Source organism: Hippocampus zosterae, chromosome 11, assembly GCF_025434085.1.
Source record: "Hippocampus zosterae strain Florida chromosome 11, ASM2543408v3, whole genome shotgun sequence".
NCBI classification, from domain to species: domain Eukaryota; kingdom Metazoa; phylum Chordata; class Actinopteri; order Syngnathiformes; family Syngnathidae; genus Hippocampus; species Hippocampus zosterae.
Window position 1 is genome coordinate 8,233,667 of NC_067461.1, and position 121,896 is coordinate 8,355,562.

Sequence of the window (121,896 nt, forward strand, 5' to 3'; positions counted from 1 at the left end):
TTACTAAGAAGAGCGTCTCTCGGTATCAAGAGCACACCTCCGCCAAGTGCTTGAAGAAGATTGACGTGATTTTAATCAACAATCCGACTGTGAAAGTCAACAACAAGTTATCTCTGTGCGCAGCTGGCATTCCTTCCTTACTTCCTGTTTGTTTCCTTTTGGCATTGGTAATCAGGTGCGGCTGTGTCTGCGCCTGAACATGACAGATGAAGAAATAAACATAAATTTAGTTAGTCCGTGTGGGGAAATTACTTTTCTTCTCTCAGCGTCGTCCAGCATCTCCAATAGTTTGCAGCAGAACAGAAGCAAGTGTTGTCAGTTTAATGGCGGTGGGGGGAAGCACCTGGAGGCTGTCAGTTGCAAGACGGATGTTGCGTGTTCCGATGTTTTCTGCATGGCGACCAAATGTGTCACAAACTTCTCTGATGGATGGCCAAACTCCAGGATTCTAACAACGTGATTTAAAAAAAACCTATTAGGGGCTAATGTTACCTTTCCAAAAAATATTCAAGGTTTCAGACCAATCAACCAAAGATGGGTTAGGGTTTCAAAGTCGGAGTTTCAAGTCAGGTTAGGGTTTCAAAATTGGATTTTAAGTTCAGGTTTGAGTTTTGAACTATGGATCTGGATTAATTGAGGGTTTGGGTTTCAAATTAGGGAGTCATTACAGGGTCGAGGTTTCACACTAGTTGTTAAATCCAGGATTAGTTTCAAACAAAGGGATATGGTTTGAAAATTAGGGCTTCAAACCAAAGCGGAGTTTACAAACTAGTTTCAAATCATGTTTCCGGTTTTCAATGAGGGATTTAAGATCAGGTTTTGGTTTCAAATTCTTGTTTCTGGCCTTGAATAGTGCTTCAAATTTGGGACTCAATCCAGGTTTAGAGTTTCAAAAAACAGTTTCAAAATTGGTCTGAGGGTTTTATAACGAGTGTGTTTCAAATTCCAGTAACAAAGTAGGGGCTCAAGCCAAGGTTAGATTTTTATGTTAGGGTTTCAAGCCACGGTTTGGGTTTCAAGCCCCGGGTTAGTTGTTAGAACCGTGTCCTGCAATACCACGACGCATCAGTACTGGTGAAGCACAACAAAGACACATAAAAACACATCCAACAAGGAACATGGATGGAACATACAGTCAGTCTGTATGCGTGTGTGAGTGTGTGAGTGTGTTTCGCCTATTTTGCCCTTGTGTAAGATTGCTCTGTCAGGCGCAGTGTGAGCCGCGCAACAACTGCCCTTGTAATGTCGTGTTGCCCACTTGCATCTTCACTCATTTTTTGCTATCATGAGAATAATCTGATCGTTGGTGCGATTATTTGATCGCACACAGCCTTTGTCGATAATTCTCCATAATGACATACTAAAAGCTGGATTTACTTTAAAAAGCGCAACATCTGGTCACTGTCTCACGCTCACCGCGAGATATCGTTTCCTTAGCCCTCGCGAACGGCTAGGGCGAATGAACCGCATGCTGCTTCACCAAGTCTAAAGAGATGATTATCTGTTTACATGTCACCTTTTTTGGGTAAATGCCCAAGAAAGTGTCTGAAAAAGTGGCCATGTCTTGGGAAATGAGGACATTTGTTCACTGCAATCAAATTGCGACAACACACTTTTTGCATTGTGTTGGGTCCATCACATTCGCAAATGAACCACGTGCTGCTTCACCAAGTCTGAAGACACTGATTATCACCTGCATCCTGTTTAGTCACCACCAGGGCGGAAGTAGACATGTCCCGGAAAGGACAATAAATGGTCACCGTAATGAATTCCCAGCAAGACGCTTTTGGTACAGTTATGTGGGTAACCTTGAGAAATGACCCACGTCCTGCTTCACCAAGTCGAATGACCAGGTTCTCTTATCACATGTAGGCCGTTTGGTAAATGGTCATGACAACATTGTAAAAAATGGATAAAGAGAGTATCCGGTCACCACACACTTTTTACAGAGTGGTTGTGAAAAACCTTATCCAGTAAACCACCTACTGCTTCACCAAGCCTAAAGAAAAATACATTCTGATTGTGTTGGTCAAACACCCTTAAAAAGTGGAGTCGCCCTTGGACAAGAGGACAAGTGGTCACCGCTGATCATGAATTGCTAAGTACCAAACGTTTAAATCACATTTTATCTGTGTTCTCTTCATCATCATCATGAAGCCACAATGAAGATGAAGGTGAAAATGACAACGGAGATGAAGACGGATGATCGTGTTTGTGTGTGTTTGTTTGTGTTTGTCTGCCGTGACCTTCCGACGGGCACTTCATCTTCATGTGTGCTCTTTCCTTCTGCAAACGCCAAAGCTCCTTGCTGGGTAATTAACAGCCGAAGAGAAGGACGGAATTCATGAAATGAATTGTTCTCATTTCTTTTCTGCCCCCCACCCACCCGTTCTCCCACCGAAACAACTTGACAAACGAGGCCGTAAACATGACATCACAATCATTGGGAATGACCGACAACAGATTGGCTGCTTTCAAAATATTACTTATGGCTTGAAACTGTATTTTAAAACTCTTTCCATTGTTTAAAACCAAAACCAAGGCTTAAAACCGTAATTCGAAACCATAATTCTGGATTGAATACCGAATCTGAAACACCAACCCAAATTTGAAAACTTTTAAAACCTTCATTCCAAACCCTAATGATGGCTTGCAGCTCATTTGAAACCAGAGTCTTCGTTTGAAATCCAAATTTGAACCTGTAATGACCTGATACACTCGCCTGACTTGTGTTCGGGCGGGGTGGGATCGTGTTCGTCCCAGGGTGTAGAAACTTTCTTTTTAAATCCTAATCTTTTTTGAAAGCCATAATATGCACACCTCATGGTGGCTTAAAACCCTAACCCTTGTTTGAAACCCTAACCCTGGCATGAACACCTCCATTGAATCCATCCATCCATCCATTTTCCATACCGCTTGATCCTCACTAGGGTCACGGGGGGTGCTGGAGCCTATCCCAGCCGTTTTCAGGCAGTAGGCGGGGGACACCCTGAACTGGTTGCCAGCCAATCGCAGTACCTCCATTTTTTTCCTTTGTATTTTAAGACTTAAAAAATGGTCAAGTGATGCCTCACAGCTGGAAAAACCCGTTCATCTGAACACTGGTATTTCAAAGCATCACTGTGCATTTGAAAATATAGAATGGATATTTGTATATTTTCTGTACCACTTTGTATGTTATTATTATTATTATTCATAATATATATCAGGTGGGCACACAGAGACGAGCAACCATCCACCTAGGGACAATTTAGAGCGTCCAATCAGCCTGCCATGCATGTTTTTGGAAAGTGGGACGAAACCGGAGCACCCGGAGAAAACCCACGCAGGCCCAGGGAGAACATGCAAACTCCACACAGGGAGGCCGGAGCTGGAATCGAACCCGGCACCTCCGCACTGTGAAGCCGACGTGCTAACCACTGGACTACCGGGCCGCCCTTCCATTGAATCCCTCACTTTATATTTAAACCCACATTTGTAATCCCTAACCCTTCCTTAACACCCGACTTTGAAACCGTAACCGTCCGAATTTGAACACCTAACCCTGCCTTGAAACCCCAATTTCAAACCCTAACACTAATTTCAGGCCTCTGCATGGAAGCAAGTGGCTCCAAATGTGAGCTGAACGGAGATAGCATTTTTCCAGTTGATGTCAGAAACCCGCTCACACTCGTTCACATTGTCCCCGCGCTGGAGGCCAAAGCCTTTGCGCAGACACGCCGTATTGTCTCCGCGGCCGTCACTCCTCACAGCTCTGAGTGCTTATTTTTTTCTTCTTCTTCCCCGATGCTCATTGTGCGCCGGACCTTTAATGGAGACATTCAAATTCCAAAGGCCCATTAGAGCGCGGTGTGTATAATAGAAAGATGATGAGGTGCGCTGGATGGGATTACAACATCTGACACTTGCATGGATGGCGAACTCATGAAAGCCGCAGTTCCATTCAACAAAGGCAACGTGATGATTTGTAATACCTTGGGAGAGGTGACCTACTTTCTATACATTCGTACACAGCCCACTCAACCCACAGACGAACTTTGCGGCCACTTCCAGCGACAGTGTCGTTCTACCAGAGAATAACAAGAACTGATCAAATCCCCTTCATTGATGATTTACAATTAATGTTATGTAACATTAATATTCAAAACAATTATCAGCGTGGCGTCTAAAAAACATCTAGTCCAAAAAATATAAATAAAGAATGGCTTCTGGCCGAAATCAATTTGCCGCGAAGAAGACGTCAGAAGTTTACTCGCAAACATGTTGGATTTGATGTGGGAGCATCTTGATTATTTTCAGATCGACAAGATCAGGAAACGAAGACATTACAAAGTGCAAGGGGGGACGTTTTGAATGAGCGAGCGCACTCCACTCACAAAGAGCCCAAAGCAGGCGAGGAAGAAAGAACGAAGAGGAGGAAGGAAGGAGCGCAGGAAGATGAAGATCAACTCAGTGACTCATCAATTTGGCTGCCACATCCCGCTGAGGGATCCAATGAAAAGCTGAAGAAAAAAGAAAAAGAAAAACAAAACAAAACAAACATGGTTTTGGTGGAGTGGGGGAAACTAAGTATTGTTGCTGCCTTCAATGTTGTGTGACAGCTGTTTATTTGAAGGAAGCGCAATAGGAGAAGGATGAGGAAGGGTACCAAGTGGAGGCGCCCAAATGTATTGTATTGTAGTAAAGTGATACTTTTCTTGCCACTAGAGGGAGTACACGTACACACTACCATCCGCACTACATTTTGAAAACCACATCTCCATGATGTCATTAGTTTAAGTCGTTAGCGGCATCTGTAATGTTGACCTCCGAAATGACATTGTCATGGCAGTGATTGTTTTAACTCCACAGGCATGTGATTGTTATGCCCCATGCTGCTTTGGAAGTGATGTGACTACATGGGAATGTGATATTAAGATATCCTTTATTTGTCCCGCAATGTTTATGCCATATATAGCAATGCGAGTGATTACTTTTACTGCACGAGCCCGTGATTGTGAAGTCATTAAAAAAGAAAAATAAAGCATTGGTGGTGATTGTTGTGATGACACAAGTGTTTTATGTGGATCTGAGAGGGATTGTTTTCACGATACAAGTGTAAGATTATTATGCCACATGTCATTTAGAAAGTGATTGGTTTGATTGCACAAGCAGGTGATCACCTGCTTAGCCCACATAAAGATCTAACAGTGTTTGTTGTGATCAGATGCATGGGAGTTTTATTTCACATCAACTGTAGCTTTGAGAGTGATTGTTGTGACAGTATGGGCATGTAGTTGTTATGCCACATGTAGCTTTGAGAGTGATTGTTTTGATGACACGAGCGAGTAGTTATGTCACGCATAGCTTGGCGAGTGATTGTTTTGATGACAAGCGGCTGCGATTGTTCGGCCACATGTACCTCAATATGCCATGCAGAATCTGACCGCACTATGTGTTTCCCAACATGTCATATGTAGCCAATAGGATTGTCATTGTTATGACCGCATTTAGGACGATATAAAAGAATGCTGAGCCTTGTGTGAAAAAGTGGTGTGGGTTTTTGTTTGTCACTCCTCGAAAATAAAACTACAAAAGACAAGTTCTTTCCTCGAGAAATCATTCGCCCATTGCACAAGTCTTCCACCCTAGCTAACAGCAGAGGCACTGTAGCGTAAAAAAACAACCTCTGGTCAATACAACCAGAGGAAGAACAAATATTGAGACAAGTGGAAAAGAGAACATGATGATGTAATTCAGGAGGGAGGAGGAGGAGAAGTGGTGGGAGGTAACAAGTGGGTGAGAGATGCCTTCAGGTGGCCAATTTTCCTCACCCTGTTGGAGGGAGTGAGCAATTAGAACCGCTGTTCGCGCATGTGTGTGTGTGTGTGTGTGTGTGTGTGTGTGTGTGTGTGTGTGGCTTGTCATGTCAACAGCAGGTGTTAGCCTGTTTTAAAGGCAGGGAGCATCAACCTGTCTTTTGTCAAAACTTGCACACACACACACACACACACTCACACACACACACTGCAACACAGCAACTGCACTTTATAGAACACCGCAGTGGCCAACATCTTTGGATGTTACTACCCACATTATGGAACACTCGAAATATGGCATCGTTTGTGACTACCTGCATCACAAAACTCACACATCACTGCATATTATAAAAAAAAAGGACGGCCTTAGGTTATGTACCTAATGAAGTGGCCATCCAATCACACATAGAGGTCTCTGCGTTTTAATATCAACATGTGCATCGCTATTGTGTAGCAACTACATATATACGTAGCCTCTGAGAGCCCACTCAGCCTGCGACAAGTTATTTCGGGCTACCACAGGGTTTGACTTTGCCTAGCGTATACCCACTAGCTACGTACACGTGTAGCTACACGCCGCCTTCCCACTTCAGGGCTTGTGCCAACAAAGTGACAGATGTTGACAAATGGGGCAGGAAGTCAGAAAACTCACTTGAGAAAATTACCTTTGAAGTTCAACTCGATTTGAAGTTATGAAGTGGAACAGTTGTTAAATTTTAAAAAAAACATCCTGGATTCTCAAAGCACACAAATGTGTTTGGAAAAGCTGACCCAAAAATGATTTCTGCAGGTGGGCATGGTTAAAGAAAAGAGTTCCTGTCATGAATGGGGCTACAATTTGTGTTGCATTATGGTTTCCTTTGTTGTATGGTTTGCGTTGCGCTACATTCGGTATTAGGGTCTAGTTTGTTTTCCTGTTTTGTGGCTTGGTTTCGTTGTCGTACATTTCAGTTTATGGTCTGGTTAACTTTGCGGTATGATTCATGTTTTACAGTTTGTGTTGCAATACTTTTCACATACCGGTACAGTACGGTTTGTGCTGCGGTATGGGTTTCGCTGTGGCATGGTTTGCTTTGGTGTATGGTTGGTGTTGTGACATGATTTGTGTCAATGCACAATTTCCATTGCATTTTCGTTTACAGTTTCATGGTTCATCGTGACGTTTGGTTTGTGTTTCAGTCTGGTTTGCTTTGCTGGATAGTGTTTGTATCACAGTATGGTTTATGTCGCCTCACGGTTTGCAATAAGGGTTATGTTGTGGTTCCACACTACTCTCTGTTGATTGGTCGCAACAAAATTGTCACTTAACAGAGTGAAACGTGAAGAAAACAAAAGCAAAATGTAAAATATATATATATATGGTATGTCATTTCCAGCTCAATTAATTCATTCAATTGAGCGGAGTACTTGAAGTCATCGTTATCATCAGCATGCAAATGCATGAGGACGGAACGACACACAAACAAATACTGGGAATATCAAAGTGATCTTTTGTGGACGAAAACTCTCTGGGCTATGCGATGTGATTCTTCATCACTTTTTCATGAATAAAGAGCAACAAACACCCACTTTTATGTTGCCACATTATGTATGACAGAGCAATGGAATATTTATGAAGGTACCCACGGCACAACAAAATAGCAGTGGGGAAAATGTAATCGAGTACAACTTGGCTGCGAGTCAACTTAAAATGACTCCATCATAGAAAACTACAAAGATCCCGTGAATCACAACTGAACTGACTCATGAGTTGTTGTTCTGCCATATTTTTGGGTATGACTAAGTCAGCATGTGACATACGAGAATCATAAACTCAACTTACGCAGCAGTTTGGCTCGTAGTTAGCAATTCTTCAAAACAACACACACACACACACGAACCCCCCCCCCCCCGTTTTTAAGCTGTTTATTGCCACTCTCAATCGAAATTTCCTGTGAAACTAAACATGAGAGAATGGATATGCTCCATAATTAAAACCAATCAACTTTTGCTAGCTTAATGCTAACACATAATAGAAAACGCCATTGACGAGCCAACGAAGTGCATTGATAAAGTGTGATAACCCTTTAAGAAACAACTCTTTGAAAACAAACAGCAGGGCAAAATAATGTAGGTAGACCGACACAATACTCACGTACATATATTCTTTATCCTCTGTGAAAAACGACTGATTGCAGCTGACTGAGCCACAAAGTAGACTCCTGTTCTTTTGTAACTTCTATGAAGAAACAATGGAATTGAGGCATGAAACCGTGGTGCAAAAATGTTTGAATTATTTATGCTATTTAACCTCTTGGGACCTAAAATAAGAATAATAATATTAGGGGCTTAGGGCCAGAACTAATTGGGCTTTTTGATTCAAGAGTGAATTTGTGACTTACTAACATAGTCTCAGAACAAATTAAACTCCTACCACGATACATCATTGACACTGCTAACATCATCATAGAACACCACCCGAAATTCATGACATTTCCACATCTAAATGTTATTACCAACTATAACATCAGTCACATTTTGCCCTCCCTCCCGCTGGTCATTTCTGTTATCTGCCCTGCACTCCCCTGTCCATGTGCGAGCGTGTAGGTGTGTCATGTGCACTGCCATGAATAATGCAGCGCGTTATGTGAAAAGATAACAAGGCAACATGAGGTGGTATCAGGGTTGAAGGAGGTGATGTCCCTACAATCACCTGCTACCCTCACAGCATGGAGTGTAAAGTGTTAGCTGGGTGTGGGGTCGGGAGGGTCAGTTACAGGTGGAGTTAAGGATTGTTCAGGTAGTCTCCTGTTTGTGTTCCTCTCAGCTTTTTGATAGGCCCCTTTCACACAAAAATCTAGAGGTCATTGGAGACACTCTGTAAAAAGCACAACATGGTCAAATAGGCTCTCATTGGTAGTTTAGCTACAAGAGTTAGAAAAAAACTATAATGGTGTTTTCATGAGACAAGGCTGTAAATGTCACATGTCTCTATAGAGTTTTTCACCACTGCGTCACACACTAGAGGGGGAGAAAAATGAGTGTCTTGTCTTCTGTCATTATCACAAAAAAAATTGTTTGGGTGCACAGACATATGTTAGCCATTCGTGTGTAGCTTTTCCAAGGCAACCTTAGCGTTAGCTTGGGCGGCACGTAGATGTTGATTATTATCTTGGCAGTTAAATTTTTATAAACCAAAAAAAAACTCAATTTCTGTGTGTACATCAGCTGTTCATGTTCACCCACAGCCCTCGATCCGCCGTTTTTCATGTCGGACTTGTTGTTTCTGTCTGCTCTGAAGCTAGCGTAGCCTGCTAGCCCAATGGCCTCGATTTCAGCAGTTAATTTGATTCAAAATAGGTGCGGAGGAAATTCTGACGTACAATGAGGGACTGGCGAACCAGTTGACTTTGATATCGTTCAGATTAGTGGCACAGGTGTGCACTTTTGACACTGAAATGTACAGTATAGTGCGCTGCAGAGCTGATGTTAGCTAGCAGGGGACCCATTGTGTTTTATTTGGTTACTCAAAGATAACCCAATTTAACATTTTATGCATAGATCTTTCTACGAGAAAAAAAGGGCTTTTACAATTCAGAAAATGGAAATTTAAACTGGTGTTGTTTTTAAAGAAAATGGGGGAGGGTGGGAGGGGAGGGCCTTTGGGGGCTATATCTGATTGCGCTACTCCAAAATGGAACTTTTGTTAACATTTCAATGCACCCTGTAACCTGATAACATGATAAGCTGTCCACTGTAGTCACCGCTGTCCCTAAAAGGGTTAAAGATTCTGATTATTTTTTGTGTTCAGCATTCACGTTCTGCCACACAGAAGTAAAGCTGGTGCCTATTGTTTGATGAAAGTATGAAAAGGTCCATGGGGTTTGGCATACAGCGAATAGATGACACTCGATGCATGTCGTATGCATGGTTAATGAAATGATGATATAAAAGGAGGCGCAGAAAAGAAAAAAAAAACGTGCATCTGCCGCTGCGGTGCCTTCATCTCTTTTGCGCGCTCCTCTTCATCCGTCATTGTTTGTGTTCCTCTCTTTCATTTGCCCGCTGCCAAATTGAGACTGAACGAGCTCCAAATGGCTTGTGAGTGCAGACGGAGAGACTTCCAACACTTTGCCACTCTCTTTCATGAACCATCATCTCATCCGCGCACGCATTCACACAAACACATGCAGACCACTGGCTGACTGGCTGGCTAACAGCAACCTGCAGCTCTGCAAGAAATCCTCCCATTTTGTATCTTTGTATGTTTGCAAGGCACAGGACATTTCATTCGGTACATTTGCGCCATCAAATAAGATCCAGTTCGAAAAATGCAGTCGTTATCAATGTAATCACGCTTAGATGAAGCTGGTTTGACATGCTGTGGAATAAAATTAATTGTGTTGAAATGCAGGACGTGAAACTTGAAGTTTGAAGAATGGTTCCAAGCGGTCAAGAAATGTGGAAGGAGGTAAATAAAATATTTAGATGTGTGATGTTACATACATACGTAGATGTTACATAACCTGGCAGAAGTTGTCACACATTTGTTTTAGTTTTCACGGGCTTCTAATGAAACATCAGGCAATTCAGAATAGTACGATCATGAAACAAAATATTAGCAATGTTGAAAATAATCAGATGGTCCCCATTCAGTGATCAGTGATTTTTCTTCCGCCCCGCCAAAAATGCCTATATTTCACAAATTCTGCAATAATAATAATAATTTATTTGGGAATTGATCCATAAAAGGTTTTGAGTTGAGTGTCCAAATGGGAATTATTGGAATATGTAAAATAGTTCCTGAAATGTTTGAAATAGAATGGTAAAAATGGACAAAAATATGGATTTTATTTATTTATTATATGGAAACGGATTCCTCACATTCAGAATTTTGTGAATATTTAAAAATTGGAATAGGTCGAATTGGTAGAGAAATTTGAAAGCAATAAAATAAAGTTTTTTTATTTTATTTTTATAATAAAAATAATAAAAAAGTGCACTAAGTGCACTAATAAAAAAAAACATTTTATAGAATAATAATAAAAAATTATAATTAAAAAAGACATATTGGGACATATATGCTCTTCTCGTCTGTCCAGATCATGAGAGAGAGCAGAGTTGGTTGCTGGGCAACAGGCATCACGGTTGAAAACCTGTCATGGATTGCCTCGGAAGAAAGTCAGGAGGTGTACTGCGGCCATTTGAGTTGCGTTTTGAAAAGTTTTTGTGTCTAGTGCCGAAATCATCCAAATTTGCCGCCAAGCTCTGCCCACAACCGTTAATGAAAACTCACAACTTGCGCAGTTAAGCATCTTCCATCTGGACACCCGTTTTAAATTTGGAGTGAATTCCCCCAATGGCCCGTACCGCAGAGAAAATGGCACATTTTAACGAAAGTTTGAGGGCGAATTATCATACTTCACCACATACATGCTGCATTTTATGTCCATTTGAAACACTGGTCCTGGATATTCTCTCATTCACTACCGTGGACGTTTATAGTCATCAGTTGGAATTTAAGTGTTTACTGCCACTGACGTATATGTTTGTCAAGTACGTTTGTCAACAGATGCTCGGTAGAGAATCTCGCCCAACTGGACTTATATTCGAGCTTCTAATTGCCCGTCATGACAAATAGGTACTAGACGTTGCTTTAATTCGAGGTAAGCACAACTTTTAAGTTGAAGATCAAAATTAGAGGCTGAAAATTGATTATGATGCCAACACGTTTAGGCACCTGACACTCAAACAGGGTATGTACAGTATATGTTTAGTATAAATGGAGAATGTGCAGGTAGTAGAAAGTACGTGTCACGTTCATAAAAAAAAAATAAAAAATTTAAAGAGCTGGCCAGCAACACAACTGACGGGGCTCCGAAGATGGTGGGCGCATCTCGGGGGTCTAATAGGACGCATGAGCCAGGAGCTGGAAGAACGAGGTTTCAAATTTACTGCCTAATACAGCAGCAAGCGCTGTGCTGCAAAGTATTGACTTGGGATTCTGTCATGAATGTTGGGTGAGGTTGTCATGCATAAATGTAATCAGAGCAAAGTTGATTATTATTTATTTCGTAAATGGTATAATTTATTTCCTGGCTTTTTTTTTCTGTGAAGAACCCATGGAGGATTATGTATTTATTTATTCCATTAACAGTGTTACTATTTATTTCGTGACTTTTGTTCTGTGAAAAATCCAGAAAAGGATATTTGATTTTGTGGAAAACAGGAAAGCGAAAACAATACATTTTTACATTTTGGTACTGCAGTAACACTTTTTCTGTTACAAACCGACCCCCCCCCCCCCCCCCCCCCCCTCCAATCAGGGAAGCGAAATGTTATGTGGCCCTCACGGGAAAAAGTTGGGGGACCACTGTTGTGGAGGGTTCATCCTCCTAAAATAAACACACACGCACACACGTGCGCACACACACACACACACACATACACACACACACACACACACACACACACACACACACACACACACACACAAACACTGCTTTTCCAGTTTCCAGCCAACTGGACCCAGTAATTGCGTTTCCCATTGGATGCCATCTATTTGAAAGCACCTCTAATTGAGCAAAATCAATAGTAAAATTTAGTCAAAACGATTGTATGGAAAATGAAGAATATCATTTGCATTCATCAGTCCATAAAAAAAAAAAAGTTTCGATCAGCATTTATTTCCATTTTTGTCAATTCATGATTACTTTGGGGAGATTTCAAGTGGCGTGACTGTCAAAGAGCGCTAATGCAGCTCTAGTCGAACATCCGAGTTTTTGTCATTCGGCAGCACTCGTCACCGATGGGAGGTGGAAATGAAGTCTTATTATAAAACAGTCGTCAAAAGCACAGATGGAGCGACACAGACAGCCGGTCGCATCGTTAAAATCAGAGTTATAAAAAGTTGATAATTAAAGACGGGCCTCGCAGGAGGAGGAGGAAGACGGGGATAATTGGCTTTCTCTGCCTCAATACTTCGACCCACTTTGCCGGCAATATGTTCGGAATATGGTACACACGCAGGCACGGGCGCACACACATTTCTGTCTGCGTGTGTGCTCCGTGCGTCTTGATGACAGATGATTGGGTTGTTCTTCAAGAAAATGAGTGCTTAACCCTTTCGATATGCAAATGTGCCCCCCCTCTTGACACCGAACGTCCCAAAAGCAGCTGTAAAAATATATGTCAATATAGTGTTTGACATGTTAATGAGTTCATATTTCACAATTATTCATAATAATTGGAAAATATATGTATGAAAAATGTATTATGTATCATCGGCAGGAATCTCACATAGCCAGAACAATACTTTATATTGATCAATAATGAAATTTCTATTCAACTATATAACGTTTTGTCATTGGTTGAAACTATCAGAATGATCATTTCAAACATTTGCTGTGCACTCGTGGGTATAATCATAGTAGGCACACGCCAACCTTTTATTTTGGACTTCAGGAGCTTTGCAGAAACCATAGCGGAATATCACAGCAAACTCCCCCAGAGGTCATTCAAAACATTTTCCTCTGGCCAGTTCCGACTAATATTCGTTTGACATAACCAAAATGCATGAAAACTGAAATGACACACACCACTACTGGATCTCTTGGGATTTTTTTTAACGGATTCCCACTCATGTGTGTGTGAATGTAGCTAAATAAGTCCTGCAAAGGGGTAGTGGAGGGTAAGAGGAGGGAGAGAAGGATAAGTGGAAGAAGATGAGGATAAAAGGAGGATGAGGAGGAGGGAAAAGTGACAGCGCAAGGGCGTACAAGTCATGCAGGAAGTCAGGAAGTCTTGTTCTGAACAGTCAAGAGTTCACCCAACCGTTTACAGTTCAATGGACTGCCCCTGCTCCTTAAATGTGTGTGCGTGTGTGCGCGCGCGTGTTGTGTCTGCGTGTGATTTACAATGAGTTCTGGTGTGAGTGTGTGCGCAAAAATGGTGTAGCTGTCTGAGACGCGCCGTGACAACGAAAGCCACCCAAAGTGACCTTGTTCCCTTTCAAGCGCACACACTCGCACGCAGTAACTGAGCCGATGCATTTATTTGAGTGTGTGAATCCTGACGGCCTCTTCACTCTGGATTTTTGGAAGCTTTTGTCCAAAATGCAAAAGTGGTTACAATAAGCATACATTCGAATATGCAGAAGCATACACGGCAAACATCCTGGCTGCTTTTCAGAGTCATTTTGAGTCTAAATGTGTTTTTAACTCGTGGACCCAGAGTGAGTCTGACTTTTATTTATTTTTTATGCCAACGTTAAATGTATGCATTACTGTGGAACATAGCATGGAAAAAGGATAAAAGTAAGAATATACCTGAAGAATATATATACAGTATATACATACAGAATATATACATTTTTTTTACTTTCCATTGGAAATAATAGAAAATAACTGGAATCTCTTTAGTTCACATCTAAAAGTCTTTATACTGTCATTTTCCATCTCATCAGTCAGTTTTCAAAGTCAAACGGCCTCCAGTCTTCGATTCTAGGATCCGCTTCAGAGGAATCAGGGGTGTCAAACTCATTCTTTGTCGCGGGCCAGATTTGAGTTTGTTTCCCTTGGAGGGCCGTTATGACTGAAACCAAATAAATAAGCCATGAATAATGGTTTATTCACCTATTGTTTCAGTGTTGTTTCAATTTTGAAATTTTGGTCGAGATTTTAGCAAGCATCATGAAAGTTGACATCTTTGATTTGCTCTCACGGGCCACATAAAATGATGTGGTGGGCCAAATGTGGCCCCCGGGCCTTGAGTTTGACACCAGTGAGTTAAAGTAGAATGGCATCGTGTGGGGGTTGGTTTGTCTTGTCTGCTTCAGTGCAATACTATTGGACTCGAACAACGGCATAAATGCAACGAGGCAGGAGAGAAACGCTGTTTTGTGATTGCGCGCCTGCGTTTATAGACGGGCGCCGGCCACGATGTATTTTTAGCACCGGTGGCCAGTCATCAATAACACCAGACGTTTTTAAATCAGCCTTCACCCATCTATCAGACTTGCGTGCTGCCCGGGGCTCGAACCCGTGCTCGCACTCATTCATCTTGCCACATTTCTGGGTGCTGACAGCGTGCCAGGGCCTGGTTAAAATCACACATGGAGACGCGCACGCACATGAAGGCTTTTCGGGGAGCATGAGCCGCTTCCACTTAAATCGCTTTGAAAGACTCATTTTAGTCTCCAATGTTGGACCTTGCGTTGTGTTCTCGGTTACCTCCACCAAAGAGGCACGGCTCGCAAGCTAAGATTTGATTGCGGTTGGCTGCTCGAAAAGTCGGTCAATTCGTTTCTTGTGCCGGCTTGTTAGGCTTCATTTAGTGAGACCATCAGTTAAGTTCGGCCCGGTAGCCCAGTGGTTAGCACGCCGGCTTCACAGTGCAGAGGTACCGGGTTCGATTCCAGCTCCGGCCTCCCTGTGTGGAGTTTGCATGTTCTCCCCGGGCCTGCGTGGGTTTTCTCCGGGTGCTCCGGTTTCCTCCCACATTCCAAAAACATGCATGGTAGGCTGATTGGAGGCTCTAAATTGTCCCTAGGTGTGAATGTGAGCGTGGATGGTTGTTCGTCTCTGTGTGCCCTGCGATTGGCTGGCAACTGATCCAGGGTGTCCCCCGCCTACTGCCCGAAGACGGCTGGGATAGGCTCCAGCACCCCCCGCGACCCTAGTGAGGATTAAGCGGTTCAGAAAATGGATGGATGGATGGATCAGTTAAGTTTTTTTATTCATTTAGACCACATGTGTCAAACAATTTCGTGTGTTCCATGAACCTGCCACGCATGTTTTTGAAATGTGGGTGGAAACCGGAGTATCCGGAGAAAACCCACGCAGGCACTGGGAGAAGATGCAAAAGCCGCACAGGAAGACCGGAGCCGTTACCTCTGCACCGCGAGGCCGTTGCGTTAACCACTTCCCCGCCAGGCCGCCCTAAACCAAAACATGTCCCCGTTTATGTTTTCTAAATATACCGTAAGTCTGACAGGATTAAGCCCTTTTTTTGTAATTTGCTCAAATACTTTTTTAACTTAACTTAAAAGCCTTGCCCTCGTGGCATTGTTTCCCCATCAGCGTGTTGCCATTCAAATCTACCGCGTGCCAAATAATGAAGCAACCTTTTGGAAACCGGGAGACACAGCGGCGGCCTGACTTCAATGGGCCGTCGTCTATCCTACGGCGATGCCTTTCAACTTCCTCCTGAGGTGAATTCTTACACGATCCGTCCCGCAGCCATCCGCCTGCTCCTAATTGGTTCTCGGCGAGAGGTGGCGTGGCTTTGGAGTGTGACACTTAAACAGTCCGTGTTCAATTGATTTCACTTGATGAAAAGTCATCCTGTGACAGTTTTGGGTAGAAGTGGCAGAGGTTTACAATACGTGATTTACGACTGTCCGATGCTGGAAGATACATTATGATATCAAGTAAATACAGAGCTGGTATAGCCGATATTTAAAATAATCAAATTGCTTAAGTGAATTAAATTTCCTGACCTTTAAGTGTTTTGCGTTGTTTTTGTATTGTCTATTAGAATTGGCAAAGATTTTGTCACCAATCGATATAGTTAGCAAATACAGGGTCAGTATCGACAAAACGGATGCGATACAGACACGGGTACTTTTTCATAATTAAGGCAGATGCATCATCCAATTAGTCAATGGCAATGAATGTTCACGTCTTTAATTTAAAGTGTGCGTGTGAATTCGCTGATCATGTGCAAGATATGTACATGCAGGTATTGACATGATCCCAAATCATCACAATCACTGATACAAAAACGATACCGCTACGGGTACTTTGTAATTCTTAAGTTCGAATCATTATTAAATCGCTTAAATGTGATTTTTTTTTAACCGTATTCCCCAGGTACACTATGTGCCAGAAAATGCAAATGAATAATAAGACCACATTTCCCGCTTTAAAAACAAAATGAAATGAAAAAATAAGTTGCATTAAAAACAAACTTTTCATTGCAGATCAGTTGTCAATTTGGAAGCCTTCAAGTGGGTAAAACGACAAAATCACTGTGCATTGAGGTCAAAAGAGAGACTACGCACCTGGAGCACGCAACTAACAACATTCCAATTCACTGTTTCCGTGACGAAAAATTGCGTATGATCCATTTGGCAAAAGGACTATTCTGCTCCTTTGAAACCAAATGTAGGGCCACCATACCTTCCATTTTATCCAGCCATGAGGAAGTGAGTCATCACTCCGCCCGTATCACTTTATCAGCTGTATTTACACTCACGCGTCATGAAAGCATTAACGTAAAATTTGCATTTTTGAACCTCAGGGACATTGTACGTGGCATAAATAATCATTTTCAAACTAGTCATTAGCCTAACAACTATCCTGATTAATAAGGATTGTTGCGTAGGTGAGGAGTTAAAAATAACATACCATTAAACCATTTACACTCATGGGAGAAAATCTCTGTTCATTTTCCACAATGTGAATTTTGCAACCGCTAATGGCGGCACAAGTACAAAAAAGGACGTGCGACGAAAATTGTCGCACAGTGTGACTTTTGAAACTCTTTCATGGTCGGCAATGAGCGCGGCGTGACCTTGTTAAAGTGCACAAAGTAATTACTCTCTTCGAGACGAGCTCCATCCCTGCGAGGTCGGCTTTTTATATAAAAACTCCCAAGGCGTCAAAGAAGCTTCCGAGGGAGGAGAAACATCAGAAATATCAGTGCCTCGCGTATTGCACTTAACTAAACTGTGCTCAAGTGACTTCATTAGTGTCTGCTCCCAACTCATGTCTATTGATGACTGGGTCTCAACTTGTATTTCAAACTTGATTTAACCTGAATATGTTGAGTTTGTATCGCCTCACCTCCATGAAATACCAAAGTTTGCTATGGGTGGGGATGGTAGCATTTGAATGTTTTTGCAGGTTTGTTCATCCTGGTGAAAACACCCAAATTGGTTTCATTGTGACTCCAGAAATGTCTTTTTTTTTAATTCAGCTCATTATTTCACTCAGCAAAATGAAATTTGGTTGACATGTCTATCATGAGTAGACCCACGAAAAAAAAAATGTCAAAAAAGAACTCATGCCCCAAACAACAACTGCCATTATGGTTTGAAACAGCAATTTTAAGGTTATTTTCTTCATTCTTTCGGGTGTCCTTAAAATGCCAACTGGTTGAGCATTTATTTTCTCAACTTCAAGCAAATGTTAACACATACACGAGACATACAGTACAGGGGACTTTTCTTCAGGGAGGGCAGATCACGGCAGCAAAATTGGGACGACTCGATATTTTTGACATTGTCCTGAAGTCTATGAAACAAAAAAAATCATTTTTGGCCATTTCAGAGGTAACTTTTTTCAAGCGCTACCAAATTTGGATTGTGTATGCCCAACAGATGGGCGACAGTTTGAAGAATTTGAATTTTGGTCCGAACTTATGGTTGGAGCCTTGCCCTAAATCGAACTCCACAGGACCAGAGCATCCATTCCTCAAGTTGGCCTCTTCCATATAGCCTCCTTGTGGTGATAAACATACAATCGTTTCATTTGAACACAATTAATAAATTCCTGCAGTATCAGTCAATTCTGGACCAAGTCTGAAAAGACATTTAAAAACGTCTTTGGGAGCGAATGAGTTAACTTACGACAATGAACCACATGCTGCTTCACCATGTCTAAAAACGCAGGTGTTTCTTCCAAATGGTTCCAAAGCGAGATGACAGCTGGACTTCTTGGTGGAAATGTGCTTTTAATATTCTACATGCTGAAATATGACATTTCGCTCCACTGAATGACTTTCCAGTTGTTTCCCTCCCGGTGACAAAAGAGGTGTTCGAGACGCCGGCGAGACTCATCCACTCCATCACGCTCCACCTCATAACCCTCATCACCGGCTGACACTTTGATTAATTAAAAAGCACACCGGTTCCATATGGCTGTCTGGCCGCGACGCCGCTAAGAAGCGTCTTGTTGGAAAGGAGCGACTGAACAAACACTTGAACTGAGACTAGAGCGCATTAGAAAAAAGATCCGTCACGGTTAGATAAAAGAAGACGAACGCCTCTTTGATGGTGCTTGCTGCGCAAGACTTAAAGGCACAATAGGAAATCAACATGCATGCTATCAAGTGGTAGTCAAATATCTTTTAGTCGGATGTCAAGGAGAAGTGGAAACTTGAATGAGCTGAAAAATCAAAAGTCCTATGTGGGGCCAGGTTGTCGTCAAATCAAGGTCAGACTCAAAAAAAAAAAAATTCCTACTAGACATCCAACAATGTCAGAATGTTGCTGTTAGTTAGGCTTACGAGATTTAACTACAGAATTTCGTATGGATGGATAGGTGTCAGATATGTCAAACAGACCAGACATATAGATGGATGGATGGATGGATGGATGGACAGATGGTTGGTCAGATGGATGGATGGATGGATTATTTTATGACTGAAAAGTATGGCTGAAAACAAAACAAAGATTTTGGGTGGACTTTCTACTAAACAATATCGTCGACTAATTAAAAAAAATACAGTACATATATATATATATATATTTTTTTTTTAATTATATACTTTTTTTTTAAATCACAGAAAATCGCCATAGAGTGATGAGAGCGTATGAGAACGAGTGAAAATTTTCAAACGCAGCCTGAGTCAATTTGAAAAATGAGGAGACGGGTGTGTCAACAGGTGGCCGCCGTTGCGCTTTTTAGGCCGTCGCAGACAGCTGACGGCTTCACGGGAGGCAGCAGACGAACGGACAGGTCGCAACCTCTGCAAGTTTCTTCACTGCGACCTTGCTCACTTCTGGATTGTAATTAATTAAACGGCAGGATTCTTGACTCTGGCCATGGCCTCCAGACTGCGTGTGTGTGTGTGTGTGTGTGTGTGTGTGTGTGTGTGTGTGTGTGTGTGTGTGTGTGTGTGTGTGTGTGTGTGTGTGTGTGTTCGTGCTCATGTAAGCATTTCCTTTAGCTGTCTGAAAGTTTTAAAAAAATGCTTGGGTGAATGTTACATCAGGCTGAGTGATGTTCAAGGCTGTCGGATTGCAGTGTGGCGTCATCCGCACACGCATGCATGCACGCACACACACACACACACACACACACACACACACACACACACACACACACACACACACACACACACGACATCAGGTCAGCAGCCAGTGGGAGGTTAAAGTCTTAATGGCAGACATTCCACTGTTGAAACTTCTTTCCATATGTTACACGTTTGTAGTTTTTCATCATGTCCGAGGAGATGAGGGCACACCCACACGCACACCCACACACGCACGTTTAAGCGACTACATCACAGAGGAAGTCATTTCTCAGATGAAAGCGAGAACAATAAACGAGGGGAAGATTTTATAATTCATGGTGGGGATCAAATCGCCTTGATCCTCGACGGATTACAGCTGAGGAAGAAAAAGCGGCGAATAAACTGAAAAATAGGGAGTATGTGGCCCTATTTAAAAAAAATGTCTTAATTGGATATTTTACAGTTGATGGATGACAGGCTGTGTGGATTGATGGGTGGACAAATGCAGTTGATAGATGGACATGTAACAGTTTGCATGGATGGATGCATGGATAATTGTAAGGCGGTTAGGATGTACTGATGGATGGATAGCTGGATGGATACAAAAGCAAATTGGCCAGAGAGACGTATGAGAAACTTGACAAATGTATAACAAGACAGGCGGATGGACGGATGAATGAGCGGATGGTTAATTGCTTGGATACATGTGACGGATGGATGGACAAACTGCTGGAGAGTCGGCTGGACAATTTTCGAGACGGATGGACGGACAGACAGATGGATGAACAGATTTTTGTTTCGGTGGTTTGCTGGTTGTCGTGATGTATAAATAGACTAGAGGACATTGGGATGAATGGTCAGTTAACGAGATGACTGGATGGGATATTTGCAAGATGGATGGATGGAAGGACAAAGAGATTGCTGGATGAACAGATGGACCGATGAATGAATTGACCGATGGGTGGAGGGACGGATGCGCAAAAGGATGGATAGACGTACAGATGAATAAATTGAATAAGAAATGGGGGAGACATCAAAACAATCGGCAGGTGGCGTCCCAGAGAGACTTTCCGAGAACATCTTGACATGTCGTCAAGGGTTCGTGACATCACTGCTTTCATGATGCAAGCGGCAGCAAATCGCACAAAACTCTTGCGTTGTCTTCACGAGGCTTCTTTTCCTCATCAGCAAGTGTGGACACAAACACACACGTGAGCACACGCGCACAGATGGATGGACCAATGGATTGGTGTAAGGACAGACGGACAGAAGGGTGGGGAGGAATGGATATATTGACAGAGTGGCGGATGGATGGATCAATAAGCAGAAGGAATCCATCGCTATGAGAAGGGACAACCAAGTGGATGGATGATGGAGAGATGGACGGTTGGGAAGAGACAACGGATGATGAGACAGACGATAGATGTGTGGGCAGACTGAAAATGGATGGGCAGACCGAGGGAGGGTCAGATGGACAGATGCATGAATTGATTGATGGACAGGCAGGTGGATGGATGAATGATTTGAATAATAGATGATAAATGGATGGATGAACAAATGGACGGATGAGTGAGTGTCTGTTTATTGGCAGACTGGTTGATGGGTGGATGGATGCACGATCAGTTGGTCCACTGATGCTCTTCCACTCCACTTCGGCAGATGGAAGTAGTGCATCTTCCTATGGAGTTCTACATGGTTCGTTATTGGGCCCCGTAGTATTTTCCAATTTTTATCGTATATGTACACTATGGTTGGAGCGCTACCAATCCTTAGGGGCCTGGGGGGGTCACACAAAACAAATTGCAATTTCCACTGTTCTTGGTAGCGCTCTGAGAACAAAGTCAGTTTTAATAGGCACCCCTCAGGTCGCAGGTCCACGGACTGCATATTTCTTTATAAAAGCTGTTGGGATTTGTCATCAAGTGCGGGCAAAGACAAATAGACCCGAATTGTATATAAGAGCCTCGGGCCTTTAATCAAAGAACACCTTGAATGTGTCCGTCCTCCTTCCTGTATTCCGTTTATTCCCCGCTCCGCTTAAAGGGAGCTCAGTGGTGCGAAAGATAAACAGGAGCATTCGCGATTCCCTATAGACATGAGGCGTGTGTGTGTGCGTGTGTGTGTGTGTGTGCTGTTGTTGTTGTGCTTACATGTGTGCATCTGTTTGTGTTTACTCTGTCAGTTCGTTTACGGTATAGGCTTCTTTGCTGGGTCAGTACTTGTTCAGTGTTTTCTCTATCACCCTGTGTCAGTGTACAGCATCGTGTGTGTGTGTGTGTGTGTGTGTGTGTGTGTGTGTGTGTGTGTGTGTGTGAAAGAGAGAGAGAAAGCAAGAGAGGTCAAAATGAAGCTGACAGATGGGGGCTGTGGCCAGGTCACACAGAACGCACAGCTGGGAGTTGACGGGTGGATGGATGGACAAACGGGACAGACTGCCGAATGGCTTGTTTGGCGGGTGGACAGACTGACCCTCTGAAAGGCTAGCGAGTGACTGGTGGTGTGACGGACAGACAGACAGGCAGTGGACAGACAGATGGATAGTTGGATGGAGATTTGTACAGATGGATGTGTGACTAACCGTTCGAAAGGAAAAGACTGGCAGTTTGACGGACAGACAAATGGAGGTATAGACAGACGGGTGGCCGGTCGATGTGTGGATGGATGGATGAATAAACGGATGAATAGAAAGGTGTAAGGAGAGACAGACTGTTGGACAAACAGTGCCCCACCGGGGTTTATTTTTAGAGGTGAACTGATGGATGGATGGATGGATGGACGGATGTACGGTTTGATGGAGGATTATTTGGCTGGGTGGCTGGATGAAGGGATGACCCGAAGGATGGATGGACAGCTTGTCAGACAAATGTATAATTGAATAGACAGAAGGATGGATGGATGAGGGCAAAGAGAAAGACACATACACATGAAACAGACACACACACACACACACACGCACATGCGCGCACACTCACAACCTTAACAACATCAACAACCACCGTGTCACCTTTAAGTCACTGACACTCAGCAGAAAACACCCACAATGACCATCTTGTATGAGACAGTAACAACAAGAATCTGTCCTTCGGTCTACTTTTATCTCTTAAGACAAGGAGGGAGGGAAGGGATTGAGTGTGTGTGTCGGTGTGTGCGCTGCCTCCCGCAGGCTGTATCCATCACCTCTACGGGGAAAAGCCTTGTCAGCATGATTTATTTGTGTTTTTGTCACTCGTGAGTGGAACTCAGTGTGTGTGTGTGTGTGTGTGTGTGTGTGTCGCATTACAAATGGCACGGGTGTACAAATTACATGGTGGAAATGTTCGGGTGTCATCTCGTCCGTGCCACTTAATCAGCGGAAAGTGAAGGCGCTCTTTCGGTGTTGACGTGACGGGTTTAATATACAGCGCCGAATAGCGCCGCAGAATGCGCTGACGTCAGTTTGATTGCTACCCTTTTGGACAGAAACAGCAAACAAGAGAGTTAATTGCACCCGAGCCGGCGACCTTTAGTTGGCGGAGAGCTCGTCACGTCCTGCGGTGATGAATGTCGCCGTTTAATTGCATTATACGTGAATAGCGCGAGGCCGATATGTGAGCGTATGGCGATGGTATTTGTCTGCCGTTCCATCTTGTGCAGTGATTCTCAACGTATGGTACGCATACCACGGGCGTGCGTGATATGGCAACGTTTTTAGCGATGAAAGCCCGAAACCCGGTGCATCTAGAGCGCCGTCCGACCGTTTACTGCCACCGACGTGTTTGTCAAGTACGTTTTTCAATGAGCAGGCGTGGAAGAGTGTCTAGTCCAGCTTGTCTGTGAAATTCGGGTTTGTAAAGCATCGCGATGACTGAAAGATACCCGTAGATGGTGCTGTTGCATCGCTTTGGAATTGACATCAGCACAGATTTTGAGTAGAAGATAAGATTAGGCAGTCAGTCTTGGTTTGTCGCGTTGAATACGAGGGAGAGAAATGCTAAGACGTTGGAAGTCGGGTTCAGCGGGTTTGGAAGCGGTTCAGAAAATGGATGGATGGACCACAAAGAAGTGCAAGACCCTCGATTTTTCTTTTTTCGTATGGGCGTAGCATAGCGGCAAAGTTTAGTGTCCTGCCTGGGTGGCGTCCCATTTGACTCAATCAAAAGTTGAGTCCCAAAGCCAATATTATGGAGGAACATGAAATTTTGTAAATAGGTAAATCAGGAGAAGACACAAAAAGGCTCAAAAAGCCGTGTCTGGAAATGTGCCAAATTGGGTCCGAAAACCCCCCCCCCCCAAAAAAACAGCAACACGATTTAAATTGAAGCTTTCATTGAATGCACTACAATTAATTGCTGACAGCTATCGCATAACTTGGAACGCTTAGACGTTCTTTCACCGTTTTTCCTCTTCTATGTGTTCTACGCCACTGCGTATGAAATAATATTCTATTCAAGAGACTCGTACTTGCCGGGCTTAGCCTCCTTCCTGCATGCTAATGTTGTTTTGCAAACACAAGAGAGCAGAAAAAAAAGGATGCGACACACATTCAAATGTAATGTGCTCTTTACAGTCGCTGCGGGAGCAATAAACTTGACTGCTGACTGCCAGTCGAGCAGAAACATCAGCAAAGCAAAAGTTAAGTCAACTAACTTCATTCTCACTCTGTCGACACACAACAAGAAAATATATTGATAAGCTGCAGCTGGATTGTTTATACAGAGGAATCTGCCCGGGGTTATCACAAAGGCGCCAGTCTCTTGTGTTGTTTGCATATTGATGGCCAGCCGGCCGAGAGAAAGGCAGGAAATGGAGAATGCGCACATGTTGCACTCAAAAGTAAAGCACGGAGACACCTCAGCTGTGACGCCTGAGAAACGTCAAACTAACATGTCGTTCTTAACACATAAAGAGTTGTCAGACACGCTAGCGGTACACATTGCACGATCCACTGAGATTCACTGAAAGAGTTGCATTAAAAATGCATTGTGATTGACATTGTAAGTGAAGTATGTTGTTCAAAGATATAACAGCTCCAAAAAAAAAAGAATAAATGGTTGCTTCATACCAAAATGGTTAACTTCCTTTTCACTTTAAAACATGGCTTCTTTTGACTTTTTTGTGCACCCTGATATGATCGATGTGCTCACCTGATTTCAAGTCGATCGGTTAAACTGACATCAGGAACTAAAAAAATGTTTTCTTATTTCACGATGACATGACAGAGTCCTGGAATTTACCCCAAAACCCAAAATGGATGATTTCTGTTCAATCTGAGGCATGTGTCCATGAGACTCTTTGTGCATCATGTACTGGTTGACATCCATCCATCCATCCATCCATCCATTTTCTGATCCGCTTTATCCTCACAAGGGCCGCGGGGGGTGCTGGAGCCTATCCTAGCTGTCTCCAGGCAGTAGGCGGGGGACACGCTGAACTGATTGCCAGCCAATCGCAGGGCACACAGAGACAAACAACCATCCACGCACACACTCACACCTTGGGACAATTTTAGAGTGTCCAATCAGCCTGTCATGCATGTTTTTGGAATGTGGGAGGAAACTGGAGCACCCGGAGAAAACCCACGCAGGCCCGGGGAGAACATGCAAACTCCACACAGGGAGGCCGGAGTTGGAATTGAACCTCTGCACTGTGAGGTTGACGTGCTAACCACTGGACCGCCGGGCATGTTCCTCCAAATGTTGGCTTGATCTGCAAAATCGGGCTTACACAAATAATAGAATAGAACACGGTCCGGTGCATTTCAGGACAAAACCACATCAAATTTCCACCCAGATGATTTTGAATCACCACTCTGAGCAACTGCAGCTAATTTTAAAGCGTCTTTTATTTTATTCTATTTTGTCAGCACTCCCAGCATGGCTTTCAGCTTTGAGCCCACACGTTATTTACTGTTAATCGCTGACGTCTGACCCACTTTAATGGCTCTGTCTGAGTCAGTCAGTCAGTCGAGAGCAAATAACAGCACTTTCATTTCTTAACTTGTCCAAAACAGAAACGAGAAGGGGGAGGGAAAAAAACATTCACTATTTTCTCCTCTGAAGAAGATACTTGATGCTTGTTTGTTTACTTATCCCAATTAAACAAAGTGAGTCCTTTTCAACAAAGTGAGGAGCTCATTGAGAAACACACACACACACACACACACACACACACACACACAGGCACACACGCACACACGCACACACACAAACACTTCCAAATCTAAATAGTAAAACATCAAATGCATAAACACACCCACCATAAGACCAAATCATATAAAGTACAAGGACACTGTACAGTGGTGCCTTGAGATACAAATAGAATTAATTCTGTGGACACGCTCATATCTCAAACCATCTTAGCCTATCAAAACAATGTTTTTCAGTTAGGATCCTACATACGCCGCTAACGTCATCACTACTTGCAAGTGTGCATGGTCACAAGATGACACGTTTGATTGCTGCTTTCGTCCGGTGGCTATTTTTAGCGGCTAAATTGCTCATGCTTATGTAGGCAAAATGCGCGAACTCCGCTTTACATTTTCATGCTTTCCACTTCATCGCTGTGGTGCCACTTGTTCAAATGAGTCAACAGAGATATTTTATTTTTCTTGTTTTGCCTCGGACCACGGCTTCCTCTACGTCACTTTGGAAATCCAGCCGCCCAAGGGACGGAAAGAAACTTCCTCTCCTTCATCTTCAGAAGATTACGCCGAATTATGGCCGCCAATCAACTGCACGTTTAGCTGCGCGTTTGATCACCGTTAGCACTTACTTCCGGTTCATTGCTTCTTTCATTTATTGGCAGTTTCTGTTTACTTCAAGTTGCAAACCGAACTTAGACGGGAAAGCTGGACACTGATTGGCTGCACTCGTGGGCCTATTCGTCGCGTCTTGATGCAATATAAATATGCTCACAGCTCACGTAATATCACTTTTTTAAATGTTTGGTCTGTCTCTGTACTACCTTGAGTGTGCCCCATTTACCATTTATCATGATGATTAAATGGGATTTTGCATTTGTTTCGGACTAAAATGTGTTCCTCTGCAAAAAGTACGATTAATAACCCATTCGAATTGATACAAGACTTGCTCATGAAACGTTAAATGAGTAGCAAAAGCGGATTTTTGCATGGGTGCGAGTCTGAGCTCTAGATTTTATTCACACGCACACAATAATAGAGTAAATACACACAAGTTTAGTAATGCAAACACACACAAACACAAGACGGCAGCTGGCTGCAAGTAGAACGGGTCGTGACATTTGCGGGGAAATGTAGACAAAAACAGTGGCTGGGGCCAGAGTGCGTGTGTGTGTGTGTGTGTGAGAGCTGCGTTTCTCCTTGGTGACACTAAAAGCTGTTTTCACCAGAGAGGTGACGTCGTGTCGACCACAGGTCAACATCATGCGACTTCTCACAATCGTTCTTTGGACACAAAAAGCTCGGAATGGGAGCAGTGGTTTTAAGAAGAGCTTGTGACAGCTGCTTGTTGCACTTGTGTAGTGCAGTATGGCGTTAAGACTTTCAACTCTTGGACCATGAAACCAATTTTCCAGTCAACTTCTTTGACAAACTCCAACGAGGGAATTAGCCCAAGTGAGCCCCATTCACAAGCAAGAATACCAGACATTTCGGTGATGCTAGATAGATAGATTTTGTTTTGTTTTGTTTTGTTTTTACTAATGGCATCTCATATGTGTGGAACACGGCATCAAAGTTTGAAGTCTTCCTGCCTGCTCCATCTTGAGCGTAGAGTCAAATTGCGCTATCCTTCCAATAGCCACTGGGGGCGCACTTACACAGTTACTTACACTACTATATATACACTGTGATGCGGCGTACAATTCATCAACTGCTTTTGACCACGTTTTTTTCCATGTCACATGGAAAAAAAGATACACACACACACACACATGTACGGAACACAGTGAAAGACGGGCCGGGTTGTCACCGAGTGTTTTCTTATCTGGTTTGACGTCTGCAATAAGAACTCTGTTAGTGCGCTGGTATATTGAGGTCTGCGTTCTTTAGCATGTGTGTGCGCGTTTTTATCGGTGTCTCGGCATTTTTGAATCATAGCGTAGAGGCAGACAGTTGGACAGTGTGAGGCGAGCACCAGTCCCGAGTGGGCATCAACATCATGCATACTGTCGACTTGGCGCCGCTCCAGTCTATCACTTCCTGTCTTTTGAACACACATAGGAGGCACACTACATAACACACAACACACGGATGAATTGTTAAGGTGCGATGTTGTTGTAAAGTTGGCGAGCTCTCAATTTACTACCGCGGAACTCACCTACTTGCGAATTTTATAACTCACAGCCACTGGCTATTCATTGCGATTTTTATGCTGTTTTTGTAACATCCATATAGTGAGACTGTACTTTTTCATGGTGAGGGGGGGTTGTATTGTTTTGTTTTTTTTTGTAGCACCAGCAGTGAACATTTTGTATTTTCATGTAATTTGATGATGAATTTTCAAGGCAGGACTGGTTATGGCATCAGACGTGCAGGGTTCAATCCGGGCTCCCAGCCTTCCTGTGTGGAGTTTGCATGTTCTCCCTGTGCCTGCATGGGTTTTCTCCGGGTACTCGGGTTTCCTCCCAGATTCCCAAAACACGCATGGCAAGTTAATGGAACACTCTAAATTGTCCCGAGGTGTGCGTATGAGCGCGAAGACAGCTGGGATAAGCTCCATCATTCCCGTGACCTTTGTGAGGATAAGGGGATCAAAAATTGATGGATGAGTTTTCCTGCGCATGTAGTAACTTTAAAAAGGATGTCTTTTTTTCTCATTTAAGTTTGTCCTCGCAACACGTCCTTTCACACGATTGTCACTTGTGCACGTCCTTTCACGTGAGTGTCCCTTGTGCATCCTCTCACAATAATTACCTTTTCAAAGAAGCAAATGCGTGATTGGCCAATGCGCTTATCAGGGGTGTCGCTTTGTTTTGGGCTAACGACTCCAAAGGGGCCCCAGTCATCATTCCAATGAAGAAAAAGGTGAGGGGAAAAAAAAGTTTATAAAGAAAAGTCCAGATTAATTAACAATGTTTTGGGGTTCAGCTAAGCAAAGCTAATGGAAACGATTCTTTCTCCCCTCCTTCACCCCATTTGTCTCTCTGCCTCACCCTCCTCCTCTTCCATTAGAAATGTATTGTGGTGACTTGGAGCATGAAATTAAAATATTAGTGGGTGACATCGGTGAATATTTCCAATTCTCTGGAATGAAATAATAATGAAATAATTTAGGTTGGAACACAAAGGTCAGAAATGGGATTAGCTAACACTTAACTGTTGTGTAGATTTTTTTTAAGTGAAAATTCTCTCTCTTGTGCACATTATCCATTTCAAGATCCAAAAATTGATCTGGGCAACAGAAAACGTAATAAATCACCTGGTCCCTCAATAACCAGGTCACCTGTGCCGAAGTATCCAGCGCGCCTACTTTTGAATCAAATTACCTGTTGAAATGTAAATGACGTCTCCCTTGCAAGCCATTTCCCTCACATTACATCTTTTGCACGGATATTTCACAACATAACATCCATGATGTTCTTTTTGTCCTTGGCGCATAATCGCATCCTAATGTTATCTTGGTCTGCCAATAAGAGCGGGCCAATAAGGTTTTCCTCGGCGGCAGACGGGGGGGGGGGGGGGTTACCCTGGCAACTATCGCCACGACACACCTGATGGGAATCACCCCCCACCCGCCACCCCTCCTGTGGCCTTAATTAGGGAGTCGGCTATTACTCGTTCTGTCCAGACGTCTTCTTCCTTGTTATCAAAGAGTGTCCTCTGATGACCTCGCCGTCCTTTTTCGTCGTGAGGAAATGGAGGAAGCAAATCGAAGTATCAGGTGAGGGGTTATTTTTTTGTCTTACATGATAGACCAAAAAATGGCAGACTTCCCGTGCTTTTTAGGAGCATGGCTTCTTTTGACTTTTTTGTGGGTGTTTTTAAGATAGACGCCTACCAATTTTCATGGAGCAAAGCAAAAGTAATTTCCTGGACAAATGTAAATGATCCTAAAATTGTCGCTTCAAACTAAAATGGCACACTTCCTGTAGCTTTTCAGGCTTGGCTTTGTTTTGTGGTGTTGAACTGTGAACAAAGAAAGCAATAGCATTTAGCATTAGCTAAAGGTTTAGGACAATCACTGGCTATCTGATTGACTCAAAATGTTTGTACTTTTCAGAGGAGGAAGGGGTTTCTCCTCTTGCTATTCCGTCTCGGAGGCACCACATCAACACCCACTGTGCCAAACTTGTCATTACGCCTGCTTTCTTTCTTCTTCTTCTTCTCCTTGGGAAGCTGGCAGAAAGCTTTTATTTTCTTCGAGCAAACAAGAAGAAATGAATAAAGATGAAAAGTAAAATCCACTGGCGGCTGGCTGTGATGATGGCTGAGTAGAACAGAGGGGCATTTGTGTGCAAGTGTGTGTTCATGCCTATGTAAGAATTTGAAGCCAGGGTTAAGTTTTCATATTCGGGTTTCGAGCTTGTTTTAGGATTAGCGTTTGAAGTCAGGGAGAATGTTTCCAATTAGGTCGGGTTAGTGGCTACAAGTAGGGGTTTTCAAAAATGGCTGAGCATTTCAATTCAGGGTTTTATGCCAGAAGTACTCGAGTTAGGGGCTGCTAATAGGATTTCAAGACCCGGTCAGGCTTTTAAAGTACTGTTTCAAAGCAGTATTTGTTTTTTGTAACAGGGCCGATGGTTTCAAGTTAGGGTCTCAAACTAGGGTTTGAGTTCACTTTCAAGACAGGGTTTGTGTTTCAAATTATAATTATGGTCCCATAGTAGTGTTTCAAGACCATGATGGGGTGTTAAAGTAGGGCTCAAAGGCAGAGGGGTTTTGTAGGTTTAGGGTCGAAAGCCAGTGCCTGGGTTTTAAAGTACGGTTTCATTCGTTGACACCCACATCACTCACTAGGCAAAGTTTTGTCTTAAAGTTACGGATACCATAGTATATATAATATATTAACTCTATATATATAGAGTGTATATATTAAATGTCAGTAGGGAAACTACCTTCCGACTTTCATAGACATTACTTTGTCTTTTCTTTTTGGTGATAATAGTTTGAATTTTGGGGGCAATTTTTTAAATTTTCCAGCCAATATATTTTCCAATAAATATAGTAACTGTCACTTTTATGTCCATCTATATATTTTCCCTTTCTATCATTTTCAAGAGTCAAACTGCTCGAAGCGAATCAAATGGTTTTCCTAACAGGTCACTGGCAACTTTTGGAGATCTCTTGGAGCTTTTTCTCAAGCTGCCTAATCAATTGTGGGCCAAAATCTCATAACGTGCTCCAGTGAAGCTACGACGCCGGGCCGAGCGCGGCTGTCCATTACGCCGCTAACTGGGCCAAGCCAAGTGTAAGTGCTTTAATCTTCAAATGGTCATTGATAAGTGTATTGATTGGACACCTGGAGAGCAGAAATCAGACTTTCGAAAGTGACGGCCTTATCTGTGATTTGGGCGGTTGCTCATGTAGGTTATCATTATGATTAGTCATCATATCATATTTAGAAATATGCTATTTTTCTATAAACATATACATCATACATATAATTTATAATTATATGATAATCAGCAAATGGTTGGAGACCTTTTTTTAAACTGACCAATCTTAGAATTTCTCAACATAAAACGTGTTTGAGGCAAATCGTAGCCAAATGGCAAACTCAGGGGCGCGTTTCAGAACGCGCACAGGGCAGCACTGCTGCATTTGCTAACTGATATGGTTTTCTTCTGTATACAGTCCAAAAAAAAAATTCTGAATAACTGACAGCTCCCTCAAAAGGTGCTTGTAATTGAATATAGGTGCCAAAAGATGATGCCTAAAACAGAGAAGATCATCGAGCTTGCTTCTAGCATGTACACAAACAGGGCTGTGCTTAACCCTTTCGTGCACTCTGGAACCTGATACCATGATAAGCTGTCCACTGTGGTAACCGCTGTCCCTGAAAAGGTTAAATTAGTAAACCCAAACAAACCATGTTCACGTGAGGATCATAGATAGGATTAGCTAGCATATTAGCCAAAACGTAATTTGTGCTGGACCGATTTGAACGACAAATCCGCCCGCATATCTTCACCGATACTCCATCAAAGGTGAACAAAAGTGTTCTGACTGCTGTTGTTTACTTTTCAATGTCTTTGATTTGTGCGCCCCCACCCCAATTTTTTTTTTTCTTTTACTGCAAGTCGCTCACTTGTAGCATATAACAGGAGAAGATTGTACCAAATTTTCAGCCAGCGCCACAGGCGTGAATTCATCATTGAAGTCGCATCACGTCCGCGAGGGGCAACCCGGCGATAGGATGAGTCAATTAATGTCCGATAATGATGTGCGGGGATAACATTGTTTCCCTGAGCGCCACCACTAGCCGGCAGAAATTACAGTGTGCCGCCTTGATGATTAAAAAAAAAAAAAGAGCCACAAGCTGAATTTTAAGTGGAGGAATAAGTCTACTTTTGATTGAACCTTCATGCTAACAAATGATGTGTGCACGCTGGAGATAAAACGAAAAAATGTGGGCGTTGAGTCTTACTTTTATAAATTTGTATCGCCGTTACTACTGTATTTAGCATCTCAGGCTGTGAGCGCCGCAACTGAAAATAAACTAAAAGAAGACACCACTCAGACACCAATACCACTTTGTTTCCGTCTTATTTTTCACATTGTTCAACTAGCATTTTTGGATGAATAAAACATTTGCGTGTTGCTTCAATATTTTTTCATTCTTTTTCAAGTACAGTGGGGCCCTGATTTTTTTTCCTCAAATTATTTATGTATTTATTTATTCATTTTGTTGGTGCTGCTCTTTTTTTGGTCGAAAATGCATATTGCTGGTAAATCTCTGCCTATTTAAGGACGTTTAAAAAATAATATTAATGAATTATTTGCAGATTTGTGCTCATCGTGGTCCTCCACTGTATTTTCAATTGTTTTCCAGTATATTTGCTGTAATGTTGTTGTATTTTTTTTAATTCCGAAGCATTGATAGTGCTTCTGGGTTTTTTTTTGTTTGTTTTTTTTTTGGTCTAATACGTTTGCATTGCCTTAACTTGTTATTTGTTTGGGGTTTTTTTTCAATTAAGTTGATTTGTTTTCTAATATCCACTAATTTATTCTGGCATTTTGTTCCAATTGTATTTGATGTTTGATACCTTTAGATATTTCTAAGTATTTATTTTTATTTTATTTTTTTGGACTAGTAATTTTTTATTTCATTTTGTTCTGTCATTTTTTTTCTCTAATTATTTTAGACTTGTTTTTGGATGCCTATTTTTCATTTTTTTTCCCCTATATTGTTTTTGCTTATCTCTCTGCCCTTTTGTTTTTTCAACCAGTGTCACAGAGCAAATTGTCTTCAACCGAAGTTCGACACTATTGCCATCATCTGCCTGTGTTGTCATCTTTTGCGGTGCATTGGTTTTGCATTATGTACTGATGTCCCCAGTCACTTCACCCGGCAAGAAATAAGACGGGCCGATTCATTCAGGAATCGAAGAGATAGAACAAAAATGAATGGAGAGGTATGAAAAAATGTGATTCTCTCCTATCTGGCTGTTGGTTTGAGTTTAATATGAGAGTGGACATGAGGCGTGATGAGAGATATCGAGATGGCAAGCATGTGAATGTGCCTCAGATTAGTCCAAGCACTCACACGAGGGAACGAGAGGCGCAAAAATGTGTTCATTTTAACTGTGGGAGAGAGTTTGGCCACCATTTTAAATGGTACCAAATTTCACCTTTTTTTTTCTTTTCCAAATATTCCATTACACTTTCTGGCTTCCTGGAGTTTTAGATGATTGAGTTTTGAAAATTTAAATCTGCCATCTTAATGCATCAACACATCCTGGGAAACGCCATTGATGGACTAACGAATAGTGTCAATGTGGCGACAGATTCAAATGATGCATATTTGAACCCAAAAGGTGGTGCACCACATGGAGACAAAAAATAAACTGACATATATACTGACAGGCACATATTCTTTATCCTCAGCAAATACAAAACAACCCCCCCCCCCAAAAAAAACAATGAAAATTACTGCGGTTTACTGAATCTCTGGCAGATTTTTGAGAAACTCTTATTGGTTTGTGTCTGCACCAAATTATTTGTCATGGATTTAATGATAAATTCATTACATTCCAATTTTAAAACGATGTTTAATGTGTACTTTAACGTGTCGTTACTGAACCCACACTTTTAGGCCCCAAGCGTTAGAGGTTTGAAACAACAAACAACAAACAAACAAACAAAAACGTGACCACAAAGTGTCTGGATTTTCACTTGTTGATTACCGTTTGACCCCAAGGACGTTTTAAAAGAGCACAAATGCATATGAACAAATACAAGGCTTGAACTCAGCTTCCAGCATTTAAAAGTGTTCCAAAGTGTCCCAACTTGTTGAACAATCCTTATTTATCTTTCTTTCTCTCAACTGACAGACAATCAAGATGGCCCGGCAGACCTGAGATGAGACTTAGATGGATTTTAGCCGCCCTCGACTTTCTCCCAAGATCAATGGGGAGAACAAAGTGGACTCCCAAAAACTTCATAAACATCTTTATCGCCGCGCTGCCCTGCATTGGGAGCGACTTCTTAACAAGACGAAGGCTAATGACGTTTTACCATAAAAGGTCTTCATTACCAGGACACACCGAAAAACAAGTTCACTGTTTTGCTTTTGTTTGGTTTTAAATTAGGTGAATTAAGTAATGTATCGTATTCATTTAAATGTATTTAATTAATTCTAGATAAATATTTTAATCCAATGCATTCTCATGTATTTCACAAATGCGTTATTTTGCAAATTGAAGTTATTTATTGCATTTATATTTTAAACTCATTTTAACTAGAGTGCAAACCTTTTTACATTCATTCAGTTGCAATGAAGCTGCACGTTTTTTTTTCCACATACATTTTTGAGGAAAATGTGTTAGTTTAAGTCATTTATTTCATCCGCGTTATCCTCACAATGGTCACGGGGGGTGCTGGTGCCTATCCCAGCTGTCTTCAGGCAGTCAGCGGGGGACACCCTGAAACGGTTGCCAGCCGATCGAAGGGCACACAGAGACGAGCAACCATCCGCACTCACACTCAAACCTGGGGACAATTTGGAGTGTTCAATCAGCCTGCCATGCATGTTTTTGGAATGTGGGAGGAAACCGGAGAAAACACGCCGGGGAGAACGTGCAAACTCCACACAGGAAGGCCGAAGCCGGAATCGAACCCATGACCTCTGCACTGTGAGGTGCTAACCACTGGACGACCGTGCCGCCCTACAATAAATATATATTGACAAAACGGGTCTCTAAACATTTCAGTTTGATGTCGTTTACGGTGTGCCGTACAACCACACATGCAGAATTCACAAGAACATGCATCTCACACACACACACACACACCGGCGTACAAACACGCTATTTGAGGCAGCAATCTCTCAGAGGCAATTGGCCCTATCGTGACAGCCCCGCGGCAACTTACTCCGCCCAGTAACGGCTTTCCAGACCACCGATTGGCAAAGACGCCGGCCGGGCTAATGATAACAGATTGTTTATTTACCAGGCTGAAGCGTAGCAAACTATGAATCTCAACCAAAAGGAGCGGCGAGGGATTGGATCTCTACTTTCTATTTGTTTCCTTGGCAGAGGAACGAGGGGGTGGGGGGTTTCCCTACGTTCGTTCATTAGTTTGCTGATTTATAGCCTCTTTTTTTTCCTTCAATGTTGATGTTTTCTCTGTGCACTTTTCGAGTGACATTTCAGGCTGTTTGCTCAGTTTGTAAGTCAAATGTGACCTTTGATGCTTCTATTTCAAATGGGGATGAATGAGGTGGCGCAGTGATGGAGCAGTTTTTTTAGTTTTCAGGTTTCTAACAAATAACTTAGATTTTCGGGGGGGGGGGGGGGAGATGCCTCGAAAGGTGGTCATAAAATGTGACATCATACGTGACATCATCTCTCATGAGACAGACCTTGGTCATGGTGAAAGGATTTCAAGGCGGGTACTAACTCGATTTTTTTTGGCTCTTGCCTTTGCTTGTTCGTTAGTCAAGTAAGGAGTTCTTTTTGTGTTTAAGTGCACCCACGGTTTGTTCTCCACGCGGTTTGGTCTTTCCTGTACTTTACAAGCTCTTTTCGTTTGTGTTTTTTTCCTTGCCTTGTGCAAGCGCTTTTTGTTTTCGTCACATTATCCGCAATTTGTTGTCCATGTCCATGTCGTTATTTGTCGGCCTAGCGTCTATTTTTTTTGTAGAATTATTTTGTATTATTTTGTAAGAAACTTTTTTGTTATTATAAAATTAAATTATTTTGTAATTTTTTTTTTTTTTGTAATATCAACTTTCCTGAGTTCATTTTCTAGGATCCGATTCTGTCCGCAACCTTCAGGACGCCCGACGACACGTAAGAAAATCAATGACGGGCCACTTGTCGAAATGTTCTTCCTCTCTGCTGGGAGGAATATGAAATTGTCGTGTGTCTCCATGCTGGCGGCTAACGCGTGCCCACCGGCGGGATCTCATTGGCCGCTTTCACTATGACAGCTCAAGGCAATTGCGCACACACGCTACGCAGGCACGCCGCTGCGGAGCGCCTCATTCTTCTGACGGGCTGCACATGAGGGCCACTTGTCATCTCTCACTTGAGCAGCGGAGGCAGGTGGAGTTGAGGTGGGAGGCTTGTTTTGTTGACAGCCACCCTTCGAGGAGGCGCCGGTTTTGAGCAAAGTACGGGAGTTGCGTAATTGGCTTCGGCACACACCGCTGTGAGGCTTTTATGCTTGACTGCAGGATGAAGGAGCCACTAAATGCCTCGCTAAACAAACTCGGCTAACCCTGCTTGCTGAGTTAAAAGGGGGAAAGAACACGCAAGTATATGTTTTAAGTGGCAGCATTAGTCGAAAAAGGCTCCTCTGGTTGATTCGGAGTTCTTGTAATGAGAAGTAAACAATATCTGCGTATTTAATAAATGTCAGGCGGCCACCTTATTGGGTGTCAACGACCTCCAGAAGTGACGTCGCAACTGTCGTAGTGCTTTTGCTGAAAATGGATTGGCGGGAATTGCAACAGTGTCAGGCTGTCCAACACCAAAGGCACTTTGATTTTAAACTACCTTGGCAAAGTCGCCCACTGGCTAGTCACTAGCCGCTACCGCCGGCAATATGCGTATTTTTAGACCATTTTAAACAATGACAGGGTAATTAATTTGGGGGGGGGGGGGGGTGCGCATTTTTGGGATGCCAGTCTGTTAACATTGGTGGCAAAGTTAAGCCAGCCTTCATCATAATTGTTCTTTGGTTTTAAGGTTTGACTTCTCTTCAAACCCTAATTTCAATGAGCCTTTAGTCAGGTTTTGATATCCCAGACAGCATTGCGGTTTCAAGGTAAGGTTTCAAGCCAGGATTAGGGTTACAGCATATCGCTTGCTGTAAACTGTGAGCTCAACATTCCTGCCTTGGTGGGAGCCCAATAACAATAAGAAGGTTGAAGAAAAGGCTTCGCGCCATTAAAGTGAAATATGGCCCTGATGAGTGCGCAGGTAGGACCGAACCGCCCGCTTGATGTATGGAAGCGGGGAGGGGAGGAAGGACGTCGGCATCCCTCCCTCCCTCCCGCAGCTCCTTAACTGCAGGAAAGCAGACCTCGGCCGGGTGGCGCTTGTCTGCAATCAGCAGTCAGCATGGGGGCGCTTGATTTATGAGCCGCTGCCGTTGAGTGCACTGTGCGTGTTTATTTATTTGTGTTGGAGTGCTCCTCTTTTCCAAAGTTGGTCAGCAGTGAAGGGCTCTCCTTGCCTCCAGCCTCTTCTGAGGGGGCGGGATGCTTGTTTTGTCAACAGGGACCGACCAGGAGCACTCTCGTCGGGACAAACATGTGCTTGAGAGGTTCTCGTGTTTATTTTGGTCAAAAAGCAGTCAATCCTCGCTAGTTGATGCAAATAGGGAAAAAAATCACAAACACCACCTATTTACAGTTACTGGTACACGATGCAGCCATAGCCCTGTCTAAATAGGAAAGTAGTACAGTAATTTGGTGTCAAGGAAGCATACTAAAGTAAAGGCTACACCTTGACTGAAAAATTAGAGCCACACATGCGCACACACAGAGAATGAGAAGGTTTCAAGCCAAGGTTGTCACGTTGTGCCCGAGGCGATGAAAGATCGCCTCGTGCACAACAAAATAACGAGGTGGATCCCAGGTAAAGCAGACACGAAAAGATCTTGTATGAACACAAAAAGTTTTTAATAACGAACAGAAAGAGCCCGACAGGGAAACAGTAACAAAAAACGCTGGTCAAATAAGGACCAGGGAAGAAATAAGGAAACAACCGAAAACGCTCGCTAAAAAAAAACAAAGTGCGAGGGAGAACTGATTAGGCAATATAGATGAATACAAATTTAGTGACTAACGCGAAATAGCAAGAGTAACGGCCGCAAGGCAAGAAGGCAACGAGTAATCTTCAATAGAGGAATTAGCACGAGAGAACAATGGCACGGCGTGGAATTCTCCGGCAGTGAGTGGACTGCCGGAGCCTCTTAATAAAGGTAGATAATCAGCCCCAAATTACGGACAGGTGTGCAGTTGGCGGGGGAAAATCCCGCCACCTGCTGGTGGGCACGGGACGTGACAAAGGTTGGTGTTCCAAATTAGTGTTTGAAACCACTGCTATGGTTTCAAAGTATGGTTTTAAAACAGCGTTAGGGCTTCAAGAAAGGATTCGTTGTGGTTTAAAGAAAAGGGCTAGGGTTTGTGATCTAGATCAGGGTTGTAATCAAGGCTTAGGGTTTGAAGTTAGCGTTTCAAGATGGGGGTAGTGTTTCAAATTAAGGTTCGAAGGTGAAATGATTGGGGTTCAAAATCTGGGTTACAAAGCACCTTTAAAGTGTCAGATTAGGGCCTCAAAGCGGGTTTAGGATTTATTAAAGCCAAGGTTTTTGTTTAAATGTAGAAGAGGATGCCCAACTAGTGTTTGGGTTTCAAGTAATAATTTCATGCCAAGGTTCTGGTTTTGAGTAAGTATTAGGGTTTCAAGACTGGGGTTATGTTTGTAATCAAAGGTCCAGGTTTCAAATTAGGGCTCTACACCTGGTGAGGGTTTTAATTAAAGAACAGGACTTCAAGTGAGGGGTAGGGTTTCAAAACAGGTTTTCACAGGAGCATTTCTTGCCTGGATTGTTTGGAAAAAAGAAAAAGCTTGGGGAAAAAAAATCAACAAGATTGGGGCTGCAAGCCTGGGTTGGAGTTTAAATCAAATATCAGAGTTGAAATATTGGGTTCGGATTTTGAATTAGGGTTTGAAGAAAATGATAGGGTTGTCACATCTCAAGAGCACAAAAATACACTCGTACAGCCGGGGGGAATGGGGGAGTTTCTCAGTGAATAATTCCAGTCCATTTCTCCAGAAAATCAGGTTCACTTCAGTGTATCAGCAAAAGACTATTGACGCCGAAGAATGCTAATTAGTATTAATGACGCTTATTAATCTTGCCGAGACGCATCAATAACAATAAACGCCCCTGCATCTAACACATTCATCCTCCTCCCTCCTTCGACCACTTAAACGCGAGCTTATTTTCAGGCTAGCGAAAAAAAGCCTTTGCTCACCACGTTTAAAGCAGGTCCAAGTTCACCCGGCGTGGCGGCGCCGCACGCGTTTTCTTTGCCAAATGTCCTCTGACTTGCTCCGTTGTTGGAATTCAATCATTTAGCAGCACGGGTCAATGGCACCATCGCTTCTTCTTCCTGGCAACAAAATGGGAGAGATGAAGTTCATTTGTTGTGTGCTTGATGTTGCGTTAGTAGACACAAACCCGCGCGCGCACCGCTAGTTGTTACTAACACAGTTCAGCGTCCAGCCCAGCACGTTCTCCCTCTCATCTCCGTCTTGTTTGCCGTCATGTCCTTCACTCCCTCTCTACTCGCGCCTCGCTTTCCCTCCCTCGGCTTGCTCTCAACACGCCGACCTCTGCGCCGGCTAATCGCGGCGGTGATTCGGCGGCCATTTGTCAGTCGAGTGTAAGGTCGGCGCTTATCTCCTGGCCTCCATCTTGCTCCTTGCGGCGAGCGGTGAATTTTGGGATAGGATTTACCCGACTTAATGTTTTGGATCCCCCCCCCCTCCCACAAACACACACACGATCACATCGCAATTATACAGGGCATGAATGCTGTGATATCAGTTTATTGAACGGTGCCGCAACTGTGCCATGTAAATCATCCGGAGCAGTTCGGGACGAATATTCGGCTCAGTCAGTCGGTGTTCAGACACTGGTCTCCTTCTTGTGCCGACACATCTGTGGGCCTCCTCGCAGTCATCCTCTCATCTTTTCCCAGAAGTGCTGACGGCGGCAAAACTACCAGCGAGGCCTGAGGCGTGAGGATAAGACGGGCGGAGAAGATGGATGAAGAGGAGCAGCGGGGGCAAGGCGTGCCGCTCAAAGAGAAATCTCTCGACAGCCAACAAGGGAAAGATGACGGATAGACGCGCAAACGGCGCCACCTCCTCAGTTAAGGGTTTCAAAGCAGGGCTTCAAGCCAGGGTTAAGGGTTTCAAACGAGCATAATGGTTTCCATTTAAGGTTTCGAACCTGTATTTGGTTGTCAAATAAGGGTTAGTGGTTCAAATTAGGATTTCAAACTGAGGTTAAGGTTTCGAATTAGGATTTCAAATGGAGGTAGTGATTAGGGTTTCAAAATAAGGTTGGGGTTTCAAACCTGAGTTAGGATTTCAAAGTAGTGTTAAACAATCAAATTGGGTTTGTAAGGCTTGATTAGGTTGTCAAATTCAGGTTAGGGGTTCAAATTAAGGTTTCAAGCCAGGGTTAGGCTTTCAAGTTAGGTATTGAACAACTGCAAGCGGCTCAAATAGTGGATTTAAACCAGGGTTCAGGTTTCAAATGGTGGTTTAAAACCAGGGTTTGGTTTTAATAAAAAGGTTTCAACAACAGTTAGGGTTTCAAATGGTAATTTCAAAGGAGGGTTTCAAGATAGGGTTTGGATTTCAAGAGTTAAGGCTTCAAATGGGGGTCAGGAGTTCCATTTGAGGTGAAAATTGGGTTTTAACAACAGTTATCATTTCAAATCAAAATACTTTCAAATTTGGGTTACCAGCCTGGGCAAGGTTTGAAGTTTTGAACAAGGATTGGGGTTTCAAGATAGGGTTTCAAGCCAGGGTTGATTTTCAAAAGGGGGTTTCGAGCCTCTGCTGGGGTTTTAAATGATGGCTGGACTTTCAAACAAGGGTTAGAGTCTCAAATTAGGTTTTCAAGTCAGGGTTAAGGTTTCAAGATAGGTTTTCTGGCCAAGGTTCTGAATTCAAACTATGGGTTTGATGCCAAGACAAGAGTTTCGATTCTGCGTTAGGTTTTGAAAGTTTGAAATTGAAACGGTGAGGAAGTGAGTTTCAAGCCTGGGTTAGGGTTTGACTATTTCATCCCCAAGCAATGGGACTGAATGCTGAGTGTTTGGATGATCAAAAGGATCCGCTGGGAGAAAAGCACATTTCGCCTCTTTGGTCACAACACTTACCGGTCCATGCCAGAATGAGATTGATTTTGACTCAGCCCTGACAAATTTCAGTGGACACCAACTGTTTCACGGCCACGCCGTGTCATTCTTAACGTCTGCTGATGCTGCTCACCTTTTGATCTCCTGGCGGAAAAGTGCATTTAGCTCCCTCTTCCCACAGATTTGCAAGAATCCGATTGATTTTGACACCTTTCTAACCAGATGAGCACAGTGAGAATCACGCATGGACGCAAACCACATGCTAGCTATTAGCTGAGCATTAGCGTGCATTGCTAATTCCTGTGAATGAAATAGCACCACTTGCAGGTGCGGTTCTTCAACTAGTGTGGCTGACATTCCAAATACCCTCTCACAGGTGAATGTCATCACGAAAGCGCAGATCTCACCGCCAATCAAAATGGCGGATTTATTTCCCGTGATCTTTAAAATGATGTACACCGGTACCAAGTGAGAGCTAGCCAACAACTGCTGAAACAAACACAGCGGACACAAAACAATCTACATACCCCTGCTGAAATGCTAGAATTTTGTGTTATTTAAAGTTCTTCTTCCGGGGCATGAATTGGCAGTCATACATTCCTGAATGCCAAAACAGAAGGAGAAAAAAAAACATGCCAAAATGCACACACCATACACAAGGTGGCCATCTTGCAATGCTCTCTAGAAACATGGCCACTCTGCCAAAACGGGCCCTTGGATAACACGGCAGAAAAGACATCCTCCTCATCTTGTCTGCCGTTTTACCCGGCATGTCTTGTGAGGATATGATGGGATGTCGTAACCGCGGGGTACGGGCTTTCCTCCTGTGCTGCAACCTGTTGCTAATTGTTGCCTCATTCTGGTTCTGAGGGAAAGTCAGCATTTTAGCTGCTATTGGTCGCCGCCACCCTCCCTCCCCGCATCCCACTTCAGTGTCAGTTATGCGGCGAGTACTCCCAAAGTCTGCAGAGTATTGGCACAAAGGAGTCCCGAGAGCGGCCGGGCGGAGGAGAGAGCCTGGCGTGTGATCAAAAAGTCTGACAATGCTTTACTGTGGGGAGATTAGCATCAGTGAGGAAAGGAATGGCTTGGGGCATTGGGATCAAGTGAATCAATGTGAGAGGGAGGGTTGGGGAGGGGGAGCCTGAGTGAAGAAATAAGCTCGAAGGTAGTTAAGAGCCAGACCAGGGGCTTTTCATCATGTGCGACGACACCTAGGTGGCTGGAGGGGGACGTTGGTCGCTTGCATCAGTCTTGCTACATGAAGAGAAAAACTGACGCTTGATACAAACTCGCATGTATTCCCGGACGCATGTCTCTGGATTGCTTTCCTTTTCTCTCCCTTGTTATCTTTATTATTTAATTTGTTATTTCATTAAATCGGTTCACTGTGGACGACTGGATATAAAGTATAAAATTGTTTGACTCATATTTTTATGACATTATTATTAAATTAGGGTGGCCTGGTGGTCCAGCGGTTAGCGCGTCGACCTCACAGTGCAGAGGTTTTGTGTTAGATCCGCTCCGGCCTTCCTGTGTGGAGTTTTCATGTTCTCCCCAGGCCTGCGTGGCTTTTCTCCGGGTACTCCGGTTTCCTCCCACATTCCAAAAACATGCATGGCAGACTGATTGAACACTCTAAATTGTCCCACAGTGTGAGTGTGAGCACGGATGGTTGTTCATCTATGTGTGCGCTGCGATTGGCTGGCAACCAGTTCAGGGTGTCCCCCCGCCTACCGCTGGGATAGGCTCCAGCACCCCCCCCCCCGCGACCCTTGTGAGGATAAGTGGCTCAGATAAAAAAAATGCATTTTTGTGGGGCTAAAACTGTAAGATAAGTTGGAACAACTTTAAAATACACGTTTTGGGCATTCAGGGCCACAATGTTAGTGAAGACAACAAAGCTAGTTGTTTGCTCCCAAGCAATTTGCCTGTTGTCGTCGTGATTTGGTCGACAACACAAGGAGCGAGTCGTTGTGTCAACTCTTATTCCTTTGTCGCGAAATGACGGAATGGCAATTTTCACAATGGGAAAACGTCAAATCTTGTCTTGAATCGTCCTATTTTTTTGTGAAATGTTATTGAAATGCGTTACTTTGAAATTTTGAGTTCGCTGAATTTTTTTTTTAACCTTTGAAAGAAAGAAAAGAGACTTGACCATCGGATTGAGAAGCTGGCTCTGTTCATTGAGCTACATCGAGGAGGCTGGCGGACAAAGCTGACATCCATCATGGACAACACTTTCCACCCCCTTGCGCTCCACTCTAGTGTCCCTCTGCAGCTCCTTCTGTGCACGACTTTTACAACGTTGTTGCAGAAAGGATTTCCTTCAGCAGGATTTTCCTGCCCACAGCGATAAAGACTGTCCAGTTGCACTAAACATCCATATAGCCCACACAACAGCACACAAATATAAACCCCTTACGATGCGCTATACATGTAAAACACAAGGGGGAATGCATGCACACCCAATGTTGATGGTTCCTTCAACTTGATAAATTTGCCGCCCCCCCCCCCCGCCCCGCCCCCCTCCACGTCTCACCTGCTTTATCCCAGACTGTATAAAACATCGAAGCAAAACAACATCAGCCGGTTTGTGCCTTTAACCCTTTCAGGGATAGTGGTCACTACAGCGGACAGTTTATGTTATCAGGTTAGAGCACTGGTGTCAAACTCAAGGCCCGGGGGCCAGATATGGCCCGCCACATCAGATTATGTGGCCCGCGAAAGCAAATCAAACACGTCAACTTCCATGATGATTGGTAAAATCCCGACCAAAATTTTAAAATTCTTATATGTAATAAATAAGAGAGTTATTATATGCATTTGCTTGTTACCAAACCCTTTATTACAGTAACTTAAACAATCGTTGAATAAAACGTCATAACGGCCCTACAAGGGAAATGGTCAGTAAAATGTGACCCGTGCAAAAATTTAGTTTGACACCCCTGGGTTACAGGGTGCATGAAAGGGTTCAATCCTTTAATTATGTTCGATTAAATCGAAGACTACAAACACGCACACCCACCCACACCCACACACACATCAGCTGACTCTCAGGAGGGTCTCAAGATGGTGAGACATCCCCACCCCTACTCTGACTGCCCCCAAAGACAGACACACACACACACAAAAATGGCGCAAAGAACCAGAGCAGAGCAATCTGAAATGCAATCCCCATGGTCTTATAACCACACACACACACACACACACACACACACACACACACACACACACACACACACAACACGCACGCCTGCTCAGGTGGGCGAACCAGTGGTCCCTGATTTCTCATTACTGCAGATGGATAGATGGGTGCAAGCAAGGAGGATTAGAAGTGAAAAGGAGATAGAAAGGAAAAAGAGGTGGCAAAAAGTACTCATAATCTGTACTTTAAGAAGAAGCGCAGATACTTGTGTAAAACTAGACTTTGGTAAAATGATGTGGAGTGATGCAACTCCTGTACCTAAGTGACAAGTCTATCTTTCCATATTTGGGAAATTAGCAGACCATGGCGCGTCATGCCCTCATTGCACCTGACAATGTGGTGACTGAAAGTAGACTAGACCTTCGACCAGGTAAAAGCAGGTCTACGTTTGGGTGCAGGTGGTGTGACGCAATTTTGGTGGATTTGATCAAAGCGCAGGCAGACAGGATTCCCCACTCTGCCGATATGTCAAGTCAAGTCAACAGTATTTTTAGAGCACTTTCAAACAGCCATCGCTGCATACAAAGTGCTGTACATGGAGCAATTTAACATGCACAATAAACAGTAAGACAAATCGGTAATAAAGGCGGTAGAAAGCACCAAACAGTAAAACCAAGAACAAATCTAAGTCATGCTGGTATATGGTATATGATATGTGCGGTGGGCGTCGTCCGATTTCATTCACAAGTATGACAACAGCAAATATCAAACCCTCTGGTTGTTTGTAGAAATACATTACTATTCTCATCACCTTTATTCTATTTTTTTTTTAACAGGAATGTTAAATAATGTGCGCACACCTGTCCTGTAAATGAGTGGAGCCGCTTTCATTGGTCGGGAAGTAAGTCAATTATGTTCACTCCCACAAAGGTGCAAACACCCCTTTCTAACTGCAAAGCCGTCATATGAACACGCGTTAAAAAAAAGTCAAAATAAGAAACATAGTAAAGTACAGGTACCTGAAAATTCTACATAAGTACATATACTCATATTGGATCTCATGAGAAGAAAGTAGGCAGGAGAGTTTGGGGCGACAGTGAAACTGTTAAGCCAATCAGAGAGAGAAAGACGTTCTTCTCATCGATCCGAGCGGCTCAACCAGCCGCAAAGAAAAAAATAAATAAATATCGATGATAAGTCATGGATTGGGGGGTTATCGGGCGGCTCCGCGGCGTTTGCGTGGGGAAAGCGTTCACAAACCACATCACGTCCACCTTTTCTTCCCGTCCTCCTCCTCTTTGCTATCACACTGCCTTGTTTATATATTTTTTTCTCCCTCTTATCTGCTGTCAGGCAGGAAAACAGCCATTTGGGGTCCTGCCGACACCAATTTCCACCACCGCGCACACACCCGCACACTCCAATTTCCCCTGCCACCCTGCACTGTCTAATATAGCTCTCAACACAATCTCACATTATCCTCTCATCCCTCCTTCTCGATAACGTTAGTCTTTCCTTTCTCCCTTTCTTCCTTCGACCGGTGGGAAGTGACCAAGTACACGTACATTGTTACTGGTACTGAAGTATCCTGTATTTTTTCCAGGTATCTGTACTTCAGTACGTATTTATTTTTCTAAGAACGGTTTACTTGTCAACCCTACATGTGGGTAGAGACATTTGTATTTTCTACTCATGACTTTGTTGAAATGGGCTTGTGATGCTTTTCAACCTCTGTAAGCGACACTGCAGGTGAGATCTCAATTGGATTATCGAGTGAGATCTTGGGGGGTTATCAGGTGGAAGAAATGGGGACGGCAGAGGCATGGAGTAACGTGAACCTGGGAGCGTTAATGAGAACAGCAAGAGAATAACAAGATCATCCCCATCCATGGCCGTTTTTATTTATTTACTTGTTTGGATGGTGCCAGCTCCAGCATTGATTTCTGCAAAAACACTTTTTTTTCTGTATGGGCTGGTCTTACGCCAAATTATTTTCATAATCACAGACTAAAAATTGAAAGTCAGGAGGTGGTTTTTAGTTTTACTGGGGTCACAGAGCGCATTGCGGCAAAAAAAGTGAAAAGAATCTAACTGCAGTCTTGTAAATAGTGACCTGCAAAATTAAATTTTTTGTCAAATCTCAGCTAGAAACTGAGCTGTGACTAGTCTATATGTCCGTACTTCAAAAATCTGTACTCCTACCTGTACTCAAGTCTTTTTTAGCATTTGGTATTTGTCCTTCTACTAAAGTATAGTTTCCCAGATGATTTATGAAAACATGTTGATGACCCTAAATTGTCTTTGATGTTTATGAAAACAATATTGAATGTGTATTTTGTTTAAAAAAAACAAGATAGGTTAATTTAAGGCTCTTCATTGTCTTTTATTTTCACGGACAACCTCAACTGTTTTTGTAAGACAAAAATCACATCATGGTTGGTTTTTTTTCGAATACTAAGTGGTTGATGTTCGCAAAAGCTTGTTTGATTCCTTAGCCAAAATCACCTTGGCTATTTAAGAAAAACACATGCGGTACTCATTTGAAACTAATTCATCTCCCACGGTTACAAAAAACATAATTTCATCATTTCATTCAATACACGGTTGTGATTGAGGTTCAGAAAAACTCTTTCGTGAGGTTGTTCGATGACTAAATCGTCTTTGATGTTTACGAAAACACGTAAATTGGCTCACTAAATGGCCTTGATGTTTACCCCAACAACATTTATTTTTTGAAGACTTAATTGAAATACTGAAATAATATCGTCAATCTTGCCTCTCATGATTATGAATGGAGCATTTTGGATGTGCAGGTGCGTCCCCCGTAATGGTGTCACTGCACCTAATGATGCGAGTTAAACGATGGCATGGCCTTCTTAATACTGCCTCCTTTCTGTTCCTCTCAAGTGAAAGAAACAGGTGAAGTACCATCTTTTCTTCCCTTCTTTGTGCTCAGCCACTCATATAGAAACGCCTCCACGGTGATTCAGCACTTAAACGCATTGCCGCAGACACGGACAGCACCGAAGCGGCGCGTCGACGTCAATGGAGGGCACGGGTTGAGTGCCAGTGTGAAAAGAAACACTTGAGTTGAAGAGAGCAGTGCTTCTCAGTCTTCCTCGGTCCATTCAATGCTCACTAGTTTAATTGGGAACGTTCTCATACAAAATGTGACTTTTTTTTTAAATACTAAATGTTCGCACTTGCTTTATGTTATCATCAATGGGTAGTTGGTGGGTAGTTGGTGGGATACTTCCAAGCATCTACTGTTTTTAATAAAGCCATTTATGGCTACAACTCTTAGATCCTCAAGGCCTATTCTTGCAGGCTTTTGGTCCAAATACTTTTGTCTGAGTAATCAATCTCCAAGGCCCAACTTGTGAATTTTTCAAGGTATGAACCATCACTCTAGTCAATTTTTTATTTTTATTTTTTGCTTTGTGTTGAAAGTAGCTTCAGACTCAGTGCACTTGAATTAGTAGGAAAAACATGAGAAAAAGGAGGCAGGACAGGAAAAAGCAGGCAGTTGACAATATGAAGGAGTATGGAAAAGAAGCATTGATAAGATTTTATCAGCGTCCCATCTCTTAGTTATCATCGTCAAAGATTTCTGTCACAGGCATACATTCTTTATCTTCCGTGAAAAAAAATCAACCATGTTGTGAAACACTTATACCAGGGGGGTCAAACTCTTTTTTGTCAGGGGCCACTTTGGAGTTACGTCTTCCCTTGCAGGGCCATTACAACAGTGAAAGTGAATAAATGTTTAATCATAACATCATATTTCTGTCCATAAAAAAAATACTACTTTTGAAATAAGTCAACAATATATATATTTTTTGTTCAATTATTGTTCAAGTGAGTGTGAACGCCTTAAAACTCTTGCAGAATCTCAAAGTCGTTCAATACACACGACAATTTGATATTTTGTTTCAGATTTTAGCAACCATCATGGAAGTTGACACACTTGATTTGCTTTTGCGGGCCACATAAAATGATATGGCAGGATAGATCTGGCCCCCAGGCCTTGACTTTGACACCTGTGCCTTATACCTTTGTATTTGCACAACTGCACAAATCTGCCTCCAAGTGTCCAAGTCACACAAACCAGAAGGTTTATACAAACGCTTGAATTTTTTTACATTCCAATTACGCTATTATATTTCCATAAAGAAATATGATTGCTTATACAGTCCTATTTAACTGATTCAAATGTTGGGGGGTGTTAGACTTTCTGCTGGAGAAGGAACAGATGAATAATTTCAAAGATGATTTGAAAGTGTTTTAAGTGACGGTCACAGAACAAAGTAAACATGGACAGAAACTCAGGATAGAAGATGCAAAACGTAAACAAAATTTCCACTTGTATGTGTAGCTCCTGTCGTAGAGGTTGCCTGAAGGTGAGGGTCGTCACATTCGGTGTTGTCACATAAAACGACCGGAGCATAAAGCGGCCAAGGAGGACAGACGGATCACTGGATGAAAGTGGGTCATGCATACGCTTTGATTGACAGGAGGAGGAGGAAGTGGAGGTGGAGAGGAGGGAGAGGGGGAGTAAAGGTGAAGTGACAGGATGAGGCTTTCAAGGCTTCGGGAGGGGCTCAAGGTTGACAGAGAAAACCTGCAGGGGCTGAAAAAGCGGCTTAAGATGGAAAGGTGACGGAAGCACTCGGGGTGGACAAGTGGGTGAGGGAGAGGGTGGGAAAATGACAGAAAGGGGCTACGGGGGGGAAAAGGGAGGGGCTCTGAGGAGAAGAAACCAGGCGCAGGTGGAATGGAAAAAAAAAGGATGGAGAATAGGTCACGGGAAAAGGTTGCAGGGAGGAAAATGGAAGCGGTGAGGGCAAAGCAAAGATGGTGGGGCTGAGATGTTTCAACTCCAGCTGCGCCTGTTTTTGTGTGGGGTGGGAGGGGGCCCTCCCAGGGCGACCACCCTGTCGAAGCACTGCCTGCTCCGAGGCCTCTCCCTGAGTGCAACCTTTCCAGCGGGCCCCTTGTCAGTCAGCACAGCTTCTTTGCGCGTGACGCCACGAGGAACGCTCGGCTTCTTTTGTGCTCGCTGACTGACGCCTGGGATGACTTCTTGAGACACTTCCAGCGTGAAAGTCGGCAAAGAGTCTCAGAACAAGGGCGGGACGTCAGAAAGTTGAAACGCTAATGACATGCGCGCGCGATACTGTGATTCGGAGGTGTAACATATCAAGATACGTATTGGATGATCTTTTAATGGAGAGCTGCACACACCTTACTGCGGTATCATTATGTTTAACGCCCAAAAATGTTGTGTAGTATCGCCTTCTATATCCTCCTCAAAATCCAATACTGGGAGTATTTTTTGTAACACTGAATCACAATAGTCGGTGGTTCACAGAACCTGCCAGAAAAAAAGAAAAGATGCTTTGCAAAAACCCCGAAATGTTGCCATCAGTGTCTCAGTATTTTTGTCCAAAGCATGTTGATGTGTCGCTAATTTTATCTTAGCATTCGACCGTTGTTTAATATTTACGATCAAAAATCGCAACGCGTGTCAGGAAAGCCACAGCCTTGAATTCTTGAACTCTAATGTCGTACTGATTGTCATCAATCATGAAATGACCTGGCTGTAATTAAAAATGAACTTGCCCTACTCAATATGTTGTTGTTGTTGCAGTATGTGGGTTCACTAGACGGCAAGAAGTATTTTCCAAGGTACCGGGTATGTCTTTTTATTGATGGCATCACCAGTCTACAACAATCGCGTCTCCGGCCCCTTCAGCATCACTTGGAACGAATTGGCGCAACATAGCTGGCCAGTATTGTTCGATCACGCAACCTTTTTCTCGTGACTGACTAGATTGAGATTAGTGGTGGAACTGATTTTTTTATCTTCATGTGTGGGTTCTGGAACAGATAAGAAGTCTTTTAAGATTTGAACAAATGTGTGTACCAGGCTTGGCTGACTTAAAAGAAAAAAAAAATCCAGTCATTCACATCTCCAGTACAAATGAGGTTACTAAAAAGCGGTTGTACTTATCTGAAACAATTTTACTTATTTCTTCAGGGCAAATGAAATTAAAAGTGAACGAAGGCAATTATTCCTTCAAGTGTGTTGTTGCAAAGAGCTAATGAAAGCTCTGCAGGCTGTGTTGGCCCTCAGGTAAACAGTTGTGATCTTCTTTCCCTTTGAAAGGGACTGGCAAGCACAACATAATTCCCGATCACGAAGCGGCGTCACACAGGACACCGCAAGTTTGTTGTCGGTGGGCAGGCCAGCCAGAAAATGACACCTCGACCTGAAGGATAATAAATAAAGCAATGAAATGAAGATTCCCCCCACCCCCCTCCGAGGAATCGCACCCGCAGCCAGATGCGCAAGGCCTTTCACCCACGAAACCACCTTGCCCCTGCACAGGCTCCCTTTTTTTAATAAAGCGCCCGCATCGCACTGCATGTACCAGAGGCCCGTAGGTAAACAGCTAATGAAATCCCTTTCTCCCTCTCCGACTAAATCATCTAAATAGCAAGCAGCACCTCAGGCGCCCAGGCAGACAGATGGCAGGGAACCAGTCGGAGTCATAGAGGAGGGGGGCAGGCGGTGGTGGGGACGGTGCGGTGATTCAGTGTGAGAATGATGTCGGCTAAATACACCAGGCGTTTTAAATCGAGATTATCGCCATACCTTAACCATTGATGACATTGGATTCATGTAATTCTGAAGTAACCTCAGCAAGAATCAGTCTGGATTGTCTATTCACCTTGCATTGAAAAGAAATGGACCTCAAACATTGCCCTGTGGAACTCTCTTTAAAAAAAACAAACATGTATGACTACTTTTTGATACTTTGGATGGATGCTGAAGCCTTACTGTTTCTTTTTGACTATCCATCCATTAAGGAGGTGAAGGGAATATGGAGGATTTCTTTTTCAGATTGATCTGAAATAAATGAAAGTACTGCAAACATTTCCTCAAGGAACTCCACTTAACTAATTATTACTCTGGGTGTCTGTTGTAATCTTCCCATGCAAAATCCTGTGGCAACACACTCGTCTGGATCTATATGGGACACAGTCATGCTGGAAATTAAAAAAGACTTTCACAAACCGATCCCACACAGTTTAAAGCGCATAATTGTTCAAAATGACTTGATAAAATAAGCCCACGCTAAAGAACACGAAAGCCCAAATCCTAACAAATTGATTGAATAGGTATGTCAGAAGACCACCGTTGTGTGTTGTATGGAGATCTTATTCTCTTTATTGCCACTTATCTGATAAGAAGCAATAGAAGGTTCCACATTATCCGCCTTTGCAACTCTCAATCAAATTGAGAGGTAACCCTTTTAGTTCTCAAACAATTAATGAGGGGGAAAAAATTATCCCACACCTGCCACTTAGGCACCACTTAGCGGTCCCATAATCCCTTTTCTTTACTAACTCATAGAATCAGAGCTGGTCTGGAGGAGAGTGAACTAGCAGCGCGAGATGTCGGCCACGGTTTTGACTAAATCTTTGCACTTTTGGCTTATTTAAAACAATGTTCCTCTGAACTGCGTTTGAGACGCATTCAAATGTTTGAGAAAGAAAGAAAGCAAAGAGAGAAAGAAAACAAATAGCTAAACTGAAATACGTCCTCTTTTATTTGAACATTTTGTGTGGCGCCACAGCACGTACACAATTCAGTTGACTCAAACTCGTTTGCTGCCACAATGAGCAGCCCTCTGGTGGTTGAAACTGACCAAGGCAGTCTAGGCAGCAACTACTGCCTAGACTACTGGTACTTGGGTGCAACTGACTTGTGCACTCCGCTAGTTGAAAAAGGCCCATGACAGACATTGTTTGATGTTGGCTACCGCCCGTCTAGGTAGTTGGTTTCAACTGCTTATGGGATGTGCCGCCGTCCATCTAGTCAGCAAAATAGGTTGACTGAACAGAATTATCATTGGAAAAAGTCCCAAACCATGTGATGTATTTCACAGCCCACATAGGCAGAAAATAGGTGGGAAAACTGGAATTTGCCACAGCCCATCTATACACCAAACCAGCTGGACTCAATTAACCTTTTCTGGTTAAAGTAGTCCCACACATACCAGACACTCGACTGCAGGCTTTTTGGGAAGCAAACTCGTTTTGGTTGAACTGCTGCGACGCTTTACTGCAGCCCATCTATGCAGGAGAATAATTATACCTCCTGCTGATTGGAAAAACATCCCACACTAGACATGTTTTGATGGTTACCACAGCAATTGGCCTGAACTGATTTTAACATTCCACGCAGCATATCAAGGCAGAGAATTCGGCGGACTAAACTGGTTTTGAAGATTACTGCAGCTCATCTATGCATCAAATTAGATGCTTAAGTTAATCGTGCCATCTGTGGTGTAGCCCATTGAAGCGTGAAGTTGTTGGACTGAACTGAATTGTGCCCGCTGCCCACCAGGGTAATCCATATGGTTCCAGTGCTAACATCTTCTCATTGATAGGAGCAAAAGAGCAGTCAAAGTTCAGATGATCAATAAAATTCTTGAATCGGAAAAATCCCCTGCCTCCAGCTGTCCTTAACAGATGTCACATAAGCAAGTCACCGTATAGCCTTGTGCTCAGTGTCACTAAATAGAGCAGAAAGAGGGGGGGGGGGGGGGGGGGGGGGGAATACACAAAAATAATAACACTAACTTCAATGAAAAGTCCATCATCAGCATCCCAGGAAAATGCGCCTGTGGCGTTGAAGTCGTAAGCCTGCGTGAAAGCTGCCCTGCGGCACTGCAGACACTAATGTGCCACCTCCCTCCGGCCAAACATTTCCACAAACTCTTTTGCAGCAGTTCAAGCATTTCTCCACTACTGGAAGCAGACACTCAGCGGGCAGGACCGGCCACCGAGGACCCACCGGAACTCACTTGTTTTACGCTTTTTCCTCTACTAACAGCTAATATGCCAGCTCAGCAGTGTCACCCACATTTCTTCTTTACTCATTTCACACCACTCTTTCGTCAGTACAAAGGCTGGCTTCCGATTGCGGCAACTGACAAGTTAGCTGAATTGAAAAAGATTTTGTCATGGTACGACTGTATTGCTGCATTATCAACAAGTAGCATGAACACATTGCCGGCCTATCAGTCTACCATGTCATACTTCCTGTGCAGAATCTATGCATGCTTACATTCGAGCTTCGGCTACTTCGGCTGCTGCAGCTAACGCCAGTGCACGCCAAAATCCCAAGATTAAAATTTTAGCATCCCGCGCCCTCATACTGGTAAGTGAAGATGCCCTCTGTGGTGCCAAAGAACGACTTCACACAACGTGTGCACCGTTGTGAATAGAGGGAAGGGAGCTCTTCTTATATTCATTCATTCATTCATCTTCCGAGCCGCTTGATCCTCACGAGGGTCGCGGGGGGTGCTGGAGCCTATCCCAGCCGTCTCCGGGCAGTAGGCATGGGACACCCTGAATCGGTTGCCAGCCAATCGCAGGGCACACAGAAACGAACAACCATCCGCACTCACACTCTCACCTAGGGACAATTTAGAGTGTTCAATCAGCCTGCCACGCATATTTTTGGAATGTGGGAGGAAACCGGAGCACCCGGAGAAAACCCACGCAGGCCCGGGGAGAACATGCAAACTCCACACAGGGAGGCCGGAGCTGGAATCGAACCCGGCACCTCTGCACTGTGAAGCCGACGTGCTAACCACTGGACTACCGGGCCGCCTGCTCTTCTTATATTTAGTTCGAAAATAATATTTAATGTTTTATTTTTGCTTTATTTATTGTAGCCGTGGAAGGTTTTCTCAAGCCGAGTTTGGGTTCAGTCAGCGCTTAACCTTTGACCTTTCTGTACAGGGATGAGGAATTTCAGAGCTGAATTCACCTTTGAATAACGACACTAGTCAGAAATTAATCGTGCGTAATCACTCAAGCATTTGTTTTTGCTCAGAAATGCGAGTAAATTTTTTTTTTTGTGGACATTTCAGAAAGTGCACAAAAAAAACACTAAGCGATGAGTTTTGCAAATAAAGGTAAAAAGCTGATTGTCAATATGTGAAGAGAGAATCAGGAAAAGGAGGGGGGGGATTCCTGTGATCTTGTAGCATAGCCTTTAATCGCCGCAGACAGAATGAATGCTGCAAAGCAATGACATCACTTTCTGTGTCCCCCGACTGCATTCATTCGCCCTCATTCATCCTCTCCTTGGCTTATCTCTCTGTCCTCCTCCTCCTCGCTGGTGAAACTTTCCCTCATCTCCTCGCAGTGGGGCAACTATTGGCTAATGGAGTGCGGCAGAATTAATCGTCTCTATGGCTACCAGAGCTGCTAGTTAGTCCGACTGCAGGTGAAAGAGGGAGAACTGCGCCCCACTGTCGGCCCGGATGTCCAAACCGTTGCCGTCCCTGACATCCCCCCCCCCCCCCCCCCATGTGTATCAGCACTTTGACAGGGCTCCTGCTGTCCGGCTAACTATCTTGCAACAAAGGCATAGCATGCCGTGTCCCGAAACGACATGACTGAATGTGTGTGCGCGTACGAGTAGCCCGTGTATCAGTCTTTGGGCTGAAGCTAAAAGCTGTAATCTGATTTCCTCTCACATTCCAAAAACTGGTATGTCGGTTTAATTCTAAACCAAATCTGAAAAGACGTTTAAAAACGTCTCTGGGAGTGAATGAGTTAAAGACCCCAATTTGTTCCATGAGTGTAAATGCTTGTTCTTCTATACGTATCCAGCGATTGCCTGGCAACAAGTCCAAGGTGCCTCCGTCTCACACCCAAAGTCAGCTGCGATAGGCTCCAGTTTCCACATTACCCCTTAAAAGGACAAATGCATAGAAGATGGTCAGACAGACATTGAATTTCTAGCCTTTAAATTACACATTTAGTGCAACACCACATAGCTTTCTCAAAGTAATATTTTGGAATTGCGAAATGGGAATAAAATGGGGTGGTTTCCACTAAAGTCAACAGTTAATTGAAGAGAAAATGGGTAGAAAAACACACTGGGAGGAAAAAAAAAGACCCTGAGCAAAAAGAAGTTTAAGATTGTAAACGCAGAGATATAAAAGGCGTTGTTAAATGGCTTTAGGTGGAATTAGCCCTCACAACGCAGAGTCGTAAAAAGAGAAAGATGTAGGTCAGTAAAGAGAAGATAAAACTGACTTCTTGGGGGCGGAGGGATTTTGTGGTGGGGTCATCGCGCCCTCAAGTGGTAGCGAAGAGTGTTACAGCTGCTGGTAAGGATTTTACACGCTGAGGCAGGATGGAAATATTTTGAGTGTATTGCTCGTCTGAAGACTTCAATTGAAAGAAGACGACTATAGGCAACGAGTTTTTAATAGAACTCTGCCTCGTAAACTACAGTGGACTAACCCCCAACGTATTTAACTTAAGTGGCACGACAAATAAAAAGCACAGATAAAAGTGAAATAACACGTTAGGAAAGTACATGAACTATTTCAAAGACACATACACACTTACACGATCACGCTAGTATCACACACACGCACGTAGAACTCGGTTCGGATAGTAAAAATAACCCCCACAATTAGAAGACATTTAACATGAACAATTGTGGCTGCCACCAGCCCGCTGTGACTCACACCAAGTCTCCACATCCTCTACCCCCACTTTTCAATTTGTGCTCCTGGGAAATTACATTTTGTGCCATCCGAAGGCTACAAAGGAAACTCTATTTTTGTGTGTTTTTTTAACAAACCCCACCCCCTCCCCCACACTCGTCCGCTTCTGTGCGCCGGATCAATTTGTTTCTTTGAGGATGGCTCGCAAGGAGAACACAGAAGAAGTCGAGCCGTCATCGTGTCTGCCCCGAGCCGTGTTCCATCACCGGAGGATCAGTGGTGGTGCATGTAAGAGCCCGTGTGTCAATGGGTGGGGTTACTGACACTCCTGAAGTTCTGAGAGGCAGCAACTCCTCCAGGCATGAATGTTGTACTCAAAACGACGGGGTACTCGCAAGGTTCAGTTCAAATATTTTAGAATCCTTTACAGTGGAAATGCACAAACAAAAGCACAGGTCAAAGGAAGGTCTTTTTACCCCCCACTTTGATAACTGTTTCTATACTTAGAATCACTGTGAAGCTGATCACAAAGTGAAGACAGAAGGACCCACACGCAGGGGAAACGAGATGAGACGAGACAAGCCGGGAGGAAGTTTGGGTTTGATGTCAGACAAAGAACCAGCGACTAGAAACGCGACGGATATGAAGACGACGACAGATTACAACCAACAAGAAGAATGCCAAATTATGTGACACTCATGGAACAAAGAATAAAACGCGAGCGACAAGAAAGGGAGCCGATTGGTTGGATACACCAGGTCACTTTGGTAACTAGACGCTTTTTTTTAATGTGCATTTTTCTCAAGTGGTACTTTTCGTGGTTGTACATTAAGGCTATTAACTACTGTAATTTATCTGCTCCTGAGTCAGCAAAACTAACATTGATTTTAGTCCATGCAAAGCACTTTTGAATTCATTTTTCTTGCATGAAAAGCTCTGTATTGACTCTGAAGGGTGCTTCCTGGTAATTCTTGTTTGTTTCTGCAACAAAACACCCAACTGCAGGCTTACCATCTCCTCCATCCATTTTCAGCCATTTCTAGCTGTCTTCGGGCAGTGGGCGGGGGACACCCTGAACCAGTTGCCAGCCAAATGCACGGCACACAGAGACAAACAACCATCCGCGCTCACACTCACACCTCGGGACAATTTAGAGCAGGCATGTCCAAAGTCCGGCCCGGGGGCCAAATCCGGCCCGCGGTCGAATTTCATCCGGCCCTCGGCCCCCGTCATAAAATCAGTGCCGTCTGGCCCGCGGGTTGGGCGCAATGGAACACGTGTTGCATTGACTGAGGTCTCGTAGACTGGTGAGTGATGTTTCATAGAGTACTGCTTCCCTCTAGTGGCTAAATGAGTAATAGCATTCACTAAATGAGTAATAGCATTTAGACACTAGAGGGCATCACTCACAAGTTAACAAGACATCACTCCGTGTTTATATTGACTGATATGTCATATTTCAAATGATCCTTGCAGTTGTGGATTTGTGTATTGCTTGTTCATTTCCCTGTTGTTCGAGTCAAAGGTTTTGTGACTATTGAAAAGTCATGGTGATCCATTTTATCTTTCAAATCAATCAATTTGCACTCAGGAGACTTCTGTTTAAGAAAAAGTCAAGTGAATAAGCAGTTGCATGTGATATACCTGTTTCAAATGAACCAAAAGAAATTCTTAAGATTGTTGAAATTAAAATAAGAATGGAAATGTGAAACAGACTGGCTTACTAAAATTTGTTGAACAATATTGTTGTTCAATGTAAAGAATGTCAGCCAAGGTCGGCCCCCCGACATTTTACCACATAAAATCTGGCCCCCTTGGCAAAAAGTTTGGACACCCCCGATTTAGAGTGTTCAATCAGCCTGCCATGGATGTTTTTGGAATGTGGAAGGAAACCGGAGTACCCGGAGAAAACCCACGCAGGCCTGGGGAGAACATGAAAACTCCACACAGGGAGGCCAGAGGCGGGATCGAACCCACGACCTCTGCACTGTGAGGTCGACGCGCTAACGGTTAGCGACCCGGTTGTCCAGTGGTTAGCTAACCACTGGACAACCAGGTCGCCTCTTACCATCAGAATCAGAATCATCCCCTTCAACCTGAAAATTATTCAAATGGCCACTCAGTGGGCCATCAGTTGACCATTCCTGGTCCAGGCGCATCATCTTATGCGAGGAGTCAAGATGACAAAATGGTGACCGATTTTGTCCTTTATCATTTATTTTATGTTTTTTTACAAACCGCCGCAAACATTTCAAAAACAATTTCATTTTTTTTTTCATGAAAAACGGTGGGAATGGAAGGAAAGAATCCTGGAATAATCAAAAATATGAAATATAACATTAAAAATGGTGGTCAATTCAAGCATTTAAGTTACCTATAGCTGATCTTTGTGTTTACTTTCTGGGACTAAACCCGATGCACCATTTTATACTTTTACAAAGGGTAAATAAGGTAGTTAGACAAGGCCAAGGGCCATGTATTTGAATAAAAAAACTGTCAAAACAAAAAAAAATGTTGGTCAAGCGATATGTGGATTAATTTGGCACTGAAACATGCATGGGGAGAAAAAAACTTTTGAAGTCGTGATTAAAAACAAGGACACGTGCAAGTTTAGGGTCTCACATTTGTCTTCTTTGCGATTGCTGGCGTCAGCGTCACTCGTCCACCTTACGGTCAAGCATCTCTTTGGCTGGTAAGTTCCACTTCATCGTTCTTAGACGACGTCCTGGAGGATAACTAATCATCATCGTCGTTGCCGCGGAGAAGAGCAACATGTAGAAAAGCCACAATGTTTGTCCCCATCCTTATTTGTGTGTCGCAACAAATGACGACACGGGCTTGCCGGTCGCTTTATGTGACGTCATCACTTATGTTTTGTAACTTTTTGAGTGCGGTTTGTTTTTCTACTACAATAAACGTATGAGTCTTGTTTTGGAAGGAAAGGTTGATTTTATGTAAGTATTTTAGGTGCACTTATGCTGATGGTATGATATAGTATGATGATACAGTATCATGTTATGTCATAATTCTTCCCTCCGGTTGCGGTTTTACTGCTTAGCGTGTAATAACCCAAAGCTCCACATGGGGACCTCACTGCACTGTTTTTAGGATAAGATGAGTTTGTTGACAAGAGCTTGGTTTCTTTGTTCCTTCTTCACCTGCAGGAGAAAAATACTACTATAACCTGAACTCAAAATGTACAGTATTTGCTTTTGACGCACAGTTTCAAAAAGTTGTATCTTTTGTGGGAAAATAGTTACTGGAGGCGTTGGAAAAGTTGCTGAGTAGAGCGAAAGCGTTGCTACATTGGCATCACTCCAGACAAAAGTTAGATAGCTCTTAATAAATAATAAGCTCTAAAATAAAAGCATATATTTGACGTTGACTTCATAGTCATTGGGGGAGGGCCGGTCAGACAATGTGGGAAGTCCGGATGTGGCCCCTGGGGGCCGTACTTTTCAGAGGTCTGATTCATGTGGAGATGGAACGACAACAAATGACAATATGTTGTTGAGGGAGCTTCACTTCTCGTTTACAAATGAATGGAATATTCATGAGGGAGTTTTCCAGCCAGGCATTTGTTGACGGACATAGAGAGGCCTCTCTGTAAGGTATCTGAACGACTGTCGTTTTGCATTCCAAAAGAAAACGATGCCATTCATGTTTGGGAAGCGCCTACAACTTGGACCGCTTCTCAGAAAATCTAAACAGTCCAGTTATGTGTAAAACAACACACAAACACATTTTGACTCACATTGTGTTAAATTACCGAAGCACCCTGTTTCCTCAGCAAGATGCCTCTGAACTAAATAGATACTGCACCTCACAGACAAAAATGAAGTGTGCGGAGGGGGGGGGGGGGGGGACACCCTCAGCCATCCATTTGCTTTATACATTCATAATACATGAAGTCGCTTGCCTGAGGCAAAGCAACTTAACAGCTCTCCGAGGCCCGTTTGAATTGTAAAACACGGTGAGCGCCATGCTCTATTTCCTCTTTCCATTCTGTTTTGCGCCCCGACGTGACACCGTTGATGCCATGAGGCCACACATGTATTGAGTCGAGGGGTTTAGAGAAATCCCAGGTCCTGCTGGTTGCCAAGCCGTCGCCACGGCGACCACGTTACTGCCACCGGTGCTAAAAATGGAATCATCCCAAAGCTACTTGACATTTTTGTTTCCAGTAGTTACAGTACAGCAGTATAATGTGCTAGTGGTTAGCATGTCTGCCTCCCAGCCCTGAGGTTCTGGGTTTGAATTTTGGCTGTTCGATATTCATTTTGTATGTTCAGATTTCTTTCCACATTGCAAAGACATGCATATTGGATTCAGTTGAGACTCGAAAATGTCAATAGGTGGCAGTTGTCTGGCCCGCCACACTATTAAAATGATAAAGCGTATTGCAACCTCTAGGCTGGCATCACTTCCTGTCACGCAGTGTTTATAAACATTCATCCTAAATAATGTCAGAAAAATTGATCCTTGTCAATGGTTAATTTAATATTCACACTTTTCACTTAGTTGACACACTGTGGGAGTATAGAACAATGACGGGTAACTGAGAGTGACCAATGGGCCGCACATTGAGTGCCACTTTGATGCATGTATTTATATATTTGTATAAACCTCAAAATTCTTTAGAAAACTGAGATAAATATTCACTGTATGTTCCCTATTAAGAATGGAGAAAATGCGGAAAAATAACATCAGAAAATAACGTTCCTCAATTATCTGGCCAGGCACCTGCGGGGGCCTACGCATATTTTGCTCAGCCGGTGTTTGAATCACATCGTAAAACATTTCATAGCCGTACAGCTTTCATAACTGAAAATGATTGTTACCCAAATGGTCACTGAAGAAACTAAACTTGTATCTCAATTTCTTCTTTTCAGTCCCCAAGAATGACAATTATTGTCCGTACTGATCCGATGTCATTGGGGTTTGTAAAATGATTGATGCAAGAGGTGTGGGGGAGTTTGGGAGAGACACTTGTGGTCGATAGCGACATGATGAAGTAAAGGCGCAGGACTAGCAACAGAAAAAGGGAGATGCTGATCAGCATTATTTAAAAGTCATCTTACTGTGTCTCGTCCCCGAGTGAAGCGATTGCTCATTTTAGTGGCGTGGCATCAAATATTTAACTCTTCTGTCAAGTTGCCGCTATTTTGTGATTTGACTTCAACTTGCCGATGAAGTTTGTGACTCAAGAAGGCAAAGCAGCCTCAGCATGCACCATACTAACTCCATTAAATCTGTCATTTACGTTTCTTAGATCACATTCAAATGTTTTTTCCAAATACCTTTCGTGATTTAAGATACATACATGCCATCATATTCAACTTGATCAAACCAAACACTAGTATTCCAGAGATTTTGTCGCACCGCATCATTTGAATGACTGTTGAGCTGCTCTTTCTGTTGTGCCCACTTTGGCCACTTGGGGCGGACAGATAAATCTTCTCATGGGAATTAATTGTCGTCGTTCTCTGCAAAATAAATCGAATACATGACAGTGGTGTTTTATTGTCAGCCTACAAGTGTTGCTAGGTCATTTGTGGTCGTTGCTAAAAGTGTTAGTACGGCGACATGGATGCTAATTATAATTAGCAGTAAGCTATCGGATTGAATGGCTAAACTATATTAAATGCACTCAACTAGAAGTGGTGTTAAACAGCTTGATCACTTTTTTTTAAGAAGAATTGTTCACGATTTGCTATAGTGCTGCATATTGTTAAGTGAGTTCACTGCCCCCGCAGAGCAATTTTCTCAGAATGCGCCCGCAATTTTAAAAAAAAGTGTTCGTTTCACGATGGCTCGAGTCACTTGTATTATAACTCTATATACATATCATTATAAATTAGCCTTCAAAAGAAAACGAAAATTCTGTATCGAATATTATTTTACCAAGAAACAAAACATATTTAGCTTCCAAGCGCAGATAAGCTCAATTGGGAGCTAATTTGGTTTGATAAAAAGCTACAAACAAGCAAAACCCTCACAATAGCTTGTTGACAGACCTCTTCCTGTTTTTGCAGATTTATGAGAGAAGGAACAGATAGGGATGCCTATTTTGTTGATGATACCATCATTTCCCTCGGCTATTTGGCCCCATTAACGGGATTTTGAGTGTCCAAAATGTCACAGTTTCATGTCAGCCATCAATTAGAATGCTCAATGCCAAGCTTGAGCTTGATAGCTTGTAATAATGCGACCAATCTATGCATACATCTTGAGCACATCTTCCCAGTGTGCTCATACAATACCTGAATTTCCCCCTCCGACGTCCTGTGGCTGTGTCATTTTATAGGAAGTGACTGGAGACTTGAATACCATCAGACATGTTTCCTCCATCCCTCCCTGAGTGCATAGACCCTCTCATACATAATGGAAGCCTACGAGTGCAGGTGCAGCAGCTACTTTTCAGTCGTTCCCCTTATCATGCATGATATTCACCCAGCTGCCCTGCGCGTAGCGAGAATACGAAATACTGCAATGTGACATGAAATAATTGGATCTTGGTGTGAGATATGTAAAGTTGCATATGGGAATTGGTTTTCATGAAGCTGTCAGAATGGCTGCATTAGCACACATGCATGGAGGCACCCGAATCCCACATTGCAGTCTAAAGTGTTTACCGGTAGGCCTTCAATTTTTTTTTTAAATCAGACCCAATCATGACAACATATTGGTGGACATACTCTGAAATCTGATTGGCTAAAGAAACTGTCCCACGACTAATATCGTTTTAAATCACTCGACCAGTACATTCCGAAGGCAGATTATATTTGCATGACAACCCAATAAAAGAAAAAAAAATCTTATTTCCATACATAACAGACACAGTGCAACCATGAGAAATGTACTGTACATGCAATCGACACACAAACTGTGGCAAAATGTCCTTTCTGAATTTCCTATCACTGCTCAACACTCCTGAAACACAAAACACACGCACTAAACTACCAATAAATCTACATATCCAATAATTTCATTCCTCGTTCATTCAATTGTGTATCGTGACAAGAAAAAAGGCGTTCTTTTCTATGGCGGAAACCTCTGGACCTTCCTGTACTGCTACGTTGCCATGGAAACCCCATTCAGGCAATTGTTCTGCAAATTTATTGAACAACCATTGAAAAATCACAAAGGATTACTGGATTATATTGCCAAGAAAAGAAAACACATGTTGAGAGCCGGTTATTATGTCGAACACAAGGCACGTGTTCTTTGGTCTTGGTCTTCTCATTTAAAGCGACTTACTCCCCTTTATTGAATTTTTGGCCAGAGGAAAGCCAAGAGGGACGTCAGTCGCCAGAAGCAAGGCAGCATTACCTCTTACTTTTTCTTGCAGATGTAGCCTCTCGCGGTCTTTTATAATTGACTTGTGTTGATCTAGAACAGGGGTCACCAAACTTTTTGAGAGTGAGAGCTACTTCATGTGTCCTGATTGTGTGAAGACCTACCAAATTGATACGCGTCTGAAATAACATTTGTACAAATTACATTTAATAATATTAGAACATTAGCTAGCTAGATATATACTGTAGCTAGCTAGTTAGATAGCTAAATAGGTAGCTATAGAATCTATAATACTGCCCATGTTTGCATTTTTAAATCATAATTTCTACGAAATTATGATTTCTACGGCGGGCTACTGGTGTGGTCCTCACGGGCTACCTGGTGCTCGCGGGCACCACGTTGGAGACCCCTGATCTAGAACGACCCCAAGTTGGGTCACTCAAGTACCAAGACACTCCAATTTTTGACCAAAATTGGATTATTTTGACTTGGCACTGAAGGCTGTACAGCAGTGGTGTCAATTTTTGTCTGGGCCAGATTTTAGTAAGTTTCCCTTGGAGGGCTGTTATGACTGAAACCATATAAAAAAAGTCAAGAATAATGGTTTATTGACCTATTGTTTAAGATACTGTAATGAGGGGTTTGATAACAAGAAAATGCTTACCATTTATTGCAAATGAGAATTTGAAATTTCGGTAGAGATTTTAGCAAGCATCATGAAAGATGACATCTTTGATTTGCTTTCGCGGGCCATATAAAATGATGTGGCGGGCCAGATCTGGCCTTGAGTTTGACACCTGTGCTGTACAGTATCTCATTGCATTGAAATCATCCAGTCCAATTTCAAATCCAGTTAAAACAAAACACATGCCGACTGAAAGTTCCACTCACCAAATGCGTAAGAAGAAGTGGCTGAGTTACTTTCATCTTCGGTGTCGAGGATCGATGTTGGCTAGAGGGGGCTGTTCGTTGTCGCAAACTGAGTTGGAATTTGCCTAACCTAGAAGCAGAAATGTACAAAAAATACACAGTTCACCAATAATCTTTTTTTTAAAAACCCAAGTGAAAAACCGTTTGGAAAGAAAGAGGACACGTGGTGGGGAAATACACGTTTTATGCCATCTATTTCACAATGGAGGCCAAGAATATTTGTGGTTGTTTTCATACAACTTCACCCCCCCCCCCCCCCCCCGCATTTTCTGATTTCCCATAGCGGATTTGCATTCCCTCAAATATAGGCTACACCCCCCTCCCCTCCCCTCCCCTCGCCGCAGAAGAAAGAGCGCATCCTCGAAGCTAATCACTTTTTCATACCAGCTTCAGCATCCTCCTCCTCTTCCTCCTCCTCATCTTCATCTTGCTCTGAGAAGAGGAAAGCCGAGAACGCGTCTTCTTCGGGCTTTTTTTTTTTTGGTCGACTCAGCGTGCTCTACAGGACGGATATGTTGTGCGTCGCGGTCCCGCCGCTGGTGCTGGTGCTGCTCGGCTGCAGCCTCCAGGCCTCGGCTGCCTCCACCGCCGCTGCCACAACCGCGAAGGAGGCGGAAAAAACGGGCAATTTCATGGAAGATGAGCAGTGGCTGTCCACCATTTCCCAGTACAGCCGCAAGATCAAGCACTGGAACCGCTTCAGAGACGTAAGTGCGTGCGCTATCATGCGACAAAAAAATGAGATGCATCAACCACGAAACAATTTATTCGCACGGTAACTTGGCAAAACTTGGAGAAAAAAAACGAGGGTGCAATATTTACACAAGAGGAATTAAAACTTCAAACGTAGGCTGCCAAAACGGAAATGTATGAGACATAGATATATAAAGTATATGATATAAAGGTTTTTCTTGTGTTCATCTAATTCCATGAAAAGTGCATTATGAGTTGGAGTATTTATGTACAAAAGAAAAATTGCATTAGAATCCAGTTAATAGCACACTTGAAAAAAAATCCACAATGTGATGGTTCATAAGATGCAAAAAAAAAAAAGGATCATCATTTCCTCTTGTATCTTCACTTGGGGCTTTCTCGTAATAACAAGCAATTAATGGTGTGCACATCCCCTCTAATGTGGGCGATACTGCTTCCTTTCTCCAAAGTGTCCCGGGAGCTTTCCCAAACAAGAGAATTAAGCAAGTGCAGTGGAGGGGTGGAGATGGATTGATGTGAAAATTCCCCCCAAGGAGCGGGCTCAAGTGAGGCTGCAGGGATTGATCAACCAACGCCTGCAAGGCTGGTCATGATGTATTAGCCTTGTCTGTGAATGTATGGGTGTGTTTTTTTCTTTTTCTTAGCCTGTGGCTATGGGCAACTGATTACAAATGACCGTCAATAGGATTTGGACATTAGCTCAGTTGGATTAGGTTTCATACGAATGCGGTTAATTGTGTTTTAATTGATCCGGGGTGCAGCTCGGGAGAGGTATCATTATGGGATTTGAAATTTGAGCGTCAGTCTATTGCTTGATGATCTACAAGAGGACAATACAAAAACCTCCTCGGGATGCGGAAGAGCAGCGTTGTGATTGGTGTTCATTCATGTCCCGGAGGATGAGATGCATGTGAAAATAGGAAAGGGATTAGTTTGACTATGGAATGTCCCATGGAACTGTACTTGGGCTGGTAATGAAATTGTGTTTTTGCAGCATTATGTCACCAATGTTTGTTCCAAAACATCCAAGTGGAATTCTGAACATCATTATTGACCGTTAGAGTAACCCTCCAAACACCATCGAGATCTAAGAGATATATGCGCTGTATCTTTGTAACTTATTTCATTTAACAATTAGTCTATTACCACATTTTCCGCACTAAAAGGCGCACCTAAAAGCCTTCAATTTTCTTAAAAGCTCACAGCGCACCTTTAAAATCCGATGCGCCTTGTGTATGGTCATTATGGCAATATTTCGCCCCCAAAATGGCTCCTTGCTAGAGACATGTTGACAACGCAGAGTTCAAACTTAAGGCGATCGGGTTACGCAGTTGAACACGGAACTAGAGCGGCGGCAAGAGAGTTCAACGTTAATGAGTCGATGTTATAACTTGTTGTTGGTTAAGTGAACTTTGTCGCTGCTTTATTGAATACGTTTTACTGACATCTGATCGTTCTGTAGGCATTTCCACTGCGCGTAGCTCCATCTAGTGGATGCATTGTAGATTGTGTCTTATAATGTGGTGCGTCCAGTATATGAAAAAAAAATTACAAAATAGGCCATTCATTGAAGATGCACCTCATAATCCGCCTTTTAGTGTGGAAAATACGGTAATGTGTTTGTAGAGCCAGAGGAGCTGGAAAACTGCTTAGGTCCACCTGTGTGAAAACAAAGCACGGTATACGTGTTAGATACAATTTGTCTCAACTGATCATTCGCAATAACACTTGTTGAAGATGTCAAAATAACAGTGACCCATCATCTTTGCTTTAACATCTGCTTGGAAACTACAACCACGGGGCACTAAGCTAACTTGCGCCGCACAAGCTGCAGTTGGCTATTTATCGCGGCTAACAATTGTCACTAATGCTTGCCTCCATAGAGGCACATACAGTAAGACATACTTCTGTCGAGTATCGTTATCACTAGAGGGTGAGGAGTAGCTGCATGTTATACACCGAACAAGAGGAGACGTTTAGCGAGCTAACCGCTACGCTCATGTGAAACACAGTGTAGCGCAAAACATCAGAATAAGTATCGAGGTGGTACGGTAACCTTTTAACAGATATCTGCCAGGAACTACATTATACCTGATAGAAAGTGACTCTGAATGGCTAATTAGCAGATAAATTAAGGGTAAAGTGTCTGCCCAGCTCAAAACAGAGCCATTTTTTCTTTCCCCAAACGGCACAAATTTATGCAAAAAGAGTTTCAAGTGGGTTCCGCTCATTGGGCCCAAAGTCAGCTGGGATCGGCTCCAGCTGCCTTCGAACATGAAAGGATGAGATGTATAGAATTAAAATAGGTGGGTGAAGTTGGTGCTACCATGCTTAACAGTTCGCGTTTTCTAACTTGGCCACTTTCACACAGTGATCCCGGCAAACAGCTGCATCAGAGCCAACTTCTATCCAACTCTGACTTTTAATGCAAACGAACCCAGTTGAAGCAGCATACGGGAGCCGAGAATTTTTCATTTTATGCCGAGACCCCATACGGGAATGCAGTATGTAAGTTTTGTGACTGACACTTGGTGACAACATGCATAAAATATGTGCAAGTCAAGCCAGTCCCGAGTTACCGTGGCAAAGCAAGTCGAGTCGAGTCCTGACTAAATTTCAAGCAGGTCAGAACTCAGGAAAAGCATGTCAATTCTGTCTGTGTACTTGCGTTAACTGGTTGTACGGACACATTTACAATTCACATCACAAACTAGTCTGTGTATTGTCTTCTACTTTCATGTCTTCTCGATTCGACATGGAAATTGTACCTGTACCTGCCTTCCGTCCAAAATAACTGGGATAGGCTCCAGCCCTCCCGAGACTAATGAGGACAAGTTCTATAGAAAATGGACTATTGGACTACAACCAACCACACTACATGTCTGCGCCATTCAATCAAATAAAAAAAAGCGGTGAAAAAGCAAACATACGCGATGCATTTCTAGTTATCTGAACAAAGGATTTGTACGTTTTTCCACTCTCGTCTTGGATCTCATTAGATTATGCGAGCAAAGTAATCAGGGTACTCTGTATATGTGTCACGAATCGCAGTGAAACACACACTCGCTCATTGTTGCATTTTCTGTGATCATCATGTATGTGTGTGTGTGTGGGGGGGGGGGGGGTTGAGGGGTACATTTGCGTGTGAGTGTGTTGAAGGCAAGTTGTGATGTTGAGGTCGCTGCGGGTGACTAGGATGATAGGAGAAGCAACGTATACGGGCGCCACTGAGCCTCTTAGAGGGGTGGGTGAGGGTGTGTGTGGTGTGGGAGCTAGGGGGTTGAGGGGGGGGGGGGGGGGGTGCCAGTAGAAAACGCTTTGATTTCAGCTTGCTGCCGTAGCAACACCAGTTCGTGTGTGTGTGCGCTCGTGTGTGTGTGTGTGTGTGTCAGTGTCAAAATGCAGCGAGCATCTCTGGGAGTATGATGACTCTATCCCGCTCCGGGGGCCATCTGCAGGCCACCCGGAAACCTTCATTTGCCGGGTACGGTCTTCCACGCGCTCCTCTTCATTCATGAGAATGCGACGCACGGTTTATATAATCACACGGATGATATGCAATCAGTTTCCGTCGCCGGTCTCCTTGAATCACATGCACCCAGCGCAATCGCCATAGGTATTCCGATGACACAAATTGACGTTGACACAGTCGCCCAGTCCTCTGAGAGAAGCATGCTGAAAATTAATCCAAAGCTGGAAAGCAATAATCAAAGCTACGCCACATGAAAGAGGAGCTCTCCTCCTCATCCTCATCATCATCCTGCTCCTTCCATAAACACACCAAGATTGCACATCGACCCCCCCTCCCCCTCGCAAAAGCAATGCACAATACACAAGCAGCAGAGTGAATACTGTAAATATTTAATATGTATTCCCGGTAAGAGCAGAGTGGGGATAACAGGCCCCTTTTCACTTCCAATACATCCACGCTCCAATTCAATCTATTTCACAGGAAGACAAGCGGATTAGGTTTAACAGTTACAGTCAACAAATAATAGAATTCAATCCTTTAATCTGACAGGTGCACTCAACGTTTCATTCCACTAATGCACCAAATCCACCCGGGTGAAGAAACACGGGGAGCCACGAAGAAGCAAATGGGGAAGGCGCAGAGTTTTGTAACTCTTTGGCGGGATCTTTAGAACTAGCCGTGAAATATTTTATTGGGGGGTGGTCGGGGGAGGGGGGATTTGGGGGTAATAAAAAATACAGCTTTACTGATAAGGTGTGCTGTTATAGACTGATTCATATCCTGGCCACAATTTGAACTGAAATGTTTTTTGTTTGTCAAAATGAATATATTTTGAGCTGGAAATGATCATGACAAGAACTGCAGTAATCCGAAAACATAACCGAGGCTCTATTCATGCTGCTCACTGAAAAGAACGCTGTATACTGGAGCTATTACGAAACACAGAGGGTGCTCGCTCATGTTCTGGGGCTGCTTTGCTACATCCGGCATAGAGTGTCCGCAGGATACAATGAAATCTCGTAGTCTTGGGAGTTGCATACAGTAATTTGTTTGATTGCTTCATAAGATTGTGCAGTTAAGCCCAAAAATATTCATAACCTGCACCGTGTAGGGTACAATGACATTCAAGTAATACACTACCAGCTCTTTTCAAAGCCGAGTTGCCCATATTGCCAGCCATTTATGGGCATTTTGACAGCAATATCCATTTACATTTCCTTAATTACATTTTAAAATGGTCTTTTTTGTTCTTACTTTCCCCTGACCATTTCCTTTGGTAGAGCTCTGCTGCCTTAATGGTAAGTCATAAATGAGTTCTTGTCCTTATAAAGGGTTACAAATTATGTATAAAAGTGTAGCTGAGCAATCTTAAAGTGCTAAATAATGGATGCCGGTTGTGAAAGATGGCAAGAATGCAGACACAGGCTGTACAGTGAAACAAAAGGAACATTCCTAGTGATACTCTACATATTTCTGCATTTTAAGTGCATACACTTTAATTCACGGCTCTCATAAGGGAAAAGGTCTCTGTGAGGTCTGAGTGTAAACCAGTTCATTCTACCCGAAGCCCATATGGCACAAAATCAAAAGTAAATTCAATACATACAATTGCTCCATTTCCCTTCTGAAAATGATACTGCCCGTGATATCACCGAACCATGAAATTGTCCCAAAATTGTGCTGATTTGGAACGCAGACACCATATGAACTACATGATGAATAAGGCTCTGCAATGCAAGTTTTCTCTGTATGAAACTGTTTATGACGAGCATTCATCATGCATGTCAGCGTGCATTGATGAGGCCATTTTTGCATACTCCCTCCCCTCCCCCCACCCATTTTACTTTTATTCTCCTTACTTGATGTGCAAAAAAAAAAATAAATAAATAAATAGCCCTTATCTGAAACAAACACACCTCTCTCCCATTTCTGCAACCCAACACCATCCGGTCTGCGCCGGCTAGTTAATAGGTACGTTTTATGCCAACCTCACGACACACATCAGACCCCGTCATACACGCACACACACACACACACACACACATTACATATGCAGAATGACACTTGGGGAAGCTACTGGCAATCCTTATTATTGCTTTCTACCACATCTCCAATCACCTGGGAGAAAATACTAATTGATCCCATTGAAAACGAATGGATATGCTATTGATAGACGTTAGCATCACTCATTCATTCATCTTCCGAGCCGCTTGATCCTCACGAGGGTCGCGGGGGGTGCTGGAGCCTATCCCAGCTGTCTCCGGGCAGTAGGCAGGGGACACCCTGAATCGGTTGCCAGCCAATCGCAGGGCACACAGAAACGAACAACCATCCGCACTCACACTCTCACCTAGGGACAATTTAGAGCGTCCAATCAGCCTGCCATGCATGTTTTTGGAATGTGGGAGGAAACCGGAGCACCCGGAGAAAACCCACGCAGGCCCGGGGAGAACATGCAAACTCCACACAGGGAGGCCGGAGCTGGAATCGAACCTCTGCACTGTGAAGCCGATGTGCTAACCACTGGACTACCGGGCCGCCCAGCATCACTCATCAAACTAAAAATAATGAATAAACAAAACAGCACAATTATATGAGTGTTACTTGTATTGTCTTTCTATGTGTTTGTGCTCAAATCTTGGTTGCTTAAATTGTTGTCAGACTGCCAGATGTCATCCGTCGATGACGTTTCCCATGATAGCATTAAGTTATTGGACTTTAAGGTAAAGTTAGGCGGTTGTTTGAAGGACACAACATGTAAATTTGCTTTGTCTGATGTTTTTTTTGACAGTGACCTAAATTGGCGGTGACATTAAACAGCTTGAAGCTTTTTTGGGGGGGTGGGGGGGCTTGCTGGCTGCGCCAAACTGCTGCTTGTCGTGAAGTGAGTTCATATGAGTTCACTGCCGTCACTCAGCTCTGAAAAGTTTGTGATCGAAAGTCCAAAAAAAAACACCTTAAGTCGGGGTCACAAAATGTCTCTTAAGGCACAGACACTCAGCATCAGCGGTGAGTCATTCTACAAACGCCCGACGGTAGCTTTGCGACTCGACAGTTTATGCGTAAAACTCTCCACTGTGCTGATGCAGATGCGAATGACGATAAGAGCTCATCAAAAAGCCATTAGTCTAGCTCGTCATGCAGCTTGCTCCTTATCGGAACCCAGATTAGGCATGAGACTGCAGAAAGTCCAGCGGTGTGTTGATGAAACGGGCACCTTCATCCATCTCAAGAGACGAGGATATTTTTGGGGGTGGGGGCGATTGCCGCTGTGTTGTGAGATGTTTCTGGCTTCCCACCAAAACCCTACGCAGGCTGTAATTGAAGCGGTAGGGGAGAATAAATGCTTGTCTCCACGCTGCAGTGTTAGTCCACTTCTGAAGGAAGCGTGTAGTGCAGAAGAACAGGGCGTGAATTTGCAAATCAATAACCGACAGGAAACAATAACAAATTCATTTCGCTGCCGCAGCCTCCAAAGAGAAGAGACGCAAAAAAAAAAAAAGAAAAATATTTCGAAGCAGTATTTTTGTTCTCGGCCCTACCTCACAGGTGCTAGAAAGCTCTGCCTGTTGAGTACTTCTCATGCATGATAGTTCCCAGTCACCCGCTTCTACTTCTACCACACCTGAACACTGCAATATGCTGCAAACAGGCCACTTATCGTAGAGAAAAATATTCCATAAGTAACCGGTCTAGTGTACCGGTAAACGCAAATAAGCCAATTTTACGAATACACCTTGAATGTAATAACACAATTTAACACTATTTGGGAGAGGCATAGTAAAAGTAAACAACTGAGATACTGCGGTTGCACAAATGCGCACACCCTTGTATAAGTGGGGGACGTACAGTACAGTGGTTGTGTTCGGAATGAAGCAGTCTTCTGTGAAGATCAAGTGTTGCTTTGTGTCTGCAATTGCTCTTCATTTTACCTTGACATTTTAATTTTTTTTTGCGGGGGAAGAAAAAAGACCCCAAAAAATGTACAAACTAACTTATTGTTAGTCCACTTCATCACCATAGCTCAATTAGTCCATTGCGTCACATTTTTTAATGCATTGTGCCGCATAAAATACTGCATTACTGCTCTTTCCTCGAAATGTCCTTTGATTGGATCATTTGTAATACAAAAGCCATATCTGTTAAGCTCCAGAGTGTTGCATTTATATAATTTCTGTTTTGCCGATTGATTTTGTTGAACACATCAGTGCAAACGTTGCACATACCGGCGTTTGAAGTGAACAACAAAGGCGAGTGTGCACTACATCAATTGTTTTAAGTTCACATGAGAACAAAGCTGTGATTGAAAATTGTTGTTGCCAGAGATGAAATACACTCCCGCAGATACAATGTATGACAAATAAAGACAGAAAATCAATACCAAACCCAGCAGGCTTTTCAAAAAAGTCAAACTTTTCACTGACCCGAAACGGTAAAAATGATCCCATATATCACTTTTGAGTCATTTCTGGGCAGGCACTTTTTTTTTTGTAATTTTACATCACAGCTTTGTTCATCAATCTCATTGTGGTTTCCAGCACCCCCAAAAAAAAGAACAAAGTATGAGCTCCTGCATGTAACACGTGCGCATCCATTTTGAAGCTTCCCTCTGGGCTAAGAGAAGCAAATCTGTCCCCTGGAGTCAGTCGTTCGACATCCATGTCCTGAGCAGACCCACTTCTCATGCCTTGTGAGGAGAATAACAATATAGCATGTTATATAGCGGTGTTGTTTCATCTCAGGTGTCTCGTGCGATCTAGAAAGTGACGCCGGTGGCAAGAGTGTGATCCTCAAGGAGGGTGGAAGTGAAGGCGATGTATGATGTTTCACTGCATTTCATCAGATTGCTTTAGGACGGCGCTATCTGACCTAGTTTAAGTCAGAACGGTGCTTCCTTGCGATCGGCTTTAATAAACTAAGAAATAGCGACAAATATCTCAAACGTTGATGTATGGAAAGAGGAACAAAAAAATGATGAAAAGGAAAAATGTTTTTTTTTTTTGTGGGGTCTTTTTTGTTTTTTCTTGTTGTGAGGTGGCAGAGGATGAGAAGGGCTTGTGAGCAGCAGAAGGTGGAGGGCAATGTAGTCCATCCTTGATGAGCCCTCCAAGGATGTTCGGGGAAGGGGGGCAGGGGGTTGTTTGGACAGACCGCTTACTGTGTGCAGCCTCATTCTGCAGTACAGGTGACAATTCAGACCCTCACTGTCTAAAAGTCTGCGGTAGAAATTCTGTAGGACGATTATATTTGATGGCTTAGGCGCTGTTACATTTTGGGGTTTCAAAAGCGAGAGTTTAGGAGGAAGAGTTTCTAAAAACATACAATGAGCAGAAACATTTAAACAAACCAACCAAAAAAAAACCCTAGAATGATTCATTCATTCATCTTCCGAGCCGCTTGATCCTCACTAGGGTCGCGGGGGGTGCTGGAGCCTATCCCAGCTGTCTTCGGGCAGTAGGCGGGGGACACCCTGAATCGGTTGCCAGCCAATCGCAGGGCACACAGACACAAACAACCATTCGCACTTACACTCACACCTAGGGACAATTTTGAGTGTTCAATCAGCCTGCCATGCATGTTTTTGGAATGTGGGAGGAAACCGGAGCACCCGGAGAAAACCCACGCAGGCCCGGGGAGAACATGCAAACTCCACACAGGGAGGCCGCAGCTGGAATCGAACCCGGTACCTCTGCACTGTGAAGCCGACGTGCTAACCACTTGGCTACCGGGCCGCCCATCCTAGAATGATGATACATGGAAATAACACCCACATTTTTGTATTTATTTTTTTCAAAAGATAAACTTGAACGTAACAGCATCATAGCATATAAAAATCAACATGAAGAACATTTGCTCTTTACTTAATCGTCAGACAGTACAAAACACGCCTGCCTGTAGCGTATACATTGTCCATCTTGGTTCTTCTTCTGTAGGGTCTAGCCGTGATTGGCAATTTAGCTTATCGGTATATACTGTACTTGTATATAACTGCCACCAACTGATATCGTTTTACTATTGCATGGAAAGTGATGTGGCTGGATTTTGTCAAGTTTTGATCTCAAGGCACCCCTGTTTATCATTACTGGGGAATAAATACACAAAAATAAACCAGCGTCAGTTAACTGTCAGTTAAATCCCGAGAAAGAAATGATGTCTGTGCTTCCTTATCTACTTTGTACATTGTAAAATACCGAAAATGCATTTTTAAAACATTCATTTCTATGCTCACTGTGCTGGGCTGTGCTGCCACACACATTAACCCTGACCCATCAAGGAATAGCCAGAAAAAAAAATCAGATTTTTGGGAACTGAGATGTTCATTCATTTAAAGAAAGGACGGGGAAATATGGCAGGAACGAAGTCGCATTCCTGTTGATGAAAAATAGTCCAAAAACTGCATACGCTATAAGGATAATGAAACATGCATAATGAGCAATTTCAGGATTCAACTCTAAGATAAGATAAGAAAACCTTCATTTGTCCCACATTGGGGAAATCTGCAGTCTACAGCAGCAAAATTGGGCGGTGGTTACTCTGTATTGAATTCCATTCCAGCGTGTATTGTTGCTCTGTGTTTGTGATTATGAGGAAAAAGGTCAGAACCCAAATCTTTATCCGAGTCACAGTGTTATAACGGCATCCTTTTGTTGACGAGGCAGCGGTGCGGCGCGGTGCTGTCGATGTGTCGACGCCCACCCGAGGAGATTCGACGCTGAGCGCGTCCGACAGCACCGCATTTGCCGAGAAGCACCTGTCAGTCACCGGCGCATCCTGTCAGACGCGCGTACAGATGCATTCTTTCAAACCCTTTTATTGCCATCCACCCAGCAAGTGTCGGAAGCTCTCTCTTTTGACACAGTTACTCTCGACTTACGCTGGATTCTATAAGGGGACAGCAGGCTCTGCGGCTTATTTATAAGGAGGATGGGAGCTGTCAATCAGACGGCCATGTTGGGTTGCAAAGAGAGAACTTCCATGCTCTGTTTAACAGGAAGAAGGGAAATCGCAACGTTTCTCTCCTGGAAATGTCAGTTTTCTCCTACCTCATGGTGTCTTTAATCACAATGTGGGTTTGTAAGTTGTATTTTCGGGTGCGTTCACACTTGTCTGAATCAATTCTGTTGAAGGGGACATTTTGAAAAATCGACTTTTTATTCTTTGTACACAAATAGTTGCTGCGCATTATGTATTGATGGATGTCTGCTTTTCAGTTGATTGTCTTCAATTCAAATTCCTTTACATTACGTACGGGTCCTCATTCTCCTCCGCATCTCATCGCTAGCATGTGTCAATGTTTGCGTCATACTGGAACTAGATCAGCTCCCTACTTCTGCGTCTAAGATGTTGGCATGATCCACTTCCAATAGCTTCAGGAACCAAGCAAAATAGGTTGGATAATGGTGAGTGCATTGACTTGTTTATATTTGTTGAACTGTCGACCAAAATAGCATTTAGCATTAGCCAAAGTAATAACACAACTACCGGTCACCAGATTCACTCGCAATGTTTGTTTTTGGGGATGTTTTCTTCATCTGTCTGAGGATCTTTTTCTCTTCTCCGCTCAAAGCAACCCCCAAGTAACTACACGGCGAACAAAAGCAAGCGAGACACACAGCGCTACCCGATTTCAAGTTCGGTCTGAGCCTAGCATTGTAGCCTAAATCAGTCAAATAAACATACGGTACAATTAGAATAAACTATTTAACATATATGCTTCACAATGATAATACACCTGATAAACTTTTATGCCTTATGTATGGAAATGTATTCAAATATATCCGTTCATTGACATTGCGCCTCATATGGTGCGTCGAATGGTTCGAAAAATACGGTCCCTGCAATCTGAATTCAGAGGTATGAACATTTTATATGTTTGAAGATCCTTGCTGAAATCACGTGCAAAGACTGAAAATTATATAGTATTTAGTTTGTGGAGATATTTCTAGCATGAAACTGTTTTTCACCATTTCAGTTTTCCTGATTTTTGGGGCACGGCTAAAACGGCACCGCAAAACGCAATCGAGAGTCCGGCATGAGTCGCCTCCTCCCGACCACATGAGAATTTACAGCAGCAGTTATCCGCCACAATTGTCTAAAACTTGAAAATATAGCTTCCCTTTGAAGATAGTCTCTTTGCGTTGCCACGTGCTTGCTGCATGCTTCCAAGCAGAGCAAGGTGGGATAACGGGAAGGGGTTTATATATATTTTTATCTAACTGTCATGGCCATTTTAGGGCACCTCATTGTTAGCTGTGAGCCTGTGAACATCACAGAGAAAGAGTAGAAGAATGAGAAGGAAACATATATATAAAAACTCCAATGTGACAGCCAGCGTGCTGACAAGGGCTTCTCACAGGCATGGCTGCTTTAGAGCGCCTTGTAGTCACGACGGGGTTGTTAATACGTTTCTCTGTGCTGCGTAAGATTAAGAACATTGTCTTCGATTTACAGGAACATTAAACACAAAGTAAAATCTTTTCTACCTATTTCCGTGTGTGTGTGTGTGTGTGTGTGAGCTCTTCTGCATTTCCTGCCCACTGTTACATAACAATGAGGCTAATTTACATAGAACCCACCCCCATATCGAGTTCCTCCGCCAATGACATGATCACCTAGCACGGGTGAAGATTCAGAACCATTTCCAAGCGTCCAGCCTCCACGGTCTTAAACATGCAGAAACAGGTTTTGCTCGCTGCCAGCCACAGCTCAAAAAAATCCAGCCCGCTATTCAATATATGCTTTCGCCGGCGAGAGCCATAACGCTGTTCTGCATACGCTTGGCAATAGGATGACAGGAGGCAGCCTGCAAAACCTCAGTCATGTCTAAACCTCTGCTCCACCCCAGCTCACAGTTGCACTGTACTGTGATTCTTGATCCTTAGGGTATTATGTTAAGACACTGGGGGACTGTTTAAAATTGTGAAATGCTCACACTGTGAACAAACCATGAAGCATACAAGGAATGACGAGAGTGAATTTCAGACTAATGGAAAAGACGGTGGGCGGCCACCACATAGCGCTGTCATGGCAACAGGGAGTCAGAATCTATCAATTGCCATACTGGTGTGCTGGAAAGTGTGGTCAGGTTCACCTTCAGATGTTTGTGTTGCCGGAGGTGACACGTGTTTAGTTTGCATAGACAATTAGCATTAGCATTAGCTTTAGCCAGATTACATGACCACAGCAAGTCTGCCTCCTGGATTTAAGACTGAGGCTGTGTTTCACGTTGTCTTCCTATTGATCCAATCCTGAGGCAGACTCGCTGTGTGAGATGATTTCTCGAGACGTCGGACACTGCTGGATAAAGGTCGCAGCTCAAATTTGAGACGACTGAAATCATACAGTGTTGTCGTGAAAATTTAGCAGGACAGATCGCTACATGTGATCACATAGTCCTGCTTTTCAGTTTCAACCAAGCTTGTGTTGAAAGCTTTTTCCCATCTACAGGGGTGCCTTAAGATACATCATTCTAAAATTGTCCTTTTTATTTTGGTTTGATTTGAATGAAAAAAAATCAAGATATGAGCTCTGTATGTTGGCAGTGAACTTCACAACACACAGCAGTAATAGACAAAACACTCGGAGCACGCACACACCGAAGCTGCTGTCAACCACAGCTCCCGCTCAGACACTCCTGCCTCCCCCCAACAGGCCCGCGTGTCCGTAAAGATATGCCTGTCGGAATAGCAATTCGGTGGCAAAAAGTTGATCTAAAGCAGTGGTCACCAACATGGTGCCCGCGGGCACCAGGTAGCCCGTGAAGACCACTTGAGTAGCCCGCCACTGCCTGGAGATTGTGATTTGCTAGTAGAAATTATGATTTAAAAATGCAAACATTGGCAGTACTGTGAGACATTTCGAAACACGATCAAAGTCTGACAATTTAAATCATCAAGTATTAAAAATAACACATCCTCATATTATTGAAGGTATTTTGGACAAATATGTTATTTCAGACGTGTATCAATTTGGTAGCCCTTCACACAATCGGTACACATGAAGTTGCTCTCACCCTCAAAAATGTTGGTGACACCTGATCTAAAGTGTCTGATCAGAACGCGCCTAAACTTTGATGTAAGTATTCTAATGTGATTATGATGAATTCGAATGGGGCACACGCAGACAGATTCAAGAGCATGGATGTAATTTAATTCAAAAATATGGCAACATCAAAACCTCAGAATAAGTGGGAAAACAAATTAATGACACATTAGTATTGCCATCATAATTATAGCTTTTAAACCACTACTGTACTGAGTGAGCAGTGAAAATGCTGCGGTCACGAAGGGATCAAAGCATCCTTATGCACAGAGAGAAGTCGCCACGTGAGATGTAAGTGTGTCAACTGTGTTCACACCCTCAACGGCGCAAACCACCGTTTTAAAAATATATATCTATAGTCTTGCGAACATCTGCAAAATTACCCATGCAGATTTATGCTGCTTGCCACGCCGGATTTATACCGGTTATGAAAATAGAGCCCCATGTATTTATTTCTGCCGGAAAAGAAACAAATTGCCACAGCAAGCCAGAGCCATGAGACAGCAGTGTGACATAGCCCGGCATATCAACATGCTCACTTACATTGTACTCTCAAAGGGGTGTGCGTGTACGTGTGTGTGTGTGTGTTTCCTCCTTTTGCGCACACTCATGCACCTTTTCAAGTCATTGATTTCCAGTCGTGTCAGTGCAGCGGGACATTTTCCTCACTGGTCCTGGCAGCGGCACAAATAGGGATTACTGAATAATTCATGTCCTGAGTCATCAATCGAGGAGATGCGGTAAACACGGGATTAATGGTCAGGTTGTAAACTACAAACTACAAAAGCCAGACAGTTGCTCACCACCCAAACGGAGTATCGAGTTCATTCCGCAGGCACATGTTGGCTTTCTGGCAAGGGAGTGTGTTGTCAACTACGATGGAGGAGGTGCGCAGGCGGGAAATGTTTTGATACTCGAGTGGAGGGTTTTGACAGTGATGAAAATATTTACTTGCATATATCACACCGCGCAGGTCAAAGAAGAACGGCTCAGAGGCGTTTGGCACCTTTTTGCAGTGCGGCAAATGTTTAAAGCCGTGATGAAGTCTCACTGAGCCATGGTAAATATCTCATGAATAGGCTCAAAAAGGAAATTTGTATCATGGCTGCTTGTCAAGGACTACTGAGATATTTGTTCTCGTTCACAATAATGAGATTAGCCATGAGGTGAGTGTTTTTCGATGGTACACATTTTATCCTGCCAAAGTTACATTATCATTATTGGGTTAACTCATGAGTGACAACAACATTTTTGATATATGAATCATTTCTCTGCCAGTTTTTTACTGAGCAAATGTTTGCGATGCAAGCAATAAAGGGTGGCAGCGAACTTTACAAAAACTCAATTTTGACGCATACACTTACCACGGAAAGGGGCCAAATTGCCATTCCCAGTTTGTCAAATTGAGCAAAACACGAATAACAACATAGTGCACCCTTAAAACTACTGGATCAAAAGTAACAAAAATTGGGTGAAATGTCCAAGTGCCCTGACCAGGATTTGAACCCAAATCCTGTGTCTTAAAAAAGCAGTGTAACCCGCAAAGGCATCCAACTGTTAGCAATGCTGCGTAAGAATCTTACAGTAAATTTAATACACAAAAAAATGGCTGTCGTCTTCAGCTATTAAGCCCGCCCAAATCCAGTCTTCAACCCTGTCTGCTGTCAAAATAATTAACCAAACCTTGGGGCATCCCATTGACTAAGAGGGGCCTCTAGAATATGTGTCTATGCGTGTAGATAGACAGATATGTGTCTATGCAGTGCCCTCGTCGTTCGCCCCCCGGGCCTTGAGGTGTTCCGATAGTTTTACGTAAATGTGAATCACCCAGAAAAAGTGATCGCTCGCTATGCTGATGTTTGACGTGGACATTTTCGAAGGATTGTTAAAAGCCGACAAAAACAAACATCCCTGGATCAGTTCTTTACAAAACGCCGGGCAAAAAACATTTCTGAGGGAGGACATGGTTTGGTTTATAAATGTCCATCGTTTTTATTCTTTACTCGATTATTTGTTTTGTACATTATGCACAACTCTCATTTATTATGCAATGATCTCATTGTAACATGTATTTGTGACATATTTGGATGCTTCAGGAAACATTTTTGTCTAAATTGGAACAAATTAGGGTATTTACATGGAAAACGCATCTATACTTACATTTTCTAGTGAAGAAATTTCTTCCAGAACCAATTAATTTTCGTAAGTAGCGGTACCACTGTATTAAAAAATATATCTACAGTATAAACATCTTTTTTTTTTCCTCTAACCTACATGCCTACTTTAAATTTTCAGTGAGTGTTATGGTAAAGACAGAATTTATTTGGGAATATAGCCAGAAAATATGGAGAATTGTGTTGTATGATTATTATATCGACTGATTTCTGAAGCAAACGCATCCTCTTTTTAGCTTGATAGAGTCAGTATGCAAAATGCACTACTTTCCACTAATTTCCACTGTTTTTCTCTCCTTTTGCCGTCATTTCATCAGGAAGTGGAGGTCAGTTCTTCTAAGTGTTAACATAAACTCTCTACGACGTGTTGATTGTCTTTATATGTGCATGGCTTCGACATCATATTCAAATTCCAAGCACTACAGAGCACTTGAAAAGCCATCGGCCCTCGGCGCCATATGTCTAAGCGTGCAGGTAAACAGCAAGACATTAGTCAGACTCATTTCCATACAGATGCACACTCATTTCACGTATGCGTCTCGCTGTGCTCATCATCATGTTGTCAAGACAAAATGTGCACATGATAATCAGCGTGCGGTGCAAATGGCACTTCTTACTTAAAAAACTGCATTCATTATCTGCGGTTCTTCAGCATCTCACTTGATTCTTTTCTGTCTTTGTGCAGGATGATTATGTGCGCAACTGGGATGAGAATCAAGGCTCCAGTGACAGTGAGTTTTCTCTTACAATTCTATAATTGTAATATAGAAACTAACAGAAATGGAATGTTAAGCCACAACAGAATTAACATTGTTTCACATGCATGTAGACCGGGGCAGCTCGGTAAATTCGAATATGGAATTGGGAAAACCTCATTGATTTTAGTTGTTCAATTCCAAAAGTGGACTTGTAACCGTAGACTCAGAGGGCTCTGTTTTTGTCGACAGCGCACATTATTCGTGTGCGAGTACAAGCCTAGTTTACCATGTTTGGTTTATTTGGCAGACTCTTGCTGGGGGTTCTGGCATGCCGACAGTGTTTTCTTTTACATGCCACCGGCGCACTTGATAGTTTGGTGACTAAAATTTAGACCAGCAGAAAGCAGGTCTCAGTTGTGGCTAGGGTTGTAATACTGCTGCAATTTTTATTGCCGATGTTATTTATTTCAATTTTATTTTATTATTATTATTTTATTTTTTTTGTTATTCGGTTTTCAGAGCAAGTTTTTATTGGATTTGTTTTGTTTTTTCCCCCAAAATACTTCGTTTTAGTTTTTATTACTTTAGTATTATTTGTAGTTTTTTTTTTATTGCATATTTGTTGTGTGCAAGATTTTTAAAAACGGTATGCATTGTGTCGCAAAAACTCAGAAAGCTTTCTTTAGTTTGTTGCCTGGGTGCTTTCGTATTGGCTCCCGCCAGATGACGTCACTTCTCGGGAACACACAATTAAAGAACTACACGTACCAGACGACTGTTCGAGCTTGTTTCTTCCGGCGAACGGCCGTGCTGTGAGCGGCTGAGGCACCTAATTGACATTATGCCATGACAGCTATTGCATCGCACAGATGTTTCATCCAAATGTGACATGACGTACTCTTACGACATGAATCTGAATAGGTCGATCAACATTGAATATGGTCTGGCAGAATCCATGACCCTCTGTTGAACCGGATATGCACACGTCATTTGTGGATTGTAATCCACAGCCTGGAGTGTGTGCATGTGCGGGTCACCCGCTCTTTCCTCTCACAGCAGAAAAAAAAGAGGTTGGGTGATTGATATATTCTGTTTGATGTGCCGGAGATGCGCCTCCCCAAGGAGATGCTCAACATTGCCTCTGCTTCAATCCATTGCCGCTTTTTGTCTATTTCTTATTTCTTTTTCTTCTTTTGTTTGTTTGTTTTTTTCTTTTTGAATCCGCAAATGCGGAAAGACTCGGTTTCTAGAACATCCTCGCCTCACTTCTCAGCGTGAACTGAGCCTGTGACAAGCCAGAGTCATGTCCTCGCCGCTTGATTTGCAGCTTAAATGAAGTCGTATGAATGAGTCCATTAGCGCGGTGTATGAAGGCCTAATGAAGGACTAATTATGCCTTGCAGTTGAGGGCCGGACAGACAAGTAAAAAGCACGGAGGGGAATATATGCGACACACGGGAGACAGCGATTAAGACTTAATTTAATGGAAGCCACTGTCATCGACAACTGTCGCAGGCTTTGGTGAGATGAAAATTGCCCACAAAAACATTAAGTCCATCAGAGAATTTGAAATCAAAGAGGAGGCTGGTGGTTAACTGTGGAGAGCCATTTGAGCTCTGTTGCTAACAAATCAGCAGCATAGCGGCTCGGAAACAGTCTATCAGATGAATTCAAGCGTAATAATAAAGACATGCGACAAGCGACGACTGGTTTAATCCATCCGTCCATGTGTCATTAATTTCAGAGGACTGTACTACTGCTGCTACAGTAGCGGTACTATTATTGATATACAGTAACTTGAATGGTCAGGGACCGTAATTAAAAATGGCATTCTGTAATGCTAGCTGCTACTTGCGATCCTCTAATTATTTCGACCTAATAACTGTTCTTAAGTAGCGGAACATGCATTCGCGGTAGCCATGCTTTTGCTCACTCCAATCACATGACATGTAGTTGGAGGAGGCTTGCCGAAGAAATGTAGCCTCAATCTAGGCTTATGTACTGTTTTTTCTTCAAACAATAATAGTTGGTATAAATGATCAGCGAAATAAAAATGGCCAATATTTATAAAGGTTTCTTTTAAAAGGATCGTAAAGGGGAAGATAATTTTGCCGTTGACTTCCCCTTTAACAATCGATCCAGAAACACACAGGCAGCCAACGCTTTCCAATGGAGGAAAACAAAAATGAGAAAATCACCCAAGTTATCACAAAAACAGCACAATGACCTTGCAAGAGCCAGCAGTCCTAATTTTTTTCCTTCACCGGGTATTTTTGACCTCACAGAAGACGGATGTGTAAAACTTTTTGTCAACAACTCACACACACACACATACACACAGAGAGAGAGTTGAGAATTTGAATCAGGCACCGCAGTGGCTGTCTCCGCTCGGGGTGACCTGCGCACTGAGTGAGTGAGTGAGAGGTCAGGCTAATTTGCACTGGCTTTCTCTAGTCAATTGATCAATGCGGCCAATGGCTCTCTGCTCTGATTGAACTGCATCGCTCTGCTCATCGCTGCGGGAGAGCAGTAATTTGGACTTGTAAGAACAATCACGCACAGGCATAGTCACAGTCACAAGCGCAGGCATGCACATACGAACTTTTACACCAGTAGTCCTTCTGTAAGAATGTAGAACAGTAGCAAAATAAAAAAAAATATCTATTTGAAATGAAGCCAAAAGCTCATGTATGAGATGAATTGGCCAAGATGGAAACAAAGGACATTTTCACTATAACTATAGTTAGTTTTATAATTTATATATGTAGCATGTAGTTTCAGTTCATTTTCCTTTTTCGTTAACGCATTTTCTAAAGTTTTTTTTTTCCTTCACTTTTATGTTTGGATCAACCTTTGTCCTCAATTTACTTTTAAAGACGACACGTGTGAGCTCAGTGAACAACTATTACGGTTCAATACATTTACAATGTTGTCAGTTTATTTCGGTGGTTAATTCCACAACAGACAGATTTAAATGTTTCATGATCGTATTGTCATTATTATTATTGTGTGTTTGTGTATGTATGTGTAATGTTGGGAAGGAATACAGCCCAAATTCACCATCTGGAGAAATTTAAATATTACATAAGAAACAATCAAATTTATTTTTGATATGGGCATTTGGTGGTCACATCATAACCTGTCCACTGGAGTAACCGCTGTCCCGGAGGGTTAACTACTAAACTAAATGAATGTTTAAATTTTTTCAACCAGTACTGTATGTCTGCCCACTCCTTTTCACATTTTTAAGTCGCATCATTATACACCGAGACACATATCTGGAGATGGGAAGATCACAGACGACGGAAGGATGCTGCAGATGACATTTAAAAATGTCAGGTAGAATAAGGGCAGTTACCTAGGTAACCAGGAACTTTCATCGGAATAAGTGACTGAGCGTGTGTGACAATTGCGTTCACATCCGTTCAAGTGCAGGCAATTTGGCTTTACCTCCTCATTAACAGTGATCATGTTCAAGTGTGCACTGATGATAAGAAGGTCCGTGACGGGGACGCGGCCGATGCTCGAATTTCTTATCCTCAATCCGCATGGATAAAACTCATTTGAATCTGCATTGGGTTGCACTAAAGCACCCAATTATTAAGGGAGGTTTTCTGCCTATTGGCGAGCTAGTTTAATAGCATAGCAAAAACGTGGAGGATAGGTGGGATGGCACGGGACTCATCGATGAGCGCGTCATCATGAAATGAAGACATAAGATGGAAGACGGCCACGCTGACATGATTACACAGCGAGCGAGCGAGAGTTCTCACAAACAAACCAGATTGAGCCACAAATCACAGTCAACCCAGAAATGAGTCCCAGGACCGCCGAGAGAGAGCCTGTTGCTATGGAAACATCATCATCGGCCGCCGCTGCTTTAATCTGTGGAAGCCTGTTAAGTTAACACGAGGCTCAGGCAGATATACCTTATGCTGCTTGTGTACGCCCGGCACAGCAGTTGGCAACCGAAGACAGATTTATTTACTAATGTTTTCATTTTGGCGGCACGGTGTCGACGAGTGAGCACGTCTGCCTCACAGTGCAGAGGGGCAGGGTTCAATTCCAGCTCCACGCTTTCCTGTGTGGACCTTGCCTGCATGGGATTTCTCCGGGTACTCCGGTTGCCTCCCACATTCCAAAAACATGCAAACACTCTAAATTGTCCCTTGGTGACAAATTATTTGAAATACAAGCCATCACTAGGCAGACTGGGGTTTGTTTGTTTTTGTCACTTGCCATGATGGCAGTGAAGTTCACATCAGGCAACAATTTAGCAGACAGCAGAAGCGTTTTCAAGCTCTTTACTGCTATTTGTAATAGATGCTTACTGGAAAACCGTACATGTAACAAAGAGCTACATGTGTATTTAAAACAACCACATACCTTTGCCAAAGGAAATTCAGCTAGCTTAATGCTAACACACAATGCAAATCACTGTACATGGGCTAACAAATAGCATCAACGGCGCGGTGTTATCACCTTTAGGCAATGGATATTTGCTCAACGGTGCAGCAAAATGTAGATATAACGTGAATATAATAATATTCACAGGCTTAAATTCTTTATCATCTGCAAAAAATGATGCCGCTTACTGAGTACTTGCATGTCCATGGCCATCTTCTCATGTATAATGTACAAACCCAATTCCAGTGCCGTTGGGATGTAAAGTTAAACCAAAATAAAAACGGAATACAATGATTGACCGTACATGCTTTTGCTCTGTTGCTGTTCTATATAAACACCTCCTCTGCCCTTCGATAGGCCTTGCTTTATGGAGTGGGGCACAGTCATGCTCGAGCGGAAACCCTCTCCTCCCCAAACCCTCATCAACCCCTGATTAATATGTACAGTACATCCTAGCACCTTTGTCCATGGAATGATATATTTGTCGCATAAAGGACAACGAGAGTGAAGCAGAAACACCAAGAACAACATCTTATTGTTTTCATAGACGTGGACACCACCAAGGACCCTTGTCAAAAGGTTAAGTGCAGCAGGCACAAGGTTTGTATCGCCCAGGGCTACCAGAGAGCTGTGTGCATCAACCGCAAGAAGCTTGAGCACAGGTATGTGTGGTTGTGTGTTGTGTACAACATCATGAGTATTTGAAGAAAATACACAGTCTGAAAATCCAAAGGAGGCTACACAGTAACAGCAAAGCTGAAAGTGAGTTATGAGTGTTGCTTTTTATCTCGCAGACTCAAGCAGCCTGCTCTCAGGTCTTCTGATGGCAATTGTCAACCATGTCCAATCTCCTCTACCGGTCCTGTGTGTGGATCTGACGGACACAACTACGCCTCAAGGGTACCCTGACACGTGACACCCTCCACCACACACACACACACACACACACACACACACACACACACACACACACACACACACACAAACACACTCACACACACAATCGTGACATTGATTGGTGATTTCCAGGTCAGTCATGATGTAGTGAATTCTAAATACTGTTTTCTTTTTTGGATTCATCCAAACAAGATTCTATGTAATCATTTTTAATGCATCTTATACACAATGAATTGGCAAAAAAAATAGTGTGGCCATGTTATTTTCACTGGACTCTTCATTAGGTATGTTAATATAAGCTATTTTTAAAATATATATATATACTGTATATCTGCATTTAAAAAGCTTTACAGGTAATAAAGAATGAGACAATAGGTTTTCGGGGTGGTGAAGTTTGGAATGCTTTTTCTAATATTTTGCCCATCATGCAGATCAAGAAAGTAACCAAAATAGAGCAAATGATTCATCATTCATCATTTCTATGTATCACTTTTACACCGCAGCCACCAAAATTTGGACGAAATAAACATTTTAACAGCAGAACATAATTTCACCAAAATGACACTGCATTTTTCCCCGATATCTGTACTCATTCATTCATTCATCTTCCGAACCGCTTGATCCTCACGAGGATCGCGGGGGGGGGGGTGCTCGAGCCTATCCCAGCTGTCTTCGGGCAGTAGGCGGGGGACAGCCTGAATCGGTTGCCAGCCAATCGCAGGGCACACAGAAACAAACAACCATCCACATCCACACTCACACCGAGGGACAATTTTAGAGTGTCCAATCAGCCTGTCATGCATGTTTTTGGAATGTGGGAGGAAACCGGAGCACCCGGAGAAAACACACGCAGGCCCGGGGAGAACATGCAAACTCCACACAGGGAGGCCAGAGCTGGAATTGAACCCGGTACCTCTGCACTGTGAAGCTGACGTGCTAACCACTTAACTACCAGGCTGCCCGATATCTGTACTGTCCAAGCCAAAAAGTCCAGTTTTGGATTTATAAGTTTCTGTAAAAAAACAAAATGAATCACTATAACGGTGTGGTGCAGAAGGAACCAATCAGCCACAAAGGCAAAACTATGCAGCTTCATTTCCGCGTGTTGTGGTATTTGGTAGCTCAACCAAGATGGCATTTTTATTTCCTGAAAAGTACTGACGTTGCGAGAATTCTGCCTGACAGCAACGAGTCATAACGGCCCTCGGAGGGAACTATAACTACAATACGGCCCGCGCAAAAAATGAGACTGACATCCCCGTTGTAGTCCTAAAATGTCTAAAAGACACTGTTGGTATACAATGTCCTCATGACACTGTGGGGACATTGTCAAGGTAGGGGGACTAACAGTATAGAATTAGAAGGACCAATATGGGCTAGAGGGGGGATGGGTTTTTGGTATTGATTTATACTTTGTCTTTTACATCGCCACTGCTGACCTTGTGCAAGTCTCGCACAGGAACGAAGGCATACAGTGGATCTCCCTCATGAATATTTGATCCGTGTCCCTGCAATAACTCATTTGACTTCACCTTCACGTGTCCTTATTGCAACTGCGCGCGCGTGTAAATGTGTGTTTGTGTCCCAGTGCAAGCTGGAGCAGCAGGCGTGTCTCACGGGGAAAGAGCTGACCCCTAAGTGCTCGGGCCTCTGTCCGTGTTCGACGCCCGCTCCCGCCGCCAAGCAGGAGGGTAAACGCGGTAAGATGCGCATGTGTGTTCAATGTAAACATGAGCGTGAAAAGTTGTTCCAAAGATGGATCTCCCCGCAGAGAGTTGTACCGGGCAAGATTTGGCTGATCTTGGTGAGCGTCTTCGGGACTGGTTTCAGCTCCTTCAGAATAATGCCAAGCAGAACAATAATAGCAAGCCCGGGACCAAAAACATCGCAGCCAACGCTGCATCAGGTTGGAGAAATTACTTCTACTACGAATACTCCTGTTACTGTTGTTTTGGGTCTGGGCATGCATTGCTAAGACACTATTAAAATAGTTTCTCCCCCCCCCCCCCCCCCCGCTGTTATTATTTGTAGGCATGGTAACAATTTATCCACTTGACAGAACTTGAGTGAGCTAAACTCCATTTGTTTTTCATTAAAACCTTTATTTGTCTCACAATGGAGAAATTTGCAATCGACGGCAGCAAAATTTGGAGGGAAGAAAGTAGGGAAAAAAAGTATTTGCATGCATAAATACATTTTTCTGGGTCTTTAGATGGGGTTTCTTTAGATTTTTTTTTCATTGGGTATACCCATGATAGACATGTCAATCAAGTTACGCCGGTTTTGGGGGCTGAATTTTCAAAAGAAAATTCCCAAAGGTGCAACCAAGGCAATATTTTTAGGTTACGCTCATGATTGCCACCAAATTGAAAATCAGAAAGATTGAAAGCCCTAAAAATCTTAATTTTTCAACAGTTTTTTTTTTTTTTACAATTGGTTGCCTCTCTCACACACACACAAATGCACACTCACACACACACAAAATGTGTTTTTCTTCGTATGCTCAGTGTTGGACAGGAGCCTGGTGGCCAGCTGTAAGGACTCGGTAGGTTGGATGTTCTCCAAGCTGGACACCAACGGCGACCTGTACCTGGATCAGGCCGAGCTGGCCGCCATCAACCTGGACAAGTACGAGATCTGCATCCGTCCCTTCTTTAACTCATGTGACTCCTACAAGGACGGCAAGGTGTCCACGGCCGAGTGGTGCCTGTGCTTCTGGAGAGAGAGTGAGTGGAACGTGTTCATCCGTCACCGCAACTGCCTTGCTTTCTAACATCAAGGCCGCCCTCGGGACAGAAAGAGAGAAATGAGGGTCGCCTCTTTAGTATGTAGTTTCCTCGTGTCTGTCGCCATTTATCTCCTCCCGATATCTCTTCCTACTGTTCCCCGGAGGGTTGAAATGGCTACCGCCAGGCAAGGAGAACATTGCTGCTGCTGCTTGTTGACAGCCTCGTTCTCCCTCAGCGCTCCGATGTACACAATGAGCCGAGCAAATTCTAGGTCCCAAACTTCCCGGCATTTGAGAGAAAAATGTGACAGAACACGCAAAGGAAGATTGCCGCAAGGCTGATTAAGAACAAAAACAACAACTACGAAAAAAAGCGCCATTTGGAGCGACTGCCAAAAATGCTTTCAACCCATCGATGTACTGAAAACCATACTGTGCCTGCTCACAGCTCACAGCAGGTTTACTGAATTCACTTCCACACACTGGGGCAAAATTTGATTTATGATCCTCACATGCATGAAATCAAAGTCAAATTTTTCATGCAAATTTCACGATGTTTACCCCCTTCAGAGCCACCCTGCCTGGCCGAGCTGGAGAGGATCCAAGTCTTAGATGGCGGCAAAAGAAAGTTTGGTAGGTAGTCTCGTAAGAATTTGTGAATCCTTTTTGGGGTCGTCTTAATTGGATCAGGATTTGAATCCCGAACAGGAGGCGGGGATTTGATCATGATCGGGTTTTTGGATTAGAATTTGATACAGACAGACTACAAGGAAAACGGGCCAAAGTGTGTGTTTGTGTGTGTGTGTGTATAAATGTGTGTCTAAGTGGGTAAATGAGTGTGTGCATATTTGGACTCGTGCGCACTGCAGATTTTGGCTGGCTGACTGGGCTCTGAGTCAGGACTGTGCAAGGACACGGAGGGCGCAGCGCCGGGCTGACTTTCAGATGCGCCTTTGAAATACTGCAGAGACGCTTTTATTTTGCGCCATCTGATTTGTATCCCACACATATTGATGAACAGTTATTATGTTCCAAAATGTAATTGATATCATCGTTCTTTGGTCATGCAGATTCAGCATCACTGTGCTAGAATACCCCCTATAAAAAATGGCAGCAATAAAAATGTTTATGAGAACCTGTGTGAGAAATGTCCAGTCCAAGTGTGAGAGGCTTTGCCTGTCAAGCTGAGGTATGCTCAAGCTTAAGTGCTGCATCAATTTTTGAGAAATTGGCCGTTAGCTTTCGGAAACCAAGGACCAAATCGAAAATAATCCATTCGAGCTAGAACATGTCATTGCATATTGTCCTCAGAGAGGAATGTTTGGATGGCACATCCCTTCTCGCTATGTCTGTCGTAGCTACGTAGGGAGTGCACATAACAGTAGCTATGGGAATATTTGGCCGGCCAATGCCTCATGGTTGGCTGGCTATGCCTAATGGAATCCTAGCAACGGGAACATTTGGCTGGCTAACACCTCGCTGTTGGCGGGCTAATGCCGTGCTAGCAACAAACGTAATGAAGTTTGCAAACTTGGACGCCAGACGTGAGAGACGAACTAGCTTGGTGCTAGCTAGGATGATGCCAGTAGCAATGCAAATTGATTTAAAATAGGACCAAACAGAACAAACATGTTTTGTTCTGCCATTGGCCAGGGTACGGTGCGGGATCCAGGAGTTTAACGCAAGTTATTTTCAACTAAAAAGGCTAACCTGTGTGTGTTGTTACGCTGCGTCACCGCACCAGTGAAGGGCCTGGCTACACGAAAATATGATTGAATGATCTAAGTGAATATGGCTTGTGCAGCTTGGGCTGTATAACACTGTAACTTTCAAGCTTTCATAAGTTATACTTTCTCCATCTGGTGAAAATCCATGGTCCAAATACTTTTTGTAGCGAATATTGAGCTGCACTTGTGCGTGTTAAATTTTCAAGGCAGGGAGGCACACACACACACACACACACACACACACACGCACACACACAAACAAACATCTTCCAAATATGCTCCACCATGCTGATTTTACATATTCATCACCACCATTTTCTGTCAACAAAATTGATATTCATGGGTTATGGAACTGGTTGCAACATATGCTGCATGCCTTATACTGGGAGTCAAGTGCAGTGAAGCCTGATGCAAGCCTGTTCTCTGCTCACCCGTGTGTGCGCGCGTGTGTATGTTTTGTGTGTGTGTGTGTGTGTGTGTGTGTGTGAACATTTGCCAGGTCGCTTCATCCCAAACTGTGATGAAGACGGCTTCTACAGGAAGCTGCAGTGTGACAGCGGAGAATGCTGGTGTGTGGACCAGTACGGCGGCGAAGTAGCTGGGTCAAGGATTCATGGAAAACCAGATTGCGGTGAGTTCCTCACCCCGCAAAAAATCCACTCATTTGAACCCCCCCCCCCCCCCCATTGCCTTCACATCCTTTTGGATTAACCCCCTCCCTGCAGTCCAGCCAACACAAGGTATCTTTTATGTCAAGTGACTTTCCCCTCGCTGCAAAGAGCACATTCATGCGTCGGGCGGTCATTTGCATTCCAAAGCGCGTTTTGTTACTGCAAGAAAAGTCTTTTCAAGATAAATGAGGGCTGCTCAGACAGAACCTTCTCCCGATAAGAACTGTTCCTGCGTCTGGGGCTTAGGAAATAAGTCTTAAATCAGCACAAAGTCAAATTCCTATCCTTATTTCACCACTGCTTCTGCTTCCATTCGACTACTTCTCATTAGGAAAGTGTGCACTTGTTCAAAGTGAACTCAAGGACAATGTTGCAGATGTAATGCTAGAATATATATACACATTCACTCACTTACTGACAGAATCTAATAAGATCTCATACAAATGCAAGATAAAAAAAAATAAAATCTGCGGTTGAAGATAATAATGTTCACAAAATTATATTCTTTCAAGAAATATATGATGCCATATTGTTTTGTTACGCATCTATTTCCTATTGTGCGTGAGAGGCAGGGTCCCTTCTGAATTATTTTTAAAAAATCCTTTTTATGTACCACTACCCCGTTGTTGCGTGATCACCACAATTTAATCCCCCCGCTCCCCAAATGTTTGTTTTCGCACACAAACTAAGACCTAACAACATTTCGAACTTTTGTATAGCATTAACTGTACGGGCTGTACAGAATGACTTCGATTCACTTCTCCCAGAACACAAAAGAATATACAATGAAGGAATAATTACATTACAAACAAAAAAAAACATGGAGACAATACAGCGTATAATCACACTAATTACCATTGTGACATGAATCCTTCTCGGAGCATTTTATTTACAAGGGCAGAATGTTTCAAACGGCTCTTGGGCCTGATGAGAATACGTAGGTGTGCCGAATGCATCAAATGCTCAATACTGTATGGTATTAAGATAAGATAAGATATCCTTTATTTGTCCCGCAATGGGGAAATTACAGTCAGAATTCAGAAAGGAAAAACGCTGGGTAGGGAGAGGGAAAAAAAAAACACACTCAAACTATCCTCTTCCGAGGATAATTTAAGTCCAGGATAAAAAAAGAACCTAGCACATGCAAACATAATCTTATTTAGCATTCATTGCCCATTTTACGCACAACTTTCAGCATCAAAATTAATAAATTCCTCACGGTTTTCTGTCATTTCAAGTTCTCAATCAATGGACATCATCCGTTTCCGAGATGTGTGCCGATGGTGATCGGATGTTGTGAAGTTCGCTGCCGCCATGTAGTGGCCATATAGTGCATCTGAAACTCACCCAAATGTCAAATATTGGCACGCAAATTAACCCCCCACCCCCTCAAAACAAAACAAAGGACTTCTGTACAACAATCCTGATTGATTCTTTTTTTTTTTTACCCCAATATACGTAGACGAAGAAGCAGCGTATTCGGGCGACTTTGGTAGCAGCGTGGGCTGGGAGGACGAGGAAGAGAAAGGCGGCGAGGAGACCGCAGAGGAGGCCGAGGAAGAAGAGAGCGAGGCGGGAGAGGCGGATGACGAGGGGTACATCTGGTAAAGGGTCGAGCGTTTGTCCTTGCCGCCTCTCTTTTTCCAACGCCATCTCCAAGTTCCAAAAACACACAAACAACGGAGGAGACGCCCAGGGTATATGTTGAAAGGGGAACATATCACTAGAAGTAATCGTGGGGTGTGCAGTCAAAAAGCTTGTCCCTCATATTTGTGAATCTTCGTTCTATTCTCTTGTACGTACGTTTAATTTCTAGCAGATTTTGAGCAGCTTTCCGGTAGTTTAAAATGGCCGACCATTTCTTGTTGCTTTCATTAGACTAGAAACATTTTGTCTTGTTTTTATTTTTTTTAAGTGGCAACTATAGAGAGGATATTGACTTTACCGTCCTCATCTCATTGCGCTTCAGCTCCAATGTGAGAGTAGTGCTGTCTCATTCCTAGTGCGTCACTCCGCAGCTTGTAAATAACGTCAAGTCACATTGTGTACCAGAAGAGAGGTCGCCGCCGAGGGCTCCTCTTTTCTTCGGCGACAAGTGTACATTGTATCGTCGTGTGGGTCAGTTGTTGTGTTTATTAAAAAAGGAAATGATAAGCATTCAATAAACGTGAGTGTGTGTGGCCCCAGCTGGCCGCCGTACATTGGAGTCTTGGTCTGAATATCTTGTGTGGTTTACGTGTTCGCTTCCTGCTGCTAGTAGCAATGAGTGACAAAGTGAAAAGAAAAAAATATTTTCCAATTTCCTCCGATCATGACTTCTTTCTCATAATATTGCAACCTTGTGAGGTTTCTCATAATTTACAGCTTCATTTTCATAAAATGACTTTTTTTTAGACATTGCAACACTTGTAATTTTTTTTTTTTACAACTCAATGATTTAAATTATTCCAATATAATATAATAATATTCCAACAAATTTTCTTGTCAGGGTATGATTTATCCTGTTAAAATGAAAGCTTTTCTCACAATATCACATTTTAGCTTTGGGTCTGATTAAAAGTTTTTACTTCAAATATTACAAAGTAATATTTTATCCAAGCAGTCATAGGTCATAGTCTTTTTTTTTTTTGGTATATAAATGAGTCCACGCACAACTGTCATCATTGTGTTTTCAAACATCTGGGGGGATGCAAAGCATTGATGTGAAACTTGACGCTCATGTCACATCCCTATTCAATGTGTCTGCTGACGTTAAATCTTGAAGCCTGAGTTATGTGCCGCACGGATCCTTCGTAGGCGAGAACTTCGAAATGTGTTGTGCTGGGAGCGGGCGATCCTCTCTAGCAGATGTCTCAGTGTCTGTTACCCAATGGGACCAATCATTCTGTGCAACCTGTCAGCCAATTATTACTTGAGCGCTTTAATATGCTGACATATTTCCAGCTCGGCGAAAAAGATACGACAGGGAAAATCCAAACATATGGTTGAGCAAACAAGTTCCCCAACACTTATTTATCAGCTTCGGTGACATGACTGTCAACTAAATTGAAAAAAATGTTGTTACCATGATAACAGAGCAAAATGTAACATATGCTGGTTCACAAGTAGCTTTTATTTTTCATCTCCTGACTAAATTGAAAAAAATGTTGTTACCATGATAACAGAGCAAAATGTAACATATGCTGGTTCACAAGTAGCTTTTATTTTTCATCTCCTGATCTGTACACGCAATGTTTTAAAAGAAATACTTTTTTAAAAAAAGGTTAAAGGAATACAGCACACGTGCACTTATAACACTTGAGTTGAAATTATTCCGTTTTGTGAGGCACGGCTCACCCCAACCATATGTACTATGGGGCCCAATGGGCATTCTTAAGAATGACAACCAGGGGTGGCGCTAATGGGTTGCACTAATCGAGCAACTTCTTGTTTTATAACATAGCAGTATGAGCATGAATTGAAAAGCAATTCCCCATAAATCTGAATGTTTTGCATCATTTGGAAGTGTTCAAAGTGCTCTCTGCTGATGAATGTAATTTATTTTTAATCAATTGTGCCAAACAGGCCGGTTCCAGTATTCGTATGACACAGAGACACAATTTACAATTTGCTTGGTGTACCTTGTAGCCTCCACACTCTTTTCACTTGTTCTTCTGCAACATCCAGCATGTCAAACATCCTCATGTCCCCAAGCCGACTTAAGTGAAGAAGAGGTCTGTGCAGCATGCTCACTGGGATGCAGAAGTTAAGGTGAGGGTAGGTCACTTTGGAGGCCAAGTCCCTCGTGTTGCTGGATACGATGCCTGCAACGATAAGCCGTGCTCAAACTATATTTTCAATCATTGTTTTGTCACTTCATAATTTTTTTTTAAAAAGTACAAATTATTGTAATTTAGTATATTTTTCAGTTACATCAGTCATTCGTGGATTTTCATCATTCCGGACAGAGTTCAGTCCAAATCTGTACTATCTACTCTCCTCTCCAAAATAGCACGAGCAACATGGTGCATTCAAGGACGTTTCACAAGGTTGAGAGCTAGGAAACACACAATGCAGTTCGACATATTAAATGTTTTGCTTCAATTCATGTTTTCAAGAGCGGTAAAGGCTAAATTGAAATCACAATTTGATTTTGGATAATTGCCCGGCCCTACTTGTACTTTTACTAGTCCTTTTTAAACAGGTATCTGTACTTCTATTAAAGTAAAGAGTGTACAGGTACGTCTCAGTTTTCTTATAGCAGGCTTATTACCAAGAAGCTCTCCCGTGGATGCTCGTATGACAGCACCCCCACTGGTCCCTGCCTGAACTGCACAGGTGGTCTGAAGCATGATGGTACGGTTGTGATGACTGATGGCTTTGGAAAGGACACCGCAAGTCAACGACGGGCCGCACCAGCGACCAAGCCCGCCGTAGCCCACCACCAACACAGATTCACCTGCGGGTGCAGATGGCAAAATATTTTTTTTCATTTTACAGGGCTTCTATACCACCTGGGCACAAAATGCACCAGAACAAGAAATCACATTTTCAACATTTTATTCAATGGAAATACAGTGGTCTGCCACTATATCAGAGTTCATTGTTTGTTTATACTTGTGATTTTTGGAAGTGGTTGAAATAGGTTTGCAATAGGTTTAAAAAGTGTAAGTACAAATGTGTTTCAAGTATGTTTTGGTCTCTCTCCATCACAAAATCGTGGATGGGTCTGGAACAGATCCCCTGTAAAGATTAGGGGTTCACTGTATTGATAAAAACACAATATGAGTTATGAGGCAAATGTTGATGTCCTTTACCAGGTTCACATGAACAATAACTCCATGTTGCTGTAAAAGTTGCTATGTGTGACAACCTCAACATTAAGCTAGTGATACACTAACAAACCTGTGTTGAACTCGTGAGCCATTTGTGGAATGACAACGTCAAAAATGGATTCTCTGGACCGCACCACAGCGACGTCGTAGGGCGATGATGCCTTAGTGGAGAACAGGACGTCGCCAAAAGTATCGAGGACTCTGTGATGCATAAAAACATACACCAGAAAAAAAAGGACAAGTTCGGAAAAAGATATGCGAATAAGTGAAAATGCAAGTGACAAGCATACAGAGAACACTGTACTAATGAAAGCAATTACAGTCTAAACATTTTGATAAGTGTAAAATAGCAATGGCCTTTCGCGGTACGGTTCCCCCTTTATCCCGTGCACCTGGCTCTGTGGTGAAACTTGAGGGCGACTGTGGACTTCCCGTTGACGACATGTCGGCAGGTTAGAATAAGTTCAGGGGTGACAAGTACCCCCGATCCCCAGTGTTGCCCGCTGTCCACAAAACACACGTTCGGATATGGACCTGCATTGGCCTTTCGGGTCGTAAACACCTCTGCAGGGTGAAGCCAGACATCATGGAGCAGATCCTGAATGTCGCCACATTGAACAATGTTCCGGAGGATTGAGTGGACAGAACAAACAAGCGTGAGTCCAATCCACTCGTTGGCCTTCCAGCCAAATGGTGACACTATCACTCCGACCAGGTGCAGGTTGTCATTTTCCATCGTGTACAAGCCACCGCCTTCTGCGCCTGGCAAGCAGCGGGCATCTGTGAAGATGATGGCGTTGTCCTCGCCCGCCAAATTGCTGATGATGCCCTTGCTTACAGTGCCATTGAAGAGGTCAGAGCAGAGGGAACCAAACGGCGAGCCGCAGGCCATGACAGGAGAGCCTTTCTGAAGACACGTGCTCCTTCGCCAGGAGACGGTACCTGGATGTGGCTTGTCTGCCTTGAGTATAGCGAACCAACTGAGGCAGTCAGCATCTCGAAAAAGGTCGTCATCATCATCACCATGGAAACGCCACTGGTCAGCCTTATGGAAAAGTGTCTGGAAAGTATTTTTGAACTCCACACAGTTGACCAGCATCAGTAACTCAGCTCCTTGCTCATGTGTCCTGTGTCTTGTGCTGGGTGGGCCAACTTCACTCACTCCACATGCACTGGCCTCCACATGACTCCGGGAAGGAAAGCTGATGCCGATTTTAAGGTCGTCGCGGAAGTTGTGACGTAACAGGAAGCGACGTTCGCTGGCATAAGAGGACTTCTTGTCTATAATGAAACGAAAAAACGGCAGTCCGGTGGATATCACCACTCCGGTGGTGGGATGGATAACAACGGCGCTAAAGCTTACGGGCGAGGGAGCAGAAAATGCTTCATTCAAGGTAACAACACAGCAGCACCTCTCCACGTCTTCTACTTCCATGGTGTTAGACGAGCAGATGAACTTTGCCCATGTTGACGTTTAACAATGTTTAACCACTAGAAGATGCGTTGAAATGTAACGTTTAAAAATCCTCACACAGAAGCGACGCAACCATCATACTAAAATGTTTAAACAGACTCGTCATGACCAATTTGAACCCGAAAGTTAAAAAAAAAAGTGGTTCTGTTACTTCAGTACTCGTGACTTCCTGGTCTCGTCTCATTGACTCGCGAGAAGTGACGTCTCTGACTTGCTATTGCAATTGGCTAGAAAGAGTCAATGAGCATTGAGAAGGCGGGTTTCCAGTGCGTTTTCTTCACTACATTTGTTAAATAATCGTGACGTATACCTCTCTGTCGTATTTTAAATTGTATATATATATTTTAATAATATAATACATTAATTCTAGATTCAAATGCAGTTTGGTGTGAAAATATACTTCACTGAATGGCTCGTGGGAAGGACGATGGTGACCCATTGTTGTGATTGGCTGGAACGAACCATCGATCCATCCTTCATAGCTCGGAGTTTTTTCCTCCCAGGGCTAAAGGAGAGCTTGACCAATTCATAGTGGGGCTGAGTAATTAATTTACATTGATATTAGAATATAGAATAATAGGCTGGATAACTGGGCCGATATATATTTCTGACGGAGGCATACCCCCCACTACCCCAGTTAGGTGCCATCCTTTTTCGGAAGTGGGCCCCACTAGCACGGATAAAAAATTGCCCATCTAAAAGCTAGAAAGAACCAATAGAAATCAAGAAGCCAGATATTATGTCATGTATATATCTTTTTTTTCACAACAACACACAATACAATAATGATTTGAATGTTGTCTCGGGACATGTAAAATTGTATATATTTTTTGTAGATTGTAGATTTTCCCTAAAATTGTTTCAGATATTAATAAAAAAGAAGCAAGACGTTTGTAGAAAGAATGTATTCTGACCCAGCTCCAATAAAAATTCGATCCATCTTTTGTAACCTCTATAGTCAACTTGGCTTCCATTATGTAAATATATAAATAATTATTCATGTACAAATAATATTTAAACACACATCAACCAATCCTTTCGCATGTATATATTTTTATACCCTGATTTCAAGCACCGCCTTGGGAGTACTCTCATAATATTGCTGTATGTGGTGAGCAGCTACTAATCACAAAGTACTCTAGTCTTGTCATAGCAATTATCCAAGCAACCTTTATCATACAGCATACTTAAACTATGTAAAATTGCACTGTCATACTGAATCGCAGAGCAAAAAAAAAAGAAGTAAATTAAAGCACTTTGCACCTTTAGTGGTAAACCCTGTTTTCAAAAATACGCCCCCCCACCCATCAAAAAAAAAGTCCCATCCATTTCAGGTGAGCGATTGGATACACAATTCAACATGTGCTTCAATGGCACCAATGTGTGCCTTTAGACAGTCCGCAAAACTTTAAACAAACCGACCTTTGCTGTAAGTCAACACCAGCTGCTAAAAATAAGCAGCGGGTCAGAAGCTGACTCGCCATTGATGACACTTTCTCTATGGCACACGAAGGTAAAAAATACACAGCATGAAGACCCTTGGCTACACTCACAAAATTGTCTTTGACTTTCTGTGGTATGTTTTTCTAGCAAAGAATATTGCCCACATTCCCAGCTGACATGGTCAAAATTCTGAGGGTATGTAAATAAAATATTTCCCAGATTACAGGTGGGGTTGTTCTGTAAATCAGCACTCATATTTTGGATTAATTGGCATTAAATTAGTCAATGTATTGGGACAGCCAGCGAAATCCTTCTCCATATCCTTGTCTCTTCAGCACGCTGCACATAAAAATCTCCATTGGCCTCAAATTAAGCTCCTTCAGTGACACTTTGCCCTAAAAAAAGAAACATAAGCCACTTTTACAAAGACAGCAAAGCCATCTTCGATTCTTCGTCAATGCCATTTGTATGTGTGGCACGTAAAAAAAAGAAAAAGGCTTATCTAAAAAAAAAGTATTGGACGAGAAGATGGGGCTTCAGGAGAAAAGAAAAAAAATAAATGTTGTATTAATTGCTAAATGCTGTTAAATACATGTTGATGCTAGCCTGCGGCCAGAGTGTCATAGCCAGATAAATAAAGGCAAAGTAAAAGGGAAAAAAAATCTTTTATCGAGATTCATGGCATGTGTTGCTCACCTTTCCAGTCGTGTGTCCATAGAGACCAAACATCCCTCGGAGCGCATCCTCGCTGATGGCCTCCGGACGATCAATTTTGTTTCCAAGGATGAGAACCGGCACGTTTGAGATGGTGTCATCTGTTAAAAGTGCCTGAACAAAGAAGAAGAGTCCCATTTATATATGACTATGAATGGGTGACAAAAGGTAAGGTTCAAACGCACATCCAACTCCACTTTAGCCTCGGGTAGTCGCTCACGATCAGCACAATCCACCATGTAGACAATACCATTTATGGCTGGGAGGTAGTTTTTCCAGATGCGTCGTGCTAGAACGAATTTAAAAAAAATATATTATTAAAGATGTATAACCAAACATTATCCCGCTTTTCCTTACCTTGCGTGTGACCGCCCAGGTCAAATGTGGTAAAAGTCATTCCAGCGATGGTCAGCTCCTCAGATGCTGAGGACAGACATGATGAATTGATTGATATACTGTACAGTAAGAATGGATGGATGATAGATGAGAATAGTTCGGTGGATAGATTATATATACAAACGGATGGATGAAAAGATGGAGGGGTGAAGGATGAATGATGGAAAGACGGGCGGATGTTGGCTGTGTTGATAGATAGATAGATAGATAGATAGATAGATAGATAGATAGATACTTGGGTGCAGTGTGGGTACATGCTGGCCCAGCCTGTCATCCCTGAGCATGTGCAGTAGTGTCGTTTTGCCGGCATTGTCCAATCCGAGGAAGACCAACTTGCCAGACTTCTTAGACAGCCCTGGACAGTTATAATAAAGTATTTAGGTAAGGAATAATCTGTTTTATGATCATTGACTTGTACGAGGGATACTGTGGAACCTCCAAATTTAAACACCTCTAAATGTTGAAAATGTGAAATGCTGTCCTCCCGATTTTTGTAATTGATTCTGGTGATGACAAGGGGGGGGCAAGGGGAGAATTAGTAAACATAACTGCGAAACAGGACATTAAACATTGTGCGACACGTTATATAGATCTACGAAGTCCAAAGCAATAAAAGTACAGAATGTACACCAAAAAGTCAGCTTCATTTTGTCGTGAAGTGAAGAGACTCACTTTCCATTTTGCTTAATGGGGGAAAACTGCCCTTAATTTGAAAAAAAAATGGACGGAAGATGACCTTAGAAGTTCCACTGTATAGAATGGTTTTTTTTAAACAATGTTACTCATTTTTCACAATACCTAACAATTGCAGGACACCACTGAAGCCTCTGTAGAGCCAGTCGAAAATAAAAGACATTGTGCTGGACTGTCTGTAGTGGAGATAAGCATAAATTAATCACAGAACATTTAAAAAATGAGTTAGAATTACTGAAGTATTGCTGACCGTACTGCAAAATCTCCAAGTAGGCCGCTTTTTTTCTTGAGCCTTATAATACTGCTGGTATGCGTAAGCTGTAAGAAAGAAGAGCGGAAAGAAAAAGGATGCCTTTCCTTTTAATTATTATTATTTGTTGCAGAAGTAGTAGTGGTAGTAGTAGTATTAGTTTATTGTCATACGTTTCCTGTACAGACAGCACTTTATTAGAACTAACTGTTGGTAAAATGCTCTATAAATAAAGTTGTGTTCAGTAGACTTAATACTCACAGCTTCCTTGAGAGAAATAAAAGAAAAAACTTCGTTAGTTTGCCTTCTCAGACAAACACCCGCTGATCATCCCCGGACTATTTTTATTATGACAAGTTGTAGCAAGGACACTTGATATCCAGAAGTTTTTTTTGTCACACACACATACACCTGTCACGCTGTATGCAACTCTGTGGCTTAATCCATTGCATATGAGGCCTCCTTTGAGGAAAATGTCACTAAACGAACCAGTTTCGCTTCAAATTCCACATAGTTTATCGTTAATGGACGACCATATTACGATTAACCGTATCCATGTTCTTATTTTCTTATTTAAAGGCTTTCGTGTTGGATTTTTTTTGTATGTGCACGGACAAGTTATATACAATGAGATCAAAATAAGCAGTTTGCTATTGTTATTCAGTGAGGGCAGCCGGTTTTGGATAATGGCAAGAGGGAAGCAAACGTTTCACCGCCCCAAAGTAAACAATAACATTTTAAGTAAACAAACGAGCAGAAAAGTCCAAAAGAAACAACGACATTCGAGTCTGGTCGTAGAAACTAACACGATTAACTCGAAACTAGCCAGGGAAAGTTAATCAATAACTACCTTGTTCCAACGAGTTTATGGTGCCAACGTCCGCCTGTCCCGTCAGCTGTAAAGCACTACGCAAGTTTGACATTTAACCGGAAGTACGTAATCGTGCTAGCCTGTTTGCTAACTCACGATTTGAACAGTCTTGCATCAAAATAAAAAAATATACAGTATACTTGATGTACTCACTAAATATCGAAGATTTAATATATTAATACAAATTAATTTTTGTATTTGTATTTTTCTCTCATTTGGTACGTCTCTCACGTAATACGTAATCGTTTAACGTAATCTGTAGATTACTTGGTTAAATAAAGTTTTGAGGAAAATGTTCACAATACAAGTCACCATGTCATACAAAACATTTCAAGAAACAATCTAATGCAGATTTTAAATGCATGGCTGACAAATACAAGGCTAAAACAATATTTAGTGTGTAATACTAGAATGCTATAAATTTACGATGTAACAATTTCAACGTGTTTCATATTTTCTCTTTATTTAAGTGATCTAATAAAAAAGAGAAGGTAAGAATAGCAAAATGCTACAAAATAAAATAAAACAAAAATACACTTATGTATGAAGGGAAAGTATTTTTAATAGTGAACAGCAGGTGGCACGATTACTACGCGACCACATTGATATACGTGTGCGTAAAAATAAATTCCAGCTCATTGATAATTTACATAGGGGTATCTTTATTAAAGCAGTTCAGTGTATCTTACACGGCACACATTAATAAGTGTCATACCTGTGTCAGTTTCAAACCTACACCTCATATGTAGAGAAAGTTTTGATAAATAAGGGAATAATTAAATGCTATTTTTTTTTCCTTATTGCAATAACCTCTAGACACTGTCTCACATTTCTATAAGGAAAACAGACACCCTACAAAACCTGCAATGTCTCATTCCACTGTTACAACGGTTCATGTCATCAAATAAGCCTATGACATATGAAATGAACGTTCGCTTTGTTCCATGCGGTCAGCCTGAAGATTACACCTTGTCGTAGTAAAACCATTTATCGACTGTCAAGAGAAGAAAGAGCAGATTAAAACAGTCAGAAGAATCAATGAACTCTATGCAGACATTATTAATATGCTACCTGATGAAGGGATAGGCTCCTCCTCCTTTTCACAAGGGCATGCCTGACAATACAGAATAAAAGAATGTGACAATGATATAAATACATCTTTTTCTTACCATAAATGTTTTAAAAAGTACTTACCTCCCCGATAGCAGCTTGAGCCTCATTCACGGAGCAGCAGAGAGGGCTGTCACCTGATGAGATGCAGGTGTTTTTGCTGTAGTTTGTAAGAAAAAATACTTAGAAATAAACACAAGCAAGTGGTATGTTTAAAAAATATTATACAGCAATTTATCTACCAGTTCAGTTCACCACCATCGGTCTGTTGGCAAATCAGAGCTTTCCAGAAGTTGTGTGTGCTCTTGATGACTTCGATGGCAAAATCCTAAAAACACAACACAGTACATCGTTTAGTCACGGATGCGGTAAGCCAGAACTCCAAAAATATCTATTTTTACCATATGTTGATTGTATGTGATATTTTAATCAGATTAAAAAGGCCAAATAACAACACTCCTCTGTACCCAATAAAACATTCATTTAATAAACAACTTTTTTTACACTATTTTCTCCATTTCAAAAATGTGCATAGGGCTACCCTATTTCCTGGCAACCATAAATAATTAAGAGCACAACATCATTTGGTCATGTGGTAGGACTCCACCATAACTCTGAGTGAACCGAGAGACTGGTCGCTTGACTAGTCAATTGCTGCCCTTTTGGCTCGCAAAGTTCAAATTAGCCACTACAGTGAACTCAAAAGTCTCCATGTGTGAACATCAGCTTCGATGAATTGGGGTAATTGCAGTTACTACTCTTTCTTTCCCCCTACCCCCATTGGGAAAGCGATGTTTAATTTTTTCCAAGTCATGGTGACTAAAAGATGAATATAAAAAATGTATCCCTATTTTGGCAAGTCATTCACACCCAAAGCAATTAATATATTTCACAAACTCAATTACAGACTATAGTTAAACTTTCAAAAATACATTTAATTCTAATTTATCATATGTATTATACTTACATTATTTTTACTCAAATTATTGCTTGGAGTAAAATGACCAAGGCTTGAATTCTGATGAAGGGTTAAGATTTGTTTTAAGGTGTCATGCCATTTATAAATGAATTCACCACTTTTCTAGAAGAGGAAGCCTGCCTGCTTAAGCTGCATAACCAAAGACTAAAAGATGAAGTGTTTCGAAAAAAAAACCCAGACCTTGTCCTTGAATTCCTCATTGAAAGCGAATTTATTCTCCGGCTTGCCATCGGGGACTTTGTACCTCTTGAACCAGTCGACCGTGGACTTCAAATAGCCGGGCTTCAACCTCTCAACATCACTGATGTCTAAAGGTGGGGACAAACACGATCAAAATACATGAAAAAAAAAGGGACTAAAGGCAATGAGGAGTCATGCTTACTGTTGAGTTCATTAGCTTCAGGGTCCTCAACGTTGATTGCAATCACTTTCCAGTCAGTCTCGCCCTCATCAATCATAGCCAGTACTCCGAGCACCTTTACTTTGATCACCTCACCACGGGAACACACCTGACCGACACGTGTACACACTTCTCAATATAAAAGAACCGGTCAACAACTGCTGGAAATAGCCCTTTAAATGTCTATATATACCTTGGAGCCGATTTCACAGACGTCAATGGGGTCATTGTCCCCGTGGCAGCCGGTGTTTTTGTCTATGTGCTTTGGATCTTCCCATGTCTAAAATAAAACGGGACAAATCAGCAAAATATGTTTAAAAATGATGACTCACGAGACGTGATCAAAAATTGGAATCGATCACTGGTAAAGGGTGAAAAATATCGGTTTTATTATTATCTGAACATAAAGGTCACAAAGTTACAAAATAATCTGAATGTGCTAGTATATTGCCAAATAGAACAGTAGTGGCTACGCTTTATATTTCACAATGTCAACTTTTGTTTTTTGTAGCGATGCAGTTCGTGTGACGTGCACGTGTCCTACGCAGCGCACAACTCTGCTGCAGGCAGAGACAGAGTGGTGGCTCTCTCCGTCTTCATAGCTCAATGGAAGGGAGAAACAAGCCGAAAGATGCTCTGAAATAAGTCTGCATTGCCTGATATCACGAAGCCTCCTCGCTCAACGGCATCGTTAAATTGTTGAGAGAGCTGCGAGTGCGACAGACAACCCAAACTGGTTCCAAACGCGCCCCCGGGCAATTACATGAAAATAATTGTTTACAAACCGTCCTGCTTATTGATATAGATTGTGTTTAAAGTCAACATTCAGTTGTTGTGAATGTCGTGGCTATAGTGGCTGTATATGCTAATTTTATGCTAAAACCCCACTCAGAGTTTCAGCACAAAAATCTGACATGATAAAACAAGTTGGGAGATTAACCAATACATATTGAAAGGTTCAATATGTCTATAGTCAAATTTAGTGCTTAAAAAAGACAGAGGAAAAAAGAGAGCACTTTGAATTATTTTGAGAGTATTACAAATCGCAACTGGCACCGATTCGGTGGAATCGTCCACATTATCTAAATATATATAACATCATAAAACAAATACATATTGATGAATGTATAATTCTATATTAATTTGAATGAAGTGTTCTTTTTTTTCCCATGACGCATTGCCGAGGTATTGGATTGGACTTGGTATCAGAAGATACTTAAACCAAGCACGCAGGTGTCAAAAAAGCGTGATCGGCAAATCCCTAATGATGAGTATAAAGAAAACACGCTGACCTGAGGAATGGCTCCATAGTTCCAAATGTAGCCTTTATGTGGGAAAACATTAGCGACATAGCGCAGCTTGCCCTTCTTCACATCCTGTTTTATTGGGTTCAGAAGGTCCTTTGTGGCGATCTAGAAAGAGAATAGCACAGTTGTTCAAACTATATGAGCTATCATGATGCCTGTGTACAGTGTCTGTCACCTGTTTTCATTTCCACTGTATTCTGATTGTAAATGTAAATACAGCTATACGCTGTTGTAGTCATTGCTGGACCGCTGCAATGGTTATAATTAATAATAGTTGAATAAGTTGGAGTTTCATAATACTGTATACAAAATGTACACTGTTCATAAGTTGTCTTCTATTATTACGCTTACTGCCATTTCGTTACACTGTAAAAAATGTCAGGTTCATCAATTTGACAACACTGCAAGTATGTTGAAAGGACAAAAGTTTTTTTTTTTTTCAATTAAAACTCATTCACTCGCAAAGACGTTTTGAAACGTCTTTTCAGACTTGGTCCAGAATTGGCTGGTACTGAATGAGTTAAGCAGCGTTTTAATCAAGTGACATCAAGAGAAGAGGAACATTGAACAAAATAAAACATCCTTCAACATCATCGGCAGACCGTTGTTGTTTGAAACAAATTTAAACTCATTTTGACTTATTTAGTTATAAGACACCTACCACATTTATGATTGAATGCTACAGACCAATTTATCCTTGTAACTTCCTGTAAAATGTCCACAAAATATATTGTTAACATTGATTTAATTTGCTTGTGGATATTCTTATTCATCATATGATTTCTTTCTCGGGGTACTGAATCGATTGCAACTGGACTGCTGTTTCTCTTCGAGGACATTGACATTTGCATATATGCTTAGTTGTTAGTTGTTGTATGTGTACATCGCTATTATAATAATAATAATAACAATAATAATAATAATAATAATAATAAATTTCCTTACCTCCATCTTTGCATTTGTCCATCTCGGTACTTCCACCACCATGTGAAAGATTTTCTGAAGAGAGAGAAATCCAATGTGTGTATTTATTTCCCATCGTTGTTACTTTTGTTAATACGCAATTTTAATAGGATAATGACATTTATACAGACTCTTATGGCCACAAGAGATGAGTAAAACATGATATCAAGGTGCGCTAGACTATGACCTTGTTCGTTCTGGAAAACATTACCTAATGTAATGCGGGGGCAAGCCTGCGTGAGAGCATTTTAACATGAAATTGTGACCTTAAAATGACATATAGAAAATTGACTCTGTGATTGGTTGTATACAAATTGTTCTCTGAAGTGCTTGTTTGCTCATCTAGCGTGGCATTTAACTCCCAATTAAATCTTTCAATATTTGCCCATTTCAGAAAATGAGACCTTTTGAGTTTTGTGAAATGTGACGTCACTATTAACAAAACAACTGCCCCACGGCAAGTTTCTCCATGCATGATCATGAAGCCCCGTCATTTGCAAACCATAGCTGCCTTACGCCATTTTAAACACTATAATGTCAAATCCAAAAGGTAAGAAGAGTTATACAAATTTTTTTTTTCGGGATGCAGTGATTAGTGTTAACTTCGGATAAGCGGCACATACATTATTGTTTGGTAAAGTTGACAATGTGATGGGGCAGGGCGCAATTGTGTGTTGGCAATACGAAATAGATATGTATAATTCAGCAGCTTAGGGGTGAGTTATGGCCTCCATGAGCGAAAGAACAATCCACCTGCTTTTTTAGCCTGCATGCCATACGTAAAACCACTTGTAACAAAAGCCAAACTGTCCAATGAACTAGCAATGTCCAGGGACAGGACCGACCAACTCAAAGCTGCCTAATTTCTGCAAGACATGAAAAAGTGTGTTGAAAGTATCCTATCTTTCTTGATCCATGAGGTACTTTGACAAAAGCACAGAAGAGACATGTTATTCAGACACTTGCATGACTTCCGATGTCCCCCACGGTGATAAATAAAGTTTTCTAAATCTGAAACTGAATAAACGCATCATGTCTCCTTTAGAATGTGATTTAATTTGACGTGTTACTGTACCTGTCCCTCATTGGCATATATTGGTATGTCATGGAATGGTGAGATGTACTTCCCCTCGGAATTCTCTGCAAAACAATGGGGGCAGGAAAACATATTGTTTAATTTAAGACGGGAAATAATGTTTAATAATAGCTGCTCTACGACAGCACGGTGCCGTTGAGACAAACGCCCAAAAAATAAGAACATTCACTGGAGTGAGACTTGACTCCCAAGTGCATTCTGCAGGCGTGCTGTAATCAGAGGGAGTTGTCCCAGCAGTAAATATTTATGCTTCCCAACTTAATGACGTGTGGAACCACCCTGCAAGATTTCCCCGTGCGATTACCACGCTAGTAACGAGTTATACCCCCCAAATATGAAACCTTCAACTTAAATTGTCGATAACCTGAGAAACCGGTTTAACGCAATTTAGTATGCAAATCCTATACAGTCCAAACACAATGAGAATATCAAGAAAAAAAAGAAACACAAGGGACACTTTTAACGAGATGATGAAATCTTACATTTGACGAATAAGTGACACGTGGGAGGTTACCGCGAGCTCTTAAAGAAAACTACAAACGTTTTTTTCCTCCCCCACATAAAAAAAATCGAATGGACGTTGTACTCACTAAAGAACAAGCGGTAGGTCAGGGAATTGGGGATGCCCCTCTCTTCCACAGTGAAGCTCATGATTAAGTGCAGGTTAATATCACTCGGATGCGGGATGGCGGCGGAACAGAGGAGTGAGTCGAAGAGGTGTACACCAAGACAGGGCAGGCGGAAAGGCAATGCGCATGCGTACAGTACCGATGAGACATTCAAGGAATGTCGGATAATACATTGTTAGTCGGAAAAATAAGGCATAGACTCAAAATCGGAAATCCGCAAACACAGGTCACAATGTACTCTCACTCCTTACCTAGGTAGATACTTGTATACTACGTCGATATATTTTATTGCTTTCTCCTGTTTTACGAGACTATTAAATCCAATATGGATCTTAAACGTTAAATCGTTTATATTCACGCAACTATTTTATTAATGTTCGTATTACTACACATTTACAAACATTACTATCACTAAATGGGAATAATTAAACTAATGTCGGAAAAAGCGTGGCCTTCCGCCTTCGCGTCACTTCCGCCCGCTGTCCGTTCTGCTTTTTGCCTTGCTGAGGGAGGGGACGGTGCTGACGGCTGGGTGGACGCGAAGAGCGACAAGAAAGCCCTTGGAAAGACTCGAGAGAGTGGGGAACGGCCCTGGTTTACACCGTCCGTCGGGAGATAAGCACCCCGAATTTCCGTAGCAGCCGAATTTGTCATCGAAGCGGCGCCGAAAAATGTCAAACAGTCGTCAGCTGAGCGAGAGCAGGGCCATCCCGACCAGGACGGTGTTGATCAACGACACAACGCAGCTACCTCATGACTATTGTACCACCCCTGGAGGCACTTTATTCTCTACCACTCCCGGAGGTAAGAAGGCTCATTTATTCACCTTTTTAAAAAAAAGAACATAAAAGGTAGTTTTGAGCCTCACATCCCCACTGCTTCCGTCATTCTGTTCTTGAGCTGCCTTGTCATACACTCCAAAACAAAAACAATGTTAGTCCCGCCTTCACCCTCTTTACTGATCTCCGATTGGCCCCTCTGCAGCGCAGAAATCGGACATAAACCTTAATCACAAACTGTAAATTTGTAACACATAAACACAATACAACTCTGCAAAGAACAACGTATTTGGTTTTAACTGCACTACGTTCATGTCAATTTTTTATTTATTTTTGGGTTTTACTGTGTTGTTTTTGTTCCGTGGTAAACACTGATGTTGTCATAGTTCAGGGTATGTGGGATTGGCTCCGGAAACCCCCGCGGCTCTTGAGAGGATAAAGCGGATCGGAAAATGGATGGATGGATGGAAGTTTTAATTTGAAGAAGAACTGTATGAGTAAAAAATACATTGTTGAAACATCTACTGCAATTCAATAGAACATACGTGTCAAACTCAGGTTCTGGAGGGCCGCTGTCCTGCATGTTTTCCAAGTCTCCCTGTTGCAACACACCTGATTCAAATGAACAGGTTCAATGTCAGGCTTCCGCAGAGCTTGCTGATGATCTGATCATTTGAATCAGGTGTGTTGCAACAGGGAGACTTTGGAAACATGCAGTACAGCGGCCCTCCAGGACCTGAGTTTGACACCTATGCAATAGAAGATTCTTTTTTGAATGTCGGAGGAACCTGGAGAAAAAACCCCAGAAACGCTCGGCACAAGGTCGGAACTGAGATTCAAATCCTGAAACTTGAAACTGTAAAGCAGACATGCTGACCAAAACCACAAGGTGTTGGCTACCAAATAATGTACACAATAAAATAATAAATACATATTTAATTAAACCTATCTTTTGTATCCTTTTGCAGGAACGCGAATCATCTATGACCGCAAGTTCTTGCTGGATATGCGTAATTCGCCCATGGCCCAGACCCCACCCGCTCACCTACCTGTCATACCCGGCGTGACCAGTCAAAACACACTCCATGAGAACCGGAAGAATGAAGCCAAGAACCACGTCAACAACCATGACGGAAAACCTACGAACGGTAACAACCAGTTTCGACAAATACCGTACACATTTCTTGCCATTTTGCTATATTTCAGTAGGACTCATTTTTATTTTCAAGTCTAGTTTCACTGACATACAGTACATTTAAAATAAAACACTAGCATGGTGTTTATTTGCAAGTTCCAGTTGAAACGTACTGTAAAATTTACTACACATGAAAGGATGACCAAAGCATAGACAGGTAATTTCGTCCATCGAAGGTATGCTATCTCAATGCAGAAATATAATGTGAAAAGCCAGAGAAGGATATTAGCATAGCTGGGACAAGAATTGTAACCCTCGAAACTGTGACTTTAACACCCACATTGTTTGCGCCATTCCTCGTAGGCACTTTGTATGTATTTTTGAATTCATTCTCCAATTCCCTTTCTTAACAGCTTGCTTCTGTTTGTGTTTAGGTGACGACGCTCAGTTTGAAATGGACATCTGACAGACTGGCGCCAGCACACACAAAAAAAAAACGAAACAAGTAATTGACCTGGCATGCCCTGTCATGCCAGTGGCTTGGCTTATAGAAACAAAACATGTTGTTGAGCCTTCCTGGCACTCATCTTTTGCTCTCCACTTTGCTGCTGCCGGATGTCATTTGTGTGTGTATGGGTGTGTGTGTGTGTGCGTTGTTTAAAAATGACGAGGTAACAGCACAAACCGTCTGGTACTGGGGTCAAGAAACTGGGTTTATTTGAATAAATTTCAATAGCTGCTGTACTATTCAACCACACAACAAGGGGAGCTGGCGTTATGCATCCCCACACACACACTCTCTCTCTCTCTCCCTCTCTCTCCCTCTCTCTCTCTCTCTCTCTCTCACACACACACAAATGGCAGTGAGTTCATTCACAGAGCACATCTATTCTGACTTTTCTCAATCTTATCTGTGTGGATGATCACCATTTCATAACATTCGGAAATTGTAATCAATTATTCTCTTTGGCAAGTACAAATTAATATATTTTACCTTCCAGGTTAAATCGTGCATGATAGCCCTTTGTTTTTGCTAATGAAAATATATTGAATAATATATATGAAAAAATTGAGACATTTTGAGATGGGGAGTTCAGATGTGAAATTTTGGAAATATTCAAAGTGGGACACTTAAAAATCAAAATTATAAAGGCAAATTATAGGAATTAAAAGGAGGTTGTTGGTATAAATGGCGTGCAATGAACATTTTGTGTGATCACTAGCGCACAGGCAGGAAATTTACATTTTAATATTTCCCCCCATCTAGTTTTGTCATTGAACAACCCAAAATATATCAATGTTGTATACACGGAATGAATATCCCATGTTTTCCCTGTAAATTCCCTTATACTGTATTGCCATTACACACCCATGGAAAGTGTCCTTATTTGAAAATTCCCCTAATTTTGCAACCACGGTGCAAGAAAGGTGATACTTGACTTGAATATTTTGATTTAATGGGGGAATTGTTTGACACCAACCTTGATTTGGGGTGAAGATCCTTTTCCTACACTTGAAAAGATCCAAAAATGTGTTGTATTTTCATTTTTATTGAATACCGTTTTCTGTATTAAGGGTCTTGTTTGATTGAAAGTGGAGCAAACCTTCAGATTTGTCAAAAGTGTCTCTGAGCTTGATGGTGCCATTCCATAATCTGCAAAAATGCCCTCAGTGTTCTTAATCCATTCTACTGTAATGACCTTTTTTTTGGTGGGGGGGGGGGGGTCATGTAAGTGTGTCCATGCCTTACTTTAAAGCAATGCAGTACATCAGTCTACATGAAGTTTGTGTCATCATCACTTTGTACTACTGCGAAAGAGATGTTTATTTTTTTTCAGTGGACATTGTACTCAGAAACTGAAGAAAGTGGGAAGGGGGGGCGTTGCTTTCGTTTGTAGATGTGGAGTTTAAAAGAGTGACGGCAAACATTGCATCACAGTCATTTAGTTCATTATACGGTGAAGATACAACTCAAATACTCATTTTCCATTCCAAATTCTCATTCTGTACTACAAAATTCTTGAGTGTAAATTTAATTCAAATCGGTTTGGTTTGACAATGAGGGCTAAAAATTGTCTGATTTAAAACAACAACAAAAGATTTGGGACAAGCTTTGATTTGAGATCACTTTTTTCAGGAAACTCAAAATACCAGTGAACGCTCTTGCTACAAGATCAATAAAAGTTCCATAACAAATGTGAGTGTCTATGTTCTTTTACTTTCCATTTTCTTGGTGGTCATGTTTAAGAAGGTATTGTTCAAGGCCGGTGATAGTCAGGAGTATGGCAGTATGGGAACTTAGTGTGTTAACTGAATCGGTTTAGAGAATCCAATTTGCTTTAAGACTGCAAAGTCACAGTCTACCAAGGTTGATATTTCAAAGAACAGTTCTGTACTTGATATACTGTGCATACTTTTCTCTCTGCACGCATCTGTGATTTGCTTGTGGCTGAAGTGCATATTTCACCCCCCGAAATAAATAAATACATTTATAGAAACATTAGCTTGACCTTTACAGAAACTCAACGTCAAATACTTGTAGTTATTGCGCATGATAAAGAGTCTTAATTGGGATTTCCCACAGCTTCAAATTAAGGAGTTGACCAGAAGTGGTTACGTTAACAAATTTGCACAAAGTTAGATCTTATTTAGCACACTAGACGACGGTGAAACGACATTCTTAAAATATTATTGTTTGGTTTTAAGAGCCATTCGCAGACCGTAAAGATCATTTTGTTATACTCAATTTCAAAACGGAGTAATCGTCATCAATTTCAAACGAAGGAATTATAATGAATTTGTAATAATCCATCCTAACCGCTTATCGTCGGTTCTCGTTAATCAATTTACTCACGGGAAATGTGAATTCTAAGGTTTTCATCTTATATTTTCAACATACGACCTGAATTCATTTTACATCAGGCAAATCCAGTAGATGCTTACCAATTTACGGACAGGCATTAATCCGGTCGCCTGCAGGTCCTTCCTCCTTTTCAACGTCCCTGAGAGAGGCCGCCGCCAAGATGGTGAGTCTTGAGGGCTAAAGTAGAACTAAAATCCACTCATCATCGAGCCGATCGTCTGATTGTTACGTGTGTTGTCATGGCCAAGTGAAAATACATGCCCCAATCTGTAAAAATGAACCGATATCGATATGTTTGAGTGCAACTGAAACGAGTTTTTCCAAATGCTAACCGACATGTCACCAGTCAATAAGGGACATGGTGTTATTTGTAATGGCTTTGGGATTTATTTTCGTTTAGTTTTTTTTATTCCCCATAACCATAATTGTCTTGACCCGCGGTTCTCATATAATTATCACGAGACTATCGTTTCCGCATTTATTGACTAACGTACATTTCAAGGCTCGCCTCGGAGGCTAACGTGAGCATACTCGCGATGAACTCTGTGGAATGAGGCCTTTGTTCTTAATAGTATTGTGTGCATTTGGTCGACAACATACCAAAAAACGATTATTTTCCACGTCAACAAGTCATTTGTAATGGTAGCGTGAGATAGGTGATACTTGCTTGAATGTAGCCCATTTATGGTGTTGTGTTCCTCTGTTCAGAACGACACAGTTACAGTCAGGACCCGCAAGTTCATGACGAACCGGCTGCTTCAGAGGAAACAAATGGCAAGTCTAGATAACCTGCAAAGTGCCTTGACTCACTCAAATCGGGTATACCTGCTTCGCCTATATTCATTGGCAAACCTGTCTTCCAGGTCGTTGATGTTCTGCATCCTGGCAAGGCCACAGTCCCAAAGACTGAAATCCGGGAGAAGCTCGCCAAGATGTACAAGACGACCCCCGACGTCGTGTTCGTCTTTGGCTTCAAGACACAGTTTGGCGGTGGCAAGACAACGGGCTTCGCCATGGTCTACGACTCCCTAGATTACGCAAAGAAAAATGAGCCCAAATACAGACTGGCCAGGGTGAGTTTGAAAAAAAAACTGTCCATATTTGCAAGGGATTTTGCAATGATCGAGCTTGTTTGGGCACAACACTTTTGGGAATTCCATGCTTAAAATTGTACCCATATTGGTACTGTTGGGAACCATCAGGGCCACGCGTGAGAATAAACGGTCGAAGTTATGACACTGATATAGTGGCAAATCCAAAATTGTCATATAAAAAAATGTCTTTATTGTTTTGAGAGATCCAGACACTTCATTTTAAAGTAACCTTATGTGTGCATCTTAAGGCACACCTGTGCAATAATCACACGCTCTGTTGAGCATCTTATGACACAGCTATAAGATGGGTGGGTTATCGCTGCAAAGAGAAGTCATCACTATCCTGAATTTATGCAGATTTGTGAAAAATACTTGGGTGAAATTGGCCTTTTGCAAACATGGAAGTCTTTCATCTTTGAGTTCAGGTCATGAAATGATGGTGCAACCCAAAGTGCTGTATTTACCTTTTTGTTCAGCATAGTTTGTTGTGCACATTTTGTAACTTGGAAGCCTCGTATGTCAGATCCAGCGTACGCTGAGGACCCACTTGTTACTGATATTAACTTGTACTAAGCAGCGAGGCCACTTCCTGTGTCAGCAAGTTCCGTTTCCTATTCTTTGGTTGTCATCACACATTTACTATGCCCTCTGGCTCCTGTGGTGACGCGACAAAGGAAAAGCCAATTACACCTGTTTGAGTTGCATGCTCACAGAGCTCTTTGGTGATTCCACTGTAATAGTTGTTGGCGATTGTGTCCTTCAGGCCAGTCAGATTAGTTTCTGGTGGATGAGAAATTGGAATTGACTACCCCTCAGTCGGTTTTGCTGCCACATGAAATTAATTTCAAATGTCTGTTCCTCAGCACGGTCTCTATGAGAAAAAGAAGACCTCCAGGAAGCAACGGAAGGAACGCAAGAACAGAATGAAGAAAGTACGAGGCACCAAGAAATCCTCTGTTGGCGCTGCCAGCAAAAAGGTACGTCAGTATCTGCAATGATGATGCGCAGTAGTTAAATTGAGTTCAGATGCTACACAGGTGAATGACTTGCACGTTGCCATTGCTGCTTCTGTTAATTTCATCTTGTCATTTTTCCAACCCTATCAAATGTTCTTCGGAAACCGTAGAAGGTAAATAAATGTTCAAGAGCAGGCTAACTCCTGTGTGCACCTAATCCTCCAGTGTTGCATCATAGCTAACTTCCCTTTCACCAACCCACCTAAAAGAAGTTGACGTGTACAGTACTTTTTTTAAATGTAGTTTTCCACACGAAAAATTAGACCATAATATCTGGATTTCTGGTTCTGTGCAAAAGGCGCATTTCTCGATGCGCCTTTTGCACAGAACCAAACCAAGCGGGCTACTGCACTTTGTGCATTGTATATGTTAAATTGCTCCATGTGCAGCACTTTGTATGCAGCGGTGGCTGTTTGAAAGTGCTCTATAAATACACTTGACTTTGGTTTGACAACACAGAATCCCACAAAGACATGCATGAAAAATGTCAGTGCCGGTGTCTGATGTGATGAGTAAAACAATTATCAGACTCACAGTTGCTTCAAAGCCAACATAACCCCCAACTCTGTGTCTGTGCCGTTAAAGGCAAACAAACGGCTGTTCATGTGGGTTAAAAGGGCTCAACATGTCTTTGAAACGTGTTTGTCAGAGTAGCTCAGATTTTGCTACGATCTTGGGGGAAAAAAATTAAGCTGCCTTTTTCAAGACTAAGGGTGTCAAGTGTGACCGGTCTGAAAAAGACCTGCATCCGAAGTGATTTGCATCAAAATTCATCGTACAAACTTGGCTGTGGCACAAACCTTTTGAATAATGGCCCGGTTTAATCATGGCTGCATCTCTTTGAGATGCATCTTCCTTGCTTTGTCAACACTTGTAGCTTACTTGTCAAGCCAACAAACCCTTTCTGCCTCAACTTTCAATATGTTAATGTGATTCTGTTCATTTTTTTCCCGGATTTTGCCTCCCATGGAATACTCGCGCAGAAATGAGGTGTCAGTGTACAGGTATAATGCGCAAGCATGGGGTGCCACTGTGTTGCACATCCAAAAGTCTCACACTCAACTTGTACCACGCATGCCACGCCCACTTTCCCCACTGGTGTTGTTTCCAATGTAAAAGTTGTAAAAGTTTCTTCCAGTGCCCTCAGACCTTTGTTGTTGCTCTAGTGAAGCGTGTACTCACTGTAGTTTACATGTGAATCGACACTTGCCCACTCTGCTTTAGAGCTCGAGTTAATGATGTGCAGCGCAGACATCTTATTTTGTTTTTGTTGAGTTTGCCGCATTTTGACTCAAAGCCTACTTTTTTTTCTTACCACAATGAAACACTTGTTACAGGTGTAACAATGTTTTTATTCATACTCCGTTCGCGTCAGTGTGGAATTTAACTCAAATATATAACCAGAAAACAATGTATGTTTTGAATGTCAAGTTATTTTTTTTGTCCTTTTTTCCCCTCCCTTCTCTTTCCTTAGTGAGCTCAATCAGCCAGGGATGGTCCTCGTGCTCAAGATGTTCTTGTATATTGTTCTCAAATAAAAGTTTGGAGAAAAAAACTCTTTCTCTTGGAGTGGATTCTTTTCAGCTGTTTGCCAAGTGCCCTAATCTAAAAGTTGCCGTGTCTGTCATGTCTTACGGGGCTCCTGTTTTTCGACTGTACTGCTGACATCTGAGAGTTTGAGGTTAAGAACAGCAATTGACGAGTTTGCACAGAATTTCGCGCAGCGCAAGAAGGCATACTTTTCTGTTTTTTGCCTGAAAGTGTTTGTCATGCAAATATTTGCCGTACATGGGACATTACTATCGAATTACTAATTAGACTGAGGAGCTTTCCGACACATTCCAACGCAGACGTCCTTGTATGGCTACTGTGGTATCTGCAATACCTCAAGTGACCACACGGCGACTCCCTTGACCATATTCTACAAAAATAACGTCCCCCCACCCCACTCTCATCACCAATTCATACAGTCAAACCCCCAGATGAATACTTTGCATAAGCACACCACCAGGCTCAACCTTTTACCTGCGCGCTTTACCTTTCTTCAATTCTAAACACCATTTGCAACAGAGTAGTCTGCCGCCTCTGCACCGTGACCTTCTTAACAAATTAGCATAGAAATACGCCCCAAGTGAATGTTAAATGAGAAGCCATGAAAATGCCAGGGAACTGCTCTCTCCTGTGGGTCCTCACCGCCGCCCACCCGCCGCTTTATGACATCTTATTCAGGGGCTCCTGTCAAAGCTGCTGAAGGTTTGCTGGTGTGGAGGGTGTTAGAAAAAATATTGGTAATGTGCGCATAATCTCATTTTCTGCCAAATTTGTAAATTCACAATCCAATTTGGGGCAGCCCGGTGGACCTGTGGTTAGCACGTAGACCTCAGTGTGGAGGTACCTGGTTCAATTCCAGCTCCGGCCTGCCTCCCTGTGTGGAGTTTGCATGTTCTCCCCGGCCAGGCCTGCATGGCTTTTCTCTGGGTACTCCGGTTTCCTAAATGTTGGCCCCTTGTTCTGTTTTGAAATCCTGCATGTGTTGGAGAATGAAGAAATGCGCATCTATGGAGACTCTTCCATGCGCCCCCCCTCCCTGCTCCCCATCTTCACACAGTAGAAACAAAGCCGAGTATGTACATTGTAAATGTACTGTACACCCGGTACTCCCTGTGGGCTCATCTTCAATCGATACCAGACGGATGAAATGAAACGGGCTGTTTATCAAAGATAATTTTGCAGGCCTGCACTACAACAGAAAGGGTTACACTGTCAACCCCCCCCCCCCCCCCCCCATTGATTACTAAGCAAAGGGTGGATATATTAGAGGGAAAAAACACACACAATTTACCTGCCATTTGTGCCGAAACTAAATTCATGATGACCTAGAAAAGAGGCAGGTGGATTCATTCATCTCATCTGAAGTGGGGGTGAATGTTGCTCCACTGGTGTGCGGTTGTGGGAGGTTTGACACAAGTGGAGCTTTCAAAAGCCAGCCACCGCTAACAGATGGTGCTGGGAAATTAAGCTCCTCTCGCCGCAGCCCTTGCACTTCCTCCCAGGAGTCCCTTGCCGTTGCCTGTCTTTGTCTCTTTTCACTTTAGCACGTCTCTCACTCAACATTCTTATCTCCTTGTCCTCCTTTCTTCGGGGTGGGTGAGTGGAATGAGTCTGCTCTCCTGTGATTTCATTAAAAGAGAATGAGTGGGTGACTGATGTAATACGTATGCGGAAAGGGACAAACATGATTAGGAGTGTTGGGTGATACACTTTTACAGATGTATTATGCTTTTTTTCTCCATAATTTAAAGTACTTTCCAATCATCTTGGTAACGGGTTTGACACGCTTTCCTCTAAATACCACAAGGGTCTAGAATTTTAGTCGTCTACATGTTCCAATTCCAGCGCTATTGTTTAATCAGCAAGCGAGCCAGCCTAATGTGCTGCTGTGCCAAGGACGAGTCCGGCTTTTTCTTCCCATAACAACCTGCTATTAGCACGAGCGGATTTAATTGTTGCACTATGATCAAACAGCCATTTTTTTTCTGCTTTGACTTGAGAGCAAAAATTTGAGATACAAACTATATCATGATGCAGGCAGGACTCAACTCAATTTCACAACCGGCAGCTAGTACCAATGTGTATTTAAAACAACTGCCCCATTGTAAGCTGTAGCTTAACTCATTCAGTACCAGCCAATTCTGGACCAAGTCTGAAAAGACGTTTAAAAACATCTTTGGGAGTGAATGAGTTAATTCTAGCAAACAATGCAAAGGACGGCTAATGAATAGTACTGCGTGTATGAATGTAAACTGTGGGGCAACAGATGGAGACAGAGAGGGTTGTCCTGATCTGATCATGTGATCGGAAATCGGGACCGATCATGTGATTTTTTTCAGTTGAAAAAGATCCAATTTTTAAAGTCAAGAAGAAATATTTTATTTGTTTACTTGATCTGAACCACCAGTGAGACATGTAAAAATGTTATAGTGTTGAGATAATGTTAATTGTAATTTTTTTTTTACAACTTTTATGCATGAGCATGCAAAAAACTGTGATCAGGACATCTTGATAGACAGATAATATGACAATACTCACAGGTATATATTCTTTATCTTCCACATAGAACCACTAACACAATGGTCCCAAACACATTTTTGTAGCGGGCCACATTGTAGTTTTTTATGGCTTTCCTGAGAGGGCTGTTATGACTAATAAAAAAAATTATTCCTTTTTTCTTTTTTTTTTGTATACGTGACAATTTGAAGTTTTGGTAATGATTTCATCAAAGACCATGGAAGCTGCTGACACATACTGTATGACTTGATTCCATAAAACAATGTGAAGGCCCGATTTGGCCGCTGGGCCTTGAGTTTGACATCCGTCCACTAGTATTAGTGTGGGATCTAGAGTTTTGATTGGCTTTTTGTTTACCCGCGCATCTGTATTATACTACCCTCGGGTGCCCAAGAAACACACATCAGAAGGAGCAGCACAATGTCCATTGAATTGAAGCAGAAACTGTTCAGTTATTTATCTTTTATTGAAATGTCATAATAGTATATGTTTTTGTTAATGAAATATAATATTTATAAAGAAAAAACAGATGCAAAACACCTCGCTTGCATCCGCATTTTAAGAAATAAACCGATAAACACTTGTTTAATTGCACACTTAACCTCTGCACTCCAGAGACCCAACTATTTGTATAGAAGCAATTAAAAAGCCAATTTTCCCTAATATGTTATATAATACTGTATAGGCGACAGAGACAAGCAAGTGAAGTGCACACCGCCTTTGTTGCCTGTGTTTACAGGCAATTTTACGCCGTACTCTACTTGCAGTGTCAGCATTGGGAGAATCCCAAGTGAGGCGCCTATGTGCCAAATAAAGAAAGCCCTGATAAAGCTCCATGACTTCTTTCAGGGCCTATGTTGAATATGCTCCTTTCTGCTTTGACAACAAAAGCGCTCTTTGCTGTGATCAAGTGTTAACTCCCTTGTAACAAATGTACTTATAATGGCTTGTTTCTCTCCGTGTACACGAATTGTGTTATTGTGGGTAAGTGACCTGGCAACTGATGACTCGCTGCTTTTGTCAGCGCATCCTCGCGGATGGATTTGAAAAAAGGATTTCAGATGAAGGGTGACTGTTTTTAGGTTTTGCGTTGATAGTGGTGGATCTAAATATAAATGACCTTTAAGTTGAATGTTTTAGAAACTGCAATTTTGTTATAATTTCAAGAAAAATACACAAGTCTCATAACAGGATAAATGTTTTAAAGTGCAGCGTTTGAGTGACGGTAATGTGGACACACATTTCTTGATAGGATTTGAAAAATAATGACTACAAATAAATATTGATTTCAGTTTAACATTCTCTTTACATCATATATTTATAATAGGACTCCGTCACATGTGACATGTTCTGACATCTGAGAAAAGCGTCTCTGTTTTTATTTAGGAGTTACCATTTCAAAACAAAGGCAATAAATAATGCAGGAGAAGAAATAGGATTTAACATGAAAGGGCATCATGCATAAATATTTTGTCCTTAATTCAATGTATGATGTTGCTAAGATTCTGCATTTATGCATTAAATATAGATTTTAAATAAATTAATCGATTAATTGATCTGATTTTTTTTCATGCCGCATATCAGAATTAACATTGGCCTAAGAATAAAGCATATTGGTCAGGCCATATGATTGCGAGGTGGGAAAACGTCCTCGTAATCGACATGACAAGTCCAGATTTATCCCCCTCATCTTTGTCTTCAACTCAAAAGCTGTACTGATCTCAAATCCAAAGCGATTCAACACCCCTATCTGTAGGGATGTCTTAGTCATTTACGGTGGTTCATAAATCTGAATTTCATTAAAAAGCTTTGGCGGGACCGTCTTTCTTGCCTAGCCATTGAAAAACATTTGCCTTTCTTTCTTAATTTTCTTTTCTTTGACAGTGACTGACTGGATTAGTGGGTGCACTCATTTTTTTTATTTTAACTGCATGACACTGGAGCTGAAGGATACTATGCATCTTCATGAAATGCACATCTCTCCCATGATGGCCTCACCAGGGAAAGCATCCTCACTGCTGTTTCTTTCTATCTTTTTTCTT

At 42.5% G+C, this 121,896-nt stretch overlaps 6 protein-coding genes across 9 annotated transcripts; 3 read left to right on the top strand and 3 right to left on the bottom strand.

The window, feature by feature from the left end:
• Positions 1-64,556: 64,556 nt before the first annotated feature.
• On the top strand, positions 64,557-93,959 carry spock2 (SPARC (osteonectin), cwcv and kazal like domains proteoglycan 2). 3 transcript variants are annotated; one of them, XM_052080023.1, is made up of 11 exons: positions 64,557-64,938; positions 80,950-80,958; positions 81,318-81,363; positions 86,285-86,399; positions 86,532-86,637; positions 88,223-88,334; positions 88,406-88,540; positions 89,142-89,360; positions 89,933-89,995; positions 91,589-91,720; positions 93,223-93,959. In XM_052080023.1, the coding sequence occupies exons 1-11, from the start codon at positions 64,744-64,746 to the stop codon at positions 93,366-93,368; spliced, it is 1,278 nt and encodes a 425-aa protein (XP_051935983.1). In that variant the 5' UTR covers positions 64,557-64,743; the 3' UTR covers positions 93,369-93,959. The 3 variants fall into 3 exon arrangements, with proteins under 3 accessions (XP_051935983.1, XP_051935982.1, XP_051935981.1); XM_052080022.1 differs by lacking the exon at positions 80,950-80,958; XM_052080021.1 differs by lacking the exons at positions 64,557-64,938; positions 80,950-80,958 and adding an exon at positions 81,005-81,106.
• A 983-nt stretch (positions 93,960-94,942) lies between these two features.
• tysnd1 (trypsin like peroxisomal matrix peptidase 1) lies at positions 94,943-98,245 on the bottom strand. Of its 2 annotated transcripts, none has more exons than XM_052080015.1 (4): positions 96,967-98,244; positions 96,645-96,775; positions 96,013-96,198; positions 94,943-95,563 (listed from the first exon to the last, which is right to left on the bottom strand). In XM_052080015.1, the coding sequence occupies exons 1-4, from the start codon at positions 98,007-98,009 to the stop codon at positions 95,361-95,363; spliced, it is 1,563 nt and encodes a 520-aa protein (XP_051935975.1). In that variant the 5' UTR covers positions 98,010-98,244; the 3' UTR covers positions 94,943-95,360. The 2 variants fall into 2 exon arrangements, with proteins under 2 accessions (XP_051935975.1, XP_051935976.1); XM_052080016.1 differs by lacking the exon at positions 94,943-95,563 and adding an exon at positions 95,573-95,796 and having other exon boundaries at positions 96,967-98,245.
• A 695-nt stretch (positions 98,246-98,940) lies between these two features.
• On the bottom strand, positions 98,941-102,476 carry sar1ab (secretion associated, Ras related GTPase 1Ab). Its single transcript, XM_052080041.1, is given in 9 exon segments — positions 98,941-99,886; positions 100,188-100,319; positions 100,391-100,494; positions 100,563-100,628; positions 100,837-100,956; positions 101,400-101,470; positions 101,550-101,571; positions 101,574-101,612; positions 102,395-102,476. Coding segments are annotated over 9 exon segments (744 nt in total). The 5' UTR covers positions 102,468-102,476; the 3' UTR covers positions 98,941-99,769.
• Positions 102,477-103,057: 581 nt separating this feature from the next.
• ppa1b (inorganic pyrophosphatase 1b) lies at positions 103,058-109,242 on the bottom strand. The gene is made up of 11 exons (XM_052080035.1): positions 108,861-109,242; positions 108,250-108,314; positions 107,157-107,210; positions 106,197-106,316; positions 105,098-105,184; positions 104,887-105,013; positions 104,685-104,812; positions 103,768-103,853; positions 103,610-103,685; positions 103,487-103,529; positions 103,058-103,409 (listed from the first exon to the last, which is right to left on the bottom strand). Exons 1-11 carry the CDS (start codon positions 108,919-108,921, stop codon positions 103,378-103,380), a joined length of 879 nt encoding a protein of 292 aa, XP_051935995.1. The 5' UTR covers positions 108,922-109,242; the 3' UTR covers positions 103,058-103,377.
• A 135-nt stretch (positions 109,243-109,377) lies between these two features.
• Positions 109,378-113,009, top strand: eif4ebp2 (eukaryotic translation initiation factor 4E binding protein 2). The gene is made up of 3 exons (XM_052080053.1): positions 109,378-109,703; positions 110,647-110,826; positions 111,248-113,009. Exons 1-3 carry the CDS (start codon positions 109,571-109,573, stop codon positions 111,277-111,279), a joined length of 345 nt encoding a protein of 114 aa, XP_051936013.1. The 5' UTR covers positions 109,378-109,570; the 3' UTR covers positions 111,280-113,009.
• Positions 113,010-113,733: 724 nt separating this feature from the next.
• Positions 113,734-117,393, top strand: rps24 (ribosomal protein S24). Its single transcript, XM_052080052.1, has 5 exons — positions 113,734-113,839; positions 114,385-114,450; positions 114,540-114,749; positions 115,634-115,747; positions 117,261-117,393. The coding sequence occupies exons 1-5, from the start codon at positions 113,837-113,839 to the stop codon at positions 117,261-117,263; spliced, it is 396 nt and encodes a 131-aa protein (XP_051936012.1). The 5' UTR covers positions 113,734-113,836; the 3' UTR covers positions 117,264-117,393.
• Positions 117,394-121,896: the final 4,503 nt, after the last annotated feature.

What these genes read in the sequence shown, in the direction of transcription:
- spock2 (XM_052080023.1), top strand. Translation starts at nt 64,744, where the DNA reads ATGTTGTGCGTCGCGGTCCCGCCGCTGGTGCTGGTGCTGCTCGGCTGC. An exon ending in CAAGCAGGAGGGTAAACGCG is followed by an intron (nt 88,335 to 88,405) that starts GTAAGATGCGCA and finishes ATCTCCCCGCAG; the next exon opens with AGAGTTGTACCGGGCAAGAT. An exon ending in TGGCGGCAAAAGAAAGTTTG is followed by an intron (nt 89,996 to 91,588) that starts GTAGGTAGTCTC and finishes AACATTTGCCAG; the next exon opens with GTCGCTTCATCCCAAACTGT.
- tysnd1 (XM_052080015.1), bottom strand. Translation starts at nt 98,009, where the DNA reads ATGGAAGTAGAAGACGTGGAGAGGTGCTGCTGTGTTGTTACCTTGAAT. An exon ending in AAGTTTCACCACAGAGCCAG is followed by an intron (nt 96,776 to 96,966) that starts GTGCACGGGATA and finishes TATGCATCACAG; the next exon opens with AGTCCTCGATACTTTTGGCG. An exon ending in ATCCACGGGAGAGCTTCTTG is followed by an intron (nt 95,564 to 96,012) that starts GTAATAAGCCTG and finishes TTATCGTTGCAG; the next exon opens with GCATCGTATCCAGCAACACG.
- ppa1b (XM_052080035.1), bottom strand. Translation starts at nt 108,921, where the DNA reads ATGAGCTTCACTGTGGAAGAGAGGGGCATCCCCAATTCCCTGACCTAC. An exon ending in TATATGCCAATGAGGGACAG is followed by an intron (nt 107,211 to 108,249) that starts GTACAGTAACAC and finishes CTCTCTCTTCAG; the next exon opens with AAAATCTTTCACATGGTGGT. An exon ending in TCTGTGAAATCGGCTCCAAG is followed by an intron (nt 105,014 to 105,097) that starts GTATATATAGAC and finishes CGTGTCGGTCAG; the next exon opens with GTGTGTTCCCGTGGTGAGGT.
- eif4ebp2 (XM_052080053.1), top strand. Translation starts at nt 109,571, where the DNA reads ATGTCAAACAGTCGTCAGCTGAGCGAGAGCAGGGCCATCCCGACCAGG. An exon ending in ATTCTCTACCACTCCCGGAG is followed by an intron (nt 109,704 to 110,646) that starts GTAAGAAGGCTC and finishes ATCCTTTTGCAG; the next exon opens with GAACGCGAATCATCTATGAC. An exon ending in TGACGGAAAACCTACGAACG is followed by an intron (nt 110,827 to 111,247) that starts GTAACAACCAGT and finishes GTTTGTGTTTAG; the next exon opens with GTGACGACGCTCAGTTTGAA.
- rps24 (XM_052080052.1), top strand. An exon ending in TGCTTCAGAGGAAACAAATG is followed by an intron (nt 114,451 to 114,539) that starts GCAAGTCTAGAT and finishes CCTGTCTTCCAG; the next exon opens with GTCGTTGATGTTCTGCATCC. An exon ending in CCAAATACAGACTGGCCAGG is followed by an intron (nt 114,750 to 115,633) that starts GTGAGTTTGAAA and finishes TCTGTTCCTCAG; the next exon opens with CACGGTCTCTATGAGAAAAA.